A 144,179-nucleotide genomic window follows, 5' to 3' on the forward strand; every position below is an offset into this window, starting at 1 on the left:
TGTTGGAAATTGATGACATCGCTTTGAATGATGCATACTGAACGCAAAAATAGGCTGGAGTTCAAATAAGTTTAAAATACATTGAAGTGCCCCTGTAACAGATGAGTTCTTGTCCGAAACCCTGATACTCCGAAAGAGATTGTCCAGTTTGTACACGAGGGGCGTCCAGTTTTCGCCTTGACCCTCTCTACTCTTTTGCACATGCTATGCGGGTGAAATGATGATACCATGCCAAGTTCCAACATTTTCAGAGTTCATTTTGTAGTGATTTTCAATTTCACGGTCATTTAGCTCTCTAAACAAATCGGTAAATGACTGAAAAACAACACATGATGTCAGAACGTGTTGGATATTGATGACGTCGCTTTGAATGATGCATACTGAACGCAAAAATAGGCTGGAGTTCAAATAAGTTTAAAAAACATTGAAGTGCCTATGTAACAGTTGAGTTCTCGTCCGAAACCCTGAGACTCCGAAAGAGATTGTCCAGTTTGTACATGAGGTGCGTCCAGTTTTCGCCGTGACCCTCTCTACTATTTTGCACATGCTATGCGGGCGAAATGATGATAGCATGCCAAGTTCCAACATTTCCAGAGTTCATTTTGTAGTGATTTTCAATTTCACCGTCATTTAGCTCTCTAAACAAATCGGTAAATGACTGAAAAACAGCAAATGATGTCAGAACGTGTTGGAAATTGATGACGTCGCTTTGAATGATGCATACTGAACGCAAAAATAGGCTGGAGTTCAAATAAGTTTAAAAAACATTGAGGTGCCCGTGTAACAGATGAGTTCTCGTCGGAAACCCTGATACTCCGAAAGAGATTGTCCAGTTTGTACACGAGGTGCGTCCAGTTTTCGCCGTGAACCTCTCTACTCTTTTGCACATGCTATGCGGGTGAAATGATGATACCATGCTAAGTTCCAACATTGTCAGAGTACATTTTGTAGTGATTTTCAATTTCACCGTCATTTAGCTCTCTAAACAAATCGGTAAATGAGTGAAAAACAGCAAATGATGTGAGAACGTGTTGGAAATTGATGACGTCGCTTTGAATGATGCATACTGAACGCAAAAATAGGCTGGAGTTCAAATATGTTTAAAAAACATTGAAGTGCCCGTGTAACAGATGAGTTGTCGTCCAAAACCCTGATACTCCGAAAGAGATTGTCCAGTTTGTACACGAGGTGCGTCCAGTTTTCGCCGTGACCCTCTCTACTCTGTTGCACATGCTATGCGGGTGAAATGATGATACCATGCCAAGTTCCAACATTTTCAGAATCCATTTTGTAGTGATTTTCAATTTCACCGTCATTTAGCTCTCTAAACAAATCGGTAAATGACTGAAAAACAGCAAATGATGTCAGAACATGTTGGAAATTGCTGACGTCGCTTTGAATGATGCATACTGAACGCAAGAATAGGCTGGAGTACAAATAAGTTTAAAATACAATGAAGTGCCCCTGTAACAGATGAGTTCTCGTCCGAAACCCTGATACTCCGAAAGAGATTGTCCAGTTTATACACGAGGTGCGTCCAGTTTTCGCCGTGACCATCTCTACTCGTTTGCACATGCTATGCGGGTGACATGATGATACCATGCCAAGTTCCAACATTTTCAGAGTTCATTTTGTTGTGATTTTCAATTTCACGGTCATTTAGCTCTCTAACCAAATCGGTAAATGACTGAAAAACAGCACATGATGTCAGAACGTGTTGGAAATTGATGACGTCGCTTTGAATGATGCATACTGAACGCAAAAATAGGCTGGAGTTCAAATAAGTTTAAAAAACATTGAGGTGCCCGTGTAACAGTTGAGTTTCGTCCGAAACCCTGATACTCCGAAAGAGATTGTCCAGTTTGTACACGAGGTGCGTCCAGTTTTCACCGTGACCCTCTCTACTCTTTTGCACATGCTATGCGGGTGAAATGATGATACCATGCCAAGTTTCAACATTATCAGAGTTCATTTTGTAGTGATTTTCAATTTCACCGTCATTTAGCTCTCTAAACAAATCGGTAAATGACTGAAAAACAGCAAATGATGTCAGAACGTGTTGGAAATTGATGACGTTGCTTTGAATGATGCATACTGAATGCAAAAATAGGCTGGAGTTCAAATAAGTTTAAAATACATTGACGTGCCCCTGTAACAGATGAGTTCTCGTCCAAAACCCTGATACTCCGAAAGAGATTGTCCAGTTTGTACACGAGGTGCGTCCAGTTTTCGCCGTGACCCTCTCTACTCTTTTGCACATGCTATGCGGGTGAAATGATGATACCATGCCAACTTCCAACATTTTCAGAGTTCATTTTGTAGTGATTTTAAATTTCACAGTCATTTAGCTCTCTAAACAAATCGGTAAATGACTGAAAAACAGCACATGATGTCAGAACGTGTTGGAAATTGATGACGTCGCTTTGAATGATGCATACTGAACGCAAAAATAGGCTGGAGTTCAAATAAGTTTAAAAAACATTGAGGTGCCCGTGTAACAGATGAGTTCTCGTCTGAAACCCTGATACTCCGAAAGAGATTGTCCAGTTTGTACACGAGGTGCGTCCAGTTTTCGCCGTGAACCTCTCTACTCTTTTGCACATGCTATGCGGGTGAAATGATGATACCATGCTAAGTTCCAACATTGTCAGAGTACATTTTGTAGTGATTTTCAATTTCACCGTCATTTAGCTCTCTAAACAAATCGGTAAATGAGTGAAAAACAGCAAATGATGTGAGAACGTGTTGGAAATTGATGACGTCGCTTTGAATGATGCATACTGAACGCAAAAATAGGCTGGAGTTCAAATATGTTTAAAAAACATTGAAGTGCCCGTGTAACAGATGAGTTGTCGTCCAAAACCCTGATACTCCGAAAGAGATTGTCCAGTTTGTACACGAGGTGCGTCCAGTTTTCGCCGTGACCCTCTCTACTCTTTTGCACATGCTATGCGGGTGAAATGATGATACCATGCCAAGTTCCAACATTTTCAGAATTCATTTTGTAGTGATTTTCAATTTCACCGTCATTTAGCTCTCTAAACAAATCGGTAAATGACTGAAAAACAGCAAATGATGTCAGAACATGTTGGAAATTGATGACGTCGCTTTGAATGATGCATACTGAACGCAAGAATAGGCTGGAGTACAAATAAGTTTAAAATACATTGAAGTGCCCCTGTAACAGATGAGTTCTCGTCCGAAACCCTGATACTCCGAAAGAGATTGTCCAGTTTATACACGAGGTGCGTCCAGTTTTCGCCGTGACCATCTCTACTCGTTTGCACATGCTATGCGGGTGACATGATGATACCATGCCAAGTTCCAACATTTTCAGAGTTCATTTTGTTGTGATTTTCAATTTCACGGTCATTTAGCTCTCTAAACAAATCGGTAAATGACTGAAAAACAGCACATGATGTCAGAACGTGTTGGAAATTGATGACGTCGCTTTGAATGATGCATACTGAACGCAAAAATAGGCTGGAGTTCAAATAAGTTTAAAAAACATTGAGGTGCCCGTGTAACAGTTGAGTTTCGTCCGAAACCCTGATACTCCGAAAGAGATTGTCCAGTTTGTACACGAGGTGCGTCCAGTTTTCACCGTGACCCTCTCTACTCTTTTGCACATGCTATGCGGGTGAAATGATGATACCATGCCAAGTTTCAACATTATCAGAGTTCATTTTGTAGTGATTTTCAATTTCACCGTCATTTAGCTCTCTAAACAAATCGGTAAATGACTGAAAAACAGCAAATGATGTCAGAACGTGTTGGAAATTGATGACGTTGCTTTGAATGATGCATACTGAATGCAAAAATAGGCTGGAGTTCAAATAAGTTTAAAATACATTGACGTGCCCCTGTAACAGATGAGTTCTCGTCCGAAACCCTGATACTCCGAAAGAGATTGTCCAGTTTGTACACGAGGTGCGTCCAGTTTTCGCCGTGACCCTCTCTACTCTTTTGCACATGCTATGCGGGTGAAATGATGATACCATGCCAACTTCCAACATTTTCAGAGTTCATTTTGTAGTGATTTTAAATTTCACAGTCATTTAGCTCTCTAAACAAATCGGTAAATGACTGAAAAACAGCACATGATGTCAGAACGTGTTGGAAATTGATGACGTCGCTTTGAATGATGCATACCGAACGCAAAAGTAGGCTGGAGTTCAAATAAGTTTAAAAAACATTGAAGTGCCCGTGTAACAGTTGAGTTCTCGTCCGAAACCCTGATACTCCGAAAGAGATTGTCCAGTTTGTACACGAGGTGCGTCCAGTTTTCGCCGTGACCCTCTCTACTCTTTTGCACATGCTATGCGGGCGAAATGATGATACCATGCCAAGTTCCAACATTTTCAGAGTTCATTTTGTAGTGATTTTCAATTTCACCGTCATTTAGCTCTCTAAACAAATCGGTAAATGACTGAAAAACAGCAAATGATGTCAGAACGTGTTGGAAATTGATGACGTTGCTTTGAATGATGCATACTGAACGCAAAAATATGCTGGAGTTCAAATAAGTTTAAAAAACAATGAAGTGCCCGTGTAACAGTTGAGTTCTCGTCCGAAACCCTGATACTCCGAAAGAGATTGTCTAGTTTGTACACGAGGTGCGTCCAGTTTTCGCCGTGACCCTCTCTACTCTTTTGCACATGCTATGCGGGTGAAATGATGATACCATGCCAAGTTCCAACATTTTCAGAGTTCATTTTGTAGTGATTTTCAATTTCACCATCATTTAGCTCTCTAAACAAATCTGTAAATGACTGAAAAATAGCAAATGATGTCAGAACGTGTTGGAAATTGATGACGTCGCTTTGAATGATGCATACCGAACGCAAAAGTAGGCTGGAGTTCAAATAAGTTTAAAAAACATTGAAGTGCCCGTGTAACTGTTGAGTTCTCGTCCGAAACCCTGATACTCCGAAAGAGATTGTCCAGTTTGTACACGAGGTGCGTCCAGTTTTCGCCGTGACCCTCTCTACTCTTTTGCACATGCTATGCGGGCGAAATGATGATACCATGCCAAGTTCCAACATTTTCAGAGTTCATTTTGTAGTGATTTTCAATTACACGGTCATTTAGCTCTCTAAACAAATCGGTAAATGACTGAAAAACAGCAAATGATGTCAGAACGTGTTGGAAATTGATGACATCGCTTTGAATGATGCATACTGAACGCAAAAATAGGCTGGAGTTCAAATAAGTTTAAAAAACATTGAAGTGCCCGTGTAACAGATGAGTTCTCGTCGAAACCCTGATACTCCGAAAGAGATTGTCCAGTTTGTACACGAGGTGCGTCCAGTTTTCGCCGTGACCCTCTCTACTCTTTTGCGCATGCTATGCGGGTGAAATGATGATACCATGCCAAGTTCCAACATTTTCAGAGTTCATTTTGTAGTGATTTTCAATTTCACCGTCATTGAGCTCTCTAAACAAATCGGTAAATGACTGAAAAACAGCAAATGATGTCAGAACGTGTTGGAAATTGATGACGTCGCTTTGAATGATGCATACTGAACGCAAAAATAGGCTGGAGTTCAAATAAGTTTAAAAAACATTGAAGTGCTCGTGTAACAGGTGAGTTCTCGTCCGAAACCCTGATACTCCGAAAGAGATTGTCCAGTTTGTACACGAGGTGCGTCCAGTTTTCGCCGTGACCCTCTCTACTCTTTTGCAAATGCTATGCGGGTGAAATGATGATACCATGCCAAGTTCCAACATTTTCAGAGTACATTTTGTAGTGATTTTCAATTTCAACGTCATTTAGCTCTCTAAACAAATCGGTAAATGACTGAAAAACAACAAATGATGTCAGAACGTGTTGGAAATTGATGACGTCGCTTTGAATGATGCATACTGAACGCAAAAATAGGCTGGAGTTCAAAAGTTTAAAAAACATTGAAGTGCCCGTGTAACAGATGAGTTCTCGTCCGAAACCCTGGTACTCCGAAAGAGATTGTCCAATTTGTACACGAGGTGCGTCCAGTTTTCGCCGTGACCCTCTCTACTCTTTTGCACATGCTATGCGGGTGAAATGATGATACCATGCCAAGTTCCAACATCTTCAAAGTTCATTTTGTAGTGATTTTCAATTTCACCGTCATTTAGCTCTCTAAACAAATCGGTAAATGACTGCAAAACAGCAAATGATGTCAGAACGTGTTGGAAATTGATGACATCGCTTTGAATGATGCATACTGAACGCAAAAATAGGCTGGAGTTCAAATAAGTTTAAAATACATTGAAGTGCCCCTGTAACAGATGAGTTCTTGTCCGAAACCCTGATACTCCGAAAGAGATTGTCCAGTTTGTACACGAGGGGCGTCCAGTTTTCGCCTTGACCCTCTCTACTCTTTTGCACATGCTATGCGGGTGAAATGATGATACCATGCCAAGTTCCAACATTTTCAGAGTTCATTTTGTAGTGATTTTCAATTTCACGGTCATTTAGCTCTCTAAACAAATTGGTAAATGACTGAAAAACAACACATGATGTCAGAACGTGTTGGATATTGATGACGTCGCTTTGAATGATGCATACTGAACGCAAAAATAGGCTGGAGTTCAAATAAGTTTAAAAAACATTGAAGTGCCTATGTAACAGTTGAGTTCTCGTCCGAAACCCTGAGACTCCGAAAGAGATTGTCCAGTTTGTACATGAGGTGCGTCCAGTTTTCGCCGTGACCCTCTCTACTATTTTGCACATGCTATGCGGGCGAAATGATGATAGCATGCCAAGTTCCAACATTTCCAGAGTTCATTTTGTAGTGATTTTCAATTTCACCGTCATTTAGCTCTCTAAACAAATCGGTAAATGACTGAAAAACAGCAAATGATGTCAGAACGTGTTGGAAATTGATGACGTCGCTTTGAATGATGCATACTGAACGCAAAAATAGGCTGGAGTTCAAATAAGTTTAAAAAACATTGAGGTGCCCGTGTAACAGATGAGTTCTCGTCTGAAACCCTGATACTCCGAAAGAGATTGTCCAGTTTGTACACGAGGTGCGTCCAGTTTTCGCCGTGAACCTCTCTACTCTTTTGCACATGCTATGCGGGTGAAATGATGATACCATGCTAAGTTCCAACATTGTCAGAGTACATTTTGTAGTGATTTTCAATTTCACCGTCATTTAGCTCTCTAAACAAATCGGTAAATGAGTGAAAAACAGCAAATGATGTGAGAACGTGTTGGAAATTGATGACGTCGCTTTGAATGATGCATACTGAACGCAAAAATAGGCTGGAGTTCAAATATGTTTAAAAAACATTGAAGTGCCCGTGTAACAGATGAGTTGTCGTCCAAAACCCTGATACTCCGAAAGAGATTGTCCAGTTTGTACACGAGGTGCGTCCAGTTTTCGCCGTGACCCTCTCTACTCTTTTGCACATGCTATGCGGGTGAAATGATGATACCATGCCAAGTTCCAACATTTTCAGAATTCATTTTGTAGTGATTTTCAATTTCACCGTCATTTAGCTCTCTAAACAAATCGGTAAATGACTGAAAAACAGCAAATGATGTCAGAACATGTTGGAAATTGATGACGTCGCTTTGAATGATGCATACTGAACGCAAGAATAGGCTGGAGTACAAATAAGTTTAAAATACATTGAAGTGCCCCTGTAACAGATGAGTTCTCGTCCGAAACCCTGATACTCCGAAAGAGATTGTCCAGTTTGTACACGAGGTGCGTCCAGTTTTCGCCGTGACCATCTCTACTCGTTTGCACATGCTATGCAGGTGACATGATGATACCATGCCAAGTTCCAACATTTTCAGAGTTCATTTTGTAGTGATTTTCAATTTCACGGTCATTTAGCTCTCTAAACAAATCGGTAAATGACTGAAAAACAACACATGATGTCAGAACGTGTTGGATATTGATGACGTCGCTTTGAATGATGCATACTGAACGCAAAAATAGGCTGGAGTTCAAATAAGTTTAAAAAACATTGAAGTGCCTATGTAACAGTTGAGTTCTCGTCCGAAACCCTGAGACTCCGAAAGAGATTGTCCAGTTTGTACATGAGGTGCGTCCAGTTTTCGCCGTGACCCTCTCTACTATTTTGCACATGCTATGCGGGCGAAATGATGATAGCATGCCAAGTTCCAACATTTCCAGAGTTCATTTTGTAGTGATTTTCAATTTCACCGTCATTTAGCTCTCTAAACAAATCGGTAAATGACTGAAAAACAGCAAATGATGTCAGAACGTGTTGGAAATTGATGACGTCGCTTTGAATGATGCATACTGAACGCAAAAATAGGCTGGAGTTCAAATAAGTTTAAAAAACATTGAGGTGCCCGTGTAACAGATGAGTTCTCGTCTGAAACCCTGATACTCCGAAAGAGATTGTCCAGTTTGTACACGAGGTGCGTCCAGTTTTCGCCGTGAACCTCTCTACTCTTTTGCACATGCTATGCGGGTGAAATGATGATACCATGCTAAGTTCCAACATTGTCAGAGTACATTTTGTAGTGATTTTCAATTTCACCGTCATTTAGCTCTCTAAACAAATCGGTAAATGAGTGAAAAACAGCAAATGATGTGAGAACGTGTTGGAAATTGATGACGTCGCTTTGAATGATGCATACTGAACGCAAAAATAGGCTGGAGTTCAAATATGTTTAAAAAACATTGAAGTGCCCGTGTAACAGATGAGTTGTCGTCCAAAACCCTGATACTCCGAAAGAGATTGTCCAGTTTGTACACGAGGTGCGTCCAGTTTTCGCCGTGACCCTCTCTACTCTTTTGCACATGCTATGCGGGTGAAATGATGATACCATGCCAAGTTCCAACATTTTCAGAATTCATTTTGTAGTGATTTTCAATTTCACCGTCATTTAGCTCTCTAAACAAATCGGTAAATGACTGAAAAACAGCAAATGATGTCAGAACATGTTGGAAATTGATGACGTCGCTTTGAATGATGCATACTGAACGCAAGAATAGGCTGGAGTACAAATAAGTTTAAAATACATTGAAGTGCCCCTGTAACAGATGAGTTCTCGTCCGAAACCCTGATACTCCGAAAGAGATTGTCCAGTTTGTACACGAGGTGCGTCCAGTTTTCGCCGTGACCATCTCTACTCGTTTGCACATGCTATGCAGGTGACATGATGATACCATGCCAAGTTCCAACATTTTCAGAGTTCATTTTGTTGTGATTTTCAATTTCACGGTCATTTAGCTCTCTAAACAAATCGGTAAATGACTGAAAAACAGCACATGATGTCAGAACGTGTTGGAAATTGATGACGTCGCTTTGAATGATGCATACTGAACGCAAAAATAGGCTGGAGTTCAAATAAGTTTAAAAAACATTGAGGTGCCCGTGTAACAGTTGTGTTTCGTCCGAAACCCTGATACTCCGAAAGAGATTGTCCAGTTTGTACACGAGGTGCGTCCAGTTTTCACCGTGACCCTCTCTACTCTTTTGCACATGCTATGCGGGTGAAATGATGATACCATGCCAAGTTTCAACATTATCAGAGTTCATTTTGTAGTGATTTTCAATTTCACCGTCATTTAGCTCTCTAAACAAATCGGTAAATGACTGAAAAACAGCAAATGATGTCAGAACGTGTTGGAAATTGATGACGTTGCTTTGAATGATGCATACTGAATGCAAAAATAGGCTGGAGTTCAAATAAGTTTAAAATACATTGACGTGCCCCTGTAACAGATGAGTTCTCGTCCGAAACCCTGATACTCCGAAAGAGATTGTCCAGTTTGTACACGAGGTGCGTCCAGTTTTCGCCGTGACCCTCTCTACTCTTTTGCACATGCTATGCGGGTGAAATGATGATACCATGCCAAGTTCCAACATTTCCAGAGTTCATTTTGTAGTGATTTTCAATTTCACCGTCATTTAGCTCTCTAAACAAATCGGTAAATGACTGAAAAACAGCAAATGATGTCAGAACGTGTTGGAAATTGATGACGTCGCTTTGAATGATGCATACTGAACGCAAAAATAGGCTGGAGTTCAAATAAGTTTAAAAAACATTGAGGTGCCCGTGTAACAGATGAGTTCTCGTCTGAAACCCTGATACTCCGAAAGAGATTGTCCAGTTTGTACACGAGGTGCGTCCAGTTTTCGCCGTGAACCTCTCTACTCTTTTGCACATGCTATGCGGGTGAAATGATGATACCATGCTAAGTTCCAACATTGTCAGAGTACATTTTGTAGTGATTTTCAATTTCACCGTCATTTAGCTCTCTAAACAAATCGGTAAATGAGTGAAAAACAGCAAATGATGTGAGAACGTGTTGGAAATTGATGACGTCGCTTTGAATGATGCATACTGAACGCAAAAATAGGCTGGAGTTCAAATATGTTTAAAAAACATTGAAGTGCCCGTGTAACAGATGAGTTGTCGTCCGAAACCCTGATACTCCGAAAGAGATTGTCCAGTTTGTACACGAGGTGCGTCCAGTTTTCGCCGTGACCCTCTCTACTCTTTTGCACATGCTATGCGGGTGAAATGATGATACCATGCCAAGTTCCAACATTTTCAGAATTCATTTTGTAGTGATTTTCAATTTCACCGTCATTTAGCTCTCTAAACAAATCGGTAAATGACTGAAAAACAGCAAATGATGTCAGAACATGTTGGAAATTGATGACGTCGCTTTGAATGATGCATACTGAACGCAAGAATAGGCTGGAGTACAAATAAGTTTAAAATACATTGAAGTGCCCCTGTAACAGATGAGTTCTCGTCCGAAACCCTGATACTCCGAAAGAGATTGTCCAGTTTGTACACGAGGTGCGTCCAGTTTTCGCCGTGACCATCTCTACTCGTTTGCACATGCTATGCGGGTGACATGATGATACCATGCCAAGTTCCAACATTTTCAGAGTTCATTTTGTTGTGATTTTCAATTTCACGGTCATTTAGCTCTCTAAACAAATCGGTAAATGACTGAAAAACAGCACATAATGTCAGAACGTGTTGGAAATTGATGACGTCGCTTTGAATGATGCATACTGAACGCAAAAATAGGCTGGAGTTCAAATAAGTTTAAAAAACATTGAGGTGCCCGTGTAACAGTTGAGTTTCGTCCGAAACCCTGATACTCCGAAAGAGATTGTCCAGTTTGTACACGAGGTGCGTCCAGTTTTCACCGTGACCCTCTCTACTCTTTTGCACATGCTATGCGGGTGAAATGATGATACCATGCCAAGTTTCAACATTATCAGAGTTCATTTTGTAGTGATTTTCAATTTCACCGTCATTTAGCTCTCTAAACAAATCGGTAAATGACTGAAAAACAGCAAATGATGTCAGAACGTGTTGGAAATTGATGACGTTGCTTTGAATGATGCATACTGAATGCAAAAATAGGCTGGAGTTCAAATAAGTTTAAAATACATTGACGTGCCCCTGTAACAGATGAGTTCTCGTCCGAAACCCTGATACTCCGAAAGAGATTGTCCAGTTTGTACACGAGGTGCGTCCAGTTTTCGCCGTGACCCTCTCTACTCTTTTGCACATGCTATGCGGGTGAAATGATGATACCATGCCAACTTCCAACATTTTCAGAGTTCATTTTGTAGTGATTTTAAATTTCACAGTCATTTAGCTCTCTAAACAAATCGGTAAATGACTGAAAAACAGCACATGATGTCAGAACGTGTTGGAAATTGATGACGTCGCTTTGAATGATGCATACCGAACGCAAAAGTAGGCTGGAGTTCAAATAAGTTTAAAAAACATTGAAGTGCCCGTGTAACAGTTGAGTTCTCGTCCGAAACCCTGATACTCCGAAAGAGATTGTCCAGTTTGTACACGAGGTGCGTCCAGTTTTCGCCGTGACCCTCTCTACTCTTTTGCACATGCTATGCGGGCGAAATGATGATACCATGCCAAGTTCCAACATTTTCAGAGTTCATTTTGTAGTGATTTTCAATTTCACCGTCATTTAGCTCTCTAAACAAATCGGTAAATGACTGAAAAACAGCAAATGATGTCAGAACGTGTTGGAAATTGATGACGTTGCTTTCAATGATGCATACTGAACGCAAAAATATGCTGGAGTTCAAATAAGTTTAAAAAACAATGAAGTGCCCGTGTAACAGTTGAGTTCTCGTCCGAAACCCTGATACTCCGAAAGAGATTGTCCAGTTTGTACACGAGGTGCGTCCAGTTTTCGCCGTGACCCTCTCTACTCTTTTGCACATGCTATGCGGGTGAAATGATGATACCATGCCAAGTTCCAACATTTTCAGAGTTCATTTTGTAGTGATTTTCAATTTCACCGTCATTCAGCTCTCTAAACAAATCTGTAAATGACTGAAAAACAGCAAATGATGTCAGAACGTGTTGGAAATTGATGACGTCTCTTTGAATGATGCATACGGAACGCAAAAATAGGCTGGTGTTCAAATAAGTTTAAAAAACATTGAAGTGCCCCTGTAACAGATGAGTTCTCGTCCGAAACCCTGATACTCCGAAAGAGATTGTCCAGTTTGTACACGAGGTGCGTCCAGTTTTCGCCGTGACCCTCTCTACTCTTTTGCACATGCTATGCGGGTGAAATGATGATACCATGCCAAGTTCCAACATTTTCAGAGTTCATTTTGTAGTGATTTTAAATTTCACAGTCATTTAGCTCTCTAAACAAATCGGTAAATGACTAAAAAACATCACATGATGTCAGAACGTGTTGGAAATTGATGACGTCGCTTTGAATGATGCATACCGAACGCAAAAGTAGGCTGGAGTTCAAATAAGTTTAAAAAACATTGAATTGCCCGTGTAACAGTTGAGTTCTCGTCCGAAACCCTCATACTCCGAAAGAGATTGTCCAGTTTGTACACGAGGTGCGTCCAGTTTTCGCCGTGACCCTCTCTACTCTTTTGCACATGCTATGCGGGCGAAATGATGATACCATGCCAAGTTCCAACATTTTCAGAGTTCATTTTGTAGTGATTTTCAATTTCACCGTCATTTAGCTCTCTAAACAAATCGATAAATGACTGAAAAACAGCAAATGATGTCAGAACGTGTTGGAAATTGATGACGTTGCTTTGAATGATGCATACTGAACGCAAAAATAGGCTGGAGTTCAAATAAGTTTAAAAAACAATGAAGTGCCCGTGTAACAGTTGAGTTCTCGTCCGAAACCCTGATACTCCGAAAGAGATTGTCCAGTTTGTACACGAGGTGCGTCCAGTTTTCGCCGTGACCCTCTCTACTCTTTTGCACATGCTATGCGGGTGAAATGATGATACCATGCCAAGTTCCAACATTTTCAGAGTTCATTTTGTAGTGATTTTCAATTTCACCATCATTTAGCTCTCTAAACAAATCTGTAAATGACTGAAAAATAGCAAATGATGTCAGAACGTGTTGGAAATTGATGACGCCGCTTTGAATGATGAATACCGAACGCAAAAGTAGGCTGGAGTTCAAATAAGTTTAAAAAACATTGAAGTGCCCGTGTAACAGTTGAGTTCTCGTCCGAAACCCTGATACTCCGAAAGAGATTGTCCAGTTTGTACACGAGGTGCGTCCAGTTTTCGCCGTGACCCTCTCTACTCTTTTGCACATGCTATGCGGGCGAAATGATGATACCATGCCAAGTTCCAACATTTTCAGAGTTCATTTTGTAGTGATTTTCAATTTCACCGTCATTTAGCTCTCTAAACAAATCGGTAAATGAGTGAAAAACAGCAAATGATGTCAGAACGTGTTGGAAATTGATGACATCGCTTTGAATGATGCATACTGAACGCAAAAATAGGCTGGAGTTCAAATAAGTTTAAAAAACATTGAAGTGCCCGTGTAACAGATAAGTTCTCGTCCGAAACCCTGATACTCCGAAAGAGATTGTCCAGTTTGTACACGAGGTGCGTCCAGTTTTCGCCGTGACCCTCTGTACTGTTTTGCACATGCTATGCGGGTGAAATGATGATACCATGCCAAGTTCCAACATTTTCAGAGTTCATTTTGTAGTGATTTTCAATTTCACCGTCATTTAGCTCTCTAAACAAATCTGTAAATGACTGAAAAACAGCAAATGATGTCAGAACGTGTTGGAAATTGATGACGTCGCTTTGAATGATGCATACTGAACGCAAAAACAGGCTGGTGTTCAAATAAGTTTAAAAAACATTGAAGTGCCCCTGTAACAGATGAGTTCTCGTCCGAAACCCTGATACTCCGAAAGAGATTGTCCAGTTTGTACACGAGGTGCGTCCAGTTTTCGCCGTGACCCTCTCTACTCTTTTGCACATGCTATGCGGGTGAAATGATGATACCATGCCAAGTTCCAACATTTTCAGAGTTCATTTTGTAGTGATTTTAAATTTCACAGTCATTTAGCTCTCTAAACAAATCGGTAAATGACTGAAAAACATCACATGATGTCAGAACGTGTTGGAAATTGATGACGTCGCTTTGAATGATGCATACTGAACGCAAAAATAGGCTGGAGTTCAAATAAGTTTAAAAAACATTGAAGTGCCCGTGTAACAGTTGAGTTCTCGTCCGAAACCCTGATACTCCGAAAGAGATTGTCCAGTTTGTACATGAGGTGCGTGCAGTTTTCGCCGTGACCCTCTCTACTATTTTGCGCATGCTATGCGGGCGAAATGATGATACCATGCCAAGTTCCAACATTTTCAGAGTTCATTTTGTAGTGATTTTCAATTTCACCGTCATTTAGCTCTCTAAACAAATCGGTAAATGACTGAAAAACAGCAAATGATGTCAGAACGTGTTGGAAATTGATGACGTTGCTTTGAATGATGCATACTGAACGCAAAAATAGGCTGGAGTTCAAATAAGTTTAAAAAACAATGAAGTGCCCGTGTAACAGTTGAGTTCTCGTCCGAAACCCTGATACTCCGAAGGAGATTGTCCAGTTTGTACACGAGGTGCGTCCAGTTTTCGCCGTGACCCTCTCTACTCTTTTGCACATGCTATGCGGGTGAAATGATGATACCATGCCAAGTTCCAACATTTTCAGAGTTCATTTTGTAGTGATTTTCAATTTCACCATCATTTAGCTCTCTAAACAAATCTGTAAATGACTGAAAAATAGCAAATGATGTCAGAACGTGTTGGAAATTGTTGACGTCGCTTTGAATGATGCATACCGAACGCAAAAGTAGGCTGGAGTTCAAATAAGTTTAAAAAACATTGAAGTGCCCGTGTAACAGTTGAGTTCTCGTCCGAAACCCTGATACTCCGAAAGAGATTGTCCAGTTTGTACACGAGGTGCGTCCAGTTTTCGCCGTGACCCTCTCTACTCTTTTGCACATGCTATGCGGGCGAAATGATGATACCATGCCAAGTTCCAACCTTTTCAGAGTTCATTTTGTAGTGATTTTCAATTTCACCGTCATTTAACTCTCTAAACAAATCGGTAAATGAGTGAAAAACAGCAAATGATGTCAGAACGTGTTGGAAATTGATGACTTCGCTTTGAATGATGCATACTGAACGCAAAAATAGGCTGGAGTTCAAATAAGTTTAAAAAACATTGAAGTGCCCGTGTAACAGATGAGTTCTCGTCCGAAACCCTGATACTCCGAAAGAGATTGTCCAGTTTGTACACGAGGTGCGTCCAGTTTTCGCCGTGACCCTCTGTACTGTTTTGCACATGCTATGCGGGTGAAATGATGATACCATGCCAAGTTCCAACATTTTCAGAGTTCATTTTGTAGTGATTTTCAATTTCACCGTCATTTAGCTCTCTAAACAAATCTGTAAATGACTGAAAAACAGCAAATGATGTCAGAACGTGTTGGAAATTGATGACGTCGCTTTGAATGATGCATACTGAACGCAAAAATAGGCTGGTGTTCAAATAAGTTTAAAAAACATTGAAGTGCCCGTGTAACAGATGAGTTCTCGTCCGAAACCCTGATACTCCGAAAGAGATTGTCCAGTTTGTACACGAGGTGCGTCCAGTTTTCGCCGTGACCCTCTCTACTCTTTTGCACATGCTATGCGGGCGAAATGATGATACCATGCCAAGTTCCAACATTTTCAGAGTTCATTTTGTAGTGATTTTCAATTTCACCGTCATTTAGCTCTCTAAACAAATCGGTAAATGACTGAAAAACATCACATGATGTCAGAACGTGTTGGAAATTGATGACGTCGCTTTGAATGATGCATACTGAACGCAAAAATAGGCTGGAGTTCAAATAAGTTTAAAAAACATTGAAGTGCCCGTGTAACAGTTCAGTTCTCGTCCGAAACCCTGATACTCCGAAAGAGATTGTCCAGTTTGTACATGAGGTGCGTGCTGTTTTCGCCGTGACCCTCTCTACTATTTTGCGCATGCTATGCGGGCGAAATGATGATACCATGCCAAGTTCCAACATTTTCAGAGTTCATTTTGTAGTGATTTTCAATTTCACCGTCATTTAGCTCTCTAAACAAATCGGTAAACGACTGAAAAACAGCAAATGATGTCAGAACGTGTTGGAAATTGATGACGTTGCTTTGAATGATGCATACTGAACGAAAAAATAGGCTGGAGTTCAAATAAGTTTAAAAAACAATGAAGTGCCCGTGTAACAGTTGAGTTCTCGTCCGAAACCCTGATACTCCGAAAGAGATTGTCCAGTTTGTACACGAGGTGCGTCCAGTTTTCGCCGTGACCCTCTCTACTCTTTTGCACATGCTATGCGGGTGAAATGATGATACCATGCCAAGTTCCAACATTTTCAGAGTTCATTTTGTAGTGATTTTCAATTTCACCATCATTTAGCTCTCTAAACAAATCTGTAAATGACTGAAAAATAGCAAATGATGTCAGAACGTGTTGGAAATTGATGACGTCGCTTTGAATGATGCATACCGAACGCAAAAGTAGGCTGGAGTTCAAATAAGTTTAAAAAACATTGAAGTGCCCGTGTAACAGTTGAGTTCTCGTCCGAAACCCTGATACTCCGAAAGAGATTGTCCAGTTTGTACACGAGGTGCGTCCTGTTTTCGCCGTGACCCTCTCTACTCTTTTGCACATGCTATGCGGGCGAAATGATGATACCATGCCAAGTTCCAACATTTTCAGAGTTCATTTTGTAGTGATTTTCAATTTCACCGTCATTTAGCTCTCTAAACAAATCGGTAAATGAGTGAAAAACAGCAAATGATGTCAGAACGTGTTGGAAATTGATGACTTCGCTTTGAATGGTGCATACTGAACGCAAAAATAGGCTGGAGTTCAAATAAGTTTAAAAAACATTGAAGTGCCCGTGTAACAGATGAGTTCTCGTCCGAAACCCTGATACTCCGAAAGAGATTGTCCAGTTTGTACACGAGGTGCGTCCAGTTTTCGCCGTGACCCTCTGTACTGTTTTGCACATGCTATGCGGGTGAAATGATGATACCATGCCAAGTTCCAACATTTTCAGAGTTCATTTTGTAGTGATTTTCAATTTCACCGTCATTTAGCTCTCTAAACAAATCTGTAAATGACTGAAAAACAGCAAATGATGTCAGAACGTGTTGGAAATTGATGACGTCGCTTTGAATGATGCATACTGAACGCAAAAATAGGCTGGTGTTCAAATAAGTTTAAAAAACATTGAAGTGCCCGTGTAACAGATGAGTTCTCGTCCGAAACCCTGATACTCCGAAAGAGATTGTCTAGTTTGTACACGAGGTGCGTCCAGTTTTCGCCGTGACCCTCTCTACTCTTTTGCACATGCTATGCGGGCGAAATGATGATACCATGCCAAGTTCCAACATTTTCAGAGTTCATTTTGTAGTGATTTTCAATTTCACCGCCATTTAGCTCTCTAAACAAATCGGTAAATGAGTGAAAAACAGCAAATGATGTCAGAACGTGTTGGAAATTGATGACGTCGCTTTGAATGATGCATACTGAACGTAAAAATAGGCTGGAGTTCAAATAAGTTTAAAAAACATTGAAGTGCCCGTGTAACAGTTGAGTTCTCGTCCGAAACCCTGATACTCCGAAAGAGATTGTCCAGTTTGTATATGAGGTGCGTGCAGTTTTCGCCGTGACCCTCTCTACTATTTTGCGCATGCTATGCGGGCGAAATGATGATACCATGCCAAGTTCCAACATTTCCAGAGTTCATTTTGTAGTGATTTTCAATTTCACCGTCATTTAGCTCTCTAAACAAATCGGTAAATGACTGAAAAACACCAAATGATGTCAGAACGTGTTGGAAATTGATGACGTTGCTTTGAATGATGCATACTGAACGCAAAAATAGGCTGGAGTTCAAATAAGTTTAAAATACATTGAAGTGCCCCTGTAACAGATGAGTTCTCGTCCGAAACCCTGATACTCCGAAAGAGATTGTCCAGTTTGTACACGAGGTGCGTCCAGTTTTCGCCGTGACCCTCTCTACTCTTTTGCACATGCTATGCGGGTGAAATGATGATACCATGCCAAGTTCCAACATTTTCAGAGTTCATTTTTTAGTGATTTTAAATTTCACAGTCATTTAGCTCTCTAAACAAATCGGTAAATGACTGAAAAACAGCACATGATGTCAGAACGTGTTGGAAATTGTAGACGTCGCTTTGAATGATGCATACCGAACGCAAAAGTAGGCTGGAGTTCAAATAAGTTTAAAAAACATTGAAGTGCCCGTGTAACAGTTGAGTTCTCGTCCGAAACCCTGATACTCCGAAAGAGATTGTCCAGTTTGTACACGAGGTGCGTCCAGTTTTCGCCGTGACCCTCTCTACTCTTTTGCACATGCTATGCGGGCGAAATGATGATACCATGCCAAGTTCCAACATTTTCAGAGTTCATTTTGTAGTGATTTTCAATTTCACCGTCATTTAGCTCTCTAAACAAATCGGTAAATGAGTGAAAAACAGCAAATGATGTCAGAACGTGTTGGAAATTGATGACGTTGCTTTGAATGATGCATACTGAACGCAAAAATAGGCTGGAGTTCAAATAAGTTTAAAAAACAATGAAGTGCCCGTGTAACAGTTGAGTTCTCGTCCGAAACCCTGATACTCCGAAAGAGATTGTCCAGTTTGTACACGAGGTGCGTCCAGTTTTCGCCGTGACCCTCTGTACTGTTTTGCACATGCTATGCGGGTGAAATGATGATACCATGCCAAGTTCCAACATTTTCAGAGTTCATTTTGTAGTGATTTTAAATTTCACAGTCATTTAGCTCTCTAAACAAATCGGTAAATGACTGAAAAACATCACATGATGTCAGAACGTGTTGGAAATTGATGACGTCGCTTTGAATGATGCATACTGAACGCAAAAACAGGCTGGTGTTCAAATAAGTTTAAAAAACATTGAAGTGCCCCTGTAACAGATGAGTTCTCGTCCGAAACCCTGATACTCCGAAAGAGATTGTCCAGTTTGTACACGAGGTGCGTCCAGTTTTCGCCGTGACCCTCTCTACTCTTTTGCACATGCTATGCGGGTGAAATGATGATACCATGCCAAGTTCCAACATTTTCAGAGTTCATTTTGTAGTGATTTTCAATTTCACAGTCATTTAGCTCTCTAAACAAATCGGTAAATGACTGAAAAACATCACATGATGTCAGAACGTGTTGGAAATTGATGACGTCGCTTTGAATGATGCATACTGAACGCAAAAATAGGCTGGAGTTCAAATAAGTTTAAAAAACATTGAAGTGCCCGTGTAACAGTTGAGTTCTCGTCCGAAACCCTGATACTCCGAAAGAGATTGTCCAGTTTGTACATGAGGTGCGTGCAGTTTTCGCCGTGACCCTCTCTACTATTTTGCGCATGCTATGCGGGCGAAATGATGATACCATGCCAAGTTCCAACATTTCCAGAGTTCATTTTGTAGTGATTTTCAATTTCACCGTCATTTAGCTCTCTAAACAAATCGGTAAATGACTGAAAAACAGCAAATGATGTCAGAACGTGTTGGAAATTGATGACGTTGCTTTGAATGATGCATACTGAACGCAAAAATAGGCTGGAGTTCAAATAAGTTTAAAAAACAATGAAGTGCCCGTGTAACAGTTGAGTTCTCGTCCGAAACCCTGATACTCCGAAGGAGATTGTCCAGTTTGTACACGAGGTGCGTCCAGTTTTCGCCGTGACCCTCTCTACTCTTTTGCACATGCTATGCGGGTGAAATGATGATACCATGCCAAGTTCCAACATTTTCAGAGTTCATTTTGTAGTGATTTTCAATTTCACCATCATTTAGCTCTCTAAACAAATCTGTAAATGACTGAAAAATAGCAAATGATGTCAGAACGTGTTGGAAATTGTTGACGTCGCTTTGAATGATGCATACCGAACGCAAAAGTAGGCTGGAGTTCAAATAAGTTTAAAAAACATTGAAGTGCCCATGTAACAGTTGAGTTCTCGTCCGAAACCCTGATACTCCGAAAGAGATTGTCCAGTTTGTACACGAGGTGCGTCCAGTTTTCGCCGTGACCCTCTCTACTCTTTTGCACATGCTATGCGGGTGAAATGATGATACCATGCCAAGTTCCAACATTTTCAGAGTTCATTTTGTAGTGATTTTAAATTTCACAGTCATTTAGCTCTCTAAACAAATCGGTAAATGACTGAAAAACATCACATGATGTCAGAACGTGTTGGAAATTGATGACGTCGCTTTGAATGATGCATACTGAACGCAAAAATAGGCTGGAGTTCAAATAAGTTTAAAAAACATTGAAGTGCCCGTGTAACAGTTGAGTTCTCGTCCGAAACCCTGATACTCCGAAAGAGATTGTCCAGTTTGTACATGAGGTGCGTGCAGTTTTCGCCGTGACCCTCTCTACTATTTTGCGCATGCTATGCGGGCGAAATGATGATACCATGCCAAGTTCCAACATTTTCAGAGTTCATTTTGTAGTGATTTTCAATTTCACCGTCATTTAGCTCTCTAAACAAATCGGTAAATGACTGAAAAACAGCAAATGATGTCAGAACGTGTTGGAAATTGATGACGTTGCTTTGAATGATGCATACTGAACGCAAAAATAGGCTGGAGTTCAAATAAGTTTAAAAAAAAATGAAGTGCCCGTGTAACAGTTGAGTTCTCGTCCGAAACCCTGATACTCCGAAGGAGATTGTCCAGTTTGTACACGAGGTGCGTCCAGTTTTCGCCGTGACCCTCTCTACTCTTTTGCACATGCTATGCGGGTGAAATGATGATACCATGCCAAGTTCCAACATTTTCAGAGTTCATTTTGTAGTGATTTTCAATTTCACCATCATTTAGCTCTCTAAACAAATCTGTAAATGACTGAAAAATAGCAAATGATGTCAGAACGTGTTGGAAATTGTTGACGTCGCTTTGAATGATGCATACCGAACGCAAAAGTAGGCTGGAGTTCAAATAAGTTTAAAAAACATTGAAGTGCCCGTGTAACAGTTGAGTTCTCGTCCGAAACCCTGATACTCCGAAAGAGATTGTCCAGTTTGTACACGAGGTGCGTCCAGTTTTCGCCGTGACCCTCTCTACTCTTTTGCACATGCTATGCGGGCGAAATGATGATACCATGCCAAGTTCCAACCTTTTCAGAGTTCATTTTGTAGTGATTTTCAATTTCACCGTCATTTAGCTCTCTAAACAAATCGGTAAATGAGTGAAAAACAGCAAATGATGTCAGAACGTGTTGGAAATTGATGACTTCGCTTTGAATGATGCATACTGAACGCAAAAATAGGCTGGAGTTCAAATAAGTTTAAAAAACATTGAAGTGCCCGTGTAACAGATGAGTTCTCGTCCGAAACCCTGATACTCCGAAAGAGATTGTCCAGTTTGTACACGAGGTGCGTCCAGTTTTCGCCGTGACCCTCTGTACTGTTTTGCACATGCTATGCGGGTGAAATGATGATACCATGCCAAGTTCCAACATTTTCAGAGTTCATTTTGTAGTGATTTTCAATTTCACCGTCATTTAGCTCTCTAAACAAATCTGTAAATGACTGAAAAACAGCAAATGATGTCAGAACGTGTTGGAAATTGATGACGTCGCTTTGAATGATGCATACTGAACGCAAAAATAGGCTGGTGTTCAAATAAGTTTAAAAAACATTGAAGTGCCCGTGTAACAGATGAGTTCTCGTCCGAAACCCTGATACTCCGAAAGAGATTGTCCAGTTTGTACACGAGGTGCGTCCAGTTTTCGCCGTGACCCTCTCTACTCTTTTGCACATGCTATGCGGGCGAAATGATGATACCATGCCAAGTTCCAACATTTTCAGAGTTCATTTTGTAGTGATTTTCAATTTCACCGTCATTTAGCTCTCTAAACAAATCGGTAAATGACTGAAAAACATCACATGATGTCAGAACGTGTTGGAAATTGATGACGTCGCTTTGAATGATGCATACTGAACGCAAAAATAGGCTGGAGTTCAAATAAGTTTAAAAAACATTGAAGTGCCCGTGTAACAGTTGAGTTCTCGTCCGAAACCCTGATACTCCGAAAGAGATTGTCCAGTTTGTACATGAGGTGCGTGCAGTTTTCGCCGTGACCCTCTCTACTATTTTGCGCATGCTATGCGGGCGAAATGATGATACCATGCCAAGTTCCAACATTTTCAGAGTTCATTTTGTAGTGATTTTCAATTTCACCGTCATTTAGCTCTCTAAACAAATCGGTAAACGACTGAAAAACAGCAAATGATGTCAGAACGTGTTGGAAATTGATGACGTTGCTTTGAATGATGCATACTGAACGAAAAAATAGGCTGGAGTTCAAATAAGTTTAAAAAACAATGAAGTGCCCGTGTAACAGTTGAGTTCTCGTCCGAAACCCTGATACTCCGAAAGAGATTGTCCAGTTTGTACACGAGGTGCGTCCAGTTTTCGCCGTGACCCTCTCTACTCTTTTGCACATGCTATGCGGGTGAAATGATGATACCATGCCAAGTTCCAACATTTTCAGAGTTCATTTTGTAGTGATTTTCAATTTCACCATCATTTAGCTCTCTAAACAAATCTGTAAATGACTGAAAAATAGCAAATGATGTCAGAACGTGTTGGAAATTGATGACGTCGCTTTGAATGATGCATACCGAACGCAAAAGTAGGCTGGAGTTCAAATAAGTTTAAAAAACATTGAAGTGCCCGTGTAACAGTTGAGTTCTCGTCCGAAACCCTGATACTCCGAAAGAGATTGTCCAGTTTGTACACGAGGTGCGTCCTGTTTTCGCCGTGACCCTCTCTACTCTTTTGCACATGCTATGCGGGCGAAATGATGATACCATGCCAAGTTCCAACATTTTCAGAGTTCATTTTGTAGTGATTTTCAATTTCACCGTCATTTAGCTCTCTAAACAAATCGGTAAATGAGTGAAAAACAGCAAATGATGTCAGAACGTGTTGGAAATTGATGACTTCGCTTTGAATGGTGCATACTGAACGCAAAAATAGGCTGGAGTTCAAATAAGTTTAAAAAACATTGAAGTGCCCGTGTAACAGATGAGTTCTCGTCCGAAACCCTGATACTCCGAAAGAGATTGTCCAGTTTGTACACGAGGTGCGTCCAGTTTTCGCCGTGACCCTCTGTACTGTTTTGCACATGCTATGCGGGTGAAATGATGATACCATGCCAAGTTCCAACATTTTCAGAGTTCATTTTGTAGTGATTTTCAATTTCACCGTCATTTAGCTCTCTAAACAAATCTGTAAATGACTGAAAAACAGCAAATGATGTCAGAACGTGTTGGAAATTGATGACGTCGCTTTGAATGATGCATACTGAACGCAAAAATAGGCTGGTGTTCAAATAAGTTTAAAAAACATTGAAGTGCCCGTGTAACAGATGAGTTCTCGTCCGAAACCCTGATACTCCGAAAGAGATTGTCTAGTTTGTACACGAGGTGCGTCCAGTTTTCGCCGTGACCCTCTCTACTCTTTTGCACATGCTATGCGGGCGAAATGATGATACCATGCCAAGTTCCAACATTTTCAGAGTTCATTTTGTAGTGATTTTCAATTTCACCGCCATTTAGCTCTCTAAACAAATCGGTAAATGAGTGAAAAACAGCAAATGATGTCAAAACGTGTTGGAAATTGATGACGTCGCTTTGAATGATGCATACTGAACGTAAAAATAGGCTGGAGTTCAAATAAGTTTAAAAAACATTGAAGTGCCCGTGTAACAGTTGAGTTCTCGTCCGAAACCCTGATACTCCGAAAGAGATTGTCCAGTTTGTATATGAGGTGCGTGCAGTTTTCGCCGTGACCCTCTCTACTATTTTGCGCATGCTATGCGGGCGAAATGATGATACCATGCCAAGTTCCAACATTTCCAGAGTTCATTTTGTAGTGATTTTCAATTTCACCGTCATTTAGCTCTCTAAACAAATCGGTAAATGACTGAAAAACACCAAATGATGTCAGAACGTGTTGGAAATTGATGACGTTGCTTTGAATGATGCATACTGAACGCAAAAATAGGCTGGAGTTCAAATAAGTTTAAAATACATTGAAGTGCCCCTGTAACAGATGAGTTCTCGTCCGAAACCCTGATACTCCGAAAGAGATTGTCCAGTTTGTACACGAGGTGCGTCCAGTTTTCGCCGTGACCCTCTCTACTCTTTTGCACATGCTATGCGGGTGAAATGATGATACCATGCCAAGTTCCAACATTTTCAGAGTTCATTTTTTAGTGATTTTAAATTTCACAGTCATTTAGCTCTCTAAACAAATCGGTAAATGACTGAAAAACAGCACATGATGTCAGAACGTGTTGGAAATTGTAGACGTCGCTTTGAATGATGCATACCGAACGCAAAAGTAGGCTGGAGTTCAAATAAGTTTAAAAAACATTGAAGTGCCCGTGTAACAGTTGAGTTCTCGTCCGAAACCCTGATACTCCGAAAGAGATTGTCCAGTTTGTACACGAGGTGCGTCCAGTTTTCGCCGTGACCCTCTCTACTCTTTTGCACATGCTATGCGGGCGAAATGATGATACCATGCCAAGTTCCAACATTTTCAGAGTTCATTTTGTAGTGATTTTCAATTTCACCGTCATTTAGCTCTCTAAACAAATCGGTAAATGAGTGAAAAACAGCAAATGATGTCAGAACGTGTTGGAAATTGATGACGTTGCTTTGAATGATGCATACTGAACGCAAAAATAGGCTGGAGTTCAAATAAGTTTAAAAAACAATGAAGTGCCCGTGTAACAGTTGAGTTCTCGTCCGAAACCCTGATACTCCGAAAGAGATTGTCCAGTTTGTACACGAGGTGCGTCCAGTTTTCGCCGTGACCCTCTGTACTGTTTTGCACATGCTATGCGGGTGAAATGATGATACCATGCCAAGTTCCAACATTTTCAGAGTTCATTTTGTAGTGATTTTCAATTTCACCGTCATTTAGCTCTCTAAACAAATCTGTAAATGACTGAAAAACAGCAAATGATGTCAGAACGTGTTGGAAATTGATGACGTCGCTTTGAATGATGCATACTGAACGCAAAAATAGGCTGGTGTTCAAATAAGTTTAAAAAACATTGAAGTGCCCGTGTAACAGATGAGTTCTCGTCCGAAACCCTGATACTCCGAAAGAGATTGTCCAGTTTGTACACGAGGTGCGTCCAGTTTTCGCCGTGACCCTCTCTACTCTTTTGCACATGCTATGCGGGTGAAATGATGATACCATGCCAAGTTCCAACATTTTCAGAGTTCATTTTGTAGTGATTTTCAATTTCACCGCCATTTAGCTCTCTAAACAAATCGGTAAATGAGTGAAAAACAGCAAATGATGTCAAAACGTGTTGGAAATTGATGACGTCGCTTTGAATGATGCATACTGAACGCAAAAATAGGCTGGAGTTCAAATAAGTTCAAAAAACATTGAAGTGCCCGTGTAACAGTTGAGTTCTCGTCCGAAACCCTGATACTCCGAAAGAGATTGTCCAGTTTGTACATGAGGTGCGTGCAGTTTTCGCCGTGACCCTCTCTACTATTTTGCGCATGCTATGCGGGCGAAATGATGATACCATGCCAAGTTCCAACATTTCCAGAGTTCATTTTGTAGTGATTTTCAATTTCACCGTCATTTAGCTCTCTAAACAAATCGGTAAATGACTGAAAAACACCAAATGATGTCAGAACGTGTTGGAAATTGATGACGTTGCTTTGAATGATGCATACTGAACGCAAAAATAGGCTGGAGTTCAAATAAGTTTAAAATACATTGAAGTGCCCCTGTAACAGATGAGTTCTCGTCCGAAACCCTGATACCCCGAAAGAGATTGTCCAGTTTGTACACGAGGTGCGTCCAGTTTTCGCCGTGACCCTCTCTACTCTTTTGCACATGCTATGCGGGTGAAATGATGATACCATGCCAAGTTCCAACATTTTCAGAGTTCATTTTGTAGTGATTTTAAATTTCACAGTCATTTAGCTCTCTAAACAAATCGGTAAATGACTGAAAAATAGCACATGATGTCAGAACGTGTTGGAAATTGATGACGTCGCTTTGAATGATGCATACCGAACGCAAAAGTAGGCTGGAGTTCAAATAAGTTTAAAAAACATTGAAGTGCCCGTGTAACAGTTGAGTTCTCGTCCGAAACCCTGATACTCCGAAAGAGATTGTCCAGTTTGTACACGAGGTGCGTCCAGTTTTCGCCGTGACCCTCTCTACTCTTTTGCACATGCTATGCGGGCGAAATGATGATACCATGCCAAGTTCCAACATTTTCATTGTTCATTTTGTAGTGATTTTCAATTTCACCGTCATTTAGCTCTCTAAACAAATCGGTAAATGACTGAAAAACAGCAAATGATGTCAGAACGTGTTGGAAATTGATGACGTTGCTTTGAATGACGCATACTGAACGCAAAAATAGGCTGGAGTTCAAATAAGTTTAAAAAACAATGAAGTGCCCGTGTAACAGTTGAGTTCTCGTCCGAAACCCTGATACTCCGAAAGAGATTGTCCAGTTTGTACACGAGGTGCGTCCAGTTTTCGCCGTGACCCTCTCTACTCTTTTGCACATGCTATGCGGGCGAAATGATGATACCATGCCAAGTTCCAACATTTTCAGAGTTCATTTTGTAGTGATTTTCAATTTCACCGTCATTTAGCTCTCTAAACAAATCTGTAAATGACTGAAAAATAGCAAATGATGTCAGAACGTGTTGGAAATTGATGACGTCGCTTTGAATGATGCATACTGAACGCAAAAATAGGCTGGAGTTCAAATATGTTTAAAAAACATTGAAGTGCCCGTGTAACAGATGAGTTCTCGTCTGAAACCCTGATACTCCGAAAGAGATTGTCCAGTTTGTACACGAGGTGCGTCCAGTTTTCGCCGTGACCCTCTCTACTCTTTTGCACATGCTATGCGGGTGAAATGATGATACCATGCCAAGTTCCAAAATTTTCAGAGTTCATTTTGTAGTGATTTTCAATTTCACCGTCATTTAGCTCTCTAAACAAATCGGTAAATGAGTGAAAAACAGCAAATGATGTCAGAACGTGTTGGAAATTGATGACATCGCTTTGAATGATGCATACTGAACGCAAAAATAGGCTGGAGTTCAAATATGTTTAAAAAACATTGAAGTGCCCGTGTAACAGATGATTTCTCGTCCGAAACCCTGATACTCCGAAAGAGATTGTCCAGTTTGTACACGAGGTGCGTCCAGTTTTCGCCGTGACCCTTTGTACTCTTTTGCACATGCTATGCGGGTGAAATGATGATACCATGCCAAGTTCCAACATTTTCAGAGTTCATTTTGTAGTGATTTTCAATTTCACCGTCATTTGGCTCTCTAAACAAATCGGTAAATGACTGAAAAACAGCAAATGATGTCAGAACGTGTTGGAAATTGATGACGTCGCTTTGAATGATGCATACTGAACGCAAAAATAGGCTGGTGTTCAAATAAGTTTAAAATACATTGAAGTGCCCCTGTAACAGATGAGTTCTCGTCCGAAACCCTGAAACTCCGAAAGAGATTGTTCAGTTTGTACACGAGGTGCGTCCAGTTTTCGCCGTGACCCTCTCTACTCTTTTGCACATGCTATGCGGGTGAAATGATGATACCATGCCAAGTTCCAACATTTTCAGAGTTCATTTTGTAGTGATTTTCAATTTCACCGCCATTTAGCTCTCTAAACAAATCGGTAAATGAGTGAAAAACAGCAAATGATGTCAGAACGTGTTGGAAATTGATGATGTCGCTTTGAATGATGCATACTGAACGCAAAAATAGGCTGGAGTTCAAATAAGTTTAAAAAACATTGAAGTGCCCGTGTAACAGTTGAGTTCTCGTCCGAAACCCTGATACTCCGAAAGAGATTGTCCAGTTTGTACACGAGGTGCGTGAAGTTTTCGCCGTGACCCTCTCTACTATTTTGCGCATGCTATGCGGGCGAAATGATGATACCATGCCAAGTTCCAACATTTCCAGAGTTCATTTTGTAGTGATTTTCAATTTCACCGTCATTTAGCTCTCTAAACAAATCGGTAAATGACTGAAAAACACCAAATGATGTCAGAATGTGTTGGAAATTGATGACGTCGCTTTGAGTGATGCATACTGAACGCAAAAATAGGCTGGAGTTCAAATATGTTTAAAAAACATTGAAGTGCCCGTGTAACAGATGAGTTCTCGTCTGAAACCCTGATACTCCGAAAGATATTGTCCAGTTTGTACACGAGGTGCGTCCAGTTTTCGCCGTGACCCTCTGTACTCTTTTGCACATGCTATGCAGGTGAAATGATGATACCATGCCAAGTTCCAACATTTTCAGAGTTCATTTTGTAGTGATTTTCAATCTCACCGTCATTTAGCTCTCTAAACAAATCGGTAAATGAGTGAAAAACAGCAAATGATGTCAGAACGTGTTGGAAATTGATGACATCGCTTTGAATGATGCATACTGAACGCAAAAATAGGCTGGAGTTCAAATAAGTTTAAAAAACATTGAAGTGCCCGCGTAACAGATGAGTTCTCGTCCAAAACCCTGATACTCCGAAAGAAATTGTCCAGTTTGTACACGAGGTGCGTCCAGTTTTCGCCGCGACCCTCTCTACTCTTTTGCACATGCTATGCGGGTGAAATGATGATACCATGCCAAGTTCCAACATTTTCAGAGTTCATTTTGTAGTGATTTTCAATTTCACCGTCATTTAGCTCTCTAAACAAATCGATAAATGACTGAAAAACAGCAAATGATGTCAGAACGTGTTGGAAATTGATGACGTCGCTTTGAATGATGCATACTGAACGCAAAAATAGGCTGGTGTTCAAATAAGTTTAAAATACATTGAAGTGCCCCTGTAACAGATGAGTTCTCGTCCGAAACCCTGAAACTCCGAAAGAGATTGTTCAGTTTGTACACGAGGTGCGTCCAGTTTTCGCCGTGACCCTCTCTACTCTTTTGCACATGCTATGCGGGTGAAATGATGATACCATGCCAAGTTCCAACATTTTCAGAGTTCATTTTGTAGTGATTTTCAATTTCACCGCCATTTAGCTCTCTAAACAAATCGGTAAATGAGTGAAAAACAGCAAATGATGTCAGAACGTGTTGGAAATTGATGATGTCGCTTTGAATGATGCATACTGAACGCAAAAATAGGCTGGAGTTCAAATAAGTTTAAAAAACATTGAAGTGCCCGTGTAACAGTTGAGTTCTCGTCCGAAACCCTGATACTCCGAAAGAGATTGTCCAGTTTGTACACGAGGTGCGTGAAGTTTTCGCCGTGACCCTCTCTACTATTTTGCGCATGCTATGCGGGCGAAATGATGATACCATGCCAAGTTCCAACATTTCCAGAGTTCATTTTGTAGTGATTTTCAATTTCACCGTCATTTAGCTCTCTAAACAAATCGGTAAATGACTGAAAAACACCAAATGATGTCAGAATGTGTTGGAAATTGATGACGTCGCTTTGAGTGATGCATACTGAACGCAAAAATAGGCTGGAGTTCAAATATGTTTAAAAAACATTGAAGTGCCCGTGTAACAGATGAGTTCTCGTCTGAAACCCTGATACTCCGAAAGATATTGTCCAGTTTGTACACGAGGTGCGTCCAGTTTTCGCCGTGACCCTCTGTACTCTTTTGCACATGCTATGCAGGTGAAATGATGATACCATGCCAAGTTCCAACATTTTCAGAGTTCATTTTGTAGTGATTTTCAATCTCACCGTCATTTAGCTCTCTAAACAAATCGGTAAATGAGTGAAAAACAGCAAATGATGTCAGAACGTGTTGGAAATTGATGACATCGCTTTGAATGATGCATACTGAACGCAAAAATAGGCTGGAGTTCAAATAAGTTTAAAAAACATTGAAGTGCCCGCGTAACAGATGAGTTCTCGTCCAAAACCCTGATACTCCGAAAGAAATTGTCCAGTTTGTACACGAGGTGCGTCCAGTTTTCGCCGCGACCCTCTCTACTCTTTTGCACATGCTATGCGGGTGAAATGATGATACCATGCCAAGTTCCAACATTTTCAGAGTTCATTTTGTAGTGATTTTCAATTTCACCGTCATTTAGCTCTCTAAACAAATCGATAAATGACTGAAAAACAGCAAATGATGTCAGAACGTGTTGGAAATTGATGACGTCGCTTTGAATGATGCATACTGAACGCAAAAATAGGCTGGAGTTCAAATAAGTTTAAAAAACATTGAAGTGCCCGTGTAACAGATGAGTTCTCGTCCGAAACCCTGATACTCCAAAGAGATTGTCCAGTTTGTACACGAGGTGCGTCCAGTTTTCGCCGTGACCCTCTCTACTCTTTTGCACATGCTATGCGGGTGAAATGATGATACCATGCCAAGTTCCAACATTTTCAGAGTTCATTTTGTAGTGATTTTCAATTTCACCGTCATTTAGCTCTCTAAACAAATCGGTAAATGAGTGAAAAACAGCAAATGATGTCAGAACGTGTTGGAAATTGATGACGTCGCTTTGAATGATGCATACTGAACGCAAAAATAGGCTGGAGTTCAAATAAGTTTAAAAAACATTGAAGTGCCCGTGTAACAGTTGAGTTCTCGTCCGAAACCCTGATACTCCGAAAGAGAGTGTCCAGTTTGTACATGAGGTGCGTCCAGTTTTCGCCGTGACCCTCTCTAGTATTTTGCGCATGCTATGCGGGCGAAATGATGATACCATGCCAAGTTCCAACATTTCCAGAGTTCATTTTGTAGTGATTTTCAATTTCACCGTCATTTAGCTCTCTAAACAAATCGGTAAATGACTGAAAAACAGCAAATGATGTCAGAACGTGTTGGAAATTGATGACGTCGCTTTGAGTGATGCATACTGAACGCAAAAATAGGCTGGAGTTCAAATAAGTTTAAAAAACATTGAGGTGCCCGTGTAACAGATGAGTTCTCGTCCGAAACCCTGATACTCCGAAAGAGATTGTCCAGTTTGTACACGAGGTGCGTCCAGTTTTCGCCGTGAACCTCTCTACTCTTTTGCACATGCTATGCGGGTGAAATGATGATACTGTCACATCCTAGCTAGTTCATGCATTAGAGTGTTGCATCATGTCTACATTTCACAGAAACCTGAAATGGGGATGCCAGAAACCCCCAGCACCCCCCTGGAACAACTAGGGTTTACTAAAATTCTTTTCAATGAACCTGAAATGCCCTCCATAAATGTTCACCACCTTTGGTCTTGGTTAAAACTTCTGCCAAAAATGGTTTCATATTTTTGGAGGCCACCTTGGATTTTTGCATAAGCCATAAGTATTTGCATTTGGGCATTTTAAATGCTATAAATATTTTCAAATGCCCAAATAATCTTGGAGGTATTTTTAGGCTGTTGGGAATAATTTCAAAGGTGCCTCCGAATATTTTTAGGGTTTTTCTAAATAAAATAGTATTTTTACTATTTCAAAACACAGAACAGAAATAAATAAAAAGAGAAAGAAACAGAAGGCAGAGAAACTCACCTGGCAGCCCACCTGGCGGCCCAGCACTGTGCTGGCCCGTGCCAGTCAGCTGCCTGCTCTCGCCAGAGTAGGCAGAGAGGTGACGCCGGCGAGCGTGAGCTCGCCACGGCGCCAGCTGCTTGCCGCCCTCGCCGCGGATGCGCTGGCCGACCTCCCTCGACGCGCCCCGAGCCTCTGGACACCGTCATTCTCCCCCGTTGCCTCTCCCTCGCCTTCTCCCCACCATGGCCGACGCCGCCGCAGACACCTCACCGGAGTAACCGCGCCCACCGTCGACCTCGCGCCACTCCACCGTGTCCTACAGCACCGCCGTCGCCCACTCCTTCGAGCAAGCCGAGCCCCGAGCGCCCGGTTGCCCCGAAGCTCCGTCACCGACCTCGCCTTCGCCGCTCACCGTCGGAGATCCCCTCCGCCGTCGCCACTGCAACAGCTCGCCTCCGACCTCGCCGCCTGCTCCGTCGCAACCGCCGTGACCATGGCCACCTTCCCATCCTCTCCTCTCTCTCTCTCGAGCTCTGTAGCTACCGCACGAAGCTCACCCGTACGCGCTGCCGCACGAGCTCGTCGCCGACAAGGCTCCGGCCATCCAACGGCCGCACCACCGTAGCCATTAGCTTCACCGCAACGCCAGGAACCCGTAGCACCCTCGCACGTTCCTCGCCGTGCTCTCTAGCTACGGTTTCAACCATGCCCGTACCCCGGCAGCCGCCCGGCTTGTCGCCGGAGTCGATTCCGGCGACCCCGAGCTCCACTACCACCACCAGTCGACGCGGTTCGCCCCTAGCTGCACGTAGGTACTCTCCGCCGTCCTTTTGGTCGCCGGAGGAGCAATCCCGCACACCACCGCCGCGTCTGGACGTCGCCGGCGGCTAAACGCCGGCGAGTCAGCGTGGTTTGACCACAGTTTGACCCACCAGGGTCACTGACAAGTGGGGCCCGCCTGCTGATTAATCTAAGTTAGAGATTAAAACTAAGCCTAATTAACTAATTACCTAACAGTGACACTGACACAGGGGACCCACACGTCAGGTTTGACCTGGACGACCCCGTTGACCTGCTGACGTCACACTGACGTCAGACTGACGCAGTAAAGCATTTACTGGAATTATTCTTATATTGGAAATTCCAGAAATTATCACAAACTTCAAAAAATCATAGAAAATAATCTATAGCTCAGAATGAAAAGATTTATATATGAAAAATGATCAGAAAAATCCATTCTATCAATCTGTACTGGTTTCATGCATGATTAAGCAAGTTAACCTACTGTTTTATACCGAACAAGGTAAAGCACTAATATGGGCCATTTATGAACTTGGAATTTGAATCTTTGATTCAAAATAGTCCAAACCTTTCTGGCCTTAGTTGCATTAGCCCAATACATCCATTTTGCCATGTCTCATGCATGCATCATATTGTTTCACTTGCTTGGTGTTGATTGTGCTTCGATGTGTTCATTGTGGTAGGTCCTGCCTCCGAGGATATTCACGAGTATCCAACTGAAGGGCAGTATCCCAACACCACTCTGTCAGGCAAGCAACCCATTGATCATTTCGATACAAACCCATCTTCTCGCTTCTGCTCTCGTTTACTGCATTAAGACAACGCGATTCAAACTGCTGTGTGTTGCGGTAGTTGAACCCACTTTCCTTTGCATGACCTGTCATTGCCACAGTAACTAGATGAAACCCACTAGCATGTGTAGGAGTTGATTGAGCCATGTTGTGTCCCTACAATGCTATGCTTGCTACACTTAGAGTTGTGTCAGGTCTGGCTCATCAGGGTGATGAACTAGAGTGAAAGTGCGTGTGTCGGTAATGAGAGTGAAGTGTTGAATACGATTTGGTAAAGGTATCGATGGGAGGCCATGTAGGAGTACATGGTGGGTTGTTTCATTGAGACCGTCCCTAAGAACTGAGATCTGTATGCGTGATTTAAGATTCAGCTACTACCACACATTGGGCCCGAAACCAATGGACCCCCTCGGCTTCTTATTCACCCCTGTCCTCTGTCCAGGAGTTGCACGTAGTTTCTGGTGTTTGTAGTAACCTGGAGGCCGTGGACAGCGCTGACCAAGGGGTGGGCTGTGATGCGGTAGGCTCGTGGCACGGTGTACCGAGTCGCCCGTTTGGTGTCCGGGAACCCTGCACACATCGTTTGGGGCTGTATGTGGAAACCTCGGCCGGACTCCCTGCGGATGGAACCTAAATAGGCGATAAGCCTGGACTAGAGACTCGAGTGTTTAGGTAGGCTGTGGCCGACACCCACGTTGGGCTTCCACTTGAAGGTTGCCGAGTACACGTCGTGTAGCGACGATAAGTAGTGAGAGCGTGTGTGACGAAGTACACCCCTGCAGGGTATAAAACTATTCGAATAGCCGCGTCCGCGGTAAAGGACTACTTGGTCGCCTATGCAGTTCATAGACAAGTAAATGGATACTACTAAAAGCCTCAAGATAAGTGTGAGTACCGCGGATGGCCCTCTCGTGGGATGACGAGGGAGGATCCACGGTGGAGTATTGAGTTGGTGATTAGTGGACTCGTGTGCGAAAACTATTTCACAAGTGGTGTATCGTAGGATAGCTTAGCCAAGAGTCAAAGCTGGCTTGCTGCAATAACCCCACTACCTTCTTGAGAATGAACATGTATAGTAGGATCTGTTGTAAGACTTGCTGAGTACCTTTGTACTCATGTTGCTTTAATTACTGTTTTCAGACGACAACACCGCCCCTTCTGACGGGTTCTACGTAGAACTCGACGACGACGAGTGACGCGCCACCAAGGTGGTGATCTAGGCTTGTGAAGGGCCTATGTAGATTGACAGGCTTCGTCAAGCCTTCTTTCTTTCTAGTGTCTGTACCCAGACAGTTTGCTTCCGCATGTGCTTGTATGATTGTATGACTTGAGTGTCGGGTCATGTGACCCCTATCTGTATGAACAAGTTATGTAAGGCTCTCCGGAGCCCTTTAAATAAAGTACCTGAGTTGTAGAGTTTTGTTGTGATGCCATGTTGTATTTGCACATATCGAGCATATTGTGTGTATGTTCGAAATGCTTGGTATGTGTGGGATCCGACAATCTAGTTGTTTATCCTTGGCAGTCTCTCTTATGGGGAAATGTAGTCTAGTGCCTCCTTGAGCCATAGTAGTCCGCTACAGCCCAGTTCACCGGAGTCCTGCTAGCCCAGCACTACTGCTCTGGACACTTGACTAGCCGGCATGTGAGTCATATCGTTCCTGTGTCTGTCCCTTCGGGGAAATGTCACGCGGTGACATCCGGAGTCCTGCCTAGCCTGCTACAGCCCGGGTTCCCGGAGTCCTGTTAGCCCAGTGCTACAGCCCGGATTCACACGCTGCTGACCGACACGTTCGATGTGGACTCATGTATGCCTGTCCCCATACGTTAGTGCCGCTTTGGGTTCACGACTAGCCATGTCGGCCCGGGTTCTCTGTCATATGGATGCTAGCGACATTGTCATATACGTGAGCCAAAAGACGCAAACGGTCCCAGGCCATGGTAAGGCGACACCCGTGGGAGTACCGTGCGTGAGGCCGCAATGTGATATGAGATGTTACAGGCTAGATCGGTGTGACTTGGAATCGGGGTCCTGACAGCGTTGGCATCAGAGCCAGGCTGCCTGTAGGTGCGATAAGCCAAACTGGTCGATGTCGAGTCTAGAAATGCTTTAGTTATATGTAGGGGAATTGATTGTGGGAGGGAACGTAAGGTGCTTTTACTCCTTTACCTCATGCCCTCTGATCTGAGTCATACTCTTCTCATTCCACGTGGGTTAAGGACTAGGCTCTCTCCTCTCTATCAGGTTCACGTGTTACTAATCCGTAGTAACTTATAGGATTGTTGGTTCCATGCTTCGGTTCAGTTTCTACTACCCTGGTATGTTGTCGGTTGAACCAGAACCTTGACATGATGTTGTTGAGTGGTATTGCAAAACTGTTGCGAATGTCTCAAACCTTTTCCGAGCATTTACAGCCGTTATGCTGTCCGAATTCTCCTAGAAATACTAATGCCTTGCATTATTTCGTGCTTTCAGATGGCCACCCGTTCCCAGAACCAAGTGGTTCGTCTGACCCGGTGCATCGGCGTACCTGGTCACACGACCATGTTGGTCCGAGTGATGGTTGAGACAGGCTATCGTTGGTATCCCGAGTATACCGTCGAGGAGCAGTTCCGAGACTTTAATCAAAGTCAATATCTTTGCACAGTCAGGATTTACCCATCTTATCCTGGAGCCACTGAACCCCTCCATTGCTCTTATGGACTTGGGGTTACTATCGAGATGTCTGTGCAGGACGCAGCTTACTCAATGATGACTATCATGCGAGCCAGAACTGCTTTGCTTCAGAACACCGACTTCTGCTATATGCCAGCAGCACTCCCTGGGGCACAAGGGTACTATCAGGCCACTTACTGTGATTCTACCCATGAGGGCTCACTACTCCGTACCACCACCGAGATGCTTGAGGACAAGGACCGTGAGAATCGTGCCTTGCGAATGGAGCTCTTTAATGCTCGTGCTGATCACTGGGCCACTCTGACACGGTTTGCACCTGCTGTGCAAGCTAGGTTTATGGACATGAGGGACATATACCCCGTGCGATCTGGTCTGCCAGAATGTATGGAATGGCGTGATGTAGGAGGCATCACCCCTCCTCGTGGACCCCGTCTGCCACCGTTTGTTGGACCAAGGCCACACCCGAGTCCCTATGGACCGCAAGCTCCACAGGACCGACTGTTTCCGGATGATCATGTTCAGCTCCCAGGACATGGCGGTGACTTCTATGAGGATTACTACGGAGACGTCTGAGTTGGTAGTAGTTCCACTAGTGTTGTAACAGTTGTAATCTCCACAGTCCTGCGTGTCTTGTGGGATACGACTTGGTGTGTATCACGTTCCGGAGGTGTAGAAAAATAATGTATAGGAGCTTGGAATGCCTCTGATGAGATGTACCGTCTTTCATCGTAGTTGTAACTTAGCCTGGGCTTGTACTAAACTATGTATGGCGTGTATGACTGTTGGTATATGTATGCTGCTATGTTACCATGTCATACTGATGATCATCTCTGCATTCCGTGTTATCCATTACATTCCGCATTTCCCTATCAAGATTCAGCCATCCTCGTCTAAACCGTTGCCTTGTTTCTCCTAGGATGGTTAACACCCGCAACAACCCTGTTGTTCAGGCGCAGGGTGAAGCCAATGCAGCCAGGGCGGAGAATCTGCCCCAACCGCCTTCACTGGCCGAAGTTATGCTGGAGGCAGAAAGAAACAAGCGTGAGACTAACCGCTTGCTAGAGCGAATTGAGCAGAATACTGCACGTCACCAGAGGAACGACCTGGTGTCCATCAATGACTTTATCAAGTTGTACCCACCGAAGTTCAACCATTCCGTCGAGCCCCTTGATGCGGATGATTGGCTTCGCAGCATCACCCATAAGCTACGTTCTGCCAACGTAGCCGAAGCTGATAAGGTTACCTACGCTGCCTATCACCTCGAAGGCCCTGCTAGCCTTTGGTGGGAGAACTTTGAGGCTATGCGCCCAGCTGGCCAAATCACTACTTGGGCTGAATTCAGTGAGGCTTTCCGTGAGCATCACATTCCGGAGGGTCTCATGGATCGTAAGCGGGAAGAATTCTGCAACTTCACCCAAGGCAGACTGACCGTGGATGCTTACAGCCGTGAGTTTGGAAATCTATCACGCTATGCTCCTGAAGAGGTATCCACCGACGCCAAGAAGCAGGCAAGGTTCCGCAAGGGACTTAGCCCCGAGCTTCGCCGTGATCTCCGTCTGCATGAGTGCACCTCTTTCCAGAAGTTGGTCAATAAGGCCATCAGTGCCGAGACAGGACAAACTGACTATGACGCTGCACGCAAGCACTCTCGTGACTTTGGTTCCTCATCTGGCTCCGGATCCCAGAAGCGCCGGGTCTGGATTCCAAATACTGCTCTGCCACCCAGGTTCACTCCGAGGCCATCCTTCGAGGCGCCTTGCCCCAACCAGCAGCATGCACCGCCCAAGGTCTATGGTGGCCCCGCTGCTAATGCTGCTCCACGCCCCAATATTGTGACATGCTTCAAGTGTGGAGAAACGGGTCACTATTTGCGCGAGTGCCCCCGAAACAACCTCAATCAACCTGGACAGTCCGTTGGCCGTGGTAAGCCAGCAGGAAAGACTTACTACGCCAAGCCAGCCACCACTGCACGTGGCCATGTCAACTATGTTTCAGCTGAAGAAACTCATGAGGATCCCAACGTCGTCCTTGGTACGCTCCTTGTTAATTGCCATCCGGCAACTGTTCTTTTCGATACTGGAGCATCTCATTCATTTATCTCTGAGAGCTATGCTCGATTACACAACACCATATTTTGTGACATGCCCACCTCCATGGTAATTCAAACTCCTGGTTCTAAGTGGCAAACCTCTAAGATAAGCCATGGAAATGAAATTCTTGTTGACAGGCTGGTCTTCCTTGCATCACTAATAGCTCTCAAGTCCTCGGACATAAACATCATCTTGGGTATGGACTGGATGTCAGCTCATTATGCTAAGATTGATTGTTCTACTAGAACTGTTCAACTCACCCATCCATCGGGCAAGACAGTCAATGTTTTGACCTGAGTGTCTAAACGTCAGCTTTACTCATTAAATGCCAACCCCCTTCCAGACCTCGAAGATGTGCCGGTAGTCCGTGACTTCCCGGATGTCTTCCCTGAAGAACTGCCAGGTATTCCACCTGACAGGGATGTTGAGTTCGTGATAGACCTTGTTCCAGGAACCGTCCCAATCTCTAGAAGACCCTATAAGATGGCACCCCTAGAGCTAGCCGAGCTTAAGAAACAACTCGATGAGTCCTTGAAAAAGGGTTTCATCCGTCCTAGTTCTTCTCCGTGAGCTTGCCCCGTCCTCTTCGTCAAGAAGAAGGATGGTACGGATCGGATGGTTGTAGATTACCGACCCGTCAACCTAGTCACAATCAAGAACAAGTATCCGCTTCCCAGGATCAACGACCTGTATGATCAGCTCGCTGGATCCTCACTATTTTCTAAAATGGATTTGAGGTTGGGCTACCATCAAATCAAAATCAAGAACGGGGACATTCCTAAAACGGCCTTTGTTACTCGTTATGGCCAATACGAGTATACAGTCATGTCCTTCGGGTTAACCAATGCTCCAGCCACCTTCTCTCGGTTAATGAACTCAATCTTCATGGAGTATTTGGATAAATTCGTCGTAGTATACCTCGATGATATACTCATCTACTACAAGAACGAGGCAGAACATGCCGAGCATCTAAGGCTAGTACTGACGAAACTTCGAGAGCATCGCCTTTATGCTAAATTCTCTAAGTGTGAATTCTGGTTGCCAGAAGTGACCTATCTAGGCCATGTAATCTCTGGTAAGGGTATTGCTGTTAATCCCGAGCGAGTTCAAGCCATCCTTGACTGGACTCCACCTGAATCGGTCAAGCAAGTTCGGAGTTTCCTTGGCTTAGCGAGCTACTGTCGCCGCTTCGTCGAGAATTTCTCCAAGGTTGCTAAACCTCTAACCGAACTCCTCAAGAAAGATAAAAAGTTCGAGTGGACCCCACAGTGCGAGTTCAGTTTTCAGGAACTGAAAAGATGCCTGACATCTGCCCCCGTACTCGTACCACCAGATTTTTCCAAGGATTTTGTTATCTATTGCGACGCCTCGCGACAAGGACTAGGTTGCATACTCATGCAAGACCGTCATGTGATTGCCTACGCTTCCCGGCAGTTGCGTCCACATGAGGATAATTATCCCACACATGATCTAGAGCTTGCAGCCGTAGTCCATGCACTCAAAACATGGTGACATTACCTTCTCGGTAATCGTTGCGAGATTTTCACCGACCACCAGAGTCTGAAATACATCTTCACCCAGCCGGATTTGAATCTCAGGCAAAGACGTTGGGTCGAGTTGATCTCAGACTACGACTTAGGAATAACTTACACCCCGGGCAAAGCCAACGTCATGGCTGACGCGCTAAGCCGTAAATCCTATTGTAACAACTTGATGTTACAACAAAGTCAACCACTTCTCCACGAGGAATTCTGTAAGCTTAACCTTCACATTGTTCCTCAAGGATTTCTATCCACCCTGGTGGCGAAACCTACCCTTACGGATCAGATCATCAAAGCTCAGAAGGTAGATCCGGGAATCTCCCGTATTAAGAGAAACATCAAGAAAGGAGTTGCGGATTGTTTCTCCGTTGATGACCAAGGTGTTGTGTTCTTTGGAGACCGCCTAGTGGTTCCCAAGGTACGCAACCTGAGGCGATTGATCCTTAAGGAAGCTCATGAATCTCCTCTCACCATTCATCCCGGTAGTACTAAAATGTATCAAGACCTACGCCAGAGGTTTTGGTGGACTAGGATGAAGAGGGAAATTGCTCAATACATTGATAATTGCGACATCTGCCATCATGTTAAAGCAGAGCATCAACGGCCTGCTGGCACCCTTCAGCCTCTGGCTATTCCTGAATGGAAATGGGATAAAGTCGGTATGGATTTCATTGCCGGGGTTCCCAAGACCAAGAGGGGAAACAATGCTATCTACGTTGTTGTCGATCGTCTTTCCAAAGTAGCCCACTTCCTACCTGTTCGTGAGAGTATAACCGCTAGCCAGCTAGCAGACTTGTACATCTCCCGAATAGTGTCTCTTCATGGTGTTCCATTGGAAATTAACTCAGACCGTGGAAGTCTCTTCACCTCTCGATTTTGGGAAAGTTTCCAAAATGCTATGGGAACTCGTCTCTCTTTTAGCACCGCCTTTCACCCTCAATCAAGTGGTCAGGTAGAACGAGTTAATCAAATTCTGGAGGATATGCTCCGAGCTTGTGTCATCTCGTTTGGCATGGATTGGGAGAAATGCCTCCCATTCGCCGAGTTTTCTTATAATAATAGTTACCAAGCTAGCTTGGGCAAAGCCCCTTTCGAGGTTCTCTATGGACGGAAATGTCGAACGCCTCTTAACTGGTCAGAAACCGGGGAAAGACAACTCTTTGGCCCGGATATGATTTAGGAAGCAGAAGAGCAGGTTCGCATTATTCGTGAGAAATTGAAAACAGCCCAATCTCGCCAAAAGAGCCATTATGATCGCAAACATAAGGCTATGACTTTCGAGGTTGACGAGAAGGCTTACCTTCGGGTGACTCCTTTAAAGGGAACCCACCGCTTCGGTATCAAAGGCAAATTGGCCCCTCGCTACATTGGACCCTTTTGCATTCTTGCCAAGCGAGGAGAAGTTGCCTACCAATTGGAACTACCTCCGCATCTTTCCAAGGTTCATGACGTCTTCCACGTTTCCCAACTCAGGCGTTGCTTCTCGGATCCTATCCGTGGAGTAGACCACGAAACGCTTGATCTCCAAGATAATCTCACATATCGGGAGTATCCCGTCCGAATCCTTGATCAAACCGAGCGTACCACTCGACGCCAAAACATCAAGTTTCTCAAAGTTCAATGGTCACACCATTCCGCGAAAGAAGCTACTTGGAAAAGGGAGGATCGTCTTCGACTTGAGTACCCCACCTTCTTCCCAACGGATCCTAAATCTCGGGATGAGATTCTTTTGAGTGGGGGTGAGTTGTCACATCCTAGCTAGTTCATGCATTAGAGTGTTGCATCATGTCTACATTTCACAGAAACCTGAAATGGGGATGCCAGAAACCCCCAGCACCCCCCCTGGAACAACTAGGGTTTACTAAAATTCTTTTCAATGAACCTGAAATGCCCTCCATAAATGTTCACCACCTTTGGTCTTGGTTAAAACCTCTGCCAAAAATGGTTTCATATTTTTGGAGGCCACCTTGGATTTTTGCATAAGCCATAAGTATTTGCATCTGGGCATTTTAAATGCTATAAATATTTTCAAATGCCCAAATAATCTTGGAGGTATTTTTAGGCTGTTGGGAATAATTTCAAAGGTGCCTCAGAATATTTTCAGGGTTTTTCTAAATAAAATAGTATTTTTACTATTTCAAAACACAGAACAGAAATAAATAAAAAGAGAAAGAAACAGAAGGCAGAGAAACTCACCTGGCAGCCCACCTGGCGGCCCAGCACTGTGCTGGCCCGCGCCAGTCAGCTGCCTGCTCTCGCCAGAGCAGGCAGAGAGGTGACGCCGGCGAGCGTGGGCTCGCCACGGCGCCAGCTGCTTGCCGCCCTCGCCGCGGATGCGCTGGCCGACCTCCCTCGACGCGCCCCGAGCCTCTGGACACCGTCATTCTCCCCCGTTGCCTCTCCCTCGCCTTCTCCCCACCATGGCCGACGCCGCCGCAGACACCTCACCGGAGTAACCGCGCCCACCGTCGACCTCGCGCCACTCCACCGTGTCCTACAGCACCGCCGTCGCCCACTCCTTCGCGCAAGCCGAGCCCCGAGCGCCCGGTTGCCCCGAAGCTCCGTCACCGACCTCGCCTTCGCCGCTCACCGTCGGAGATCCCCTCCGCCGTCGCCACTGCAACAGCTCGCCTCCGACCTCATCGCCTGCTCCGTCGCAACCGCCGTGAGCATGGCCACCTTCCCATCCTCTCCTCTCTCTCTCTCGAGCTCTGTAGCTACCGCACGAAGCTCACCCGTACGCGCCGCCGCACGAGCTCGTCGCCGATGAGGCTCCGGCCATCCAACGGCCGCACCACCGTAGCCATTAGCTTCACCGCAATGCCAGGAACCCGTAGCACCCTCGCACGTTCCTCGCCGTGCTCTCTAGCTACGGTTTCAACCACGCCCGTACCCCGGCAGCCGCCCGGCTTGTCGCCGGCGTCGATGCCGGCGACCCCGAGCTCCACTACCACCACCAGTCGACGCGGTTCGCCCCCAGCTACACGTAGGTACTCTCCGCCGTCCTTTTTGTCGCCGGAGGAGCAATCCCGCACACCACCGCCGCGTCTGGACGTTGCCGGCGGATAAACGCCGGCGAGTCAGCGTGGTTTGACCATGGTTTGACCCACCAGGGTCACTGACAAGTGGGGCCCGCCTGCTGATTAATCTAAGTTAGAGATTAAAACTAAGCCTAATTAACTAATTACCTAACAGTGACACTGACACAGGGGACCCACACGTCAGGTTTGACCTGGACGACCCCGTTGACCTGCTGACGTCACACCGACGTCAGACTGACGCAGTAAAGCATTTACTGGAATTATTCTTATATTGGAAATTCCAGAAATTATCACAAACTTCAAAAAATCATAGAAAATAATCTATAGCTCAGAATGAAAAGATTTATATATGAAAAATGATCAAAAAAATCCATTCTATCCATCTGTACTGGTTTCATGCATGACTAAGCAAGCTAACCTACTGTTTTATACAGAACAAGGTAAAGCACTAATATGGGCCATTCATGAACTTGGAATTTGAATCTTTGATTCAAAATAGTCCAAACCTTTCTGGCCTTAGTTGCATTAGCCCAATACATCCATTTTGCCAGGTCTCATGCATGCATCATATTGTTGCACTTGCTTGGTGTTGATTGTGCTTCGATGTGTTCATTGTGGTAGGTCCTGCCTCCGAGGATATTCACGAGTATCCAACTGAAGGGCAGTATCCCAACACCACTCTGTCAGGCAAGCAACCCATTGATCATTTTGATACAAACCCATCTTCTCGCTTTTGCTCTCGTTTACTGCATTAAGACAACGCGATTCAAACTGCTGTGTGTTGCGGTAGTTGAACCCACTTTCCTTTGCATGACCTGTCATTGCCACAGTAACTAGATGAAACCCACTGGCATGTGTAGGAGTTGATTGAGCCATGTTGTGTTCCTACAATGCTATGCTTGCTACGCTTAGAGTTGTGTCAGGTCTGGCTCATCAGGGTGATGAACTAGAGTGAAAGTGCGTGTGTCGGTAATGAGAGTGAAGTGTTGAATACGATTTGGTAAAGGTATCGATGGGAGGCCATGTAGGAGTACATAGTGGGTTGTTTCATTGAGACCGTCCCTAAGAACTGAGATCTGTATGCGTGATTTAAGATTCAGCTACTACCACACATTGGGCCCGAAACCAATGGACCCCCTCGGCTTCTTATTCACCCCTGTCCTCTGTCCAGGAGTTGCACGTAGTTTCTGGTGGTTGTAGTAAGCTGGAGGCCGTGGACAGCGCTGACCAAGGGGTGGGCTGTGATGCGGTAGGCTCGTGGCACGGTGTACCGAGTCGCCCGTTTGGTGTCCGGGAACCCTGCACACATCGTTTGGGGCCGTATGTGGAAACCTCGGCCGGACTCCCTGCGGATGGAACCTAAATAGGCGATAAGCCTGGACTAGAGACTCGAGTGTTTAGGTAGGCTGTGGCCGACACCCACGTTGGGCTTCCGCTTGAAGGTTGCCGAGTACACGTCGTGTAGCGACGATAAGTGGTGAGAGCGTGTGTGACGAAGTACACCCCTGCAGGGTATAAAACTATTCGAATAGCCGCGTCCGCGGTAAAGGACTACTTGGTCGCCTATGCAGTTCATAGACAAGTAAATGGATACTACTAAAAGCCTCAAGATAAGTGTGAGTACTGCGGATGGCCCTCTCGTGGGATGACGAGGGAGGATCCACGGTGGAGTATTGGGTTGGTGATTAGTGGACTCGTGTGCGAAAACTATTTCACAAGTGGTGTATCGTAGGATAGCTTAGCCAAGAGTCAAAGCTGGCTTGCTGCAATAACCCCACTCCCTTCTTGAGAATGAACATGTATAGTAGGATATGTTGTAAGACTTGCTGAGTACCTTTGTACTCATGTTGCTTTAATTACTGTTTTCAGACGACAACACCGCCCCTTCTGACGGGTTCTACGTAGAACTCGACGACGACGAGTGACGCGCCACCCAGGTGGTGATCTAGGCTTGTGAAGGGCCTATGTAGATAGACAGGCTTCGTCAAGCCTTCTTTCTTTCTAGTGTCTGTACCCAGACAGTTTGCTTCCGCATGTGCTTGTATGATTGTATGACTTGAGTGTCGGGTCATGTGACCCCTATCTGTATGAACAAGTTATGTAAGGCTCTCCGGAGCCCTTTAAATAAAGTACCTGAGTTGTAGAGTTTTGTTGTGATGGCATGTTGTATTTGCACATATCGAGCATATTGTGTGTATGTTCGAAATGCTTGGTATGTGTGGGATCCGACAATCTAGTTGTTTATCCTTGGCAGTCTCTCTTATGGGGAAATGTAGTCTAGTGCCTCCTTGAGCCATAGTAGTCCGCTACAGCCCGGTTCACCGGAGTCCTGCTAGCCCAGCACTACTGCTTTGGACACTTGACTGGCCGGCATGTGAGTCATATCGTTCCTGTGTCTGTCCCTTCGGGGAAATGTCACGCGGTGACATCCGGAGTCCTGCCTAGCCTGCTACAGCCCGGGTTCCCGGAGTCCTGTTAGCCCAGTGCTACAGCCCGGATTCACACGCTGCTGACCGACACATTCGATGTGGACTCATGTATGCATGTCCCCATACGTTAGTGCCGCTTTGGGTTCACGACTAGCCATGTCGGCCCGGCTTCTCTGTCATATGGATGCTAGCGACATTGTCATATACGTGAGCCAAAAGACGCAAACGGTCCCGGGCCATGGTAAGGCGACACCCGTGGGAGTACCGTGCGTGAGGCCGCAATGTGATATGAGATGTTACAGGCTAGATCGGTGTGACTTGGAATCGGGGTCCTGACAGATACCATGCCAAGTTCCAACATTTTCAGAGTACATTTTGTAGTGATTTTCAATTTCACCGTCATTTAGCTCTCTAAACAAATCGGTAAATGAGTGAAAAACAGCAAATGATGTGAGAACGTGTTGGAAATTGATGACGTCGCTTTGAATGATGCATACTGAACGTAAATATAGGCTGGAGTTCAAATATGTTTAAAAAACATTGAAGTGCCCGTGTAACAGATGAGTTCTCGTCCAAAACCCTGATACTCCGAAAGAGATTGTCCAGTTTGTACACGAGGTGCGTCCAGTTTTCGCCGTGACCCTCTCTACTCTTTTGCACATGCTATGCGGGTGAAATGATGATACCATGCCAAGTTCCAACATTTTCAGAGTTCATTTTGTAGTGATTTTCAATTTCACCGTCATTTAGCTCTCTAAAGAAATTGGTAAATGACTGAAAAACAGCAAATGATGTCAGAACGTGTTGGAAATTGATGACGTCGCTTTGAATGATGCATACTGAACGCAAAAATAGGCTGGAGTAAAAATAAGTTTAAAATACATTGAAGTCCCCCTGTAACAGATGAGTTCTCGTCCGAAACCCTGATACTCCGAAAGAGATTGTCCAGTTTGTACACGAGGTGCGTCCAGTTTTCGCCGTGACCCTCTCTACTCGTTTGCACATGCTATGCGGGTGAAATTATGATACCATGCCAAGTTCCAACATTTTCAGAGTTCATTTTGTAGTGATTTTCAATTTCACGGTCATTTAGCTCCCTAAACGAATCGGTAAATGACTGAAAAACAGCACATGATGTCAGAACGTGTTGGAAATTGATGACGTCGCTTTGAATGATGCATACTGAATGCAAAAATAGGCTGGAGTTCAAATAAGTTTAAAAAATATTGAGGTGCCCGTGTAACAGTTGAGTTCTCGTCCGAAACCCTGATACTCCGAAAGAGATTGTCCAGTTTGTACACGAGGTGCGTCCAGTTTTCACCGTGACCCTCTCTACTCTTTTGCACATGCTATGCGGGTGAAATGATGATACCATGCCAAGTTCCAACATTTTCAGAGTTCATTTTGTAGTGATTTTCAATTTCACCGTCATTTAGCTCTCTAAACAAATCGGTAAATGACTGAAAAACAGCAAATGATGTCAGAACGTGTTGGAAATTGATGACGTCGCTTTGAATGATGCATACTGAACGCAAAAATAGGTTGGAGTTCAAATAAGTTTAAAAAACATTGAAGTGCCCGTGTAACAGATGAGTTCTCGTCCAAAACCCTGATACTCCGAAAGAGATTGTCCAATTTGTACACGAGGTGCGTCCAGTTTTCGCCGTGACCCTCTCTACTCTTTTGCACATGCTATGCGGGTGAAATGATGATACCATGCCAAGTTCCAACATTTTCAGAGTACATTTTGTAGTGATTTTCAATGTCACCGTCATTTAGCTCTCTAAACAAATCGGTAAATGAGTGAAAACAGCAAATGATGTGAGAACGTGTTGGAAATTGATGACATCGCTTTGAATGATGCATACTGAACGTAAAAATAGGCTGGAGTTCAAATATGTTTAACATTGAAGTGCCCGTGTAACAGATGAGTTCTCGTCCAAAACCCTGATACTCCGAAAGAGATTGTCTAGTTTGTACACGAGGTGCGTCCAGTTTTTGCCGTGACCCTCTCTACTCTTTTGCACATGCTATGCGGGTGAAATGATGATACCATGCCAAGTTCCAACATTTTCAGAGTTCATTTTGTAGTGATTTTCAATTTCACCGTCATTTAGCTCTCTAAAGAAATCCGTAAATGACTGAAAAACAGCAAATGATGTCAGAACGTGTTGGAAATTGATGACGTTGCTTTGAATGATGCATACTAAACGCAAAAATAGGCCGGAGTACAAATAAGTTTAAAATACATTGAAGTGCCCCTGTAACAGATGAGTTCTCGTCCGAAACCCTGATACTCCGAAAGGGATTGTCCAGTTTGTACACAAGGTGCGTCCAGTTTTCGCCGTGACCCTCTCTACTCGTTTGCACATGCTATGCGGGTGAAATGATGATACCATGCCAAGTTCCAACATTTTCAGAGTTCATTTTGTAGTGATTTTCAATTTCACGGTCATTTAGCTCTCTAAACAAATCGGTAAATGACTGAAAAACAGCACATGATGTCAGAACGTGTTGGAAATTGATGACGTCGCTTTGAATGATGCATACTGAACGCAAAAATAGGCTGGAGTTCAAATAAGTTTAAAAAACATTGAAGTGCCCATGTAACAGTTGAGTTCTCGTCCGAAACCCTGATACTCCGAAAGAGATTGTCCAGCTTGTACACGAGGTGCGTCTAGTTTTCACCGTGACCCTCTCTACTCTTTTGCACATGCTATGCGGGTGAAATGATGATACCATGCCAAGTTCCAACATTTTCAGAGTTCATTTTGTAGTGATTTTCAATTTCACCGTCATTTAGCTCTCTAAACAAATCGGTAAATGACTGAAAAACAGCAAATGATGTCAGAACGTGTGGGAAATTGATGACGTCGCTTTGAATGATGCATACTGAACGCAAAAATAGGCTGGAGTTCAAATAAGTTTAAAATACATTGAAGTGCCCCTGTAACAGATGAGTTCTCGTCTGAAACCCTGATACTCCGAAAGAGATTGTCCAGTTTGTACACGAGGTTCGTCCAGTTTTCGCCGTGACCCTCTCTACTCTTTTGCACATGCTATGCGGGTGAAATGATGATACCATGCCAAGTTCCAACATTTTCAGAGTTCATTTTGTAGTGATTTTCAATTTCACCGTCATTTAGCTCTCTAAACAAATCGGTAAATGACTGAAAAACAGCACATGATGTCAGAACGTGTTGGAAATTGATGACGTCGCTTTGAATGATGCATACTGAACGCAAAAATAGGCTGGAGTTCAAATAAGTTTAAAAAACATTGAAGTGCCCGTGTAACAGTTGAGTTCTCGTCCGAAACCCTGATACTCCGAAAGAGATTGTCCAGTTTGTACACGAGGTGCGTCCAGTTTTCGCCGTGACCCTCTCTACTCTTTTGCACATGCTATGCGGGTGAAATGATGATACCATGCCAAGTTCCAACATTTCCAGAGTTCATTTTGTAGTGATTTTCAATTTCACCGTCATTTAGCTCTCTAAACAAATCGGTGAATGAGTGAAAAACAGCAAATGATGTCAGAACGTGTTGGAAATTGATGACGTCGCTTTGAATGATGCATACTGAACGCAAAAATAGGCTGGAGTTCAAATAAGTTTAAAAAATATTGAGGTGCCCGTGTAACAGATGAGTTCTCGTCCGAAACCTTGATACTCCGAAAGAGATTGTCCAGTTTGTACACGAGGTGCGTCCAGTTTTCGCCGTGAACCTCTTTACTCTTTTGCACATGCTATGCGGGTGAAATGATGATACCATGCCAAGTTCCAACATTTTCAGAGTACATTTTGTAGTGATTTTCAATTTCACCGTCATTTAGATCTCTAAACAAATCGGTAAATGAGTGAAAAACAGCAAATGATGTGAGAACGTGTTGGAAATTGATGACGTCGCTTTGAATGATGCATACTGAACGCAAAAATAGGCTGGAGTTCAAATATGTTTAAAAAACATTGAAGTGCCCGTGTAAGAGATGAGTTCTCGTCCAAAACCCTGATACTCCGAAAGAGATTGTCCAGTTTGTACACGAGGTGCGTCCAGTTTTCGCCGTGACCCTCTCTACTCTTTTGCGCTTGCTATGCGGGTGAAATGATGATACCATGCCAAGTTCCAACATTTTCAGAGTTCATTTTGTAGTGATTTTCAATTTCACCGTCATTTAGCTCTCTAAACAAATCGGTAAATGACTGAAAAACAGCAAATGATGTCAGAACGTGTTGGAAATTGATGACGTCGCTTTGAATGATGCATACTGAACGCAAAAATAGGCTGGAGTACAAATAAGTTTAAAATACATTGAAGTGCCCCTGTAACAGATGAGTTCTCGTCCGAAACCCTGATACTCCGAAAGAGATTGTCCAGTTTGTACACGAGGTGCGTCTAGTTTTCGCCGTGACCCTCTCTACTCTTTTGCACATGCTATGCGGGTGAAATTATGATACCATGCCAAGTTCCAACATTTTCAGAGTTCATTTTGTAGTGATTTTCAATTTCACGGTCATTTAGCTCTCTAAACAAATCGGTAAATTACTGAAAAACAGCACATGATGTCAGAACGTGTTGGAAATTGATGACGTCGCTTTGAATGATGCATACTGAACGCAAAAATAGGCTGGAGTTCAAATAAGTTTAAAAAACATTGAAGTACCCATGTAACAGTTGAGTTATCGTCCGAAACCCTGATACTCCGAAAGAGATTGTCCAGTTTGTACACGAGGTGCGTCTAGTTTTCACCGTGACCCTCTCTACTCTTTTGCACATGCTATGCGGGTGAAATGATGATACCATGCCAAGTTCCAACATTTTCAGAGTTCATTTTGTAGTGATTTTCAATTTCACCGTCATTTAGCTCTCTAAACAAATCGGTAAATGACTGAAAAACAGCAAATGATGTCAGAACGTGTTGGAAATTGATGACGTCGCTTTGAATGATGCATACTGAACGCAAAAATAGGCTGGAGTTCAAATAAGTTTAAAATACATTGAAGTGCCCCTGTAACAGATGAGTTCTCGTCTGAAACCCTGATACTCCGAAAGAGATTGTCCAGTTTGTACACGAGGTGCGTCCAGTTTTCGCCGAGACCCTCTCTACTCTTTTGCGCATGCTATGCGGGTGAAATGATGATACCATGCCAAGTTCCAACATTTTCAGAGTTCATTTTGTAGTGATTTTCAATTTCACCGTCATTTAGCTCTCTAAACAAATCGGTAAATGACTGAAAAACAGCAAATGATGTCAGAACGTGTTGGAAATTGATGACGTCGCTTTGAATGATGCATACTGAACGCAAAAATAGGCTGGAGTTCAAATAAGTTTAAAATACATTGAAGTGCCCCTGTAACAGATGAGTTCTCGTCCGAAACCCTGATACTCCGAAAGAGATTGTCCAGTTTGTACACGAGGTGCGTCTAGTTTTCGCCGTGACCCTCTCTACTCGTTTGCACATGCTATGCGGGTGAAATTATGATACCATGCCAAGTCCCAACATTTTCAGAGTTCATTTTGTAGTGATTTTCAATTTCACGGTCATTTAGCTCTCTAAACAAATCGGTAAATGACTGAAAAACAGCACATGATGTCAGAACGTGTTGGAAATTGATGACGTCGCTTTGAATGATGCATACTGAACGCAAAAATAGGCTGGAGTTCAAATAAGTTTAAAAAACATTGAGGTGCCCGTGTAACAGTTGAGTTCTCGTCCGAAACCCTGATACTCCGAAAGAGATTGTCCAGTTTGTACACGAGGTGCGTCCAGTTTTCGCCGTGAACCTCTCTACTCTTTTGCACATGCTATGCGGGTGAAATGATGATACCATGCCAAGTTCCAATATTTTCAGAGTTCATTTTGTAGTGATTTTCAATTTCACCGTCATTTAACTCTCTAAAGAAATCGATAAATGACTGAAAAACAGCAAATGATGTCAGAACGTGTTGGAAATTGATGACGTCACTTTGAATGATGCATACTGAACGCAAAAATTGTCTGGAGTTCAAATAAGTTTAAAATACATTGAAGTGCCCCTGTAACAGATGAGTTCTCGTCCGAAACCATGATACTCCGAAAGAGATTGTCCAGTTTGTACACGAGGTGCGTCCAGTTTTCGCCGTGACCCTCTCTACTCGTTTGCACATGCTATGCGGGTGAAATTATGATACCATGCCAAGTTCCAACATTTTCAGAGTTCATTTTGTAGTGATTTTCAATTTCACGGTCATTTAGCTCTCTAAACAAATCGGTAAATGACTGAAAAACAGCACATGATGTCAGAACGTGTTGGAAATTGATGACGTCGCTTTGAATGATGCATACTGAACGCAAAAATAGGCTGGAGTTCACATAAGTTTAAAAAACATTGAAGTGCCCGTGTAACAGTTGAGTTCTCGTCCGAAACCCTGATACTCCGAAAGAGATTGTCCAGTTTGTACACGAGGTACGTCCAGTTTTCGCCGTGACCCTCTCTACTCTTTTGCACATGCTATGCGGGCGAAATGATGATACCATGCCAAGTTCCAACATTTTCAGAGTTCATTTTGTAGTGATTTTCTATTTCACCGTCATTTAGCTCTCTAAACAAATCGGTGAATGACTGAAAAACAGCAAATGATGTCAGAACGTGTTGGAAATTGATGACGTCGCCTTGAATGATGCATACTGAACGCAAAAATAGGCTGGAGTTCAAATATGTTTAAAAAACATTGAAGTGCCCGTGTAACAGATGAGTTCTCGTCCGAAACCCTGATACTCCGAAAGAGATTGTCCAGTTTGTACACGAGGTGCGTCCAGTTTTCGCCGTGACCCTCTCTACTCTTTTGCACATGCTATGCGGGTGAAATGATGATACCATGCCAAGTTCCAACATTTTCAGAGTTCACTTTGTAGTGATTTTCAATTTCACCGTCATTTAGCTCTCTAAACAAATCGGTAAATGAGTGAAAATAGGCAAATGATGTCAGAACGTGTTGGAAATTGATGACGTCGCTTTGAATGATGCACACTGAACGCAAAAATTGGCTGGAGTTCAAATAAGTTTCAAAAACATTGAAGTGCCCGTGTAACAGATGAGTTCTCGTCCGAAACCCTGATACTCCGAAAGAGATTGTCCAGTTTGTACACGAGGTGCGTCTAGTTTTCGCCGTGACCCTCTCTACTCTTTTGCACATGCTATGCGGGTGAAATGATGATACCATGCCAAGTTCCAACATTTTCAGAGTTCATTTTGTAGTGATTTTCAATTTCACCGTCATTTAGCTCTCTAAACAAACCGGATAAATGAGTGAAAATAGGCAAATGATGTCAGAACGTGTTGGAAATTGATGACGTCGCTTTGAATGATGCATACTGAACGCAAAAATAGGCTGGAGTTCAAATAATTTTCAAAAACATTGAAGTGCCCGTGTAACAGTTGAGTTCTCGTCCGAAACCCTGATACTCCGAAAGAGATTGTCCAGTTTGTACACGAGGTGCGTCTAGTTTTCACCGTGACCCTCTCTACTCTTTTCACATGCTATGCGGGTGAAACGATGATACCATGCCAAGTTCCAACATTTCCAGAGTTCATTTTGTAGTGATTTTCAATTTCACCGTCATTTAGCTCTCTAAACAAATCGGTAAATGAGTGAAAAACAGCAAATGATGTCAGAACGTGTTGGAAATTGATGACGTCGCTTTGAATGATGCATACTGAATGCAAAAATAGGCTGGAGTTCAAATAAGTTTAAAAAATATTGAGGTGCCCGTGTAACAGATGAGTTCTCGTCCGAAACCCTGATACTCCGAAAGAGATTGTCCAGTTTGTACACGAGGTGCGTCCAGTTTTCGCCGTGAACCTCTCTACTCTTTTGCACATGCTATGCGGGTGAAATGATGATACCATGCCAAGTTCCAACATTTTCAGAGTACATTTTGTAGTGATTTTCAATTTCACCGTCATTTAGCTCTCTAAACAAATCGGTAAATGAGTGAAAAACAGCAAATGATGTGAGAACGTGTTGGAAATTGATGACGTTGCTTTGAATGATGCATACTGAATGCAAAAATAGGCTGGAGTTCAAATATGTTTAAAAAACATTGAAGTGCCCGTGTAACAGATGAGTTCTCGTCCAAAACCCTGATACTCCGAAAGAGATTGTCCTGTTTGTACACGAGGTGCGTCCAGTTTTCGCCGTGACCCTCTCTACTCTTTTGCACATGCTATGCGGGTGAAATGATGATACCATGCCAAGTTCCAACATTTTCAGAGTACATTTTGTAGTGATTTTCAATTTCATCGTCATTTAGCTCTCTAAACAAATCGGTAAATGAGTGAAAAACAGCAAATGATGTGAGAACGTGTTGGAAATTGATGACGTCGCCTTGAATGATGCATACTGAACGCAAAAATAGGCTGGAGTACAAATAAGTTTAAAATACATTGAAGTGCCCCTGTAACAGATGAGTTCTCGTCCGAAACCCTGATACTCCGAAAGAGATTGTCCAGTTTGTACACGAGGTGCGTCCAGTTTTCGCCGTGACCCTCTCTAGTCTTTTGCACATTCTATGCGGGTGAAATGATGATACCATGCCAAGTTCCAACATTTTCAGAGTTCATTTTTTAGTGATTTTCAATTTCACCGTCATTTAGCTCTCTAAACAAATCGGTAAATGAGTGAAAATAGGCAAATGATGTCAGAACGTGTTGGAAATTGATGACGTCGCTTTGAATGATGCATATTGAACGCAAAAATAGGCTGGAGTACAAATAAGTTTAAAATACATTGAAGTGCCCCTGAAACAGATGAGTTCTCGTCCGAAACCCTGATACTCCGAAAGAGATTGTCCAGTTTGTACACGAGGTGCGTCTAGTTTTCGCCGTGACCCTCTCTACTCGTTTGCACATGCTATGCGGGTGAAATTATGATACCATGCCAAGTTCCAACATTTTCAGAGTTCATTTTGTAGTTATTTTCAATTTCACGGTAATTTAGCTCTCTAAACAAATCGGTAAATGACTGAAAAACAGCACATGATGTCAGAACGTGTTGGAAATTGATGACGTCGCTTTGAATGATGCATACGGAACGCAAAAATAGGCTGGAGTTCAAATAAGTTTAAAAAACATTGAGGTGCCCGTGTAACAGTTGAGTTCTCGTCCGAAACCCTGATACTCCGAAAGAGATTGTCCAGTTTGTACACGAGGTGCGTCCAGTTTTCACCGTGACCGTCTCTACTCTTTTGCACATGCTATGCGGGTGAAATGATGATACCATGCCAAGTTCCAACATTTTCAGAGTTCATTTTGTAGTGATTTTCAATTTCACCGTCATTTAGCTCTCTAAACAAATCGATAAATGACTGAAAAACAGCAAATGATGTCAGAGCGTGTTGGAAATTGATCACGTCACTTTGAATGATGCATACTGAACGCAAAAATAGTCTGCAGTTCAAATAAGTTTAAAATACATTGAAGTGCCCCTGTAACAGATGAGTTCTCGTCCGAAAGCCTGATACTCCGAAAGAGATTGTCCAGTTTGTACACGAGGTGCGTCCAGTTTTCACCGTGACCCTCTCTACTCTTTTGCACATGCTATGCGGGTGAAATGATGATACCATGCCAAGTTCCAACATTTTCAGAGTTCATTTTGTAGTGATTTTCAATTTCATGGTCATTTAGCTCTCTAAACAAATCGGTAAATGACTGAAAAACAGCACATGATGTCAGAACGTGTTGGAAATTGATGATGTCGCTTTGAATGATGCATACTGAACGCAAAAATAGGCTGGAGTTCACAGAAGTTTGAAAAACATTGAAGTGCCCGTGTAACAGTTTAGTTCTCGTCCGAAACCCTGATACTCCGAAAGAGATTGTCCAGTTCGTACACGAGGTGCGTCCAGTTTTCGCCGTGACCCTCTCTAATCTTTTGCACATGCTATGCGAGCGAAATGATGATACCATGCCAAGTTCCAACATTTTCAGAGTTCATTTTGTAGTGATTTTCAATTTCTCCGTCATTTAGCTCTCTAAACAAATCGGTAAATGACTGAAAAACAGCAAATGATGTCAGAACGTGTTGGAAATTGATGATGTCGCCTTGAATGATGCATACTGAACGCAAAAATAGGCTGGAGTTCAACTATGTTTAAAAAACATTGAAGTGCCCGTGTAACAGATGAGTTCTCGTCCGAAACCCTGATACTCCGAAAGAGATTGTCCAGTTTGTACACGAGGTGCGTCCAGTTTTCGCCGTGACCCTCTCTACTCTTTTGCACATGCTATGCGGGTGAAATGATGATACCATGCCAAGTTCCAACATTTTCAGAGTTCGTTTTGTAGTGATTTTCAATTTCACCGTCATTTAGCTCTCTAAACAAATCGGTAAATGAGTGAAAATAGGCAAATGATGTCAGAACGTGTTGGAAATTGATGATGTCGCTTTGAATGATGCATACTGAACGCAAAAATAGGCTGGAGTTCAAATAAGTTTCAAAAACATTGAAGTGCCCGTGTAACAGTTGAGTTCTCGTCCGAAACCCTGATACTCCGAAAGAGATTGTCCAGTTTGTACACGAGGTGCGTCTAGTTTTCACCGTGACCCTCTCTACTCTTTTCACATGCTATGCGGGTGAAATGATGATACCATGCCAAGTTCCAACATTTTCAGAGTTCACTTTGTAGTGATTTTCAATTTCACCGTCATTTAGCTCTCTAAACAAATCGGTAAATGACTGAAAAACAGCAATTGATGTCAGAACGTGTTGGAAATTGATGACGTCGCTTTGAATGATGCATACTGAACGCAAAAATAGGCTGGAGTTCAAATAAGTTTAAAATACATTGAAGTGCCCCTGTAACAGATGAGTTCTCGTCCGAAACCCTGATACTCCGAAAGAGATTGTCCAGTTTGTACACGAGGTGCGTCCAGTTTTCGCCGTGACCCTCTCTACTCTTTTGCACATGCTATGCGGGTGAAATTATGATACCATGCCAAGTTCCAACATTTTCAGAGTACATTTTGTAGTGATTTTCAATTTCACCGTCATTTAGCTCTCTAAACAAATCGGTAAATTAGTGAAAAACAGCAAATGATGTGAGAACGTGTTGGAAATCGATGACGTCGCTTTGAATGATGCATACTGAACGCAAAAATAGGCTGGGGTTCAAATAAGTTTAAAAAACATTGAAGTGCCCGTGTAACAGATGAGTTCTCGTCCAAAACCCTGATACTCCGAAAGAGATTGTCCAGTTTGTACACGAGGTGCGTCCAGTTTTCGCCGTGACCCTCTCTACTCTTTTGCACATGCTATGCGGGTGAACTGATGATACCATGCCAAGTTCCAACATTTTCAGAGTTCATTTTGTAGTGATTTTCAATTTCACCGTCATTTAGCTCTCTAAACAAATCGGTAAATGACTGAAAAACAGCAAATGATGTCAGAACGTGTTGGAAATTGATGACGTCGCTTTGAATGATGCATACTGAACGCAAAATCAGGCTGGAGTACAAATAAGTTTAAAATACATTGAAGTGCCCCTGTAAGAGATGAGTTCTCGTCCAAAACCCTGATACTCCGAAAGAGATTGTCCAGTTTGTACACGAGGTGCGTCCAGTTTTCGCCGTGACTCTCTCTACTCGTTTGCACATGCTATCCGGGTGAAATTATGATACCATGCCAAGTTCCAACATTTTCAGAGTTCATTTTGTAGTGATTTTCAATTTCACGGTCATTTAGCTCTCTAAACAAATCGGTAAATGACTGAAAAACAGCACATGATGTCAGAACGTGTTGGAAATTGACGACGTCGCTTTGAATGATGCATACTGAACGCAAAAATAGGCTGGAGTTCAAATAAGTTTAAAAAACATTGAGGTGCCAGTGTAACAGTTGAGTTCTCGTCCGAAACCCTGATACTCCGAAAGAGATTGTCCAGTTTGTACACGAGGTGCGTCCAGTTTTCACCGTGACCCTCTCTACTCTTTTGCACATGCTATGCGGGTGAAATGATGATACCATGCCAAGTTCCAACATTTTCAGAGTTCATTTTGTAGTGATTTTCAATTTCACCGTCATTTAGCTCTCTAAACAAATCGATAAATGACTGAAAAACAGCAAATGATGTCAGAACGTGTTGGAAATTGATGACGTCACTTTGAATGATGCATACTGAACGCAAAAATAGTCTGGAGTTCAAATAAGTTTAAAAAACATTGAAGTGCCCCTGTAACAGATGAGTTCTCGTCCGAAACCATGATACTCCGAAAGAGATTGTCCAGTTTGTACACGAGGTGCGTCCAGTTTTCGCCGTGACCCTCTCTACTCTTTTGCACATGCTATGCGGGTGAAATGATGATACCATGCCAAGTTCCAACATTTTCAGAGTACATTTTGTAGTGATTTTCAATTTCACCGTCATTTAGCTCTCTAAACAAATCGGTAAATGACTGAAAAACAGCAAATGAAGTCAGAACGTGTTGGAAATTGATGACGTCGCCTTGAATGATGCATACTGAACGCAAAAATAGGCTGGAGTTCAAATATGTTTAAAAAACATTGAAGTGCCCGTGTAACAGATGAGTTCTCGTCCGAAACCCTGATACTCCGAAAGAGATTGTCCAGTTTGTACACGAGGTGCGTCCAGTTTTCGCCGTGACCCTCTCTACTCTTTTGCACATGCTATGCGGGTGAAATGATGATACCATGCCAAGTTCCAACATTTTCAGAGTTCATTTTGTAGTGATTTTCAATTTCACCATCATTTAGCTCTCTAAACAAATCGGTAAATGAGTGAAAATAGGCAAATGATGTCAGAACGTGTTGGAAATTGATGACGTCGCTTTGAATGATGCATACTGAACGCAAAAATAGGCTGGAGTTCAAATAAGTTTCAAAAACATTGAAGTGCCCGTGTAACAGATGAGTTCTCGTCCGAAACCCTGATACTCCGAAAGAGATTGTCCAGTTTGTACACGAGGTGCGTCCAGTTTTCGCCGTGACCCTCTGTACTCTTTTGCACATGCTATGCGGGTGAAATGATGATACCATGCCAAGTTCCATCATTTTCAGAGTTCATTTTGTAGTGATTTTTAATTTCACCGTCATTTAGCTCTCTAAACAAATCGGTAAATGAGTGAAAAACAGCAAATGATGTGAGAACGTGTTGGAAATTGATGACGTCGCTTTGAATGATGCATACTGAACGCAAAAATAGGCTGGAGTTCAAATATGTTTAAAAACATTGAAGTGCCCATGTAACAGATGAGTTCTCGTCCGAAACCCTGATACTCCGAAAGAGATTGTCCAGTTTATACACGAGGTGCGTCCAGTTTTCGCCGTGACCCTCTCTTCTCTTTTGCACATGCTATGCGGGTGAATTGATGATACCATGCCAAGTTCCAACATTTTCAGAGTTCATTTTGTAGTGATTTTCAATTTCACCGTCATTTAGCTCTCTAAACAAATCGGTAAATGACTGAAAAACAGCAAATGATGTCAGAACGTGTTGGAAATTGATGACGTCGCTTTGAATGATGCATACTGAACGCAAAAATAGGCTGGAGTTCACATAAGTTTAAAAAACATTGAAGTGCCCGTGTAACAGTTGAGTTCTCGTCCGAAACCCTGATACTCCGAAAGAGATTGTCCAGTTTGTACACGAGGTGCGTCCAGTTTTCGCCGTGACCCTCTCTACTCTTTTGCACATGCTATGCGGGCGCAATGATGATACCATGCCAAGTTCCAACATTTTCAGAGTTCATTTTGTAGTGATTTTCAATTTCACCGTCATTTAGCTCTCTAAACAAATCGGTAAATGACTGCAAAACAGCAAATGATGTCAGAACGTGTTGGAAATTGATGACGTCGCCTTGAATGATGCATACTGAACGCAAAAATAGGCTGGAGTTCAAATATGTTTATAAAACATTGAAGTGCCCGTGTAACAGATGAGTTCTCGTCCGAAACCCTGATACTCCGAAAGAGATTGTCCAGTTTGTACACGAGGTCCGTCCAGTTTTCACCGTGACCCTCTCTACTCTTTTGCACATGCTATGCGGGTGAAATGATGATACCATGCGAAGTTCCAACATTTTCAGAGTACATATTGTAGTGATTTTCAATTTCACCGTCATTTAGCTCTCTAAACAAATCGGTAAATGAGTGAAAATAGGCAAATGATGTCAGAACGTGTTGGAAATTGGTGACGTCGCTTTGAATGATGCATACTGAACGCAAAAATAGGCTGGATTCAAATAAGTTTCAAAAACATTGAAGTGCCCGTGTAACAGATGAGTTCTCGACCGAAACCCTGATACTCCGAAAGAGATTGTCCAGTTTGTACACGAGGTGCGTCCAGTTATTGCCGTGACCCTCTGTACTCTTTTGCACATGCTATGCGGGTGAAATGATGATACCATGCCAAGTTCCATCATTTTCAGAGTTCATTTTGTAGTCATTTTCAATTTCACCGTCATTTAGCTCTCTAAACAAATCGGTAAATGAGTGAAAAACAGCAAATGATGTCAGAACGTGTTGGAAATTGATGACGTCGCTTTGAATGATGCATACTGAACGCAAAAATTCTGCTGGAGTTCAAATATGTTTAAAAAACATTGAAGTGCCCGTGTAACAGATGAGTTCTCGTCCGAAACCCTGATACTCCGAAAGAGATTGTCCAGTTTGTACACGAGGTCCGTCCAGTTTTCGCCGTGACCCTCTCTACTCTTTTGCACATGCTATGCGGGTGAAATGATGATACCATGCCAAGTACCAACATTTTTAGAGTACATTTTGTAGTGATTTTCAATTTCACCGTCATTTAGCTCTCTAAACAAATCGGTAAATGAGTGAAAATAGGCAAATGATGTCAGAACGTGTTGGAAATTGATGACGTCGCTTTGAATGATGCATACTGCACGCAAAAATAGGCTGGAGTTCAAATAAGTTTCAAAAACATTGAAGTGCCCGTGTAACAGATGAGTTCTCGTCCGAAACCCTGATACTCCGAAAGAGATTGTCCAGTTTGTACCCGAGGTGCGTCCAGTTATCGCCGTGACCCTCTGTACTCTTTTGCACATGCTATGCGGGTGAAATGATGATACCATGACAAGTTCCATCATTTTCAGAGTTCATTTTGTAGTCATTTTCAATTTCACCGTCATTTAGCTCTGTAAACAAATCGGTAAATGAGTGAAAAACAGCAAATGATGTCAGAACGTGTTGGAAATTGATGACGTCGCTTTGAATGATGCGTACTGAACGCAAAAATAGGTTGGAGTTCAATTATGTTTAAAAAACATTGAAGTGCCCGTGTAACAGATGAGTTCTCGTCCGAAACCCTGATACTCCGAAAGAGATTGTCCAGCTTATACACGAGGTGCGTCCAGTTTTCGCCGTGACCCTCTCTACTCTTTTGCACATGCTATGCGGGTGAAATGATGATACCATGCCAAGTTCCAACATTTTCAGGGTTCAGTTTGTAGTGATTTTCAATTTCACCATCATTTAGCTCTCTAAACAAATCGGTAAATGACTGAAAAACAGCAAATGATGTCAGAACGTGTTGGAAATTGATGACGTCGCTTTGAATGATGCATACTGAACGCAAAAATAGGCTGGAGTTCAAATAAGTTTAAAATACATTCAAGTGCCCCTGTAACAGATGAGTTCTCGTCCGAAACCCTGATACTCCGAAAGAGATTGTCCAGTTTGTACACGAGGTGCGTCCAGTTTTCGCCGTGACCCTCTCTACTCTTTTGCACATGCTATACGGGTGAAATGATGATACCATGCCAAGTTCCAACATTTTCAGAGTTCATTTTGTAGTGAAAAACAGCAAATGATGTCAGAACATGTTGGAAATTGATGACGTCGCTTTGAATGATGCATACTGAACGCAAAAATAGGCTGGAGTTCAAATAAGTTTAAAAAACATTGAGGTGCCCGTGTAACAGATGAGTTCTCGTCCGAAACCCTGATACTCCGAAAGAGATTGTCCAGTTTGTACACGAGGTGCGTCCAGTTTTCGCCGTGACCCTCTCTACTCTTTTGCACATGCTATGCGGGTGAAATGATGATACCATGCCAAGATCCAACATTTTCAGAGTTCATTTTGTAGTGATTTTCAATTTCACCGTCATTTAGCTCTCTAAACAAATTGGTAAATGACTGAAAAACAGCAAATGATGTCAGAACGTGTTGGAAATTGATGACGTCGCTTTGAATGATGCATACTGAACGCAAAAATAGGCTGGAGTTCAAATAAGTTTGAAAAACATTGATGTGCCCGTGTAACTGATGAGTTCTCGTCCGAAACCCTGATACTCCGAAAGAGATTGTCCAGTTTGTACACGAGGTCCGTCCAGTTTTCGCCGTGACCCTCTCTACTCTTTTGCACATGCTATGCGGGTGAAATGATGATACCATGCCAAGTTCCAACATTTTCAGAGTACATTTTGTAGTGATTTTCAATTTCACCGTCATTTAGCTCTCTAAACAAATCGGTAAATGAGTGCAAATAGGCAAATGATGTCAGAACGTGTTGGAAATTGATGACGTCGCTTTGAATGATGCATACTGAACGCAAAATAGGCTGGAGTTCAAATAAGTTTCAAAAACATTGAAGTGCCCGTGTAACAGATGAGTTCTCGTCCGAAACCCTGATACTCCGAAAGAGATTGTCCAGTTTGTACACGAGGTGCGTCCAGTTATCGCCGTGACCCTCTGTACTCATTTGCACATGCTATGCGGGTGAAATGATGATACCATGCCAAGTTCCATCATTTTCAGAGTTCATTTTGTAGTGATTTTCAATTTCACCGTCATTTAGCGCTCTAAACAAATCGGTAAATGAGTGAAAAACAGCAAATGATGTCAGAACATGTTGGAAATTGATGACGTCGCTTTGAATGATGCATACTGAACGCAAAAATAGGCTGGAGTTCAAATATGTTTAAAAAACATTGAAGTGCCCGTGTAACAGATGAGTTCTCGTCCGAAACCCTGATACTCCGAAAGAGATTGTCCAGTTTATACACGAGGTGCGTCCAGTTTTCGCCGTGACCCTCTCTACTCTTTTGCACATGCTATGCGGGTGAATTGATGATACCATGCCAAGTGCCAACATTTTCAGAGTTCATTTTGTAGTGATTTTCAATTTCACCGTCATTTAGCTCTCTAAACAAATCGGTAAATGACTGAAAAACAGCAAATGATGTCAGAACGTGTTGGAAATTGATGACGTCGCTTTGAATGATGCATACTGAACGCAAAAATAGGCTGGAGTTCAAATAAGTTTAAAATACATTGAAGTGCCCCTGTAACAGATGAGTTCTCGTCCGAAACCCTGATACTCCGAAAGAGATTGTCCAGTTTGTACACGAGGTGCGTCCAGTTTTTGCCGTGACCCTCTCTACTCTTTTGCACATGCTATGTGGGTGAAATGATGATACCATGCCAAGTTCCAACATTTTCAGAGTTCATTTTGTAGAGAAAAACAGCAAATGATGTCAGAACATGTTGGAAATTGATGACGTCGCTTTGAATGATGCATACTGAACGCAAAAATAGGCTGGAGTTCAAATAAGTTTAAAAAACATTGAGGTGCCCGTGTAACAGATGAGTTCTCGTCCGAAACCCTGATACTCCGAAAGAGATTGTCCAGTTTGTACACGAGGTGCGTCCAGTTTTCGCCGTGACCCTCTCTACTCTTTTGCACATGCTATACGGGTGAAATGATGATACCATGCCAAGTTCCAACATTTTCAGAGTTCATTTTGTAGTGATTTTCAATTTCACCGTCATTCAGCTCTCTAAACAAATCGGTAAATTACTGAAAACAGCAAATGATGTCAGAACGTGTTGGAAATTGATGACGTCGCTTTGATTGATGCATACTGAATGCAAAAATAGGCTGGAGTTCAAATAAGTTTAAAAAACATTGAAGTGCCCGTGTAACAGTTGAGTTCTCGTCCGAAACCCTGATACTCCGTAAGAGATTGTCCAGTTTGTACACGAGGTGCGTCCAGTTTTCGCCGTGACCCTCTCTACTCTTTTGCACATGCTATGCGGGTGAAATGATGATACCATGCCAAGATCCAACATTTTCAGAGTTCATTTTGTAGTGATTTTCAATTTCACCGTCATTTAGCTCTCTAAACAAATCGGTAAATGACTGAAAAACAGCAAATGATGTCAGAACGTGTTGGAAATTGATGATGTCGCTTTGAATGATGCATACTGAACGCAAAAATAGGCTGGAGTTCAAATAAGTTTGAAAAACATTGATGTGCCCGTGTAACTGATGAGTTCTCGTCCGAAACCGTGATACTCCGAAAGAGATTGTCCAGTTTGTACACGAGGTGCGTCCAGTTTTCGCCGTGACCCTCTCTACTCTTTTGCACATGCTATGCGGGTGAAATGATGATACCATGCCAAGTTCCAACATTTTCAGAGTTCATTTTGTAGTGATTTTCAATTTCACCGTCATTTAGCTCTCTAAACAAATCGGTAAATGACTGAAAAACAGCAAATGATGCAGAACGTGTTGGAAATTGATGACGTCGCCTTGAATGTGCATACTGAACGCAAAAATAGGCTGGAGTTCAAATATGTTTATAAAACATTGAAGTGCCCATGTAACAGATGAGTTCTCGTCCGAAACCCTGATACTCCGAAAGAGATTGTCCAGTTTGTACACGAGGTGCGTCCAGTTATCGCCGTGACCCTCTGTACTCATTTGCACATGCTATGCGGGTGAAATGATGATACCATGCCAAGTTCCATCATTTTCAGAGTTCATTTTGTAGTGATTTTCAATTTCACCGTCATTTAGCGCTCTAAACAAATCGGTAAATGAGTGAAAAACAGCAAATGATGTCAGAACATGTTGGAAATTGATGACGTCGCTTTGAATGATGCATACTGAACGCAAAAATAGGCTGGAGTTCAAATATGTTTAAAAAACATTGAAGTGCCCGTGTAACAGATGAGTTCTCGTCCGAAACCCTGATACTCCGAAAGAGATTGTCCAGTTTATACACGAGGTGCGTCCAGTTTTCGCCGTGACCCTCTCTACTCTTTTGCACATGCTATGCGGGTGAATTGATGATACCATGCCAAGTGCCAACATTTTCAGAGTTCATTTTGTAGTGATTTTCAATTTCACCGTCATTTAGCTCTCTAAACAAATCGGTAAATGACTGAAAAACAGCAAATGATGTCAGAACGTGTTGGAAATTGATGACGTCGCTTTGAATGATGCATACTGAACGCAAAAATAGGCTGGAGTTCAAATAAGTTTAAAATACATTGAAGTGCCCCTGTAACAGATGAGTTCTCGTCCGAAACCCTGATACTCCGAAAGAGATTGTCCAGTTTGTACACGAGGTGCGTCCAGTTTTTGCCGTGACCCTCTCTACTCTTTTGCACATGCTATGTGGGTGAAATGATGATACCATGCCAAGTTCCAACATTTTCAGAGTTCATTTTGTAGAGAAAAACAGCAAATGATGTCAGAACATGTTGGAAATTGATGACGTCGCTTTGAATGATGCATACTGAACGCAAAAATAGGCTGGAGTTCAAATAAGTTTAAAAAACATTGAGGTGCCCGTGTAACAGATGAGTTCTCGTCCGAAACCCTGATACTCCGAAAGAGATTGTCCAGTTTGTACACGAGGTGCGTCCAGTTTTCGCCGTGACCCTCTCTACTCTTTTGCACATGCTATACGGGTGAAATGATGATACCATGCCAAGTTCCAACATTTTCAGAGTTCATTTTGTAGTGATTTTCAATTTCACCGTCATTCAGCTCTCTAAACAAATCGGTAAATTACTGAAAACAGCAAATGATGTCAGAACGTGTTGGAAATTGATGACGTCGCTTTGATTGATGCATACTGAATGCAAAAATAGGCTGGAGTTCAAATAAGTTTAAAAAACATTGAAGTGCCCGTGTAACAGTTGAGTTCTCGTCCGAAACCCTGATACTCCGTAAGAGATTGTCCAGTTTGTACACGAGGTGCGTCCAGTTTTCGCCGTGACCCTCTCTACTCTTTTGCACATGCTATGCGGGTGAAATGATGATACCATGCCAAGATCCAACATTTTCAGAGTTCATTTTGTAGTGATTTTCAATTTCACCGTCATTTAGCTCTCTAAACAAATCGGTAAATGACTGAAAAACAGCAAATGATGTCAGAACGTGTTGGAAATTGATGATGTCGCTTTGAATGATGCATACTGAACGCAAAAATAGGCTGGAGTTCAAATAAGTTTGAAAAACATTGATGTGCCCGTGTAACTGATGAGTTCTCGTCCGAAACCGTGATACTCCGAAAGAGATTGTCCAGTTTGTACACGAGGTGCGTCCAGTTTTCGCCGTGACCCTCTCTACTCTTTTGCACATGCTATGCGGGTGAAATGATGATACCATGCCAAGTTCCAACATTTTCAGAGTTCATTTTGTAGTGATTTTCAATTTCACCGTCATTTAGCTCTCTAAACAAATCGGTAAATGACTGAAAAACAGCAAATGATGCAGAACGTGTTGGAAATTGATGACGTCGCCTTGAATGATGCATACTGAACGCAAAAATAGGCTGGAGTTCAAATATGTTTATAAAACATTGAAGTGCCCATGTAACTGATGAGTTCTCGTCCGAAACCCTGATACTCCGAAAGAGATTGTCCAGTTTGTACACGAGGTCCGTCCAGTTTTCGCCGTGACCCTCTCTACTCTTTTGCACATGCTATGCGGGTGAAATGATGATACCATGCCAAGTTCCAACATTTTCAGAGTACATTTTGTAGTGATTTTCAATTTCACCGTCATTTAGCTCTCTAAACAAATCGGTAAATGAGTGAAAATAGGCAAATGATGTCAGAACGTGTTGGAAATTGATGACGTCGCTTTGAATGATGCATACTGAACGCAAAAATAGGCTGGAGTTCAAATAAGTTTCAAAAACATTGAAGTGCCCGTGTAACAGATGAGTTCTCGTCCGAAACCCTGATACTCCGAAAGAGATTGTCCAGTTTGTACACGAGGTGCGTCCAGTTATCGCCGTGACCCTCTGTACTCTTTTGCACATGCTATGCGGGTGAAATGATGATACCATGCCAAGTTCCATCATTTTCAAAGTTCATTTTGTAGTGATTTTTAATTTCACCGTCATTTAGCGCTCTAAACAAATCGGTAAATGAGTGAAAAACAACAAATGATGTCAGAACGTGTTGGAAATTGATGACGTCGCTTTGAATGATGCATACTGAACGCAAAAATAGGCTGGAGTTCAAATATTTTTAAAAAACATTGAAGTGCCCGTGTAACAGATGAGTTCTCGTCCGAAACCCTGATACTCCGAAAGAGATTGTCCAGTTTATACACGAGGTGCGACCAGTTTTCGCCGTGACCCTCTCTACTCTTTTGCACGTGCTATGCGGGTGTATTGATGATACCATGCCAAGTTCCAACATTTTCAGAGTTCATTTTGTAGTGATTTTCAATTTCACCGTCATTTAGCTCTCTAAACAAATCGGTAAATGACTGAAAAACAGCAAATGATGTCAGAACGTGTTGGAAATTGATGACGTCGCTTTGAATGATGCATATTGAACGCAAAAATAGGCTGGAGTTCAAATAAGTTTAAAATACATTGAAGTGCCCCTGTAACAGATGAGTTCTCGTCGGAAACCCTGATACTCCGAAAGAGATTGTCCAGTTTGTACACGAGGTGCGTCCAGTTTTCACCGTGACCCTCTCTACTCTTTTGCACATGCTATGCGGGTGAAATGATGATACCATGCCAAGTTCCAACATTTTCATAGTTCATTTTGTAGTGATTTTCAATTTCACCGTCATTTAGCTCTCTAAACAAATCGGTAAATTACTGAAAACAGCAAATGATGTCAGAACGTGTTGGAAATTGATGACGTCGCTTTGATTGATGCTTACTGAACTCAAAAATAGGCTGGAGTTCATATAAGTTTAAAAAACATTGAAGTGCCCGTGTAACAGTTGAGTTCTCGTCCGAAACCCTGATACTCCGAAAGAGATTGTCCAGTTTGTACATGAGGTGCGTCCAGTTTTCGCCGTGACCCTCTCTACTCTTTTGCACATGCTATGCGGGTGAAATGATGATACCATGCCAAGTTCCAACATTTTTAGAGTTCATTTTGTAGTGATTTTCAATTTCACCGTCATTTAGCTGTCTAAACAAATCGGTAAATGACTGAAAAACAGCAAATGATGCAGAACGTGTTGGAAGTTGATGACGTCGCCTTGAATGATGCGTACTGAACGCAAAAATAGGCTGGAGTTCAAATAAGTTTCAAAAACATTGAAGTGCCCGTGTAACAGATGAGTTCTCGTCCGAAACCCTGATACTCCGAAAGAGATTGTCCAGTTTGTACACGAGGTGCGTCCAGTTATCGCCGTGACCCTCTGTACTCTTTTGCACATGCTATGCGGGTGAAATGATGATACCATGCCAAGTTCCATCATTTTCAGAGTTCATTTTGTAGTGATTTTCAATTTCACCGTCATTTAGCGCTCTAAACAAATCGGTAAATGAGTGAAAAACAGCAAATGATGTCAGAACGTGTTGGAAATTGATGACGTCGCTTTGAATGATGCATACTGAACGCAAAAATAGGCTGGAGTTCAAATAAGTTTCAAAAACATTGAAGTGCCCGTGTAACAGATGAGTTCTCGTCCGAAACCCTGATACTCCGAAAGAGATTGTCCAGTTTGTACACGAGGTGCGTCCAGTTATCGCCGTGACCCTCTGTACTCTTTTGCACATGCTATGCGGGTGAAATGATGATACCATGCCAAGTTCCATCATTTTCAAAGTTCATTTTGTAGTGATTTTTAATTTCACCGTAATTTAGCGCTCTAAACAAATCGGTAAATGAGTGAAAAACAACAAATGATGTCAGAACGTGTTGGAAATTGATGACGTCGCTTTGAATGATGCATACTGAACGCAAAAATAGGCTGGAGTTCAAATATTTTTAAAAAACATTGAAGTGCCCGTGTAACAGATGAGTTCTCGTCCGAAACCCTGATACTCCGAAAGAGATTGTCCAGTTTATACACGAGGTGCGACCAGTTTTCGCCGTGACCCTCTCTACTCTTTTGCACGTGCTATGCGGGTGTATTGATGATACCATGCCAAGTTCCAACATTTTCAGAGTTCATTTTGTAGTGATTTTCAATTTCACCGTCATTTAGCTCTCTAAACAAATCGGTAAATGACTGAAAAACAGCAAATGATGTCAGAACGTGTTGGAAATTGATGACGTCGCTTTGAATGATGCATACTGAACGCAAAAATAGGCTGGAGTTCAAATAAGTTTAAAATACATTGAAGTGCCCCTGTAACAGATGAGTTCTCGTCGGAAACCCTGATACTCCGAAAGAGATTGTCCAGTTTGTACACGAGGTGCGTCCAGTTTTCACCGTGACCCTCTCTACTCTTTTGCACATGCTATGCGGGTGAAATGATGATACCATGCCAAGTTCCAACATTTTCATAGTTCATTTTGTAGTGATTTTCAATTTCACCGTCATTTAGCTCTCTAAACAAATCGGTAAATTACTGAAAACAGCAAATGATGTCAGAACGTGTTGGAAATTGATGACGTCGCTTTGATTGATGCTTACTGAACTCAAAAATAGGCTGGAGTTCATATAAGTTTAAAAAACATTGAAGTGCCCGTGTAACAGTTGAGTTCTCGTCCGAAACCCTGATACTCCGAAAGAGATTGTCCAGTTTGTACATGAGGTGCGTCCAGTTTTCGCCGTGACCCTCTCTACTCTTTTGCACATGCTATGCGGGTGAAATGATGATACCATGCCAAGTTCCAACATTTTTAGAGTTCATTTTGTAGTGATTTTCAATTTCACCGTCATTTAGCTCTCTAAACAAATCGGTAAATGACTGAAAAACAGCAAATGATGCAGAACGTGTTGGAAGTTGATGACGTCGCCTTGAATGATGCGTACTGAACGCAAAAATAGGCTGGAGTTCAAATAAGTTTCAAAAACATTGAAGTGCCCGTGTAACAGATGAGTTCTCGTCCGAAACCCTGATACTCCGAAAGAGATTGTCCAGTTTGTACACGAGGTGCGTCCAGTTATCGCCGTGACCCTCTGTACTCTTTTGCACATGCTATGCGGGTGAAATGATGATACCATGCCAAGTTCCATCATTTTCAGAGTTCATTTTGTAGTGATTTTCAATTTCACCATCATTTAGCGCTCTAAACAAATCGGTAAATGAGTGAAAAACAGCAAATGATGTCAGAACGTGTTGGAAATTGATGACGTCGCTTTGAATGATGCATACTGAACGCAAAAATAGGCTGGAGTTCAAATAAGTTTCAAAAACATTGAAGTGCCCGTGTAACAGATGAGTTCTCGTCCGAAACCCTGATACTCCGAAAGAGATTGTCCAGTTTGTACACGAGGTGCGTCCAGTTATCGCCGTGACCCTCTGTACTCTTTTGCACATGCTATGCGGGTGAAATGATGATACCATGCCAAGTTCCATCATTTTCAGAGTTCATTTTGTAGTGATTTTCAATTTCACCGTCATTTAGCGCTCTAAACAAATCGGTAAATGAGTGAAAAACAGCAAATGATGTCAGAACGTGTTGGAAATTGATGACGTCGCTTTGAATGATGCATACTGAACGCAAAAATAGGCTGGAGTTCAAATATTTTTAAAAAACATTGAAGTGCCCGTGTAACAGATGAGTTCTCGTCCGAAACCCTGATACTCCGAAAGAGATTGTCCAGTTTATACACGAGGTGCGTCCAGTTTTCGCCGTGACCCTCTCTACTCTTTTGCACATGCTATGCGGGTGAATTGATGATTCCATGCCAAGTTCCAACATTTTCAGAGTTCATTTTGTAGTGATTTTCAATTTCACCGTCATTTAGCTCTCTAAACAAATCGGTAAATGACTGAAAAACAACAAATGATGTAAGAACGTGTTTGAAATTGATGACGTCGCTTTGAATGATGCATACTGAACGCAAAAATAGGCTGGAGTTCAAATAAGTTTAAAATACATTGAAGTGCCCCTGTAACAGATGAGTTCTCGTCTGAAACCCTGATACTCCGAAAGAGATTGTCCAGTTTGTACACGAGGTGCGTCCAGTTTTCGCCGTGACCCTCTCTACTCTTTTGCACATGCTATGCGGGTGAAATGATGATACCATGCCAAGTTCCAACATTTTCAGAGTTCATTTTGTAGTGATTTTCAATTTCACCGTCATTTAGCTCTCTAAACAAATCGGTAAATTACTGAAAACAGCAAATTATGTCAGAACGTGTTGGAAATTGATGACGTCGCTTTGATTGATGCTTACTGAACGCAAAAATAGGCTGGAGTTCATATAAGTTTAAAAAACATTGAAGTGCCCGTGTAACAGTTGAGTTCTCGTCCGAAACCCTGATACTCCGAAAGAGATTGTCCAGTTTGTACATGAGGTGCGTCCAGTTTTCGCCGTGACCCTCTCTACTCTTTTGCACATGCTATGCGGGTGAAATGATGATACCATGCCAAGATCCAACATTTCCAGAGTTCATTTTGTAGTGATTTTCAATTTCACCGTCATTTAGCTCTCTAAACAAATCGGTAAATGACTGAAAAACAGCAAATGATGTCAGAAAGTGTTGGAAATTGATGACGTCGCTTTGAATGATGCATACTGAACGCAAAAATAGGCTGGAGTTCAAATATTTTTAAAAAACATTGAAGTGCCCGTGTAACAGATGAGTTCTCGTCCGAAACCCTGATACTCCGAAAGAGATTGTCCAGTTTATACACGACGTGCGTCCAGTTTTCGCCGTGACCCTCTCTACTCTTTTGCACATGCTATGCGGGTGAATTGATGATTCCATGCCAAGTTCCAACATTTTCAGAGTTCATTTTGTAGTGATTTTCAATTTCACCGTCATTTAGCTCTCTAAACAAATCGGTAAATGACTGAAAAACAACAAATGATGTAAGAACGTGTTTGAAATTGATGACGTCGCTTTGAATGATGCATACTGAACGCAAAAATAGGCTGGAGTTCAAATAAGTTTAAAATACATTGAAGTGCCCCTGTAACAGATGAGTTCTCGTCCGAAACCCTGATACTCCGAAAGAGATTGTCCAGTTTGTACACGAGGTGCGTCCAGTTTTCGCCGTGACCCTCTCTACTCTTTTGCACATGCTATGCGGGTGAAATGATGATACCATGCCAAGTTCCAACATTTTCAGAGTTCATTTTGTAGTGATTTTCAATTTCACCGTCATTTAGCTCTCTAAACAAATCGGTAAATTACTGAAAACAGCAAATGATGTCAGAACGTGTTGGAAATTGATGACGTCGCTTTGATTGATGCTTACTGAACGCAAAAATAGGCTGGAGTTCATATAAGTTTAAAAAACATTGAAGTGCCCGTGTAACAGTTGAGTTCTCGTCCGAAACCCTGATACTCCGAAAGAGATTGTCCAGTTTGTACATGAGGTGCGTCCAGTTTTCGCCGTGACCCTCTCTACTCTTTTGCACATGCTATGCGGGTGAAATGATGATACCATGCCAAGATCCAACATTTTCAGAGTTCATTTTGTAGTGATTTTCAATTTCACCATCATTTAGCTCTCTAAACAAATCGGTAAATGACTGAAAAACAGCAAATGATGTCAGAACGTGTTGGAAATTGATGACGTCACTTTGAATGATGCATACTGAACGCAAAAATTGGCTGGAGTTCAAATAAGTTTGAAAAACATTGATGTGCCCGTGTAACTGATGAGTTCACTGTCCGAAACCGTGATACTCCGAAAGAGAGTGTCCAGTTTGTACACGAGGTGCGTCCAGTTTTCGCCGGGACCTTCTCTACTCTTTTGCACATGCTATGCGGGTGAAATGATGATACCATGCCAAGTTCCAACATTTTCAGAGTTCATTTTGTAGTGATTTTCAATTTCACCGTCATTTAGCTCTCTAAACAAATCGGTAAATGACTGAAAAACAGCAAATGATGTCAGAACGTGTTGGAAATTGATGACGTCGCTTTGAATGATGCATACTGAACGCAAAAATAGGCTGGAGTTCAAATAAGTTTAAAATACATTGAAGTGCCCCTGTAACAGATGAGTTCTCGTCCGAAACCCTGATACTCCGAAAGAGAGTGTCCAGTTTGTACACGAGGTGCGTCCAGTTTTCGCCGGGACCTTCTCTACTCTTTTGCACATGCTATGCGGGTGAAATGATGATACCATGCCAAGTTCCAACATTTTCAGAGTTCATTTTGTAGTGATTTTCAATTTCACCGTCATTTAGCTCTCTAAACAAATCGGTAAATGACTGAAAAACAGCAAATGATGTCAGAACGTGTTGGAAATTGATGACGTCGCTTTGAATGATGCATACTGAACGCAAAAATAGGCTGGAGTTCAAATAAGTTTAAAAAACATTGAAGTGCCCGTGTAACAGATGAGTTCTCGTCCGAAACCCTGATACTCCGAAAGAGATTGTCCAGTTTGTACACGAGGTGCGTCCAGTTTTCGCCGTGACCCTCTCTACTCTTTTGCACATGCTATGCGGGTGAACTGATGATACCATGCCAAGTTCCAACATTTTCAGAGTTCATTTTGTAGTGATTTTCAATTTCACCGTCATTTAGCTCTCTAAACAAATCGGTAAATGACTGAAAAACAGCAAATGATGTCAGAACGTGTTGGAAATTGATGACGTCGCTTTGAATGATGCATACTGAACGCAAAAATAGGCTGGAGTTCAAATATTTTTAAAAAACATTGAAGTGCCCGTGTAACAGATGAGTTCTCGTCCGAAACCCTGATACTCCGAAAGAGATTGTCCAGTTTATACACGAGGTGCGTCCAGTTTTCGCCGTGACCCTCTCTACTCTTTTGCACATGCTATGCGGGTGAATTGATGATTCCATGCCAAGTTCCAACATTTTCAGAGTTCATTTTGTAGTGATTTTCAATTTCACCGTCATTTAGCTCTCTAAACAAATCGGTAAATGACTGAAAAACAACAAATGATGTAAGAACGTGTTTGAAATTGATGACGTCGCTTTGAATGATGCATACTGAACGCAAAAATAGGCTGGAGTTCAAATAAGTTTAAAATACATTGAAGTGCCCCTGTAACAGATGAGTTCTCGTCCGAAACCCTGATACTCCGAAAGAGATTGTCCAGTTTGTACACGAGGTGCGTCCAGTTTTCGCCGTGACCCTCTCTACTCTTTTGCACATGCTATGCGGGTGAAATGATGATACCATGCCAAGTTCCAACATTTTCAGAGTTCATTTTGTAGTGATTTTCAATTTCACCGTCATTTAGCTCTCTAAACAAATCGGTAAATGACTGAAAAACAGCAAATGATGTCAGAACGTGTTGGAAATTGATGACGTCGCTTTGAATGATGCATACTGAACGCAAAAATAGGCTGGAGTTCAAATATTTTTAAAAAACATTGAAGTGCCCGTGTAACAGATGAGTTCTCGTCCGAAACCCTGATACTCCGAAAGAGATTGTCCAGTTTATACACGAGGTGCGTCCAGTTTTCGCCGTGACCCTCTCTACTCTTTTGCACATGCTATGCGGGTGAATTGATGATTCCATGCCAAGTTCCAACATTTTCAGAGTTCATTTTGTAGTGATTTTCAATTTCACCGTCATTTAGCTCTCTAAACAAATCGGTAAATGACTGAAAAACAACAAATGATGTAAGAACGTGTTTGAAATTGATGACGTCGCTTTGAATGATGCATACTGAACGCAAAAATAGGCTGGAGTTCAAATAAGTTTAAAATACATTGAAGTGCCCCTGTAACAGATGAGTTCTCGTCCGAAACCCTGATACTCCGAAAGAGATTGTCCAGTTTGTACACGAGGTGCGTCCAGTTTTCGCCGTGACCCTCTCTACTCTTTTGCACATGCTATGCGGGTGAAATGATGATACCATGCCAAGTTCCAACATTTTCAGAGTTCATTTTGTAGTGATTTTCAATTTCACCGTCATTTAGCTCTCTAAACAAATCGGTAAATGACTGAAAAACAGCAAATGATGTCAGAACGTGTTGGAAATTGATGACGTCGCTTTGAATGATGCATACTGAACGCAAAAATAGGCTGGAGTTCAAATATTTTTAAAAAATATTGAAGTGCCCGTGTAACAGATGAGTTCTCGTCCGAAACCCTGATACTCCGAAAGAGATTGTCCAGTTTATACACGAGGTGCGTCCAGTTTTCGCCGTGACCCTCTCTACTCTTTTGCACATGCTATGCGGGTGAATTGATGATTCCATGCCAAGTTCCAACATTTTCAGAGTTCATTTTGTAGTGATTTTCAATTTCACCGTCATTTAGCTCTCTAAACAAATCGGTAAATGACTGAAAAACAACAAATGATGTAAGAACGTGTTTGAAATTGATGACGTCGCTTTGAATGATGCATACTGAACGCAAAAATAGGCTGGAGTTCAAATAAGTTTAAAATACATTGAAGTGCCCCTGTAACAGATGAGTTCTCGTCCGAAACCCTGATACTCCGAAAGAGATTGTCCAGTTTGTACACGAGGTGCGTCCAGTTTTCGCCGTGACCCTCTCTACTCTTTTGCACATGCTATGCGGGTGAAATGATGATACCATGCCAAGTTCCAACATTTTCAGAGTTCATTTTGTAGTGATTTTCAATTTCACCGTCATTTAGCTCTCTAAACAAATCGGTAAATGACTGAAAAACAGCAAATGATGTCAGAACGTGTTGGAAATTGATGACGTCGCTTTGAATGATGCATACTGAACGCAAAAATAGGCTGGAGTTCAAATATTTTTAAAAAACATTGAAGTGCCCGTGTAACAGATGAGTTCTCGTCCGAAACCCTGATACTCCGAAAGAGATTGTCCAGTTTATACACGAGGTGCGTCCAGTTTTCGCCGTGACCCTCTCTACTCTTTTGCACATGCTATGCGGGTGAATTGATGATTCCATGCCAAGTTCCAACATTTTCAGAGTTCATTTTGTAGTGATTTTCAATTTCACCGTCATTTAGCTCTCTAAACAAATCGGTAAATGACTGAAAAACAACAAATGATGTAAGAACGTGTTTGAAATTGATGACGTCGCTTTGAATGATGCATACTGAACGCAAAAATAGGCTGGAGTTCAAATAAGTTTAAAATACATTGAAGTGCCCCTGTAACAGATGAGTTCTCGTCCGAAACCCTGATACTCCGAAAGAGATTGTCCAGTTTGTACACGAGGTGCGTCCAGTTTTCGCCGTGACCCTCTCTACTCTTTTGCACATGCTATGCGGGTGAAATGATGATACCATGCCAAGTTCCAACATTTTCAGAGTTCATTTTGTAGTGATTTTCAATTTCACCGTCATTTAGCTCTCTAAACAAATCGGTAAATGACTGAAAAACAGCAAATGATGTCAGAACGTGTTGGAAATTGATGACGTCGCTTTGAATGATGCATACTGAACGCAAAAATAGGCTGGAGTTCAAATATTTTTAAAAAACATTGAAGTGCCCGTGTAACAGATGAGTTCTCGTCCGAAACCCTGATACTCCGAAAGAGATTGTCCAGTTTATACACGAGGTGCGTCCAGTTTTCGCCGTGACCCTCTCTACTCTTTTGCACATGCTATGCGGGTGAATTGATGATTCCATGCCAAGTTCCAACATTTTCAGAGTTCATTTTGTAGTGATTTTAAATTTCACCGTCATTTAGCTCTCTAAACAAATCGGTAAATGACTGAAAAACAACAAATGATGTAAGAACGTGTTTGAAATTGATGACGTCGCTTTGAATGATGCATACTGAACGCAAAAATAGGCTGGAGTTCAAATAAGTTTAAAATACATTGAAGTGCCCCTGTAACAGATGAGTTCTCGTCCGAAACCCTGATACTCCGAAAGAGATTGTCCAGTTTGTACACGAGGTGCGTCCAGTTTTCGCCGTGACCCTCTCTACTCTTTTGCACATGCTATGCGGGTGAAATGATGATACCATGCCAAGTTCCAACATTTTCAGAGTTCATTTTGTAGTGATTTTCAATTTCACCGTCATTTAGCTCTCTAAACAAATCGGTAAATTACTGAAAACAGCAAATGATGTCAGAACGTGTTGGAAATTGATGACGTCGCTTTGATTGATGCTTACTGAACGCAAAAATAGGCTGGAGTTCATATAAGTTTAAAAAACATTGAAGTGCCCGTGTAACAGATGAGTTCTCGTCCGAAACCCTGATACTCCGAAAGAGATTGTCCAGTTTGTACATGAGGTGCGTCCAGTTTTCGCCGTGACCCTCTCTACTCTTTTGCACATGCTATGCGGGTGAAATGATGATACCATGCCAAGATCCAACATTTTCAGAGTTCATTTTGTAGTGATTTTCAATTTCACCGTCATTTAGCTCTCTAAACAAATCGGTAAATGACTGAAAAACAGCAAATGATGTCAGAACGTGTTGGAAATTGATGACGTCGCTTTGAATGATGCATACTGAACGCAAAAATAGGCTGGAGTTCAAATAAGTTTGAAAAACATTGATGTGCCCGTGTAACTGATGAGTTCTCGTCCGAAACCGTGATACTCCGAAAGAGATTGTCCAGTTTGTACACGAGGTGCGTCCAGTTTTCGCCGGGACCTTCTCTACTCTTTTGCACATGCTATGCGGGTGAAATGATGATACCATGCCAAGTTCCAACATTTTCAGAGTTCATTTTGTAGTGATTTTCAATTTCACCGTCATTTAGCTCTCTAAACAAATCGGTAAATGACTGAAAAACAGCAAATGATGTCAGAACGTGTTGGAAATTGATGACGTCGCTTTGAATGATGCATACTGAACGCAAAAATAGGCTGGAGTTCAAATAAGTTTAAAAAACATTGAAGTGCCCGTGTAACAGATGAGTTCTCGTCCGAAACCCTGATACTCCGAAAGAGATTGTCCAGTTTGTACACGAGGTGCGTCCAGTTTTCGCCGTGACCCTCTCTACTCTTTTGCACATGCTATGCGGGTGAACTGATGATACCATGCCAAGTTCCAATATTTTCAGAGTTCATTTTGTAGTGATTTTCAATTTCACCGTCATTTAGCTCTCTAAACAAATCGGTAAATGACTGAAAAACAGCAAATGATGTCAGAACGTGTTGGAAATTGATGATGTCGCTTTGAATGATGCATACTGAACGCAAAAATAGGCTGGAGTTCAAATATTTTTAAAAAACATTGAAGTGCCCGTGTAACAGATGAGTTCTCGTCCGAAACCCTGATACTCCGAAAGAGATTGTCCAGTTTATACACGAGGTGCGTCCAGTTTTCGCCGTGACCCTCTCTACTCTTTTGCACATGCTATGCGGGTGAATTGATGATTCCATGCCAAGTTCCAACATTTTCAGAGTTCATTTTGTAGTGATTTTCAATTGCACCGTCATTTAGCTCTCTAAACAAATCGGTAAATGACTGAAAAACAACAAATGATGTAAGAACGTGTTTGAAATTGATGATGTCGCTTTGAATGATGCATACTGAACGCAAAAATAGGCTGGAGTTCAAATAAGTTTAAAATACATTGAAGTGCCCCTGTAACAGATGAGTTCTCGTCCGAAACCCTGATACTCCGAAAGAGATTGTCCAGTTTGTACACGAGGTGCGTCCAGTTTTCGCCGTGACCCTATCTACTCTTTTGCACATGCTATGCGGGTGAAATGATGATACCATGCCAAGTTCCAACATTTTCAGAGTTCATTTTGTAGTGATTTTGAATTTCACCGTCATTTAGCTCTCTAAACAAATCGGTAAATTACTGAAAACAGCAAATGAGGTCAGAACGTGTTGGAAATTGATGACGTCGCTTTGATTGATGCTTACTGAACGCAAAAATAGGCTGGAGTTCATATAAGTTTAAAAAACATTGAAGTGCCCGTGTAACAGTTGAGTTCTCGTCCGAAACCCTGATACTCCGAAAGAGATTGTCCAGTTTGTACATGAGGTGAGTCCAGTTTTCGCCGTGACCCTCTCTACTCTTTTGCACATGCTATGCGGGTGAAATGATGATACCATGCCAAGATCCAACATTTTCAGAGTTCATTTTGTAGTGATTTTCAATTTCACCGTCATTTAGCTCTCTAAACAAATCGGTAAATGACTGAAAAACAGCAAATGATGTCAGAACGTGTTGGAAATTGATGACGTCGCTTTGAATGATGCATACTGAACGCAAAAATAGGCTGGAGTTCAAATAAGTTTGAAAAACATTGATGTGCCCGTGTAACTGATGAGTTCTCGTCCGAAACCGTGATACTTCGAAAGAGATTGTCCAGTTTGTACACGAGGTGCGTCCAGTTTTCGCCGGGACCTTCTCTACTCTTTTGCACATGCTATGCGGGTGAAATGATAATACCATGCCAAGTTCCAACATTTTCAGAGTTCATTTTGTAGTGATTTTCAATTTCACCGTCATTTAGCTCTCTAAACAAATCGGTAAATGACTGAAAAACAGCAAATGATGTCAGAACGTGTTGGAAATTGATGACGTCGCTTTGAATGATGCATACTGAACGCAAAAATAGGCTGGAGTTCAAATAAGTTTAAAAAACATTGAAGTGCCCGTGTAACAGATGAGTTCTCGTCCGAAACCCTGATACTCCGAAAGAGATTGTCCAGTTTGTACACGAGGTGCGTCCAGTTTTCGCCGTGACCCTCTCTACTCTTTTGCACATGCTATGCGGGTGAACTGATGATACCATGCCAAGTTCCAACATTTTCAGAGTTCATTTTGTAGTGATTTTCAATTTCACCGTCATTTAGCTCTCTAAACAAATCGGTAAATGACTGAAAAACAGCAAATGATGTCAGAACGTGTTGGAAATTGATGACGTCGCTTTGAATGATGCATACTGAACGCAAAAATAGGCTGGAGTTCAAATAAGTTTAAAAAATATTGAAGTGCCCGTGTAACAGATGAGTTCTCATACGAAACCCTGATACTCCGAAAGAGATTGTCCAGTTTGTACACGAGGTGCGTCCAGTTTTCGCCGTGACCCTCTCTACTCTTTTGCACATGCTATGCGGGTGAAATGATGATACCATGCCAAGTTCCAACATTTTCAGAGTTCATTTTGTAGTGATTTTCAATTTCACCGTCATTTAGCTCTCTAAACAAATCAGTAAATGAGTGAAAAACAGCAAATGATGTCAGAACGTGTTGGAAATTGATGACGTCGCTTTGAATGATGCATACTGAACGCAAAAATAGGCTGGAGTCAAATATGTTTAAAAAACATTGAAGTGCCCGTGTAACAGATGAGTTCTCGTCCGAAACCCTGATACTCCGAAAGAGATTGTCCAGTTTGTACACGAGGTGCGTCCAGTTTTCGCCGTGACCCTCTCTACTCTTTTGCACATGCTATGCGGGTGAAATGATGATACCATGCCAAGTTCCAACATTTTCAGAGTTCATTTTGTAGTGATTTTCAATTTCAACGTCATTTAGCTCTCTAAACAAATCGGTAAATGACTGAGAAACAGCAAATGATGTCAGAACGTGTTGGAAATTGATGACGTCGCTTTGAATGATGCATACTGAGCGCAAAAATAGGCTGGAGTTCAAATAAGTTTAGAATACATGGAAGTGCCCCTGTAACAGATGAGTTCTCGTCCGAAACCCTGATACTCCGAAAGAGATTGTCCAGTTTGTACACGAGGTGCGTCCAGTTTTCGCCGTGACCCTCTCTACTCTTTTGCACATGCTATGCGGGTGAAATGATGATACCATGCCAAGTTTCAACATTTTCAGAGTTCATTTTGTAGTGAAAAACAGCAAATGATGTCAGAACATGTTGGAAATTGATGACGTCGCTTTGAATGATGCATACTGAACGCAAAAATAGGCTGGAGTTCAAATAAGTTTAAAAAACATTGAAGTGCCCGTGTAACAGATGAGTTCTCGTCCGAAACCCTGATACTCCGAAAGAGATTGTCCAGTTTGTACACGAGGTGCGTCCAGTTTTTGCCGTGACCCTCTCTACTCTTTTGCACATGCTATGCGGGTGAAATGATGGTACCATGCCAAGTTCCAACATTTTCAGAGTTCATTTTGTAGTGATTTTCAATTTCACCGTCATTTAGCTCTCTAAACAAATCGGTAAATGACTGAAAAACAGCAAATGATGTCAGAACGTGTTGGAAATTGATGACGTCGCTTTGAATGATGCATACTGAACGCAAAAATAGGCTGGAGTTCAAATAAGTTTAAAAAACATTGAAGTGCCCGTGTAACAGTTGAGTTCTCGTCCGAAACCCTGATACTCCGAAAGAGATTGTCCAGTTTGTACACGAGGTGCGTCCAGTTTTCGCCGTGACACTCTCTACTCTTTTGCACATGCTATGCGGGTGAAATGATGATACCATGCCAAGTTTCAACATTTTCAGAGTTCATTTTGTAGTGATTTTCAATTTCACCGTCATTTAGCTCTCTAAACAAATCGGTAAATGACTGAAAAACAGCAAATGATGTCAGAACGTGTTGGAAATTGATGACGTCGCTTTGAATGATGCATACTGAACGCAAAAATAGGCTGGAGTTCAAATAATTTTAAAAAACATTGAAGTGCCCGTGTAACAGATGAGTTCTCATCCGAAACCCTGATACTCCGAAAGAGATTGTCCAGTTTGTACACGAGGTGCGTCCAGTTTTCGCCGTGACCCTCTCTACTCTTTTGCACATGCTATGCGGGTGAAATGATGATACCATGCCAAGTTCCAACATTTTCAGAGTTCATTTTGTAGTGATTTTCAATTTCACCGTCATTTAGCTCTCTAAACAAATCGGTAAATGACTGAAAAACAGCAAATGATGTCAGAACGTGTTGGAAATTGATGACGTCGCTTTGAATGATGCATACTGAACGCAAAAATAGGCTGGAGTTCAAATAAGTTTAAAAAACATTGAAGTGCCCGTGTAACAGATGAGTTCTCGTTCGAAACCCTGATACTCCGAAAGAGATTGTCCAGTTTGTACACGAGGTGCGTCCAGTTTTCGCCGTGACCCTCTCTACTCTTTTGCACATGCTATGCGGGTGAACTGATGATACCATGCCAAGTTCCAACATTTTCAGAGTTCATTTTGTAGTGATTTTCAATTTCACCGTCATTTAGCTCTCTAAACAAATCGGTAAATGACTGAAAAACAGCAAATGATGTCAGAACGTGTTGGAAATTGATGACGTCGCTTTGAATGATGCATACTGAACGCAAAAATAGGCTGGAGTTCAAATAAGTTTAAAAAATATTGAAGTGCCCGTGTAACAGATGAGTTCTCATACGAAACCCTGATACTCCGAAAGAGATTGTCCAGTTTGTACACGAGGTGCGTCCAGTTTTCGCCGTGACCCTCTCTACTCTTTTGCACATGCTATGCGGGTGAAATGATGATACCATGCCAAGTTCCAACATTTTCAGAGTTCATTTTGTAGTGATTTTCAATTTCACCGTCATTTAGCTCTCTAAACAAATCGGTAAATGAGTGAAAAACAGCAAATGATGTCAGAACGTGTTGGAAATTGATGACGTCGCTTTGAATGATGCATACTGAACGCAAAAATAGGCTGGAGTCAAATATCTTTAAAAAACATTGAAGTGCCCGTGTAACAGATGAGTTCTCGTCCGAAACCCTAATACTCCGAAAGAGATTGTCCAGTTTGTACACGAGGTGCGTCCAGTTTTCGCCGTGACCCTCTCTACTCTTTTGCACATGCTATGCGGGTGAAATGATGATGCCATGCCAAGTTCCAACATTTTCAGAGTTCATTTTGTAGTGATTTTCAATTTCACCGTCATTTAGCTCTCTAAACAAATCGGTAAATGACTGAAAAACAGCAAATGATGTCAGAACGTGTTGGAAATTGATGACGTCGCTTTGAATGATGCATACTGAACGCAAAAATAGGCTGGAGTTCAAATAAGTTTAAAAAACATTGAAGTGCCCGTGTAACAGATGAGTTCTCGTCCGAAACCCTGATACTCCGAAAGAGATTGTCCAGTTTGTACACGAGGTGCGTCCAGTTTTCGCCGTGACCCTCTCTACTCTTTTGCACATGCTATGCGGGTGAACTGATGATACCATGCCAAGTTCGAACATTTTCAGAGTTTATTTTGTAGTGATTTTCAATTTCACCGTCATTTAGCTCTCTAAACAAATCGGTAAATGACTGAAAAACAGCAAATGATGTCAGAACGTGTTGGAAATTGATGACGTCGCTTTGAATGATGCATACTGAACGCAAAAATAGGCTGGAGTTCAAATAAGTTTAAAAAATATTGAAGTGCCCGTGTAACAGATGAGTTCTCATACGAAACCCTGATACTCCGAAAGAGATTGTCCAGTTTGTACACGAGGTGCGTCCAGTTTTCGCCGTGACCCTCTCTACTCTTTTGCACATGCTATGCGGGTGAAATGATGATACCATGCCAAGTTCCAACATTTTCAGAGTTCATTTTGTAGTGATTTTCAATTTCACCGTCATTTAGCTCTCTAAACAAATCGGTAAATGAGTGAAAAACAGCAAATGATGTCAGAACGTGTTGGAAATTGATGACGTCGCTTTGAATGATGCATACTGAACGCAAAAATAGGCTGGAGTCAAATATGTTTAAAAAACATTGAAGTGCCCGTGTAACAGATGAGTTCTCGTCCGAAACCCTGATACTCTGAAAGAGATTGTCCAGTTTGTACACGAGGTGCGTCCAGTTTTCGCCGTGACCCTCTCTACTCTTTTGCACATGCTATGCGGGTGAAATGATGATGCCATGCCAAGTTCCAACATTTTCAGAGTTCTTTTTGTAGTGATTTTCAATTTCACCGTCATTTAGCTCTCTAAACAAATCGGTAAATGACTGAAAAACAGCAAATGATGTCAGAACGTGTTGGAAATTGATGACGTCGCTTTGAATGATGCATACTGAACGCAAAAATAGGCTGGAGTTCAAATAAGTTTAAAAAACATTGAAGTGCCCGTGTAACAGATGAGTTCTCGTCCGAAACCCTGATACTCCGAAAGAGATTGTCCAGTTTGTACACGAGGTGCGTCCAGTTTTCGCCGTGACCCTCTCTACTCTTTTGCACATGCTATGCGGGTGAACTGATGATACCATGCCAAGTTCCAACATTTTCAGAGTTCATTTTGTAGTGATTTTCAATTTCACCGTCATTTAGCTCTCTAAACAAATCGGTAAATGACTGAAAAACAGCAAATGATGTCAGAACGTGTTGGAAATTGATGACGTCGCTTTGAATGATGCATACTGAACGCAAAAAGAGGCTGGAGTTCAAATAAGTTTAAAAAATATTGAAGTGCCCGTGTAACAGATGAGTTCTCATACGAAACCCTGATACTCCGAAAGAGATTGTCCAGTTTGTACACGAGGTGCGTCCAGTTTTCGCCGTGACCCTCTCTACTCTTTTGCACATGCTATGCGGGTGAAATGATGATACCATGCCAAGTTCCAACATTTTCAGAGTTCATTTTGTAGTGATTTTCAATTTCACCGTCATTTAGCTCTCTAAACAAATCGGTAAATGAGTGAAAAACAGCAAATGATGTCAGAACGTGTTGGAAATTGATGACGTCGCTTTGAATGATGCATACTGAACGCAAAAATAGGCTGGAGTCAAATATGTTTAAAAAACATTGAAGTGCCCGTGTAACAGATGAGTTCTCGTCCGAAACCCTGATACTCTGAAAGAGATTGTCCAGTTTGTACACGAGGTGCGTCCAGTTTTCGCCGTGACCCTCTCTACTCTTTTGCACATGCTATGCGGGTGAAATGATGATGCCATGCCAAGTTCCAACATTTTCAGAGTTCTTTTTGTAGTGATTTTCAATTTCACCGTCATTTAGCTCTCTAAACAAATCGGTAAATGACTGAAAAACAGCAAATGATGTCAGAACGTGTTGGAAATTGATGACGTCGCTTTGAATGATGCATACTGAACGCAAAAATAGGCTGGAGTTCAAATAAGTTTAAAAAACATTGAAGTGCCCGTGTAACAGATGAGTTCTCGTCCGAAACCCTGATACTCCGAAAGAGATTGTCCAGTTTGTACACGAGGTGCGTCCAGTTTTCGCCGTGACCCTCTCTACTCTTTTGCACATGCTATGCGGGTGAACTGATGATACCATGCCAAGTTCCAACATTTTCAGAGTTCATTTTGTAGTGATTTTCAATTTCACCGTCATTTAGCTCTCTAAACAAATCGGTAAATGACTGAAAAACAGCAAATGATGTCAGAACGTGTTGGAAATTGATGACGTCGCTTTGAATGATGCATACTGAACGCAAAAAGAGGCTGGAGTTCAAATAAGTTTAAAAAATATTGAAGTGCCCGTGTAACAGATGAGTTCTCATACGAAACCCTGATACTCCGAAAGAGATTGTCCAGTTTGTACACGAGGTGCGTCCAGTTTTCGCCGTGACCCTCTCTACTCTTTTGCACATGCTATGCGGGTGAAATGATGATACCATGCCAAGTTCCAACATTTTCAGAGTTCATTTTGTAGTGATTTTCAATTTCACCGTCATTTAGCTCTCTAAACAAATCGGTAAATGAGTGAAAAACAGCAAATGATGTCAGAACGTGTTGGAAATTGATGACGTCGCTTTGAATGATGCATACTGAACGCAAAAATAGGCTGGAGTCAAATATGTTTAAAAAACATTGAAGTGCCCGTGTAACAGATGAGTTCTCGTCCGAAACCCTGATACTCTGAAAGAGATTGTCCAGTTTGTACACGAGGTGCGTCCAGTTTTCGCCGTGACCCTCTCTACTCTTTTGCACATGCTATGCGGGTGAAATGATGATGCCATGCCAAGTTCCAACATTTTCAGAGTTCTTTTTGTAGTGATTTTCAATTTCACCGTCATTTAGCTCTCTAAACAAATCGGTAAATGACTGAAAAACAGCAAATGATGTCAGAACGTGTTGGAAATTGATGACGTCGCTTTGAATGATGCATACTGAACGCAAAAATAGGCTGGAGTTCAAATAAGTTTAAAAAACATTGAAGTGCCCGTGTAACAGATGAGTTCTCGTCCGAAACCCTGATACTCCGAAAGAGATTGTCCAGTTTGTACACGAGGTGCGTCCAGTTTTCGCCGTGACCCTCTCTACTCTTTTGCACATGCTATGCGGGTGAACTGATGATACCATGCCAAGTTCCAACATTTTCAGAGTTCATTTTGTAGTGATTTTCAATTTCACCGTCATTTAGCTCTCTAAACAAATCGGTAAATGACTGAAAAACAGCAAATGATGTCAGAACGTGTTGGAAATTGATGACGTCGCTTTGAATGATGCATACTGAACGCAAAAAGAGGCTGGAGTTCAAATAAGTTTAAAAAATATTGAAGTGCCCGTGTAACAGATGAGTTCTCATACGAAACCCTGATACTCCGAAAGAGATTGTCCAGTTTGTACACGAGGTGCGTCCAGTTTTCGCCGTGACCCTCTCTACTCTTTTGCACATGCTATGCGGGTGAAATGATGATACCATGCCAAGTTCCAACATTTTCAGAGTTCATTTTGTAGTGATTTTCAATTTCACCGTCATTTAGCTCTCTAAACAAATCGGTAAATGACTGAAAAACAGCAAATGATGTCAGAACGTGTTGGAAATTGATGACGTTGCTTTGAATGATGCATACTGAACGCAAAAATAGGCTGGAGTCAAATATGTTTAAAAAACATTGAAGTGCCCATGTAACAGATGAGTTCTCGTCCGAAACCCTGATACTCCGAAAGAGATTGTCCAGTTTGTACACGAGGTGCGTCCAGTTTTCGCCGTGACCCTCTCTACTCTTTTGCACATGCTATGCGGGTGAAATGATGATACCATGCCAAGTTCCAACATTTTCAGAGTTCATTTTGTAGTGATTTTCAATTTCACCGTCATTTAGCTCTCTAAACAAATCGGTAAATGACTGAAAAACAGCAAATGATGTCAGAACGTGTTGGAAATTGATGATGTCGCTTTGAATGATGCATACTGAGCGCAAAAATAGGCTGGAGTTCAAATAAGTTTAAAATACATTGAAGTGCCCCTGTAACAGATGAGTTCTCGTCCGAAACCCTGATACTCCGAAAGAGATTGTCAGTTTGTACACGAGGTGCGTCCAGTTTTCGCCGTGACCCTCTCTACTCTTTTGCACATGCTATGCGGGTGAAATGATGATACCATGCCAAGTTTCAACATTTTCAGAGTTCATTTTGTAGTGAAAAACAGCAAATGATGTCAGAACATGTTGGAAATTGATGACGTCGCTTTGAATGATGCATACTGAACGCAAAAATAGGCTGGAGTTCAAATAAGTTTAAAAAACATTGAAGTGCCCGTGTAACAGATGAGTTCTCGTCCGAAACCCTGATACTCCGAAAGAGATTGTCCAGTTTGTACACGAGGTGCGTCCAGTTTTCGCCGTGACCCTCTCTACTCTTTTGCACATGCTATGCGGGTGAAATGATGATACCATGCCAAGTTCCAACATTTTCAGAGTTCATTTTGTAGTGATTTTCAATTTCACCGTCATTTAGCTCTCTAAACAAATCGGTAAATGACTGAAAAACAGCAAATGATGTCAGAACGTGTTGGAAATTGATGATGTCGCTTTGAATGATGCATACTGAGCGCAAAAATAGGCTGGAGTTCAAATAAGTTTAAAATACATGGAAGTGCCCCTGTAACAGATGAGTTCTCGTCCGAAACCCTGATACTCCGAAAGAGATTGTCAGTTTGTACACGAGGTGCGTCCAGTTTTCGCCGTGACCCTCTCTACTCTTTTGCACATGCTATGCGGGTGAAATGATGATACCATGCCAAGTTTCAACATTTTCAGAGTTCATTTTGTAGTGAAAAACAGCAAATGATGTCAGAACATGTTGGAAATTGATGACGTCGCTTTGAATGATGCATACTGAACGCAAAAATAGGCTGGAGTTCAAATAAGTTTAAAAAACATTGAAGTGCCCGTGTAACAGATGAGTTCTCGTCCGAAACCCTGATACTCCGAAAGAGATTGTCCAGTTTGTACACGAGGTGCGTCCAGTTTTCGCCGTGACCCTCTCTACTCTTTTGCACATGCTATGCGGGTGAAATGATGATACCATGCCAAGTTCCAACATTTTCAGAGTTCATTTTGTAGTGATTTTCAATTTCACCGTCATTTAGCTCTCTAAACAAATCGGTAAATGACTGAAAAACAGCAAATGATGTCAGAACGTGTTGGAAATTGATGACGTCGCTTTGAATGATGCATACTGAACGCAAAAATAGGCTGGAGTTCAAATAATTTTAAAAAACATTGAACCGTGTAACAGATGAGTTCTCGTCCGAAACCCTGATACTCCGAAAGAGATTGTCCAGTTTGTACACGAGGTGCGTCCAGTTTTCGCCGTGACCCTCTCTACTCTTTTGCACATGCTATGCGGGTGAAATGATGATACCATGCCAAGTTCCAACATTTTCAGAGTTCATTTTGTAGTGATTTTCAATTTCACCGTCATTTAGCCCTCTAAACAAATCGGTAAATGACTGAAAAACAGCAAATGATGTCAGAACGTGTTGGAAATTGATGACGTCGATTTGAATGATGCATACTAAACGCAAAAATAGGTTGGAGTTCAAATAAGTTTAAAAAACATTGAAGTGCCCGTGTAACAGATGAGTTCTCGTCCGAAACCCTGATACTCCGAAAGAGATTGTCCAATTTGTACACGAGGTGCGTCCAGTTTTCGCCGTGACCCTCTCTACTCTTTTGCACATGCTATGCGGGTGAAATGATGATACCATGCCAAGTTCCAACATTTTCAGAGTTCATTTTCTAGTGATTTTCAATTTCACCGTCATTTAGCTCTCTAAACAAATCGGTGAATGACTGAAAAAAAGCAAATGATGTCAGAACGTGTTGAAAATTGATGATGTCGCTTTGAATGATGCATACTGAACGCAAAAATAGGCTGGAGTTCAAATAAGTTTAAAAAACATTGAAGTGCCCGTGTAACAGATGAGTTCTCGTCCAAAACCCTGATACTCCGAAAGAGGTTGTCCAGTTTGCACACGAGGTGCGTCCAGTTTTCGCCGTGACCCTCTCTACTCTTTTGCACATGCTATGCGGGTGAAATGATGATACCTTGCCAAGTTCCAACATTTTCAGAGTTCATTTTGTAGTGATTTTCAATTTCACCGTCATTTAGCTCTCTAAACAAATCGGTAAATGACTGAAAAACAGCAAATGATGTCAGAACGTGTTGGGAATTGATGACGTCGCTTTGAATGATGCATACTGAACGCAAAATAGGCTGGAGTTCAAATAAGTTTAAAAAACATTGAAGTGCGCGTGCAACAGATGAGTTCTCGTCCGAAACCCTAATACTCCGAAAGAGATTGTCCAGTTTGTACACGAGGTGCGTCCAGTTTTCGCCGTGACCCTCTCTACTCTTTTGCACATGCTATGCGGGTGAAATGATGATACCATGCCAAGTTTCAACATTTTCAGAGTTCATTTTGTAGTGATTTTCAATTTCACCGTCATTTAGCTCTCTAAACAAATCGGTAAATGACTGAAAAACAGCAAATGATGTCAGAACGTGTTGGAAATTGATGACGTCGCTTTGAATGATGCATACTGAACGCAAAAATAGGCTGGAGTTCAAATAATTTTAAAAAACATTGAAGTGCCCGTGTAAGAGATGAGTTCTCGTCCGAAACCCTGATACTCCGAAAGAGATTGTCCAGTTTGTACACGAGGTGCGTCCAGTTTTCGCCGTGACCCTCTCTACTCTTTTGCACATGCTATGCGGGTGAAATGATGATACCATGCCAAGTTCCAACATTTTCAGAGTTCATTTTGTAGTGATTTTCAATTTCACCGTCATTTAGCTCTCTAAACAAATCGGTAAATGACTGAAAAACAGCAAATGATGTCAGAACGTGTTGGGAATTGATGACGTCGCTTTGAATGATGCATACTAAACGCAAAAATAGGCTGGAGTTCAAATAAGTTTAAAAAACATTGAAGTGCCCGTGTAACAGATGAGTTCTCGTCCGAAACCCTGATACTCCGAAAGAGATTGTCCAGTTTGTACACGAGGTGCGTCCAGTTTTCGCCGTGACCCTCTCTACTCTTTTGCACATGCTATGCGGGTGAAATGATGATACCATGCCAAGTTCCAACATTTTCAGAGTTCATTTTGTAGTGATTTTCAATTTCACCGTCATTTAGCTCTCTAAACAAATCGGTAAATGACTGAAAAACAGCAAATGATGTCAGAACGTGTTGGAAATTGATGACGTCGCTTTGAATGATGCATACTGAATGCAAAAATAGGCTGGAGTTCAAATAAGTTTAAAAAACATTGAAGTGCCCGTGTAGCAGTTGAGTTCTCGTCCGAAACCCTAATACTCCGAAAGAGATTGTCCAGTTTGTACACGAGGTGCGTCCAGTTTTCGCCGTGACCCTCTCTACTCTTTTGCACATGCTATGCGGGTGAAATGATGATACCATGCCAAGTTCCAACATTTTCAGAGTTCATTTTGTAGTGAAAAACAGCAAATGATGTCAGAACGTGTTGGAAATTGATGACGTCGCTTTGAATGATGCATACTGAACGCAAAAATAGGCTGGAGTTCAAATAAGTTTAAAATACATTGAAGTGCCCCTGTAACAGATGAGTTCTCGTCCGAAACCCTGCTACTCCGAAAGAGATTGTCAGTTTGTACACGAGGTGCGTCCAGTTTTCGCCGTGACCCTCTCTACTCTTTTGCACATGCTATGCGGGTGAAATGATGATACCATGCCAAGTTTCAACATTTTCAGAGTTCATTTTGTAGTGAAAAACAGCAAATGATGTCAGAACATGTTGGAAATTGATGACGTCGCTTTGAATGATGCATACTGAACGCAAAAATAGGCTGGAGTTCAAATAAGTTTAAAAAACATTGAAGTGCCCGTGTAACAGATGAGTTCTCGTCCGAAACCCTGATACTCCGAAAGAGATTGTCCAGTTTGTACACGAGGTGCGTCCAGTTTTCGCCGTGACCCTCTCTACTCTTTTGCACATGCTATGCGGGTGAAATGATGATACCATGCCAAGTTCCAACATTTTCAGAGTTCATTTTGTAGTGATTTTCAATTTCACCGTCAATTAGCTCTCTAAACAAATCGGTAAATGACTGAAAAACAGCAAATGATGTCAGAACGTGTTGGGAATTGATGACGTCGCTTTGAATGATGCATACTGAACGCAAAATAGGCTGGAGTTCAAATAAGTTTAAAAAACATTGAAGTGCGCGTGTAACAGATGAGTTCTCGTCCGAAACCCTAATACTCCGAAAGAGATTGTCCAGTTTGTACACGAGGTGCGTCCAGTTTTCGCCGTGACCCTCTCTACTCTTTTGCACATGCTATGCGGGTGAAATGATGATACCATGCCAAGTTTCAACATTTTCAGAGTTCATTTTGTAGTGATTTTCAATTTCACCGTCATTTAGCTCTCTAAACAAATCGGTAAATGACTGAAAAACAGCAAATGATGTCAGAACGTGTTGGAAATTGATGACGTCGCTTTGAATGATGCATACTGAACGCAAAAATAGGCTGGAGTTCAAATAATTTTAAAAAACATTGAAGTGCCCGTGTAAGAGATGAGTTCTCGTCCGAAACCCTGATACTCCGAAAGAGATTGTCCAGTTTGTACACGAGGTGCGTCCAGTTTTCGCCGTGACCCTCTCTACTCTTTTGCACATGCTATGCGGGTGAAATGATGATACCATGCCAAGTTCCAACATTTTCAGAGTTCATTTTGTAGTGATTTTCAATTTCACCGTCATTTAGCTCTCTAAACAAATCGGTAAATGACTGAAAAACAGCAAATGATGTCAGAACGTGTTGGGAATTGATGACGTCGCTTTGAATGATGCATACTAAACGCAAAAATAGGCTGGAGTTCAAATAAGTTTAAAAAACATTGAAGTGCCCGTGTAACAGATGAGTTCTCGTCCGAAACCCTGATACTCCGAAAGAGATTGTCCAGTTTGTACACGAGGTGCGTCCAGTTTTCGCCGTGACCCTCTCTACTCTTTTGCACATGCTATGCGGGTGAACTGATGATACCATGCCAAGTTCCAACATTTTCAGAGTTCATTTTGTAGTGATTTTCAATTTCACCGTCATTTAGCTCTCTAAACAAATCGGTAAATGACTGAAAAACAGCAAATGATGTCAGAACGTGTTGGAAATTGATGACGTCGCTTTGAATGATGCATACTGAACGCAAAAATAGGCTGGAGTTCAAATAATTTTAAAAAACATTGAACCGTGTAACAGATGAGTTCTCGTCCGAAACCCTGATACTCCGAAAGAGATTGTCCAGTTTGTACACGAGGTGCGTCCAGTTTTCGCCGTGACCCTCTCTACTCTTTTGCACATGCTATGCGGGTGAAATGATGATACCATGCCAAGTTCCAACATTTTCAGAGTTCATTTTGTAGTGATTTTCAATTTCACCGTCATTTAGCCCTCTAAACAAATCGGTAAATGACTGAAAAACAGCAAATGATGTCAGAACGTGTTGGAAATTGATGACGTCGATTTGAATGATGCATACTAAACGCAAAAATAGGCTGGAGTTCAAATAAGTTTAAAAAACATTGAAGTGCGCGTGTAACAGATGAGTTCTCGTCCGAAACCCTGATACTCCGAAAGAGATTGTCCAGTTTGTACACGAGGTGCGTCCAGTTTTCGCCGTGACCCTCTCTACTCTTTTGCACATGCTATGCGGGTGAAATGATGATACCATGCCAAGTTCCAACATTTTCAGAGTTCATTTTCTAGTGATTTTCAATTTCACCGTCATTTAGCTCTCTAAACAAATCGGTGAATGACTGAAAAAAAGCAAATGATGTCAGAACGTGTTGAAAATTGATGATGTCGCTTTGAATGATGCATACTGAACGCAAAAATAGGCTGGAGTTCAAATAAGTTTAAAAAACATTGAAGTGCCCGTGTAACAGATGAGTTCTCGTCCAAAACCCTGATACTCCGAAAGAGGTTGTCCAGTTTGCACACGAGGTGCGTCCAGTTTTCGCCGTGACCCTCTCTACTCTTTTGCACATGCTATGCGGGTGAAATGATGATACCTTGCCAAGTTCCAACATTTTCAGAGTTCATTTTGTAGTGATTTTCAATTTCACCGTCATTTAGCTCTCTAAACAAATCGGTAAATGACTGAAAAACAGCAAATGATGTCAGAACGTGTTGGGAATTGATGACGTCGCTTTGAATGATGCATACTGAACGCAAAATAGGCTGGAGTTCAAATAAGTTTAAAAAACATTGAAGTGCGCGTGCAACAGATGAGTTCTCGTCCGAAACCCTAATACTCCGAAAGAGATTGTCCAGTTTGTACACGAGGTGCGTCCAGTTTTCGCCGTGACCCTCTCTACTCTTTTGCACATGCTATGCGGGTGAAATGATGATACCATGCCAAGTTTCAACATTTTCAGAGTTCATTTTGTAGTGATTTTCAATTTCACCGTCATTTAGCTCTCTAAACAAATCGGTAAATGACTGAAAAACAGCAAATGATGTCAGAACGTGTTGGAAATTGATGACGTCGCTTTGAATGATGCATACTGAACGCAAAAATAGGCTGGAGTTCAAATAATTTTAAAAAACATTGAAGTGCCCGTGTAACAGATGAGTTCTCGTCCGAAACCCTGATACTCCGAAAGAGATTGTCCAGTTTGTACACGAGGTGCGTCCAGTTTTCGCCGTGACCCTCTCTACTCTTTTGCACATGCTATGCGGGTGAAATGATGATACCATGCCAAGTTCCAACATTTTCAGAGTTCATTTTGTAGTGATTTTCAATTTCACCGTCATTTAGCTCTCTAAACAAATCGGTAAATGACTGAAAAACAGCAAATGATGTCAGAACGTGTTGGGAATTGATGACGTCGCTTTGAATGATGCATACTAAACGCAAAAATAGGCTGGAGTTCAAATAAGTTTAAAAAACATTGAAGTGCCCGTGTAACAGATGAGTTCTCGTCCGAAACCCTGATACTCCGAAAGAGATTGTCCAGTTTGTACACGAGGTGCGTCCAGTTTTCGCCGTGACCCTCTCTACTCTTTTGCACATGCTATGCGGGTGAAATGATGATACCATGCCAAGTTCCAACATTTTCAGAGTTCATTTTGTAGTGATTTTCAATTTCACCGTCATTTAGCTCTCTAAACAAATCGGTAAATGACTGAAAAACAGCAAATGATGTCAGAACGTGTTGGAAATTGATGACGTCGCTTTGAATGATGCATACTGAATGCAAAAATAGGCTGGAGTTCAAATAAGTTTAAAAAACATTGAAGTGCCCGTGTAGCAGTTGAGTTCTCGTCCGAAACCCTAATACTCCGAAAGAGATTGTCCAGTTTGTACACGAGGTGCGTCCAGTTTTCGCCGTGACCCTCTCTACTCTTTTGCACATGCTATGCGGGTGAAATGATGATACCATGCCAAGTTCCAACATTTTCAGAGTTCATTTTGTAGTGAAAAACAGCAAATGATGTCAGAACGTGTTGGAAATTGATGACGTCGCTTTGAATGATGCATACTGAACGCAAAAATAGGCTGGAGTTCAAATAAGTTTAAAAAACATTGAAGTGCCCGTGTAACAGATGAGTTCTCGTCCGAAACCCTGATACTCCGAAAGAGATTGTCCAGTTTGTACACGAGGTGCGTCCAGTTTTCGCCGTGACCCTCTCTACTCTTTTGCACATGCTATGCGGGTGAAATGATGATACCATGCCAAGTTCCAACATTTTCAGAGTTCATTTTGTAGTGATTTTCAATTTCACCGTCATTTAGCTCTCTAAACAAATCGGTAAATGACTGAAAAACAGCAAATGATGTCAGAACGTGTTGGAAGTTGATGACGTCGCTTTGAATGATGCATACTGAATGCAAAAATAGGCTGGAGTTCAAATAAGTTTAAAAAACATTGAAGTGCCCGTGTAACAGTTGAGTTCTCGTCCGAAACCCTGATACTCCGAAAGAGATTGTCCAGTTTGTACACGAGGTGCGTCCAGTTTTCGCCGTGACCCTCTCTACTCTTTTGCACATGCTATGCGGGTGAAATGATGATACCATGCCAAGTTCCAACATTTTCAGAGTTCATTTTGTAGTGAAAAACAGCAAATGATGTCAGAACGTGTTTGAAATTGATGACGTCGCTTTGAATGATGCATACTGAACGCAAAAATAGGCTGGAGTTCAAATAAGTTTAAAAAAACATTGAAGTGCCCGTGTAACAGATGAGTTCTCGTCCGAAACCCTGATACTCCGAAAGAGATTGTCCAGTTTGTACACGAGGTGCGTCCAGTTTTCGCCGTGACCATCTCTACTCTTTTGCACATGCTCTGCGGGTGAAATGATGATACCATGCCAAGTTCCAACATTTCCAGAGTTCATTTTGTAGTGATTTTCAATTTCACCGTCATTTAGCTCTCTAAACAAATCGGTAAATGACTGAAAAACAGCAAATGATGTCAGAACGTGTTGGAAATTGATGACGTCGCTTTGAATGATGCATACTGAACGCAAAAATAGGCTAGAGTTCAAATAAGTTTAAAAAACATTGAAGTGCCCGTGTAACAGATGGGTTCTCGTCCGAAACCCTGATACTCCGAAAGAGATTGTCCAGTTTGTACACGAGGTGCCTCGAGTTTTCGCCGTGACCCTCTCTACTCTTTTGCACATGCTATGCGGGTGAAATGATGATACCATGCCAAGTTCCAACATTTTCAGAGTTCATTTTGTAGTGATTTTAAATTTCACCATCATTTAGCTCTCTAAACAAATCGGTAAATGACTGAAAAAAGCAAATGATGTCAGAACGTGTTGGAAATTGATGATGTCGCTTTGAATGATGCATACTGAACACAAAAATAGGCTGGAGTTCAAATAAGTTTAAATACATTGAAGTGCCCGTGTAACAGATGAGTTCTCGTCCAAAACCCTGATACTCCGAAAGAGGTTGTCCAGTTTGTACACGAGGTGCGTCCAGTTTTCGCCGTGACCCACTCTACTCTTTTGCACATGCTATGCGGGTGAAATACTGATACCTTGCCAAGTTCCAACATTTTCAGAGTTCATTTTGTAGTGATTTTCAATTTCACCGTCATTTAGCTCTCTAAACAAATCGGTAAATGACTGAAAACAGCAAATGATGTCAGAACGTGTTGGAAATTGATGACGTCGCTTTGAATGATGCATACTGAACGCAAAAATAGGCTGGAGTTCAAATAAGTTTAAAAAACATTGAAGTGCTCATGTAACAGGTGAGTTCTCGTCCGAAACCCTGATACTCCGAAAGAGATTGTCCAGTTTGTACACGAGGTGTGTCCAGTTTTCGCCGTGACCCTCTCTACTCTTTTGCACATGCTATGCGGGTGAAATGATGATACCATGCCAAGTTCCAACATTTTCAGTGTTCATTTTGTAGTGATTTTCAATTTCACCATCATTGAGCTCTCTAAACAAATCGATAAATGACTGAAAAACAGCAAACGATGTCAGAACGTGTTGGAAATTGATGACGTCACTTTGAATGATGCATACTGAATGCAAAAATAGGCTGGAGTTCAAATAAGTTTAAAAAACATTGAAGTGCCCGTGTAGCAGATGAGTTCTCGTCCGAAACCCTGATACTCCGAAAGAGATTGTCCAGTTTGTACACGAGGTGCGTCCAGTTTTCGCCGTGACCCTCTGTACTGTTTTGCACATGCTATGCGGGTGAAATGATGATACCTTGCCAAGTTCCAACATTTTCAGAGTTCATTTTGTAGTGATTTTCAATTTCACCGTCATTTAGCTCTCTAAACAAATCGGTAAATGACTGAAAAACAACAAATGATGTCAGAACGTGTTGGAAATTGATGACGTCGCTTTGAATGATGCATACTGAACGCAAAAATAGGCTGGAGTTCAAATAAGTTTAAAAAACATTGAAGTGCCCGTGTAACAGATGAGTTCTCGTCCGAAACCCTGATACTCCGAAAGAGATTGTCCAGTTTGTACACGAGGTGCGTCCAGTTTTCGCCGTGACCCTCTCTACTCTTTTGCACATGCTATGAGGGTGAAATGATGATACCATGCCAAGTTCCAACATTTTCAGAGTTCATTTTGTAGTGATTTTCAATTTCACCGTCATTTAGCTCTCTAAACAAATTGGTAAATGACTGAAAAACAGCAAATGATGTCAGAACGTGTTGGAAATTGATGACGTCACTTTGAATGATGCATAATGAACGCAAAAATAGGCTGGAGTTCAAATAAGTTTAAAAAACATTGAAGTGCCCGTGTAACAGTTGAGTTCTCGTCCGAAACCCTGATACTCCGAAAGAGATTGTCCAGTTTGTACACGAGGTGCGTCCAGTTTTCGCCGTGACCCTCTCTACTCTTTTGCACATGCTATGCGGGTGAAATGATGATACCATGCCAAGTTCCAACATTTTCAGAGTTCGTTTTGTAGTGAAAAACATCAAATGATGTCAGAACGTGTTGGAAATTGATGACATCGCTTTGAATGATGCATACTGAACGCAAAAATAGGCTGGAGTTCAAATAAGTTTAAAAAACATTGAAGTGCCCGTGTAACGGATGAGTTCTCGTCCGAAACCCTGATACTCCGAAAGAGATTGTCCAGTTTGTACACGAGGTGCGTCCAGTTTTCGCCGTGACCCTCTCTACTCTTTTGCACATGCTATCCGGGTGAAATGATGATACCATGCCAAGTTCCAACATTTTCAGAGTTCATTTTGTAGTGATTTTCAATTTCACCGTCAATTAGCTCTCTAAACAAATCGGTAAATGACTGAAAAACAGCAAATGATGTCAGAACGTGTTGGAAATTGATGACGTCGCTTTGAATGATGCATACTGAACGCAAAAATAGGCTGGAGTTCAAATAAGTTTAAAAAACATTGAAGTGCCCGTGTAACAGATGAGTTCTCGTCCGAAACCCTGATACTCCGAAAGAGATTGTCCAGTTTGTACACGAGGTGCGTCCAGTTTTCGCCGTGACCCTCTCTACTCTTTTGCACATGCTATGCGGGTGAAATGATGATACCATGCCAAGTTCCAACATTTTCAGAGTTCATTTTGTAGTGATTTTCAATTTCACCGTCATTTAGCTCTCTAAACAAATCGGTAAATGACTGAAAAACAGCAAATGATGTCAGAACGTGTTGAAATTGATGACGTCGCTTTGAATGATGCATACTGAACGCAAAAATAGGCTAGAGTTCAAATAAGTTTAAAAAACATTGAAGTGCCCGTGTAACAGATGGGTTCTCGTCCGAAACCCTGATACTCCGAAAGAGATTGTCCAGTTTGTACACGAGGTGCGTCGAGTTTTCGCCGTGACCCTCTCTACTCTTTTGCACATGCTATGCGGGTGAAATGATGATACCATGCCAAGTTCCAACATTTTCAGAGTTCATTTTGTAGTGATTTTAAATTTCACCATCATTTAGCTCTCTAAACAAATCGGTAAATGACTGAAAAAAGCAAATGATGTCAGAACGTGTTGGAAATTGATGATGTCGCTTTGAATGATGCATACTGAACGCAAAAATAGGCTGGAGTTCAAATAAGTTTAAAAAACATTGAAGTGCCCGTGTAACAGATGAGTTCTCGTCCAAAACCTTGATACTCCGAAAGAGGTTGTCCAGTTTGTACACGAGGTGCGTCCAGTTTTCGCCGTGACCCACTCTACTCTTTTGCACATGCTATGCGGGTGAAATGATGATACCTTGCCAAGTTCCAACATTTTCAGAGTTCATTTTGTAGTGATTTTCAATTTCACCGTCATTTAGCTCTCTAAACAAATCGGTAAATGACTGAAAACAGCAAATGATGTCAGAACGTGTTGGAAATTGATGACGTCGCTTTGAATGATGCATACTGAACGCAAAAATAGGCTGGAGTTCAAATAAGTTTAAAAAACATTGAAGTGCTCATGTAACAGGTGAGTTCTCGTCCGAAACCCTGATACTCCGAAAGAGATTGTCCAGTTTGTACACGAGGTGTGTCCAGTTTTCGCCGTGACCCTCTCTACTCTTTTGCACATGCTCTGCGGGTGAAATGATGATACCATGCCAAGTTCCAACATTTTCAGTGTTCATTTTGTAGTGATTTTCAATTTCACCATCATTGAGCTGTCTAAACAAATCGGTAAATGACTGAAAAACAGCAAATGATGTCAGAACGTGTTGGAAATTGATGACGTCACTTTGAATGATGCATACTGAACGCAAAAATAGGCTGGAGTTCAAATAAGTTTAAAAAACATTGAAGTGCCCGTGTAGCAGAAGAGTTCTCGTCCGAAACCCTGATACTCCGAAAGAGATTGTCCAGTTTGTACACGAGGTGCGTCCAGTTTTCGCCGTGACCCTCTGTACTATTTTGCACATGCTATGCGGGTGAAATGACGATACCTTGCCAAGTTCCAACATTTTCAGAGTTCATTTTGTAGTGATTTTCAATTTCACCGTCATTTAGCTCTCTAAACAAATCGGTAAATGACTGAAAAACAGCAAATGATGTCAGAACGTGTTGGAAATTGATGACGTCGCTTTGAATGATGCATACTGAACGCAAAAATAGGATGGAGTTCAAATAAGTTTAAAAAACATTGAAGTGCCCGTATAACAGATGAGTTCTCGTCCGAAACCCTGATACTCCGAAAGAGATTGTCCAGTTTGTACATGAGGTGCGTCCAGTTTTCGCCGTGACCCTCTCTACTCTTTTGCACATGCTATGAGGGTGAAATGATGATACCATGCCAAGTTCCAACATTTTCAGAGTTCATTTTGTAGTGATTTTCAATTTCACCGTCATTTAGCTCTCTAAACAAATCGGTAAATGACTGAAAAACAGCAAATGATGTCAGAACGTGTTGGAAATTGATGACGTCACTTTGAATGATGCATAATGAACGCAAAAATAGGCTGGAGTTCAAATAAGTTTAAAAAACATTGAAGTGCCCGTGTAATAGTTGAGTTCTCGTCCGAAACCCTGATACTCCGAAAGAGATTGTCCAGTTTGTACACGAGGTGCGTCCAGTTTTCGCCGTGACCCTCTCTACTCTTTTGCACATGCTATGCGGGTGAAATGATGATACCATGCCAAGTTCCAACATTTTCAGAGTTCGTTTTGTAGTGAAAAACAGCAAATGATGTCAGAACGTGTTGGAAATTGATGACATCGCTTTGAATGATGCATACTGAACGCAAAAATAGGCTGGAGTTCAAATAAGTTTAAAAAACATTGAAGTGCCCGTGTAACGGATGAGTTCTTGTCCGAAACCCTGATACTCCGAAAGAGATTGTCCAGTTTGTACACGAGGTGCGTCCAGTTTTCGCCGTGACCCTCTCTACTCTTTTGCACATGCTATCCGGGTGAAATGATGATACCATGCCAAGTTCCAACATTTTCAGAGTTCATTTTGTAGTGATTTTCAATTTCACCGTCAATTAGCTCTCTAAACAAATCGGTAAATGACTGAAAAACAGCAAATGATGTCAGAACGTGTTGGAAATTGATGACGTCGCTTTGAATGATGCATACTGAACGCAAAAATAGGCTGGAGTTCAAATAAGTTTAAAAAACATTGAAGTGCCCGTGTAACAGATGAGTTCTCGTCCGAAACCCTGATACTCCGAAAGAGATTGTCCAGTTTGTACACGAGGTGCGTCCAGTTTTCGCCGTGACCCTCTCTACTCTTTTGCACATGCTATGCGGGTGAAATGATGATACCATGCCAAGTTCCAACATTTTCAGAGTTCATTTTGTAGTGATTTTCAATTTCACCGTCATTTAGCTCTCTAAACAAATCGGTAAATGACTGAAAAACAGCAAATGATGTCTGAACGTGTTGGAAATTGATGACGTCGCTTTGAATGATGCATACTGAACGCAAAAATAGGCTGGAGTTCAAATAAGTTTAAAAAACATTGAAGTGCCCGTGTAACAGATGAGTTCTCGTCCGAAACCCTGATACTCCGAAAGAGATTGTCCAGTTTGTACACGAGGTGCGTCCAGTTTTCGCCGTGACCCTCTCTACTCTTTTGCACATGCTATGCGGGTGAAATGATGATACCATGCCAAGTTCCAACATTTTCAGAGTTCATTTTGTAGTGATTTTCAATTTCACCGTCATTTAGCTCTCTAAACAAATCGGCAAATGACAGAAAAATAGCAAATGATGTCAGAACATGTTGGAAATTGATGACGTTGCTTTGAATGATGCATACTGAACGCAAAAATAGGCTGGAGTTCAAATATGTTTAAAAAACATTGAAGTGCCCGTGTAACAGATGAGTTCTCGTCCGAAACCCTGATACTCCGAAAGTGATTGTCCAGTTTGTACACGAGGTGCGTCCAGTTTTCGCCGTGACCCTCTCTACTCTTTTGCACATGCTATGCGGGTGAAATGATGATACCATGCCAAGTTCCAACATTTTCAGAGTTCATTTTGTAGTGATTTTCAATTTCACCGTCATTTAGCTCTCTAAACAAATCGGTAAATGACTGAAAAACAGCAAATGATGTCTGAACGTGTTGGAAATTGATGACGTCGCTTTGAATGATGCATACTGAACGCAAAAATAGGCTGGAGTTCAAATAAGTTTAAAAAACATTGAAGTGCCCATGTAACAGATGAGTTCTCGTCCGAAACCCTGATACTCCGAAAGAGATTGTCCAGTTTGTACACGAGGTGCGTCCAGTTTTCGCCGTGACCCTCTCTACTCTTTTGCACATGCTATGCGGGTGAAATGATGATACCATGCCAAGTTCCAACATTTTCAGAGTTCATTTTGTAGTGATTTTCAATTTCACCGTCATTTAGCTCTCTAAACAAATCGGTAAATGACTGAAAAACAGCAAATGATGTCTGAACGTGTTGGAAATTGATGACGTCGCTTTGAATGATGCATACTGAACGCAAAAATAGGCTGGAGTTCAAATAAGTTTAAAAAACATTGAAGTGCCCGTGTAACAGATGAGTTCTCGTCCGAAACCCTGATACTCCGAAAGAGATTGTCCAGTTTGTACACGAGGTGCGTCTAGTTTTCGCCGTGATGCTCTCTACTCTTTTGCACATGCTATGCGGGTGAAATGATGATACCATGCCAAGTTCCAACATTTTCAGAGTTCATTTTGTAGTGAGTTTCAATTTCACCGTCATTTAGCTCTCTAAACAAATCGGTAAATGACTGAAAAACAGCAAATGATGTCAGAACGTGTTGGAAATTGATGACGTCGCTTTGAATGATGCATACTGAATGCAAAAATAGGCTGGAGTTCAAATAAGTTTAAAAAACATTGAAGTGCCCGTGTAACAGATGAGTTCTCGTCCGAAACCCTGATACTCCGAAAGAGATTGTCCAGTTTGTACACGAGGTGCGTCCAGTTTTCGCCGTGACCCTCTCTACTCTTTTGCACATGCTATGCGGGTGAAATGATGATACCATGCCAAGTTCCAACATTTTCAGAGTTCATTTTGTAGTGATTTTCAATTTCACCGTCATTTAGCTCTCTAAACAAATCGGTAAATGACTGAAAAACAGCAAATGATGTCTGAACGTGTTGGAAATTGATGACGTCGCTTTGAATGATGCATACTGAACGCAAAAATAGGCTGGAGTTCAAATAAGTTTAAAAAACATTGAAGTGCCCGTGTAACAGATGAGTTCTCGTCCGAAACCCTGATACTCCGAAAGAGATTGTCCAGTTTGTACACGAGGTGCGTCCAGTTTTCGCCGTGACCCTCTCTACTCTTTTGCACATGCTATGCGGGTGAAATGATGATACCATGCCAAGTTCCAACATTTTCAGAGTTCATTTTGTAGTGATTTTCAATTTCACCGACATTTAGCTCTCTAAACAAATCGGCAAATGACAGAAAAATAGCAAATGATGTCAGAACATGTTGGAAATTGATGACGTCGCTTTGAATGATGCATACTGAACGCAAAAATAGGCTGGAGTTCAAATATGTTTAAAAAACATTGAAGTGCCCGTGTAACAGATAAGTTCTCGTCCGAAACCCTGATACTCCGAAAGAGATTGTCCAGTTTGTACACGAGGTGCGTCCAGTTTTCGCCGTGACCCTCTCTACTCTTTTGCACATGCTATGCGGGTGAAATGATGATACCATGCCAAGTTCCAACATTTTCAGAGTTCATTTTGTAGTGATTTTCAATTTCACCGTCATTTAGCTCTCTAAACAAATCGGTAAATGACTGAAAGACAGCAAATGATGTCAGAACGTGTTGGAAATTGATGACGTCGCTTTAAATGATGCATACTGAACGCAAAAATAGGCTGGAGTTCAAATAAGTTTAAAAAACATTGAAGTGCCCGTGTAACAGTTGAGTTCTCGTCCGAAACCCTGATACTCCGAAAGAGATTGTCCAGTTTGTACACGAGGTGCGTCCAGTTTTTCGCCGTGACCCTCTCTACTCTTTTGCACATGCTATGCGGGTGAAATGATGATACCATGCCAAGTTCCAACATTTTCAGAGTTCATTTTGTAGTGATTTTCAATTCCACCATCATTCAGCACTCTAAACAAATCGGTAAATGACTGAAAAACAGCAAATGATGTCAGAACGTGTTGGAAATTGATGACGTCGCTTTGAATGATGCATACTGAACGCAAAAATAGGCTGGAGTTCAAATAAGTTTAAAAAACATTGAAGTGCCCGTGTAACAGATGAGTTCTCGTCTGAAACCCTGATACTCCGAAAGAGATTGTCCAGTTTGTACACGAGGTGCGTCCAGTTTTCGCCGTGACCCTCTCTACTCTTTTGCACATGCTTTCCGGGTGAAATGATGATACCATGATAAGATCCAATATTTTCAGAGTTCATTTTGTAGTGATTTTCAATTTCACCGTCATTTAGCTCTCTAAACAAATCGGCAAATGACAGAAAAATAGCAAATGATGTCAGAACATGTTGGAAATTGATGACGTCGCTTTGAATGATGCATACTGAACGCAAAAATAGGCTGGAGTTCAAATAAGTTTAAAAAACATTGAAGTGCCCGTGTAACAGTTGAGTTCTCGTCCGAAACCGTGATACTCCGAAAGAGATTGTCTAGTTTGTACACGAGGTGCGTCCAGTTTTCGCCGTGACCCTCTCTACTCTTTTGCACATGCTATGCGGGTGAAATGATGATACCATGCCAAGTTCCATCATTTTCAGAGTTCATTTTGTAGTGATTTTCAATTCCACCATCATTTAGCACTCTAAACAAATCGGTAAATGACTGAAAAACAACGAATGATGTCAGAACGTGTTGGAAATTGATGACGTCGCTTTGAATGATGCATACTGAACGCAAAAATAGGCTGGAGTTCAAATAAGTTTAAAAAACATTGAAGTGCCCGTGTAACAGATGAGTTCTGGTCCGAAACCCTGATACTCCGAAAGAGATTGTCCAGTTTGTACACGAGGTGCGTCCAGTTTTCGCCGTGACCCTCTCTACTCTTTTGCACATGCTATGCGGGTGAAATGATGATACCATGACAAGATCCAATATTTTCAGAGTTCATTTTGTAGTGATTTTCAATTTCACCGTCATTTAGCTCTCTAAACAAATCGGCAAACGACAGAAAAATAGCAAATGAGGTCAGAACATGTTGGAAATTGATGACGTCGCTTTGAATGATGCATACTGAACGCAAAAATAGGCTGGAGTTCAAATAAGTTTAAAAAACATTGAAGTGCCCGTGTAACAGATGAGTTCTCGTCCGAAACCGTGATACTCCGAAAGAGATTGTCTAGTTTGTACACGAGGTGCGTCCAGTTTTCGCCGTGACCCTCTCTACTCTTTTGCACATGCTATGCGGGTGAAATGATGATACCATGGCAAGTTCCAACATTTTCAGAGTTCATTTTGTAGTGATTTTCAATTCCACCGTCATTTAGCACTCTAAACAAATCGGTAAATGACTGAAAACAGCAAATGATGTCAGAACGTGTTGAAATTGATGACGTCGCTTTGAATGATGCATACTGAACACAAAAATAGGCTGGAGTTCAAATAAGTTAAGAAAACATTGAAGTGCACGTGTAACAGATGAGTTCTGGTCCGAAACCCTGATACTCCGAAAGAGATTGTCCAGTTTGTACACGAGGTGCGTCCAGTTTTCGCCGTGACCCTCTCTACTCTTTTGCACATGCTATGCGGGTGAAATGATGATACCATGACAAGATCCAATATTTTCAGAGTTCATTTTGTAGTGATTTTCAATTTCACCGTCATTTAGCTCTCTAAACAAATCGGCAAACGACAGAAAAATAGCAAATGATGTCAGAACATGTTGGAAATTGATGACGTCGCTTTGAATGATGCATACTGAACGCAAAAATAGGCTGGAGTTCAAATATGTTTAAAAAACATTGAAGTGCCCGTGTAACAGATGACTTCTCGTCCGAAACCCTGATACTCCGAAAGAGATTGTCCAGTTTGTACATGAGGTGCGTCCAGTTTTCGCCGTGACCCTCTCTACTCTTTTGCACATGCTATGCGGGTGAAATGATGATACCATGGCAAGTTCCAACATTTTCAGAGTTCATTTTGTAGTGATTTTCAATTTCACCGTCATTTAGCTCTCTAAACAAATCGGTAAATGACTGAAAACAGCAAATGGTGTCAGAACGTGTTGAAATTGATGACGTCGCTTTGAATGATGCATACTGAACCCAAAAATAGGCTGGAGTTCAAATAAGTTAAGAAAACATTGAAGTGCACATGTAACAGATGAGTTCTCGTCTGAAACCCTGATACTCCGAAAGAGATTGTCCAGTTTGTACACGAGGTGCGTCCAGTTTTCGCCGTGACCCTCTCTACTCTTTTGCACATGCTATGCGGGTGAAATGATGATACCAGGCCAAGTTCCAACATTTTCAGAGTTCATTTTGTAGTGATTTTCAATTTCACCATCATTTAGCTCTCTAAACAAATCGGCAAATGACAGAAAAATAGCAAATGACGTCAGAACATGTTGGAAATTGATGACGTCGCTTTGAATGATGCATACTGAACGCAAAAATAGGCTGGAGTTCAAATAAGTTTAAAAAACATTGAAGTGCCCGTGTAACTGTTGAGTTCTCGTCCGAAACCCTGATACTCCGAAAGAGATTGTCCTGTTTGTACACGAGGTGCGTCCAGTTTTCGCCGTGACCCTCTCTACTCTTTTGCACATGCTATGCGGGTGAAATGATGATACCATGCCAAGTTCCAACATTTTCAGAGTTCATTTTGTAGTGATTTTCAATTTCACCGTCATTTAGCTCTCTAAACAAATCGGTAAATAACTGAAAAACAGCAAATGATGTCAGAACGTGTTGGAAATTGATGATGTCGCTTTGAATGAGGCATACTGAACGCGAAAATAGGCTGGAGTTCAAATAAGTTTAAAAAACATTGAAGTGCTCGTGTAACAGATGAGTTCTCGTCCGAAACCCTGATACTCCGAAAGAGATTGTCCAGTTTGTACACGAGGTGCGTCCAGTTTTCGCCGTGACCCTCTCTACTATTTTGCACATGCTATGCGGGTGAAATGATGATACCATGCCAAGTTCCAACATTTTCAGAGTTCATTTTGTAGTGATTTTCAATTTCACCGTTATTTAGCTCTCTAAACAAATCGGTAAATGACTGAAAAACAGCAAATGATGTCAGAACGTGTTGGAAATTGATGACGTCACTTTGAATGATGCATACTGAACGCAAAAATAGGCTGGAGTTCAAATAAGTTTAAAAAACATTGAAGTGCCCGTGTAACAGATGAGTTCTCGTCCGAAACCCTGATACTCCGAAAGAGATTGTCCAGTTTGTACACGAGGTGCGTCCAGTTTTCGCCGTGACCCTCTCTACTCTTTTGCAGATGCTATGCGGGTGAAATGATGATACCATGCCAAGATCCAACATTTTCAGAGTTCATTTTGTAGTGATTTTCAATTCCACCGTAATTTAGCACTCTAAACAAATTGGTAAATGACTGAAAAACAGCAAATGATGTCAGAACGTGTTGGAAATTGATGATGTCGCTTTGAATGATGCATACTGAACGCAAAAATAGGCTGGAGTTCAAATAAGTTTAAAAAACATTGAAGTGCTCGTGTAACAGATGAGTTCTCGTCCGAAACCCTGATACTCCGAAAGAGATTGTCCAGTTTGTACACGAGGTGCGTCCAGTTTTCGCCGTGACCCTCTCTACTATTTTGCACATGCTATGCGGGTGAAATGATGATACCATGCCAAGTTCCAACATTTTCAGAGTTCATTTTGTAGTGATTTTCAATTTCACCGTTATTTAGCTCTCTAAACAAATCGGTAAATGACTGAAAAACAGCAAATGATGTCAGAACGTGTTGGAAATTGATGACGTCACTTTGAATGATGCATACTGAACGCAAAAATAGGCTGGAGTTCAAATAAGTTTAAAAACATTGAAGTGCCCGTGTAACAGATGAGTTCTCGTCCGAAACCCTGATACTCCGAAAGAGATTGTCCAGTTTGTACACGAGGTGCGTCCAGTTTTCGCCGTGACCCTCTCTACTCTTTTGCACATGCTATGCGGGTGAAATGATGATACCATGCCAAGTTCCAACATTTTCAGAGTTCATTTTGTAGTTAGTTTCAATTTCACCGTCATTTAGCTCTCTAAACAAATCGGTAAATTACTGAAAAACAGCAAATGATGTCAGAACGTGTTGGAAATTGATGACGTCGCTTTGAATGATGCATACTGAACGCAAAAATAGGCTGGAGTTCTAATAAGTTTAAAAAACATTGAAGTGCCCGTGTAAAAGTTGAGTTCTCGTCCGAAACCCTGATACTCCGAAAGAGATTGTCCAGTTTGTACACGAGGTGCGTCCAGTTTTCGCCGTGACCCTCTCTACTCTTTTGCACATGCTATGCGGGTGAAATGATGATACCATGACAAGATCCAATATTTTCAGAGTTCATTTTGTAGTGATTTTCAATTTCACCGTCATTTAGCTCTCTAAACAAATCGGCAAACGACAGAAAAATAGCAAATGATGTCAGAACATGTTGGAAATTGATGACGTCGCTTTGAATGATGCATACTGAACGCAAAAATAGGCTGGAGTTCAAATATGTTTAAAAAACATTGAAGTGCCCGTGTAACAGATGACTTCTCGTCCGAAACCCTGATACTCCGAAAGAGATTGTCCAGTTTGTACATGAGGTGCGTCCAGTTTTCGCCGTGACCCTCTCTACTCTTTTGCACATGCTATGCGGGTGAAATGATGATACCATGGCAAGTTCCAACATTTTCAGAGTTCATTTTGTAGTGATTTTCAATTTCACCGTCATTTAGCTCTCTAAACAAATCGGTAAATGACTGAAAACAGCAAATGATGTCAGAACGTGTTGAAATTGATGACGTCGCTTTGAATGATGCATACTGAACCCAAAAATAGGCTGGAGTTCAAATAAGTTAAGAAAACATTGAAGTGCACATGTAACAGATGAGTTCTCGTCTGAAACCCTGATACTCCGAAAGAGATTGTCCAGTTTGTACACGAGGTGCGTCCAGTTTTCGCCGTGACCCTCTCTACTCTTTTGCACATGCTATGCGGGTGAAATGATGATACCAGGCCAAGTTCCAACATTTTCAGAGTTCATTTTGTAGTGATTTTCAATTTCACCATCATTTAGCTCTCTAAACAAATCGGCAAATGACAGAAAAATAGCAAATGACGTCAGAACATGTTGGAAATTGATGACGTCGCTTTGAATGATGCATACTGAACGCAAAAATAGGCTGGAGTTCAAATAAGTTTAAAAAACATTGAAGTGCCCGTGTAACTGTTGAGTTCTCGTCCGAAACCCTGATACTCCGAAAGAGATTGTCCTGTTTGTACACGAGGTGCGTCCAGTTTTCGCCGTGACCCTCTCTACTCTTTTGCACATGCTATGCGGGTGAAATGATGATACCATGCCAAGTTCCAACATTTTCAGAGTTCATTTTGTAGTGATTTTCAATTTCACCGTCATTTAGCTCTCTAAACAAATCGGTAAATAACTGAAAAACAGCAAATGATGTCAGAACGTGTTGGAAATTGATGATGTCGCTTTGAATGAGGCATACTGAACGCGAAAATAGGCTGGAGTTCAAATAAGTTTAAAAAACATTGAAGTGCTCGTGTAACAGATGAGTTCTCGTCCGAAACCCTGATACTCCGAAAGAGATTGTCCAGTTTGTACACGAGGTGCGTCCAGTTTTCGCCGTGACCCTCTCTACTATTTTGCACATGCTATGCGGGTGAAATGATGATACCATGCCAAGTTCCAACATTTTCAGAGTTCATTTTGTAGTGATTTTCAATTTCACCGTTATTTAGCTCTCTAAACAAATCGGTAAATGACTGAAAAACAGCAAATGATGTCAGAACGTGTTGGAAATTGATGACGTCACTTTGAATGATGCATACTGAACGCAAAAATAGGCTGGAGTTCAAATAAGTTTAAAAAACATTGAAGTGCCCGTGTAACAGATGAGTTCTCGTCCGAAACCCTGATACTCCGAAAGAGATTGTCCAGTTTGTACACGAGGTGCGTCCAGTTTTCGCCGTGACCCTCTCTACTCTTTTGCAGATGCTATGCGGGTGAAATGATGATACCATGCCAAGATCCAACATTTTCAGAGTTCATTTTGTAGTGATTTTCAATTCCACCGTAATTTAGCACTCTAAACAAATTGGTAAATGACTGAAAAACAGCAAATGATGTCAGAACGTGTTGGAAATTGATGATGTCGCTTTGAATGATGCATACTGAACGCAAAAATAGGCTGGAGTTCAAATAAGTTTAAAAAACATTGAAGTGCTCGTGTAACAGATGAGTTCTCGTCCGAAACCCTGATACTCCGAAAGAGATTGTCCAGTTTGTACACGAGGTGCGTCCAGTTTTCGCCGTGACCCTCTCTACTATTTTGCACATGCTATGCGGGTGAAATGATGATACCATGCCAAGTTCCAACATTTTCAGAGTTCATTTTGTAGTGATTTTCAATTTCACCGTTATTTAGCTCTCTAAACAAATCGGTAAATGACTGAAAAACAGCAAATGATGTCAGAACGTGTTGGAAATTGATGACGTCACTTTGAATGATGCATACTGAACGCAAAAATAGGCTGGAGTTCAAATAAGTTTAAAAACATTGAAGTGCCCGTGTAACAGATGAGTTCTCGTCCGAAACCCTGATACTCCGAAAGAGATTGTCCAGTTTGTACACGAGGTGCGTCCAGTTTTCGCCGTGACCCTCTCTACTCTTTTGCACATGCTATGCGGGTGAAATGATGATACCATGCCAAGTTCCAACATTTTCAGAGTTCATTTTGTAGTTAGTTTCAATTTCACCGTCATTTAGCTCTCTAAACAAATCGGTAAATTACTGAAAAACAGCAAATGATGTCAGAACGTGTTGGAAATTGATGACGTCGCTTTGAATGATGCATACTGAACGCAAAAATAGGCTGGAGTTCTAATAAGTTTAAAAAACATTGAAGTGCCCGTGTAAAAGTTGAGTTCTCGTCCGAAACCCTGATACTCCGAAAGAGATTGTCCAGTTTGTACACGAGGTGCGTCCAGTTTTCGCCATGACCCTCTCTACTCTTTTGCACATGCTATTCGGGTGAAATGATGATACCATGCCAAGTTCCAACATTTTCAGAGTTCATTTTGTAGTGATTTTCAATTCCACCGTCATTTAGCACTCTAAACAAATCGGTAAATGACTGAAAAACAGCAAATGATGTCAGAACATGTTGGAAATTGATGACGTCGCTTTGAATGATGCATACTGAACGCAAAAATAGGCTGGAGTTCAAATAAGTTTAAAAAACATTGAAGTGCCCGTGTAAAAGTTGAGTTCTCGTCCGAAACCCTGATACTCCGAAAGAGATTGTCCAGTTTGTACACGAGGTGCGTCCAGTTTTCGCCGTGACCCTCTCTACTCTTTTGCACATGCTATGCGGGTGAAATGATGATACCATGCCATGTTCCAACATTTTCAGAGTTCATTTTGTAGTGATTTTCAATTCCACCGTCATTTAGCTCTCTAAACAAATCGGTAAATGACTGAAAAACAGCAAATGATGTCAGAACGTGTTGGAAATTGATGATGTCGCTTTGAATGATGCATACTGAACGCAAAAATAGGCTGGAGTTCAAATAAGTTTAAAAAACATTGAAGTGCTCGTGTAACAGATGAGTTCTCGTCCGAAACCCTGATACTTCGAAAGAGATTGTCCAGTTTGTACACGAGGTGCGTCCAGTTTTCGCCGTGACCCTCTCTACTCTTTTGCACATGCTATGCGGGTGAAATGATGATACCATGCCAAGTTCCAACTTTTTCAGAGTTCATTTTGTAGTGATTTTCAATTTCACGGCCATTTAGCTCTCTAAACAAATCGGTAAATGACTGAAAAACAGCAAATGATGTCAGAACGTGTTGGAAATTGATGACGTCACTTTGAATGATGCATACTGAACGCAAAAACAGGCTGGAGTTCAAATAAGTTTAAAAAACATTGAAGTGCTCGTGTAACAGATGAGTTCTCGTCCGAAACCCTGATACTTCGAAAGAAATTGTCCAGTTTGTACACGAGGTGCGTCCAGTTTTCGCCGTGACCCTCTCTACTCTTTTGCACATGCTATGCGGGTGAAATGACGATACCATGCCAAGTTCCAACATTTTCAGAGTTCATTTTGTAGTGATTTTCAATTTCACCGTCATTTAGCTCTCTAAACAAATCGGTAAATGACTGAAAAACAGCAAATGATGTCAGAACGTGTTGGAAATTGATGACGTCACTTTGAATGATGCATACTGAACGCAAAAATAGGCTGGAGTTCAAATAAGTTTAAAAAACATTGAAGTGCCCGTGTAACAGATGAGTTCTCGTCCGAAACCCTGATACTCCGAAAGAGATTGTCCAGTTTGTACACGAGGTGCGTCCAGTTTTCGCCGTGACCCTCTCTACTCTTTTGCACATGCTATGCGGGTGAAATGATGATACCATGCCAAGTTCCAACATTTTCAGAGTTCATTTTGTAGTGATTTTCAATTTCACCGTCATTTAGCACTCTAAACAAATCGGTAAATGACTGAAAAACAGCAAATGATGTCTGAACGTGTTGGAAATTGATGACGTCGCTTTGAATGATGCATACTAAACGCAAAAATAGGCTGGAGTTCAAATAAGTTTAAAAAACATTGAAGTGCCCGTGTAAAAGTTGAGTTCTTGTCCGAAACCCTGATACTCCGAAAGAGATTGTCCAGTTTGTACACGAGGTGCGTCCAGTTTTCGCCGTGACCCTCTCTACTCTTTTGCACCTGCTATGCGGGTGAAATGATGATACCATGCCAAGTTCCAACATTTTCAAAGTTCATTTTGTAGTGATTTTCAATTTCACCGTCATTTAGCTCTCTAAGCAAATCGGTAAATGACTGAAAAACAGCAAATGATGTCAGAACGTGTTGGAAATTGATGATGTCGCTTTGAATGATGCATACTGAACGCAAAAATAGGCTGGAGTTCAAATAAGTTTAAAAAACATTGAAGTGCTCGTGTAACAGACGAGTTCTCGTCCGAAACCCTGATACTTCGAAAGAGATTGTCCAGTTTGTACACGAGGTGCGTCCAGTTTTCGCCGTGACCCTCTCTACTCTTTTGCACATGCTATGCGGGTGAAATGATGATACCATGCCAAGTTCCAACATTTTCAGAGTTCATTTTGTAGTGATTTTCAATTTCACCGTCATTTAGCTCTCTAAACAAATCGGTAAATGACTGAAAAACAGCAAATGATGTCAGAACGTGTTGGAAATTGATGATGTCGCTTTGAATGATGCATACTGAACGCAAAAATAGGCTGGAGTTCAAATAAGTTTAAAAAACATTGAAGTGCTCGTGTAACAGATGAGTTCTCGTCCGAAACCCTGATACTCCGAAAGAGATTGTCCAGTTTGTACACGAGGTGCGTCCAGTTTTCGCCGTGACCCTCTCTACTCTTTTGCACATGCTATGCGGGTGAAATGATGATACCATGCCAAGTTCCAACATTTTCAGAGTTCATTTTGTAGTGATTTCAATTTCACCGTCATTTAGCTCTCTAAACAAATCGGTAAATGACTGAAAAACAGCAAATGATGTCAGAACGTGTTGGAAATTGATGACGTCGCTTTGAATGATGCATACTGAACGCAAAAATAGGCTGGAGTTCAAATAAGTTTAAAAAACATTGAAGTGCCCGTGTAAAAGTTGAGTTCTCGTCCGAAACCCTGATACTCCGAAAGAGATTGTCCAGTTTGTACACAAGGTGCGTCCAGTTTTCGCCGTGACCCTCTCTACTCTTTTGCACATGCTATGCGGGTGAAATGATGATACCATGCCAAGTTCCAACATTTTCAGAGTTCATTTTGTAGTGATTTTCAATTCCACCGTCATTTAGCCCTCTAAACAAATCGGTAAATGACTGAAAAACAGCAAATGATGTCAGAACGTGTTGGAAATTGATGACGTCGCTTTGAATGATGCATACTGAACGCAAAAATAGGCTGGAGTTCAAATAAGTTTAAAAAACGTTGAAGTGCCCGTGTAACAGATGAGTTCTCGTCCGAAACCCTGATACTCCGAAAGAGATTGTCCAGTTTGTACACGAGCTGCGTCCAGTTTTCGCCGTGACCCTCTCTACTCTTTTGCACATGCTATGCGGGTGAAATGATGATACCATGCCAAGTTCCAACATTTTCAGAGTTCATTTTGTAGTGATTTTCAATTTCACCGTCATTTAGCACTCTAAACAAATCGGTAAATGACTGAAAAACTGCAAATGATGTCTGAACGTGTTGGAAATTGATGACGTCGCTTTGAATGATGCATACTAAACGCAAAAATAGGCTGGAGTTCAAATAAGTTTAAAAAACATTGAAGTGCCCGTGTAAAAGTTGAGTTCTTGTCCGAAACCCTGATACTCCGAAAGAGATTGTCCAGTTTGTACACGAGGTGCGTCCAGTTTTCGCCGTGACCCTCTCTACTCTTTTGCACCTGCTATGCGGGTGAAATGATGATACCATGCCAAGTTCCAACATTTTCAAAGTTCATTTTGTAGTGATTTTCAATTTCACCGTCATTTAGCTCTCTAAGCAAATCGGTAAATGACTGAAAAACAGCAAATGATGTCAGAACGTGTTGGAAATTGATGATGTCGCTTTGAATGATGCATACTGAACGCAAAAATAGGCTGGAGTTCAAATAAGTTTAAAAAACATTGAAGTGCTCGTGTAACAGACGAGTTCTCGTCCGAAACCCTGATACTTCGAAAGAGATTGTCCAGTTTGTACACGAGGTGCGTCCAGTTTTCGCCGTGACCCTCTCTACTCTTTTGCACATGCTATGCGGGTGAAATGATGATACCATGCCAAGTTCCAACATTTTCAGAGTGCATTTTGTAGTGATTTTCAATTTCACCGTCATTTAGCTCTCTAAACAAATCGGTAAATGACTGAAAAACAGCAAATGATGTCAGAACGTGTTGGAAATTGATGATGTCGCTTTGAATGATGCATACTGAACGCAAAAATAGGCTGGAGTTCAAATAAGTTTAAAAAACATTGAAGTGCTCGTGTAACAGATGAGTTCTCGTCCGAAACCCTGATACTCCGAAAGAGATTGTCCAGTTTGTACACGAGGTGCGTCCAGTTTTCGCCGTGACCCTCTCTACTCTTTTGCACATGCTATGCGGGTGAAATGATGATACCATGCCAAGTTCCAACATTTTCAGAGTTCATTTTGTAGTGATTTCAATTTCACCGTCATTTAGCTCTCTAAACAAATCGGTAAATGACTGAAAAACAGCAAATGATGTCAGAACGTGTTGGAAATTGATGACGTCGCTTTGAATGATGCATACTGAACGCAAAAATAGGCTGGAGTTCAAATAAGTTTAAAAAACATTGAAGTGCCCGTGTAAAAGTTGAGTTCTCGTCCGAAACCCTGATACTCCGAAAGAGATTGTCCAGTTTGTACACAAGGTGCGTCCAGTTTTCGCCGTGACCCTCTCTACTCTTTTGCACATGCTATGCGGGTGAAATGATGATACCATGCCAAGTTCCAACATTTTCAGAGTTCATTTTGTAGTGATTTTCAATTCCACCGTCATTTAGCCCTCTAAACAAATCGGTAAATGACTGAAAAACAGCAAATGATGTCAGAACGTGTTGGAAATTGATGACGTCGCTTTGAATGATGCATACTGAACGCAAAAATAGGCTGGAGTTCAAATAAGTTTAAAAAACATTGAAGTGCCCGTGTAAAAGTTGAGTTCTCGTCCGAAACCCTGATACTCCGAAAGGATTGTCCAGTTTGTACACGAGGTGCGTCCAGTTTTCGCCGTGACCCTCGCTACTCTTTTGCACATGCTATGCGGGTGAAATGATGATACCATGCCAAGTTCCAACATTTTTAGAGTTCATTTTGTAGTGATTTTCAATTCCACCGTCATTTAGCTCTCTAAACAAATCGGTAAATGACTGAAAAACAGCAAATGATGTCAGAACGTGTTGGAAATTGATGATGTCGCTTTGAATGATGCATACTGAACGCAAAAATAGGCTGGAGTTCAAATAAGTTTAAAAAACATTGAAGTGCTCGTGTAACAGATGAGTTCTCGTCCGAAACCCTGATACTTCGAAAGAGATTGTCCAGTTTGTACACGAGGTGCGTCCAGTTTTCGCCGTGACCCTCCCTACTCTTTTGCACATGCTATGCGGGTGAAATGATGATACCATGCCAAGTTCCAACATTTTCAGAGTTCATTTTGTAGTGATTTTCAATTTCACCGTCATTTAGCTCTCTAAACAAATCGGTAAATGACTGAAAAACAGCAAATGATGTCAGAACGTGTTGGAAATTGATGACGTCACTTTGAATGATGCATACTGAACGCAAAAATAGGCTGGAGTTCAAATAAGTTTAAAAAACATTGAAGTGCCCGTGTAACAGATGAGTTCTCGTCCGAAACCCTGATACTCCGAAAGAGATTGTCCAGTTTGTACACGAGGTGCGTCTAGTTTTCGCCGTGACGCTCTCTACTCTTTTAGACATGCTATGCGGGTGAAATGATGATACCATGCCAAGTTCCAACATTTTCAGAGTTCATTTTGTAGTGAGTTTCAATTTCACCGTCATTTAGCTCTCTAAACAAATCGGTAAATGACTGAAAAACAGCAAATGATGTCAGAACGTGTTGGAAATTGATGACGTCGCTTTGAATGATGCATACTGAACGCAAAAATAGGCTGGAGTTCAAATAAGTTTAAAAAACATTGAAGTGCCCGTGTAAAAGTTGAGTTCTCGTCCGAAACCCTGATACTCCGAAAGAGATTGTCCAGTTTGTACACGAGGTGCGTCCAGTTTTCGCCGTGACCCTCTCTACTCTTTTGCACATGCTATGCGGGTGAAATGATGATACCATGCCAAGTTCCAACATTTTCAGAGTTCATTTTGTAGTGATTTTCAATTCCACCGTCATTTAGCACTCTAAACAAATCGGTAAATGACTGAAAAACAGCAAATGATGTCAGAACGTGTTGGAAATTGATGACGTCGCTTTGAATGATGCATACTGAACGCAAAAATAGGCTGGAGTTCAAATAAGTTTAAAAAACATTGAAGTGCCCGTGTAACAGGTGAGTTCTCGTCCGAAACCCTGATACTCCGAAAGAGATTGTCCAGTTTGTACACGAGGTGCGTCCAGTTTTCGCCGTGACCCTCTCTACTCTTTTGCACATGCTATGCGGGTGAAATGATGATACCATGCCAAGTTCCAACATTTTCAGAGTTCATTTTGTAGTGATTTTCAATTCCACCGTCATTTAGCACTCTAAACAAATTGGTAAATGACTGAAAAACAGCAAATGATGTCAGAACGTGTTGGAAATTGATGATGTCGCTTTGAATGATGCATACTGAACGCAAAAATAGGCTGGAGTTCAAATAAGTTTAAAAAACATTGAAGTGCTCGTGTAACAGATGAGTTCTCGTCCGAAACCCTGATACTCCGAAAGAGATTGTCCAGTTTGTACACGAGGTGCATCCAGTTTTCGCCGTGACCCACTCTACTCTTTTGCACATGCTATGCGGGTGAAATGATGATACCATGCGAAGTTCCAACATTTTCAGAGTTCATTTTGTAGTGAGTTTCAATATCACCGTCATTTAGCTCTCTAAACAAATCGGTAAATGACTGAAAAACAGCAAATGATGTCAGAACGTGTTGGAAATTGATGACGTCGCTTTGAATGATGCATACTGAACGCAAAAACAGGCTGGAGTTCAAATAAGTTTAAAAAACATTGAAGTGCCCGTGTAAAAGTTGAGTTCTCGTCCGAAACCCTGCTACTCCGAAAGAGATTGTCCAGTTTGTACACGAGGTGCGTCCAGTTTTCGCCGTGACCCTCTCTACTCTTTTGCACATGCTATGCGGGTGAAATGATGATACCATGCCAAGTTCCAACATTTTCAGAGTTCATTTTGTAGTGATTTTCAATTCCACCGTCATTTAGCACTCTAAACAAATCGGTAAATGACTGAAAAACAGCAAATGATGTCAGAACGTGTTGGAAATTGATGACGTCGCTTTGAATGATGCATACTGAACGCAAAAATAGGCTGGAGTTCAAATAAGTTTAAAAAACATTGAAGTGCCCGTGTAAAAGTTGAGTTCTCGTCCGAAACCCTGATACTCCGAAAGAGATTGTCCAGTTTGTACACAAGGTGCGTCCAGTTTTCGCCGTGACCCTCTCTACTCTTTTGCACATGCTATGCGGGTGAAATGATGATACCATGCCAAGTTCCAACATTTTCAGAGTTCATTTTGTAGTGATTTTCAATTCCACCGTCATTTAGCCCTCTAAACAAATCGGTAAATGACTGAAAAACAGCAAATGATGTCAGAACGTGTTGGAAATTGATGACGTCGCTTTGAATGATGCATACTGAACGCAAAAATAGGCTGGAGTTCAAATAAGTTTAAAAAACATTGAAGTGCCCGTGTAAAAGTTGAGTTCTCGTCCGAAACCCTGATACTCCGAAAGGATTGTCCAGTTTGTACACGAGGTGCGTCCAGTTTTCGCCGTGACCCTCGCTACTCTTTTGCACATGCTATGCGGGTGAAATGATGATACCATGCCAAGTTCCAACATTTTTAGAGTTCATTTTGTAGTGATTTTCAATTCCACCGTCATTTAGCTCTCTAAGCAAATCGGTAAATGACTGAAAAACAGCAAATGATGTCAGAACGTGTTGGAAATTGATGATGTCGCTTTGAATGATGCATACTGAACGCAAAAATAGGCTGGAGTTCAAATAAGTTTAAAAAACATTGAAGTGCTCGTGTAACAGATGAGTTCTCGTCCGAAACCCTGATACTTCGAAAGAGATTGTCCAGTTTGTACACGAGGTGCGTCCAGTTTTCGCCGTGACCCTCCCTACTCTTTTGCACATGCTATGCGGGTGAAATGATGATACCATGCCAAGTTCCAACATTTTCAGAGTTCATTTTGTAGTGATTTTCAATTTCACCGTCATTTAGCTCTCTAAACAAATCGGTAAATGACTGAAAAACAGCAAATGATGTCAGAACGTGTTGGAAATTGATGACGTCACTTTGAATGATGCATACTGAACGCAAAAATAGGCTGGAGTTCAAATAAGTTTAAAAAACATTGAAGTGCCCGTGTAACAGATGAGTTCTCGTCCGAAACCCTGATACTCCGAAAGAGATTGTCCAGTTTGTACACGAGGTGCGTCTAGTTTTCGCCGTGACGCTCTCTACTCTTTTAGACATGCTATGCGGGTGAAATGATGATACCATGCCAAGTTCCAACATTTTCAGAGTTCATTTTGTAGTGAGTTTCAATTTCACCGTCATTTAGCTCTCTAAACAAATCGGTAAATGACTGAAAAACAGCAAATGATGTCAGAACGTGTTGGAAATTGATGACGTCGCTTTGAATGATGCATACTGAACGCAAAAATAGGCTGGAGTTCAAATAAGTTTAAAAAACATTGAAGTGCCCGTGTAAAAGTTGAGTTCTCGTCCGAAACCCTGATACTCCGAAAGAGATTGTCCAGTTTGTACACGAGGTGCGTCCAGTTTTCGCCGTGACCCTCTCTACTCTTTTGCACATGCTATGCGGGTGAAATGATGATACCATGCCAAGTTCCAACATTTTCAGAGTTCATTTTGTAGTGATTTTCAATTCCACCGTCATTTAGCACTCTAAACAAATCGGTAAATGACTGAAAAACAGCAAATGATGTCAGAACGTGTTGGAAATTGATGACGTCGCTTTGAATGATGCATACTGAACGCAAAAATAGGCTGGAGTTCAAATAAGTTTAAAAAACATTGAAGTGCCCGTGTAAAAGTTGAGTTCTCGTCCGAAACCCTGATACTCCGAAAGAGATTGTCCAGTTTGTACACAAGGTGCGTCCAGTTTTCGCCGTGACCCTCTCTACTCTTTTGCACATGCTATGCGGGTGAAATGATGATACCATGCCAAGTTCCAACATTTTCAGAGTTCATTTTGTAGTGATTTTCAATTCCACCGTCATTTAGCCCTCTAAACAAATCGGTAAATGACTGAAAAACAGCAAATGATGTCAGAACGTGTTGGAAATTGATGACGTCGCTTTGAATGATGCATACTGAACGCAAAAATAGGCTGGAGTTCAAATAAGTTTAAAAAACATTGAAGTGCCCGTGTAAAAGTTGAGTTCTCGTCCGAAACCCTGATACTCCGAAAGGATTGTCCAGTTTGTACACGAGGTGCGTCCAGTTTTCGCCGTGACCCTCGCTACTCTTTTGCACATGCTATGCGGGTGAAATGATGATACCATGCCAAGTTCCAACATTTTTAGAGTTCATTTTGTAGTGATTTTCAATTCCACCGTCATTTAGCTCTCTAAACAAATCGGTAAATGACTGAAAAACAGCAAATGATGTCAGAACGTGTTGGAAATTGATGATGTCGCTTTGAATGATGCATACTGAACGCAAAAATAGGCTGGAGTTCAAATAAGTTTAAAAAACATTGAAGTGCTCGTGTAACAGATGAGTTCTCGTCCGAAACCCTGATACTTCGAAAGAGATTGTCCAGTTTGTACACGAGGTGCGTCCAGTTTTCGCCGTGACCCTCCCTACTCTTTTGCACATGCTATGCGGGTGAAATGATGATACCATGCCAAGTTCCAACATTTTCAGAGTTCATTTTGTAGTGATTTTCAATTTCACCGTCATTTAGCTCTCTAAACAAATCGGTAAATGACTGAAAAACAGCAAATGATGTCAGAACGTGTTGGAAATTGATGACGTCACTTTGAATGATGCATACTGAACGCAAAAATAGGCTGGAGTTCAAATAAGTTTAAAAAACATTGAAGTGCCCGTGTAACAGATGAGTTCTCGTCCGAAACCCTGATACTCCGAAAGAGATTGTCCAGTTTGTACACGAGGTGCGTCTAGTTTTCGCCGTGACGCTCTCTACTCTTTTAGACATGCTATGCGGGTGAAATGATGATACCATGCCAAGTTCCAACATTTTCAGAGTTCATTTTGTAGTGAGTTTCAATTTCACCGTCATTTAGCTCTCTAAACAAATCGGTAAATGACTGAAAAACAGCAAATGATGTCAGAACGTGTTGGAAATTGATGACGTCGCTTTGAATGATGCATACTGAACGCAAAAATAGGCTGGAGTTCAAATAAGTTTAAAAAACATTGAAGTGCCCGTGTAAAAGTTGAGTTCTCGTCCGAAACCCTGATACTCCGAAAGAGATTGTCCAGTTTGTACACGAGGTGCGTCCAGTTTTCGCCGTGACCCTCTCTACTCTTTTGCACATGCTATGCGGGTGAAATGATGATACCATGCCAAGTTCCAACATTTTCAGAGTTCATTTTGTAGTGATTTTCAATTCCACCGTCATTTAGCACTCTAAACAAATCGGTAAATGACTGAAAAACAGCAAATGATGTCAGAACGTGTTGGAAATTGATGACGTCGCTTTGAATGATGCATACTGAACGCAAAAATAGGCTGGAGTTCAAATAAGTTTAAAAAACATTGAAGTGCCCGTGTAACAGGTGAGTTCTCGTCCGAAACCCTGATACTCCGAAAGAGATTGTCCAGTTTGTACACGAGGTGCGTCCAGTTTTCGCCGTGACCCTCTCTACTCTTTTGCACATGCTATGCGGGTGAAATGATGATACCATGCCAAGTTCCAACATTTTCAGAGTTCATTTTGTAGTGATTTTCAATTCCACCGTCATTTAGCACTCTAAACAAATTGGTAAATGACTGAAAAACAGCAAATGATGTCAGAACGTGTTGGAAATTGATGATGTCGCTTTGAATGATGCATACTGAACGCAAAAATAGGCTGGAGTTCAAATAAGTTTAAAAAACATTGAAGTGCTCGTGTAACAGATGAGTTCTCGTCCGAAACCCTGATACTCCGAAAGAGATTGTCCAGTTTGTACACGAGGTGCATCCAGTTTTCGCCGTGACCCACTCTACTCTTTTGCACATGCTATGCGGGTGAAATGATGATACCATGCGAAGTTCCAACATTTTCAGAGTTCATTTTGTAGTGAGTTTCAATATCACCGTCATTTAGCTCTCTAAACAAATCGGTAAATGACTGAAAAACAGCAAATGATGTCAGAACGTGTTGGAAATTGATGACGTCGCTTTGAATGATGCATACTGAACGCAAAAACAGGCTGGAGTTCAAATAAGTTTAAAAAACATTGAAGTGCCCGTGTAAAAGTTGAGTTCTCGTCCGAAACCCTGCTACTCCGAAAGAGATTGTCCAGTTTGTACACGAGGTGCGTCCAGTTTTCGCCGTGACCCTCTCTACTCTTTTGCACATGCTATGCGGGTGAAATGATGATACCATGCCAAGTTCCAACATTTTCAGAGTTCATTTTGTAGTGATTTTCAATTCCACCGTCATTTAGCACTCTAAACAAATCGGTAAATGACTGAAAAACAGCAAATGATGTCAGAACGTGTTGGAAATTGATGACGTCGCTTTGAATGATGCATACTGAACGCAAAAATAGGCTGGAGTTCAAATAAGTTTAAAAAACATTGAAGTGCCCGTGTAAAAGTTGAGTTCTCGTCCGAAACCCTGATACTCCGAAAGAGATTGTCCAGTTTGTACACGAGGTGCTTCCAGTTTTCGCCGTGACCCTCTCTACTCTTTTGCACATGCTATGCGGGTGAAATGATGATACCATGCCAAGTTCCAACATTTTTAGAGTTCATTTTGTAGTGATTTTCAGTTCCACCGTCATTTAGCTATCTAAACAAATCGGTAAATGACTGAAAAACAGCAAATGATGTCAGAACGTGTTGGAAATTGATGATGTCGCATTGAATGATGCATACTGAACGCAAAAATAGGCTGGAGTTCAAATAAGTTTAAAAAACATTGAAGTGCTCGTGTAACAGATGAGTTCTCGTCCGAAACCCTGATACTCCGAAAGAGATTGTCCAGTTTGTACACGAGGTGCGTCCAGTTTTCGCCGTGACCCACTCTACTCTTTTGCACATGCTATGCGGGTGAAATGATGATACCATGCGAAGTTCCAACATTTTCAGAGTTCATTTTGTAGTGATTTTCAATTCCACCGTCATTTAGCACTCTAAACAAATTGGTAAATGACTGAAAAATAGCAAATGATGTCAGAACGTGTTGGAAATTGATGATGTCGCTTTGAATGATGCATACTGAACGCAAAAATAGGCTGGAGTTCAAATAAGTTTAAAAAACATTGAAGTGCTCGTGTAACAGATGAGTTCTCGTCCGAAACCCTGATACTCCGAAAGAGATTGTCCAGTTTGTACAAGAGGTGCGTCCAGTTTTCGCCGTGACCCACTCTACTCTTTTGCACATGCTATGCGGATGAAATGATGATACCATGCGAAGTTCCAACATTTTCAGAGTTCATTTTGTAGTGAGTTTCAATTTCACCGTCATTTAGCTCTCTAAACAAATCGGTAAATGACTGAAAAACAGCAAATGATGTCAGAACGTGTTGGAAATTGATGACGTCGCTTTGAATGATGCATACTGAACGCAAAAATAGGCTGGAGTTCAAATAAGTTTAAAAAACATTGAAGTGCCCGTGTAAAAGTTGAGTTCTCGTCCGAAACCCTGCTACTCCGAAAGAGATTGTCCAGTTTGTACACGAGGTGCGTCCAGTTTTCGCCGTGACCCTCTCTACTCTTTTGCACATGCTATGCGGGTGAAATGATGATACCATGCCAAGTTCCAACATTTTCAGAGTTCATTTTGTAGTGATTTTCAATTCCACCGTCATTTAGCACTCTAAACAAATCGGTAAATGACTGAAAAACAGCAAATGATGTCAGAACGTGTTGGAAATTGATGACGTCGCTTTGAATGATGCATACTGAACGCAAAAATAGGCTGGAGTTCAAATAAGTTTAAAAAACATTGAAGTGCCCGTGTAAAAGTTGAGTTCTCGTCCGAAACCCTGATACTCCGAAAGAGATTGTCCAGTTTGTACACGAGGTGCGTCCAGTTTTCGCCGTGACCCTCTCTACTCTTTTGCACATGCTATGCGGGTGAAATGATGATACCATGCCAAGTTCCAACATTTTTAGAGTTCATTTTGTAGTGATTTTCAGTTCCACCGTCATTTAGCTCTCTAAACAAATCGGTAAATGACTGAAAAACAGCAAATGATGTCAGAACGTGTTGGAAATTGATGATGTCGCTTTGAATGATGCATACTGAACGCAAAAATAGGCTGGAGTTCAAATAAGTTTAAAAAACATTGAAGTGCTCGTGTAACAGATGAGTTCTCGTCCGAAACCCTGATACTCCGAAAGAGATTGTCCAGTTTGTACACGAGGTGCGTCCAGTTTTCGCTGTGACCCACTCTACTCTTTTGCACATGCTATGCGGGTGAAATGATGATACCATGCGAAGTTCCAACATTTTCAGAGTTCATTTTGTAGTGATTTTCAATTCCACCGTCATTTAGCACTCTAAACAAATTGGTAAATGACAGAAAAACAGCAAATGATGTCAGAACGTGTTGGAAATTGATGATGTCGCTTTGAATGATGCATACTGAACGCAAAAATAGGCTGGAGTTCAAATAAGATTAAAAAACATTGAAGTGCTCGTGTAACAGATGAGTTCTCGTCCGAAACCCTGATACTCCGAAAGAGATTGTCCAGTTTGTACAAGAGGTGCGTCCAGTTTTCGCCGTGACCCACTCTACTCTTTTGCACATGCTATGCGGGTGAAATGATGATACCATGCGAAGTTCCAACATTTTCAGAGTTCATTTTGTAGTGAGTTTCAATTTCACCGTCATTTAGCTCTCTAAACAAATCGGTAAATGACTGAAAAACAACAAATGATGTCAGAACGTGTTGGAAATTGATGACGTCGCTTTGAATGATGCATACTGAACGCAAAAATAGGCTGGAGTTCAAATAAGTTTAAAAAACATTGAAGTGCCCGTGTAAAAGTTGAGTTCTCGTCCGAAACCCTGCTACTCCGAAAGAGATTGTCCAGTTTGTACACGAGGTGCGTCCAGTTTTCGCCGTGACCCTCTCTACTCTTTTGCACATGCTATGCGGGTGAAATGATGATACCATGCCAAGTTCCAACATTTTCAGAGTTCATTTTGTAGTGATTTTCAATTCCACCGTCATTTAGCTCTCTAAACAAATCGGTAAATGACTGAAAAACAGCAAATGATGTCAGAACGTGTTGGAAATTGATGACGTCGCTTTGAATGATGCATACTGAACGCAAAAATAGGCTGGAGTTCAAATAAGTTTAAAAAACATTGAAGTGCCCGTGTAAAAGTTGAGTTCTCGTCCGAAACCCTGATACTCCGAAAGGGATTGTCCAGTTTGTACACGAGGTGCGTCCAGTTTTCGCCGTGACCCTCTCTACTCTTTTGCACATGCTATGCGGGTGAAATGATGATGCCATGCCAAGTTCCAACATTTTCAGAGTTCATTTTGTAGTGATTTTCAATTCCACCGTCATTTAGCTCTCTAAACAAATCGGTAAATGACTGAAAAACAGCAAATGATGTCAGAACGTGTTGGAAATTGATGATGTCGCTTTGAATGATGCATACTGAACGCAAAAATAGGCTGGAGTTCAAATAACTTTAAAAAACATTGAAGTGCTCGTGTAACAGATGAGTTCTCGTCCGAAACCCTGATACTCCGAAAGAGATTGTCCAGTTTGTACACGAGGTGCGTCCAGTTTTCGCCGTGACCCTCTCTACTCTTTTGCACATGCTATCCGGGTGAAATGATGATACCATGCCAAGTTCCAACATTTTCAGAGTTCATTTTGTAGTGATTTTCAATTTCACCGTCATTTAGCTCTCTAAACAAATCGGTAAATGACTGAAAAATAGCAAATGATGTCTGAACGTGTTGGAAATTGATGACGTCGCTTTGAATGATGCATACTGAACGCAAAAATAGGCTGGAGTTCAAATAAGTTTAAAAAACATTGAAGTGCCCGTGTAACAGATGAGTTCTCGTCCGAAACCCTGATACTCCGAAAGAGATTGTCCAGTTTGTACACGAGGTGCGTCCAGTTTTCGCCGTGACCCTCTCTACTCTTTTGCACATGCGATGCGGGTGAAATGATGATACCATGCCAAGTTCCAACATTTTCAGAGTTCATTTTGTAGTGATTTTCAATTTCACCGTCATTTAGCTCTCTAAACAAATCGGCAAATGACAGAAAAATAGCAAATGATGTCAGAACATGTTGGAAATTGATGACATCGCTTTGAATGATGCATACTGAACGCAAAAATAGGCTGGAGTTCAAATATGTTTAAAAAACATTGAAGTGCCCGTGTAACAGATGAGTTCTCGTCCGAAACCCTGATACTCCGAAAGAGATTGTCCAGTTTGTACACGAGGTGCGTCCAGTTTTCGCCGTGACCCTCTCTACTCTTTTGCACATGCTATGCGGGTGAAATGATGATACCATGCCAAGTTCCAACATTTTCAGAGCTCATTTTGTAGTGATTTTCAATTTCACCGTCATTTAGCTCTCTAAACAAATCGGTAAATGACTGAAAAACAGCAAATGATGTCTGAACGTGTTGGAAATTGATGACGTCCCTTTGAATGATGCATACTGAACGCAAAAATAGGCTGGAGTTCAAATAAGTTTAAAAAACATTGAAGTGCCCGTGTAACAGATGAGTTCTCGTCCGAAACTCTGATACTCCGAAAGAGATTGTCCAGTTTGTACACGAGGTGCGTCCAGTTTTCGCCGTGACCCTCTCTACTCTTTTGCACATGCTATGCGGGTGAAATGATGATACCATGCCAAGTTCCAACATTTTCAGAGTTCATTTTGTAGTGATTTTCAATTTCACCATCATTTAGCTCTCTAAACAAATCGGTAAATGACTGAAAAACAGCAAATGATGTCAGAACGTGTTGGAAATTGATGACGTCGCTTTGAATGATGCATACTGAACGCAAAAATAGGCTGGAGTTCAAATAAGTTTAAAAAACATTGAAGTGCCCGTGTAACAGATGAGTTCTCGTCCGAAACCCTGATACTCCGAAAGAGATTGTCCAGTTTGTACACGAGGTGCGTCTAGTTTTCGCCGTGACGCTCTCTACTCTTTTGCACATGCTATGCGGGTGAAATGATGATACCATGCCAAGTTCCAACATTTTCGGAGTTCATTTTGTAGTGAGTTTCAATTTCACCGTCATTTAGCTCTCTAAACAAATCGGTAAATGACTGAAAAACAGCAAATGATGTCAGAACGTGTTGGAAATTGATGACGTCGCTTTGAATGATGCATACTGAACGAAAAATAGGCTGGAGTTCAAATAAGTTTAAAAAACATTGAAGTGCCCGTGTAAAAGTTGAGTTCTCGTCCGAAACCCTGATACTCCGAAAGAGATTGTCCAGTTTGTACACGAGGTGCGTCCAGTTTTCGCCGTGACCCTCTCTACTCTTTTGCACATGCTATGCGGGTGAAATGATGATACCATGCCAAGTTCCAACATTTTCAGAGTTCATTTTGTAGTGATTTTCAATTCCACCGTCATTTAGCACTCTAAACAAATCGGTAAATGACTGAAAAACAGCAAATGATGTCAGAACGTGTTGGAAATTGATGACGTCGCTTTGAATGATGCATACTGAACGCAAAAATAGGCTGGAGTTCAAATAAGTTTAAAAAACATTGAAGTGCCCGTGTAACAGTTGAGTTCTCGTCCGAAACCCTGATACTCCGAAAGAGATTGTCCAGTTTGTACACGAGGTGCGTCCAGTTTTCGCCGTGACCCTCTCTACTCTTTTGCACATGCTATGCGGGTGAAATGATGATACCATGCCAAGTTCCAACATTTTCAGAGTTCATTTTGTAGTGATTTTTAATTCCATCGTCATTTAGCACTCTAAACAAATTGGTAAATGACTGAAAAACAGCAAATGATGTCAGAACGTGTTGGAAATTGAAGATGTCGCTTTGAATGATGCATACTGAACGCAAAAATAGGCTGGAGTTCAAATAAGTTTAAAAAACATTGAAGTGCTCGTGTAACAGATGAGTTCTCGTCCGAAACCCTGATACTCCGAAAGAGATTGTCCAGTTTGTACACGAGGTGCGTCCAGTTTTCGCCGTGACCCTCTCTACTCTTTTGCACATGCTATGCGGGTGAAATGATGATACCATGCGAAGTTCCAACATTTTCAGAGTTCATTTTGTAGTGAGTTTCAATTTCACCGTCATTTAGCTCTCTAAACAAATCGGTAAATGACTGAAAAACAGCAAATGATGTCAGAACGTGTTGGAAATTGATGACGTCGCTTTGAATGATGCATACTGAACGCAAAAATAGGCTGGAGTTCAAATAAGTTTAAAAAACATTGAAGTGCCCGTGTAAAAGTTGAGTTCTCGTCCGAAACCCTGATACTCCGAAAGAGATTGTCCAGTTTGTACACGAGGTGCGTCCAGTTTTCGCCGTGACCCTCTCTACTCTTTTGCACATGCTATGCGGGTGAAATGATGATACCATGCCAAGTTCCAACATTTTCAGAGTTCATTTTGTAGTGATTTTCAATTCCACCGTCATTTAGCACTCTAAACAAATCGGTAAATGACTGAAAAACAGCAAATGATGTCAGAACGTGTTGGAAATTGATGACGTCGCTTTGAATGATGCATACTGAACGCAAAAATAGGCTGGAGTTCAAATAAGTTTAAAAAACATTGAAGTGCCCATGTAAAAGTTGAGTTCTCGTCCGAAACCCTGATACTCCGAAAGATATTGTCCAGTTTGTACACGAGGTGCGTCCAGTTTTCGCCGTGACCCTCTCTACTCTTTTGCACATGCTATGCGGGTGAAATGATGATACCATGCCAAGTTCCAACATTTTCAGAGTTCATTTTGTAGTGATTTTCAATTCCACCGTCATTTAGCTCTCTAAACAAATCGGTAAATGACTGAAAAACAGCAAATGATGTCAGAACGTGTTGGAAATTGATGATGTCGCTTTGAATGATGCATACTGAACGCAAAAATAGGCTGGAGTTCAAATAAGTTTAAAAAACATTGAAGTGCTCGTGTAACAGATGAGTTCTCGTCCGAAACCCTGATACTCCGAAAGAGATTGTCCAGTTTGTACACGAGGTGCGTCCAGTTTTCGCCGTGACCCTCTCTACTCTTTTGCACATGCTATGCGGGTGAAATGATGATACCATGCCAAGTTCCAACATTTTCAAAGTTCATTTTGTAGTGATTTTCAATTTCACCGTCATTTAGCTCTCTAAACAAATCGGTAAATGACTGAAAAATAGCAAATGATGTCAGAACGTGTTGGAAATTGATGACGTCGCTTTGAATGATGCATACTGAACGCAAAAATAGGCTGGAGTTCAAATAAGTTTAAAAAACATTGAAGTGCCCGTGTAACAGATGAGTTCTCGTCCGAAACCCTGATACTCCGAAAGAGATTGTCCAGTTTGTACACGAGGTGCGTCCAGTTTTCGCCGTGACCCTCTCTACTCTTTTGCACGTGCTATGCGGGTGAAATGATTATACCATGCCAAGTTCCAACATTTTCAGAGTTCATTTTGTAGTGATTTTCAATTTCACCGTCATTTAGCTCTCTAAACAAATCGGTAAATGACTGAAAACAGCAAATGATGTCTGAACGTGTTGGAAATTGATGACGTCGCTTTGAATGATGCATATTGAACGCAAAAATAGGCTGGAGTTCAAATAAGTTTAAAAAACATTGAAGTGCCCGTGTAACAGATGAGTTCTCGTCCGAAACCCTGATACTCCGAAAGAGATTGTCCAGTTTGTACACGAGGTGCGTCTAGTTTTCGCCGTGACGCTCTCTACTCTTTTGCACATGCTATGCGGGTGAAATGATGATACCATGCCAAGTTCCAACATTTTCAGAGTTCATTTTGTAGTGAGTTTCAATTTCACCGTCATTTAGCTCTCTAAACAAATCGGTAAATGACTGAAAAACAGCAAATGATGTCAGAACGTGTTGGAAATTGATGACGTCACTTTGAATGATGCATACTGAACGCAAAAATAGGCTGGAGTTCAAATAAGTTTAAAAAACATTGAAGTGCCCGTGTAACAGATGAGTTCTCGTCCGAAACCCTGATACTCCGAAAGAGATTGTCCAGTTTGTACACGAGGTGCGTCTAGTTTTCGCCGTGACGCTCTCTACTCTTTTAGACATGCTATGCGGGTGAAATGATGATACCATGCCAAGTTCCAACATTTTCAGAGTTCATTTTGTAGTGAGTTTCAATTTCACCGTCATTTAGCTCTCTAAACAAATCGGTAAATGACTGAAAAACAGCAAATGATGTCAGAACGTGTTGGAAATTGATGACGTCGCTTTGAATGATGCATACTGAACGCAAAAATAGGCTGGAGTTCAAATAAGTTTAAAAAACATTGAAGTGCCCGTGTAAAAGTTGAGTTCTCGTCCGAAACCCTGATACTCCGAAAGAGATTGTCCAGTTTGTACACGAGGTGCGTCCAGTTTTCGCCGTGACCCTCTCTACTCTTTTGCACATGCTATGCGGGTGAAATGATGATACCATGCCAAGTTCCAACATTTTCAGAGTTCATTTTGTAGTGATTTTCAATTTCACCGTCATTTAGCTCTCTAAACAAATCGGTAAATGAGTGAAAAACAGCAAATGATGTCAGAACGTGTTGGAAATTGATGACGTCGCTTTGAATGATGCATACTGAACGCAAAAATAGGCTGGAGTTCAAATAAGTTTAAAAAACATTGAAGTGCCCGTGTAAAAGTTGAGTTCTCGTCCGAAACCCTGATACTCCAAAAGAGATTGTCCAGTTTGTACACGAGGTGCGTCCAGTTTTCGCCGTGACCCTCTCTACTCTTTTGCACATGCTATGCGGGTGAAATGATGATACCATGCCAAGTTCCAACATTTTCAGAGTTCATTTTGTAGTGATTTTCAATTCCACCGTCATTTAGCACTCTAAACAAATCGGTAAATGACTGAAAAACAGCAAATGATGTCAGAACGTGTTGGAAATTGATGACGTCGCTTTGAATGATGCATACTGAACGCAAAAATAGGCTGGAGTTCAAATAAGTTTAAAAAACATTGAAGTTCCCGTGTAACAGTTGAGTTCTCGTCCGAAACCCTGATACTCCGAAAGAGATTGTCCAGTTTGTACACGAGGTGCGTCCAGTTTTCGCCGTGACCCTCTCTACTCTTTTGCACATGCTATGCGGGTGAAATGATGATACCATGCCAAGTTCCAACATTTTCAGAGTTCATTTTGTAGTGATTTTCAATTTCACCGTCATTTAGCTCTCTAAACAAATCGGTAAATGACTGAAAAACAGCAAATGATGTCAGAACGTGTTGGAAATTGATGACGTCGCTTTGAATGATGCATACTGAACGCAAAAATAGGCTGGAGTTCAAATAAGTTTAAAAAACATTGAAGTGCCCGTGTAAAAGTTGAGTTCTCGTCCGAAACCCTGATACTCCAAAAGAGATTGTCCAGTTTGTACACGAGGTGCGTCCAGTTTTCGCCGTGACCCTCTCTACTCTTTTGCACATGCTATGCGGGTGAAATGATGATACCATGCCAAGTTCCAACATTTTCAGAGTTCATTTTGTAGTGATTTTCAATTCCACCGTCATTTAGCACTCTAAACAAATCGGTAAATTACTGAAAAACAGCAAATGATGTCAGAACGTGTTGGAAATTGATGACGTCGCTTAGAATGATGCATACTGAACGCAAAAATAGGCTGGAGTTCAAATAAGTTTAAAAAACATTGAAGTGCCCGTGTAACAGTTGAGTTCTCGTCCGAAACCCTGATACTCCGAAAGAGATTGTCCAGTTTGTACACGAGGTGCGTCCAGTTTTCGCCGTGACCCTCTCTACTCTTTTGCACATGCTATGCGGGTGAAATGATGATACCATGCCAAGTTCCAACATTTTCAGAGTTCATTTTGTAGTGATTTTCAATTCCACCGTCATTTAGCACTCTAAACAAATTGGTAAATGACTGAAAAACAGCAAATGATGTCAGAACGTGTTGGAAATTGATGATGTTGCTTTGCATGATGCATACTGAACGCAAAAATAGGCTGGAGTTCAAGTTTAAAAAACATTGAAGTGCCCGTGTAACAGATGAGTTCTCGTCCGAAACCCTGATACTCCGAAAGAGATTGTCCAGTTTGTACACGAGGTGCGTCCAGTTTTCGCCGTGACCCTCTCTACTCTTTTGCACATGCTATGCGGGTGAAATGATGATACCATGACAAGATCCACTATTTTTAGAGTTCATTTTGTAGTGATTTTCAATTTCACCGTCATTTAGCTCTCTAAACAAATCGGCAAATGACAGAAAAATAGCAAATGACGTCAGAACATGTTGGAAATTGATGACGTCGCTTTGAATGATGCATACTGAACGCAAAAATAGGCTGGAGTTCAAATAAGTTTAAAAAACATTGAAGTGCCCGTGTAACTGTTGAGTTCTCGTCCGAAACCCTGATACTCCGAAAGAGATTGTCCAGTTTGTACACGAGGTGCGTCCAGTTTTCGCCGTGACCCTCTCTACTCTTTTGCACATGCTATGCGGGTGAAATGATGATACCATGCCAAGTTCCAACATTTTCAGAGTTCATTTTGTAGTGATTTTCAATTTCACCGTCATTTAGCTCTCTAAACAAATCGGTAAATGACTGAAAAACAGCAAATGATGTCTGAACGTGTTGGAAATTGATGACGTCGCTTTGAATGATGGATACTGAACGCAAAAATAGGCTGGAGTTCAAATAAGTTTAAAAAACATTGAAGTGCCCGTGTAAAAGTTGAGTTCTCGTCCGAAACCCTGATACTCCGAAAGAGATTGTCCAGTTTGTACACGAGGTGCGTCCAGTTTTCGCCGTGACCCTCTCTACTCTTTTGCACATGCTATGCGGGTGAAATGATGATACCATGCCAAGTTCCAACATTTTCAGAATTCATTTTGTAGTGATTTTCAATTTCACCGTCATTTAGCTCTCTAAACAAATCGGTAAATGACTGAAAAACAGCAAATGATGTCTGAACGTGTTGGAAATTGATGACGTCGCTTTGAATGATGCATATTGAACGCAAAAATAGGCTGGAGTTCAAATAAGTTTAAAAAACATTGAAGTGCCCGTGTAACAGATGAGTTCTTGTCCGAAACCCTGATACTCCGAAAGAGATTGTCCAGTTTGTACACGAGGTGCGTCCAGTTTTCACCGTGACCCTCTCTACTCTTTTGCACGTGCTGTGCGGGTGAAATGATGATTCCATTACAAGATCCAATATTTTCAGAGTTCATTTTGTAGTGATTTTCAATTTCACCGTCATTTAGCTCTCTAAACAAATCGGCAAATGACAGAAAAATAGCAAATGATGTCAGAACATGTTGGAAATTGATGACGTCGCTTTGAATGATGCATACTGAACGCAAAAATAGGCTGGAGTTCAAATAAGTTTAAAAAACATTGAAGTGCCCGTGTAACAGTTGAGTTCTCGTCCGAAACCCTGATACTCCGAAAGAGATTGTACAGTTTGTACACGAGGTGCGTCCAGTTTTCGCCGTGACCCTCTCTACTCTTGTGCACATGCTATGCGGGTGAAATGATGATACCATGACAAGATCCAATATTTTTAGAGTTCATTTTGTAGTGATTTTCAATTTCACCGTCATTTAGCTCTCTAAACAAATCGGCAAATGACAGAAAAATAGCAAATGACGTCAGAACGTGTTGGAAATTGATGACGTCGCTTTGAATGATGCATACTGAACGCAAAAATAGGCTGGAGTTCAAATAAGTTTAAAAAACATTGAAGTGCCCGTGTAACTGTTGAGTTCTCGTCCGAAACCCTGATACTCCGAAAGAGATTGTCCAGTTTGTACACGAGGTGCGTCCAGTTTTCGCCGTGACCCTCTCTACTCGTTTGCACATGCTATGCGGGTGAAATGATGATACCATGCCAAGTTCCAACATTTTCAGAATTCATTTTGTTTTGATTTTCAATTTCACCGTCATTTAGCTCCCTAAACTAATCGGTAAATGACTGAAAAACAGCAAATGATGTCTGAACGTGTTGGAAATTGATGACGTCGCTTTGAATGATGCATACTGAACGCAAAAATGAGCTGGAGTTCAAATAAGTTTAAAAAACATTGAAGTGCCCGTGTAACAGATGAGTTCTCGTCCGAAACCCTGATACTCCGAAAGAGATTGTCCAGTTTGTACACGAGGTGCGTCCAGTTTTCGCCGTGACCCTCTCTACTCTTTTGCACATGCTATGCGGGTGAAATGATGATACCATGCCAAGTTCCAACATTTTCAGAGTTCATTTTGTAGTGATTTTCAATTTCACCGTCATTTAGCTCTCTAAACAAATCGGTAAATGACTGAAAAACAGCAAATGATGTCTGAACGTGTTGGAAATTGATGACGTCGCTTTGAATGATGGATACTGAACGCAAAGATAGGCTGGAGTTCAAATAAGTTTAAAAAACATTGAAGTGCCCGTGTAAAAGTTGAGTCCTCGTCCGAAACCCTGATACTCCGAAAGAGATTGTCCAGTTTGTACACGAGGTGCGTCCAGTTTTCGCCGTGACCCTCTCTACTCTTTTGCACATGCTATGCGGGTGAAATGATGATACCATGCCAAGTTCCAACATTTTCAGAATTCATTTTGTAGTGATTTTCAATTTCACCGTCATTTAGCTCTCTAAACAAATCGGTAAATGACTGAAAAACAGCAAATGATGTCTGAACGTGTTGGAAATTGATGACGTCGCTTTGAATGATGCATACTGAACGCAAAAATAGGCTGGAGTTCAAATAAGTTTAAAAAACATTGAAGTGCCCGTGTAACAGATGAGTTCTCGTCCGAAACCCTGATACTCCGAAAGAGATTGTCCAGTTTGTACACGAGGTGCGTCCAGTTTTCGCCGTGACCCTCTCTACTCTTTTGCACATGCTATGCGGGTGAAATGATGATACCATGCCAAGTTCCAACATTTTCAGAGTTCATTTTGTAGTGATTTTCAATTTCACCGTCATTTAGCTCTCTAAACAAATCGGTAAATGACTGAAAAACAGCAAATGATGTCTGAACGTGTTGGAAATTGATGACGTCGCTTTGAATGATGGATACTGAACGCAAAAATAGGCTGGAGTTCAAATAAGTTTAAAAAACATTGAAGTGCCCGTGTAAAAGTTGAGTCCTCGTCCGAAACCCTGATACTCCGAAAGAGATTGTCCAGTTTGTACACGAGGTGCGTCCAGTTTTCGCCGTGACCCTCTCTACTCTTTTGCACATGCTATGCGGGTGAAATGATGATACCATGCCAAGTTCCAACATTTTCAGAATTCATTTTGTAGTGATTTTCAATTTCACCGTCATTTAGCTCTCTAAACAAATCGGTAAATGACTGAAAAACAGCAAATGATGTCTGAACGTGTTGGAAATTGATGACGTCGCTTTGAATGATGCATACTGAACGCAAAAATAGGCTGGAGTTCAAATAAGTTTAAAAAACATTGAAGTGCCCGTGTAACAGATGAGTTCTCGTCCGAAACCCTGATACTCCGAAAGAGATTGTCCAGTTTGTACACGAGGTGCGTCCAGTTTTCACCGTGACCCTCTCTACTCTTTTGCACGTGCTATGCGGGTGAAATGATGATACCATGACAAGATCCAATATTTTCAGAGTTCATTTTGTAGTGATTTTCAATTTCACCGTCATTTAGCTCTCTAAACAAATCGGCAAATGACAGAAAAATAGCAAATGATGTCAGAACATGTTGGAAATTGATGACGTCGCTTTGAATGATGCATACTGAACGCAAAAATAGGCTGGAGTTCAAATAAGTTTAAAAAACATTGAAGTGCCCGTGTAACAGTTGAGTTCTCGTCCGAAACCCTGATACTCCGAAAGAGATTGTCCAGTATGTACATGAGGTGCGTCCAGTTTTCGCCGTGACCCTCTCTACCCTTTTGCACATGCTATGCGGGTGAAATGATGATACCATGCCAAGTTCCAACATTTTCAGAGTTCATTTTGTAGTGATTTTCAATTTCACCGTCATTTAGCTCTCTAAACAAATCGGTAAATGACTGAAAAACATCAAATGATGTCAGAACGTGTTGGAAATTGATGACGTCGCTTTGAATGATGCATACTGAACGCAAAAATAGGCTGGAGTTCAAATAAGTTTAAAAAACATTGAACTGCCCGTGTAACAGATGAGTTCTCGTCCGAAACCCTGATACTCCGAAAGAGATTGTCCAGTTTGTACACGAGGTGCGTCCAGTTTTCGCCGTGACCCTCTCTACTCTTTTGCACATGCTATGCGGGTGAAATGATGATACCATGCCAAGTTCCAACATTTTCAGAGTTCATTTTGTAGTGAGTTTCAATTTCACCGTCATTTAGCTCTCTAAACAAATCGGTAAATGACTGAAAAACAACAAATGATGTCAGAACGTGTTGGAAATTGATGACGTCGCTTTGAATGATGCATACTGAACGCAAAAATAGGCTGGAGTTCAAATAAGTTTAAAAAACATTGAAGTGCCCGTGTAACAGTAGAGTTCTCGTCCGAAACCCTGATACTCCGAAAGAGATTGTCCAGTTTGTACACGAGGTGCATCCAGTTTTCGCCGTGACCCTCTCTACTCTTTTGCACATGCTATGCGGGTGAAATGATGATACCATGCCAAGTTCCAACATTTTCAGAATTCATTTTGTTGTGATTTTCAATTTCACCGTCATTTAGCTCCCTAAACTAATCGGTAAATGACTGAAAAACAGCAAATGATGTCTGAACGTGTTGGAAATTGATGACGTCGCTTTGAATGATGCATACTCAACGCAAAAATAGGCTGGAGTTCAAATAAGTTTAAAAAACATTGAAGTGCCCGTGTAACAGATGAGTTCTCGTCCGAAACCCTGATACTCCGAAAGAGATTGTCCAGTTTGTACACGAGGTGCGTCTAGTTTTCGCCGTGACGCTCTCTACTCTTTTGCACATGCTATGCGGGTGAAATGATGATACCATGCCAAGTTCCAACATTTTCAGAGTTCATTTTGTAGTGAGTTTCAATTTCACCGTCATTTAGCTCTCTAAACAAATCGGTAAATGACTGAAAAACAACAAATGATGTCAGAACGTGTTGGAAATTGATGACGTCGCTTTGAATGATGCATACTGAACGCAAAAATAGGCTGGAGTTCAAATAAGTTTAAAAAACATTGAAGTGCCCGTGTAACAGTTGAGTTCTTGTCCGAAACCCTGATACTCCGAAAGAGATTGTCCAGTTTGTACACGAGGTGCGTCCAGTTTTCGCCGTGACCCTCTCTACTCTTTTGCACATGCTATGCGGGTGAAATGATGATACCATGCCAAGTTCCAACATTTTCAGAATTCATTTTGTTGTGATTTTCAATTTCACCGTCATTTAGCTCCCTAAACTAATCGGTAAATGACTGAAAAACAGCAAATGATGTCTGAACGTGTTGGAAATTGATGACGTCGCTTTGAATGATGCATACTCAACGCAAAAATAGGCTGGAGTTCAAATAAGTTTAAAAAACATTGAAGTGCCCGTGTAACAGATGAGTTCTCGTCCGAAACCCTGATACTCCGAAAGAGATTGTCCAGTTTGTACACGAGGTGCGTCTAGTTTTCGCCGTGACGCTCTCTACTCTTTTGCACATGCTATGCGGGTGAAATGATGATACCATGCCAAGTTCCAACATTTTCAGAGTTCATTTTGTAGTGATTTTCAATTTCACCGTCATTTAGCTCTCTAAACAAATCGGTAAATGACTGAAAAACAGCAAATGATGTCTGAACGTGTTGGAAATTGATGACGTCGCTTTGAATGATGGATTCTGAACGCAAAATTAGGCTGGAGTTCAAATAAGTTTAAAAAACATTGAAGTGCCCGTGTAAAAGATGAGTTCTCGTCTGAAACCCTGATACTCCGAAAGAGATTCTCCAGTTTGTACACGAGGTGCGTCCAGTTTTCGCCGTGACCCTCTCTACTCTTTTGCACATGCTATGCGGGTGAAATGATGATACCATGCCAAGTTCCAACATTTTCAGAGTTCATTTTGTAGTGAGTTTCAATTTCACCGTCATTTAGCTCTCTAAACAAATCGGTAAATGACTGAAAAACAACAAATGATGTCAGAACGTGTTGGAAATTGATGACGTCGCTTTGAATGATGCATACTGAACGCAAAAATAGGCTGGAGTTCAAATAAGTTTAAAAAACATTGAAGTGCCCGTGTAACAGTTGAGTTCTTGTCCGAAACCCTGATACTCCGAAAGAGATTGTCCAGTTTGTACACGAGGTGCGTCCAGTTTTCGCCGTGACCCTCTCTACTCTTTTGCACATGCTATGCGGGTGAAATGATGATACCATGCCAAGTTCCAACATTTTCAGAATTCATTTTGTTGTGATTTTCAATTTCACCGTCATTTAGCTCCCTAAACTAATCGGTAAATGACTGAAAAACAGCAAATGATGTCTGAACGTGTTGGAAATTGATGACGTCGCTTTGAATGATGCATACTCAACGCAAAAATAGGCTGGAGTTCAAATAAGTTTAAAAAACATTGAAGTGCCCGTGTAACAGATGAGTTCTCGTCCGAAACCCTGATACTCCGAAAGAGATTGTCCAGTTTGTACACGAGGTGCGTCTAGTTTTCGCCGTGACGCTCTCTACTCTTTTGCACATGCTATGCGGGTGAAATGATGATACCATGCCAAGTTCCAACATTTTCAGAGTTCATTTTGTAGTGATTTTCAATTTCACCGTCATTTAGCTCTCTAAACAAATCGGTAAATGACTGAAAAACAGCAAATGATGTCTGAACGTGTTGGAAATTGATGACGTCGCTTTGAATGATGGATTCTGAACGCAAAATTAGGCTGGAGTTCAAATAAGTTTAAAAAACATTGAAGTGCCCGTGTAAAAGATGAGTTCTCGTCTGAAACCCTGATACTCCGAAAGAGATTCTCCAGTTTGTACACGAGGTGCGTCCAGTTTTCGCCGTGACCCTCTCTACTCTTTTGCACATGCTATGCGGGTGAAATGATGATACCATGCCAAGTTCCAACATTTTCAGAATTCATTTTGTAGTGATTTTCAATTTCACCGTCATTTAGCTCTCTAAACAAATCGGTAAATGACTGAAAAACAGCAAATGATGTCTGAACGTGTTGGAAATTGATGACGTCGCTTTGAATGATGCATACTGAACGCAAAAATAGGCTGGAGTTCAAATAAGTTTAAAAAACATTGAAGTGCCCGTGTAACAGATGAGTTCTCGTCCGAAACCCTGATACTCCGAAAGAGATTGTCCAGTTTGTACACGAGGTGCGTCCAGTTTTCACCGTGACCCTCTCTACTCTTTTGCACGTGCTATGCGGGTGAAATGATGATACCATTACAAGATCCAATATTTTCAGAGTTCATTTTGTAGTGATTTTCAATTTCACCGTCATTTAGCTCTCTAAACAAATCGGCAAATGACAGAAAAATAACAAATGATGTCAGAACATGTTGGAAATTGATGACGTCGCTTTGAATGATGCATACTGAACGCAAAAATAAGCTGGAGTTCAAATAAGTTTAAAAAACATTGAAGTGCCCGTGTAACAGTTGAGTTCTCGTCCGAAACCCTGATACTCCGAAAGAGATTGTCCAGTTTGTACACGAGGTGCGTCCAGTTTTCGCCGTGACCCTCTCTACTCTTTTGCACATGCTATGCGGGTGAAATGATGATACCATGCCAAGTTCCAACATTTTCAGAATTCATTTTGTTGTGATTTTCAATTTCACCGTCATTTAGCTCCCTAAACTAATCGGTAAATGACTGAAAAACAGCAAATGATGTCAGAACGTGTTGGAAATTGATGACGTCGCTTTGAATGATGCATACTCAACGCAAAAATAGGCTGGAGTTCAAATAAGTTTAAAAATCATTGAAGTGCCCGTGTAACAGATGAGTTCTCGTCCGAAACCCTGATACTCCGAAAGAGATTGTCCAGTTTGTACATGAGGTGCGTCCAGTTTTCGCCGTGACACTCTCTACTCTTTTGCACATGCTATGCGGGTGAAATTATGATACCATGCCAAGTTCCAACATTTTCAGAGTTCATTTTGTAGTGATTTTCAATTTCACCGTCATTTAGCTCTCTAAACAAATCGGTACATGACTGAAAAACAGCAAATGATGTCAGAACGTGTTGGAAATTGATGACGTCGCTTTGAATGATGCATACTGAACGCAAAAATAAGCTGGAGTTCAAATAAGTTTAAAAAACATTGAAGTGCCCGTGTAACAGTTGAGTTCTCGTCCGAAACCCTGATACTCCGAAAGAGATTGTCCAGTTTGTACATGAGGTGCGTCCAGTTTTCGCCGTGACACTCTCTACTCTTTTGCACATGCTATGCGGGTGAAATGATGATACCATGCCAAGTTCCAACATTTCCAGAGTTCATTTTGTAGTGATTTTCAATTTCACCGTCATTTAGCTCTCTAAACAAATCGGTACATGACTGAAAAACAGCAAATGATGTCAGAACGTGTTGGAAATTGATGACGTCGCTTTGAATGATGCATACTGAACGCAAAAATAGGCTGGAGTTCAAATAAGTTTAAAAAACATTGAAGTGCCCGTGTAACAGATGAGTTCTCGTCCGAAACCCTGATACTCCGAAAGAGATTGTCCAGTTTGTACACGAGGTGCGTCTAGTTTTCGCCGTGACGCTCTCTACTCTTTTGCACATGCTATGCGGGTGAAATGATGATACCATGCCAACTTCCAACATTTTCAGAGTTCATTTTGTAGTGAGTTTCAATTTCAACGTCATTTAGCTCTCTAAACAAATCGGTAAATGACTGAAAAACAACAAATGATGTCGGAACGTGTTGGAAATTGATGACGTCGCTTTGAATGATGCATACTGAACGCAAAAATAGGCTGGAGTTCAAATAAGTTTAAAAAACATTGAAGTGCCCGTGTAACAGTTGAGTTCTCGTCCGAAACCCTGATACTCCGAAAGAGATTGTCCAGTTTGTACACGAGGTGCGTCCACTTTTCGCCGTGACCCTCTCTACTCTTTTGCACATGCTATGCGGGTGAAATGATGTTACCATGTCAAGTTCCAACATTTTCAGAGTTCATTTTGTAGTGATTTTCAATTTCACCGTCATTTAGCTCTCTAAACAAATCGGTAAATGACTGAAATACAGCAAATGATGTCTGAACGTGTTGGAAATTGATGATGTCGCTTTGAATGATGCATACTGAACGCAAAAATAGGCTGGAGTTCAAATATGTTTAAAAAACATTGAAGTGCCCGTGTAACAGATGAGTTCTCGTCCGAAACCCTGATACTCCGAAAGAGATTGTCCAGTTTGTACACGAGGTGCGTCCAGTTTTCGCCGTGACCCTCTCTACTCTTTTGCACATGCTATGCGGGTGAAATGATGTTACCATGTCAAGTTCCAACATTTTCAGAGTTCATTTTGTAGTGATTTTCAATTTCACCGTCATTTAGCTCTCTAAACAAATCGGTAAATGACTGAAATACAGCAAATGATGTCTGAACGTGTTGGAAATTGATGATGTCGCTTTGAATGATGCATACTGAACGCAAAAATAGGCTGGAGTTCAAATAAGTTTAAAAAACATTGAAGTGCCCGTGTAACAGATGAGTTCTCGTCCGAAACCCTGATACTCCGAAAGAGATTGTCCAGTTTGTACACGAGGTGCGTCCAGTTTTCGCCGTGACCCTCTCTACTCTTTTGCACATGCTATGCCGGTGAAATGATGATACCATGCCAAGTTCCAACATTTTCAGAGTTCATTTTGTAGTGAGTTTCAGTTTCACCGTCATTTAGCTCTCTAAACAAATCGGTAAATGACTGAAAAACAACAAATGATGTCAGAACGTGTTGGAAATTGATGACGTCGCTTTGAATGATGCATACTGAACGCAAAAATAGGCTGGAGTTCAAATAAGTTTAAAAAACATTGAAGTGCCCGTGTAAAAGTTGAGTTCTCGTCCGAAACCCTGATACTCCGAAAGAGATTGTCCAGTTTGTACACGAGGTGCGTCCAGTTTTCGCCGTGACCCTCTCTACTCTTTTGCACATGCTATGCGGGTGAAATGATGATACCATGCCAAGTTCCAACATTTTCAGAGTTCATTTTCTAGTGATTTTCAATTTCACCGTCATTTAGCTCTCTAAACAAATCGGTAAATGACTGAAAAACAGCAAATGATGTCTGAACGTGTTGGAAATTGATGATGTCGCTTTGAATGATGCATACTGAACGCAAAAATAGGCTGGAGTTCAAATAAGTTTAAAAAACATTGAAGTGCTCGTGTAACAGATGAGTTCTCGTCCGAAACCCTGATACTCCGAAAGAGATTGTCCAGTTTGTACACGAGGTGCGTCCAGTTTTCGCCGTGACCCTCTCTACTCTTTTGCACATGCTATGCGGGTGAGATGATGATACCATGCCAAGTTCCAACATTTTCAGAGTTCATTTTGTAGTGATTTTCAATTCCACCGTCATTTAGCTCTCTAAACAAATCGGTAAATGACTGAAAAACAGCAAATGATGTCTGAACGTGTTGGAAATTGATGACGTCGCTTTGAATGATGGATACTGAACGCAAAAATAGGCTGGAGTTCAAATAAGTTTAAAAAACATTGAAGTGCCCGTGTAAAAGATGAGTTCTCGTCCGAAACCCTGATACTCCGAAAGAGATTCTCCAGTTTGTACACGAGGTGCGTCCAGTTTTCGCCGTGACCCTCTCTACTCTTTTGCACATGCTATGCGGGTGAAATGATGATACCATGCCAAGTTCCAACATTTTCAGAATTCATTTTGTAGTGATTTTCAATTTCACCGTCATTTAGCTCTCTAAACAAATCGGTAAATGACTGAAAAACAGCAAATGATGTCTGAACGTGTTGGAAATTGATGACGTCGCTTTGAATGATGCATACTGAACGCAAAAATAGGCTGGAGTTCAAATAAGTTTAAAAAACATTGAAGTGCCCGTGTAACAGATGAGTTCTCGTCCGAAACCCTGATACTCCGAAAGAGATTGTCCAGTTTGTACACGAGGTGCGTCCAGTTTTCACCGTGACCCTCTCTACTCTTTTGCACGTGCTATGCGGGTGAAATGATGATACCATGACAAGATCCAATATTTTCAGAGTTCATTTTGTAGTGATTTTCAATTTCACTGTCATTTAGCTCTCTAAACAAATCGGCAAATGACAGAAAAATAGCAAATGATGTCAGAACATGTTGGAAATTGATGACGTCGCTTTGAATGATGCATACTGAACGCAAAAATAGGCTGGAGTTCAAATAAGTTTAAAAAACATTGAAGTGCCCGTGTAACAGTTGAGTTCTCGTCCGAAACCCTGATACTCCGAAAGAGATTGTCCAGTTTGTACATGAGGTGCGTCCAGTTTTCGCCGTGACCCTCTCTACTCTTTTGCACATGCTATGCGGGTGAAATGATGATACCATGCCAAGTTCCAACATTTTCAGAGTTCATTTTGTAGTGATTTTCAATTTCACCGTCATTTAGCTCTCTAAACAAATCGGTACATGACTGAAAAACAGCAAATGATGTCAGAACGTGTTGGAAATTGATGACGTCGCTTTGAATGATGCATACTGAACGCAAAAATAGGCTGGAGTTCAAATAAGTTTAAAAAACATTGAAGTGCCCGTGTAACAGATGAGTTCTCGTCCGAAACCCTGATACTCCGAAAGAGATTGTCCAGTTTGTACACGAGGTGCGTCTAGTTTTCGCCGTGACGCTCTCTACTCTTTTGCACATGCTATGCGGGTGAAATGTTGATACCATGCCAAGTTCCAACATTTTCAGAGTTCATTTTGTAGTGAGTTTCAATTTCAACGTCATTTAGCTCTCTAAACAAATCGGTAAATGACTGAAAAACAACAAATGATGTCGGAACGTGTTGGAAATTGATGACGTCGCTTTGAATGATGCATACTGAACGCAAAAATAGGCTGGAGTTCAAATAAGTTTAAAAAACATTGAAGTGCCCGTGTAACAGTTGAGTTCTCGTCCGAAACCCTGATACTCCGAAAGAGATTGTCCAGTTTGTACACGAGGTGCGTCCAGTTTTCGCCGTGACCCTCTCTACTCTTTTGCACATGCTATGCGGGTGAAATGATGATACCATGCCAAGTTCCAACATTTTCAGAGTTCATTTTGTAGTGATTTTCAATTTCACCATCATTTAGCTCTCTAAACAAATCGGTAAATGACTGAAAACAACAAATGATGTCGGAACGTGTCGGAAATTGATGACGTCCCTTTGAATGATGCATACCGAACACAAAAATAGGTTGGAGTTCAAATAAGTTTAAAAAACATTGAAGTGCCCGTGTAACAGATGAGTTCTCGTCCGAAACCCTGATACTCCGAAAGAGATTGTCCAGTTTGTACACGAGGTGCGTCCAGTTTTCACCGTGGCCCTCTCTACTCTTTTGCACATGCTATGCGGGTGAAATGATGATACCATGACAAGATCCAATATTTTCAGAGTTCATTTTGTAGTAATTTTCAATTTCACCGTCATTTAGCTCTCTAAACAAATCGGCAAATGACAGAAAAATAGCAAATGATGTCAGAACATGTTGGAAATTGATGACGTCACTTTGAATGATGCATACTTAATGCAAAAATAGGCTGGAGTTCAAATAAGTTTAAAAAACATTGAAGTGCCCGTGTAACAGTTGAGTTCTCGTCTGAAACCCTGATACTCCGAAAGAGATTGTCCAGTTTGTACACGAGGTGCGTCCAGTTTTCGCCGTGACCCTCTCTACTCTTTTGCACATGCTATGCGGGTGAAATGATGTTACCATGTCAAGTTCCAACATTTTCAAAGTTCATTTTGTAGTGATTTTCAATTTCACCGTCATTTAGCTCTCTAAACAAATCGGTAAATGACTGAAAAACAGCAAATGATGTCAGAACGTGTTGGAAATTGATGACGTCGCTTTGAATGATGCA

The sequence above is a fragment of the Aegilops tauschii genome, chromosome 7 (genome assembly GCF_002575655.3).
Source record: "Aegilops tauschii subsp. strangulata cultivar AL8/78 chromosome 7, Aet v6.0, whole genome shotgun sequence".
NCBI classification, from domain to species: Eukaryota; Viridiplantae; Streptophyta; class Magnoliopsida; order Poales; family Poaceae; genus Aegilops; species Aegilops tauschii.